The 144,179-nt window shown below is 42.9% G+C and overlaps 1 protein-coding gene across 2 annotated transcripts; it reads right to left on the bottom strand.

Moving 5' to 3' along the window:
- Window positions 1-41,532: 41,532 nt before the first annotated feature.
- Window positions 41,533-118,193, bottom strand: LOC141047635 (LITAF domain-containing protein-like). 2 transcript variants are annotated; one of them, XM_073542820.1, is made up of 6 exons: window positions 118,107-118,193; window positions 97,997-98,108; window positions 56,164-56,225; window positions 49,028-49,087; window positions 45,382-45,544; window positions 41,533-42,287 (listed from the first exon to the last, which is right to left on the bottom strand). In XM_073542820.1, the coding sequence occupies exons 3-6, from the start codon at window positions 56,216-56,218 to the stop codon at window positions 42,179-42,181; spliced, it is 387 nt and encodes a 128-aa protein (XP_073398921.1). In that variant the 5' UTR covers window positions 56,219-56,225; window positions 97,997-98,108; window positions 118,107-118,193; the 3' UTR covers window positions 41,533-42,178. The 2 variants fall into 2 exon arrangements, with proteins under 2 accessions (XP_073398921.1, XP_073398920.1); XM_073542819.1 differs by lacking the exon at window positions 97,997-98,108 and having other exon boundaries at window positions 118,107-118,186.
- Between the last annotated feature and the right edge of the window lie 25,986 nt (window positions 118,194-144,179).

Raw genomic sequence — 144,179 nt, 5'->3', positions numbered from 1 at the left:
AAAGTCGCTCATCTCTATCTCCCAGTCCTGGTAGCTCCGCCTACTATCACCTGACAGTTACCTTGACCAATGGCAGTTACTTTGACCCATGGCAGTTACACAGTCACTCTCTCCTACACTCCCCACTGCCCTCTAATGGTCAAACTACCACATGACACCCCTTTCTCTGTATCTCAGCCTACACTGCGCTATCCCTCTGCCTTTCTCCACAGGCAGACCTGTCCATCAGTTCAACCTCCCACAACTTCACGACTTTTCTCCTGGCTTCACCTCTCCAATGTATCTTCATCACTCCCTCCATGGCTCTTTCTCATCGGGAGGTGGGGCCGCTCTCTGCATAAATTAACTTGTATTATTCAATTCTTCTCCTTCCTGTGATCATGTCTCCCTGGGACTCAAACTCTGTGTTCACTGATTGTTGCTCTATCCAGGATCCGCAGGCCACAATGCTAGAATTAGGTAATCTTCACCTCTTTAGTAGGCAATGAACCCAGAAGCAGGTTATACATGTCCATAGAGATACATGTTGTATAACAATGCATTTCTCTGTTTCCTGGTGAAGAAAAATATTTTCTTGTTTGTATAAATGTAGTAAAAATAACAAGTTTTTTTTTTTGTTTCTGTGAGACTCCCCAATTCTCAAATCCACAACCCCAACATTGCAGGAGACCTCTTAAGCTGCTGAGCCACAAGCTGTAGTGATGTATTTGGGAGAATTTTGTGTACTTGATCTGTACTGCAGGCTCTGACTACAGGCAGATTATACTGTTAGAAATGCACTTGAATTTGTATTCTACAGGAAGAATAAGAGATTTTTTTCATCCTACAAAATTGCAAAAAAATAGTAATGAAAAACACTTGATAATTCCTCAACTTTGGAAGCAAGAGAAATTGGCTTCACGTTCTGGTTTTATCGTGGAACTTAACGATATTTATAGAATGGAGCAAATGATAGGTCAAGTTACGGGAGATTAAGACAATATTTTTAGCACCTGGACTCCCTGGATTGCTTTTAGGGAAACCCTGATCTAGATTCTTGGTTTTAACTCAAACCCACGAATAATTTGAGTGTCTTCATAACATGACCAGACTGGGGTCTGCTTGGTGGAGAGATCCAAGTCCCATATTCCCTGTCCCACCTAACTTCTTCCTCCTCTTTCTTCACCTATTTCCCTTCCTCTTTCTCTTACTTTCTACTTTTCCTCTCTCTTCTGTCTGAAACTCTGTTTTGCATATTTTGTATCCATAAATAAGCACAGCCTTGTTGTTGATATGTCATAAATTTTACTACATCTGATCTTATGACATTACCTGCGTTTGGTGCAGGTCGGCGCACTGTCAAATGGATACATGCGGCGGCAAAAGAATACCTGCACATGGCCTGCGTACCCAGTGCTAAAGATAAGGTACGCAGATCGCATGCAGCGTCATGCGCCCATAGGAGGAGCTGACCGGAGGAGGCGCGGCAGGGGGCAGAGCTTCACGCCGAGCATCCGCTGCGCCTCAAAACGCTAGTGTGAAACTAGCCTTAGTGTGCATCGTACAGCTGGATCTGCTAAGTCTCGGCAGCTCCTGCAACTTTTTAGTGCTCGGCAATTATGTAATTGCTGGGACTCTGTCTTCCTAACCAATTCCTGTATAATAGTACTTGCGTAGTTGAATAGATTAACAGAAGCCTGGTGGATAGGAGCGCTGCCTTCTACCTGACAAAATCTACAGTGCTTCTTCTGATTTGTTGGCCCTGGGCGACATCACCCTTACAGTTTGACACACAAATGGCGTCACGCAAGGCCTACAAATCAGAAAGGAATCTGGCAGCTAGGGGCTTCCTTCTGGTCTTCCGGTGGCCATGGATGGGGTGACTGGACCAGGGGTCCATGTATCAATTTGCTCATTTTTTATAGGAAAATGTATAATTCAGCAATCATTCAGGAAGCCAGAGATGGTAAAGAGGCATTTTGTATGAGGTGGGGCTCTCTGTCTTATTGAGGGTGACGCCGTGCAAAAATGCAGCAGTTCAGTCAGATAGCCTGGGACTTGTGGTTCCATGTATAAGCTGAGTTTGGGATTAACTCTTGAACATCTGTGCTTGCTCTTCCCTGTCTGTATATCACTCTGCTGTTCACTCCTTCGCACCCTCCCTTTTCCAAAGACTTCAATTTACTGGGTAAATCACATGTCTTTATGATGGTAGTTCTTCTCGCTTTCACGCCTATTCTGCAGAGTCAGTAGATAATAAGATCAGGAAGCAAGGAAAATGTGAGTAGTGAAGGAAAAATCATATTTATTTGATAACAAACATTACAAAGTTTCCTTTATTCACCTGTGCTATAGTTAGCACAGGTGAACCAGAAAATGGTCTCTCTATTTAAAAAAAAAATGTCAAAGTAATCACAAGAGAAACAATGAGTCACAGTCATATTCCTGGTCTAATCTAATCTAATTCTGTGCAATATTGCATATTGGAGAGCATATTGAAATTTCCATTGACTAATATTGTAACATGTCATCGTAGAAAGAAAAAACACAAAACTATATATATATATATATATATATATATATATATATATATATATATATATATACAGTATATATAATATATAAAGCTCAAAGTGTGTTTGTATGTATGTGTGTGTGTATGTATGTATGTGTGTATGTCCGGGATAGGCACCCGCACCGTCGCAGCTACAGCCACAAAATTTGGCACAGTCACACGTCTGGACCCCGAGAGCGTCCTAAGCTATGTTGTGAGGCGAAATTTTAACCCCGCGCGTTCCAATTCACCAAACAATTTTGCCCCTATCTACATACTGGGGAAAAAGTGTGTGTGCATCAAGCCCCACCCCTCATTATGATGTCACAATGGTTGCCATGGCGACGCTGATGTCATCATAGGTTGCAAGCCCCACCGCTCGTTATGATGTCATAATGGTTGACTATGGGATGGAGGATGTGTGATGGGTATATGGGCACGGGACTATGGGATGGCGGATATGTATGACGGGTATATGGGCACTGGACTATGGGATGGAGGATATGTATGACGGGTATATGGGCACGGGACTATGGGATGGCGGATATGTATGATGTGTATATGGGCACGGGACTATGGGATGGAGGATATGTATGATGGGTATATAGGCATGGGTCTATGAGATGAAGGATGTGTGATGGGTATATGGGCACTCGACTATGGGATGGCGAATATGTATGATGGGTATATGGGCACGGGCCTATGGGATGGAGGATATGTATGATGGGTATATGGGCATGGGACTATGAGATGGAGGATGTGTGATGGGTATATGGGCATGGAACTGTGGGATTGTCATGTCGCCATCAGACTCGGGGCCTGCTGTTCCGCCCTCAGCCACGAGGAGGCGACGGACGGTCACGCTGCCCGTGGGTTCGGGGGCTGCGGTCCGGGCCTCGACCACCAGGAGGCGCCGGACTGACACATCGCCGTCGAGCTCAGGGCCTGCTGTTCCCACCTCGGCCATTGGGAGGCGCCATGGTTCGCGCCCGAGGGATGGCAGCAGCAGTGAAAGGGTTCCTGCGCAGGCGTCTAGTGGACGCTGACTCCGCTCCGCTGTCTGTCATGAAGGGGTTTGTGCATCATCATCGGGTCTGGTCCTGGGGCCGGTTCTGATGACATCAGCAGTCCGGGAGCCTGTGAGGGATGACCTGATCCCTCAAATACTTTGGGACTGGTCTTGCAAGCCGCCGGATATATTCTTGGTTCCCCTACATGTTACTTTGTGATTGCCTATCGTTAACGCTGACCCCAGCCTGAATTTCTGACTACTCTATTGCCTGCCTTTTTGTACCTTGCATTTCTCCCGATTACTGACGCTGACCTTGGCCTGGATTCCTGACCCCCCTCTACTGCCTGACGATTTTGTACCTCCGCTACTCTCCCGGTTTGTGACCTCTGCCTGGACTCTCGACTCTGCCTCTGCCTGCCGTTTCTGTACCTCCACTGCTCGCCTGGTTTCCGACTTCATTTTTGGCTCCTTCACTGCTTTTCTATTGCGACCGTTCTGCTCTGGCACTCTGCTCCTCTTCAGACAGCGCTTCCTGGGCTCTGCTGTAAATCCAGATCCCTGTATAGGGGTAAAGGGTGTCGGTGCTACTCGGGGCGCTGTCTTTCTGCAGCCCAGACTTGCAGACAGACGTAACATTATATCCGGCCCAAAAAATAAAACTGTCTCTTGTGTGTGTGTGTGTGTGTATATATATATATATATATATATATATATATATCACACATATATAAAGACAGTTTCTCTGAATTTTTTTTTCTTTCCTCTCTTGCCTGAGCTGATTGTTGGCCTAAAACACCTGTTACTAAGCCCCAGTATACAGCCTGGAGGATCAGTCTCACCTTCCTGCTCGAGCATGCTGCAGTTAGGAGACTCCAGGGACAAAGCTGAACGTCAGAGATCCGTACCTCGGGAACATCAGTCTCTGAGCAGCCCTGGCTATGGTTGCGCAGAGGCTCAGGTACCGCCCGCAGATGCGGCCAAAGTTTTACTACCTATTTCTTTGTATTTTGGTCAGGATTTTCTGTGTTTAACAGCCTATGTCGATAGCGGGTCTGAAGGGAATTTTATGGACTCTTTTGCTGCTAAAAAACTTGGTGTCCCACTACTGAAACTTAACATTCCAATTAAAACCACGGCTATTAACGGCACGTCCATTATTCAGGAGGGGGTTAAATTTGTTACTGCTAAGATTGCTATATCAGTAGGAGCACTACATACTGAGCTTATTTCCTTTTTTGTGTTGGACAATCTATCTTCGGCAGTCATTTTGGGGATGCCGTGGCTACGTCAACACAACCCTGTCATTGACTGGCACCTGGGTGATGTGGTGCGCTGGAGTTCGCAATGCCAGGATAATTGCATATCTGTAGCAGTAAATCAAGCCAAGCTAAAAAAAAAAACCCTTCATACCGTTTGCTCTCAGGGATTATGGAGATGTCTTTTCCGTTATAGAATCTGAGAAACTACCACCCCACAGAGAGTATGATTGTCCTATAGACCTAATTCCAGATGCCCGTCTTCCAAAAGGGAGAATATTTAATCTCTCTGGTCCAGAGCGTCAGGCCATGAATGAGTACATAGCGGATAGCTTAAAAAAGGGGTTCATTAGGCCATCTATTTCACCAGTTGGAGCTGGGTTCTTCTTTATAGAGAAGAAAGATGGTGGTCTCAGACCCTGCATTGACTACCGAGAATTAAACGCAATCACTATAAAGAACCAGTACCCGCTTCCACTCATCCCTGATCTTTTTAATCAGCTAATGGGAGCCCGTTGGTTTACTAAACTTGACCTCCGGGGGGCATACAATCTAATCCGCATAAGAAACGGCGATGAGTGGAAGACAGCGTTTAATACACCTCTTGGTCACTTTGAGCACCTGGTAATGCCGTTCGGACTCAATAATGCTCCTGCAGTGTTTCAGCACTTTGTCAACGATATTTTCAGGGACATCTGTCGTGTGTATGTCGTTGTGTACTTGGATGACATTTTAATTTACTCTACTGACCCTGTGACACATGCTCAACACGTCCGTTCGGTACTGCAGAGACTGCGAGAGAACTCCTTGTTTGCTAAATTGGAGAAATTTGTCTTTTTTGCTGAGGAGGTACAATTTTTTGGGGTACATGGTCTCAGGCACAGGGTTCCGCATGGATCCTGCCAAGATCCAACCTATTAAGGCTTGGGTACAACCCAAATCGCTGAAAGCACTGCAGCGATTTTTGGGATTTGGCAATTACTACTGTAAGTTTATCAGGGGTTTCTCAGAGATCGCCAAGCCACTCACGGATCTAACCCGGAAAGGGGCGGACGTGGCCAATTGGAATCCTTTCTACGTTAAAGGAGTGCTTTGTGGCCAACCCAGTTTTAGTACAACCTGACTTAGACCGCCCATTTATTGTGGAGGTGGATGCCTCCGAAGTCGGAGTGGGAGCAGTGCTATCGCAAGGCCTGGATTCCTGACCCCCCTCTACTGCCTGACGATTTTGTACCTCCGCTACTCTCCCGGTTTGTGACCTCTGCCTGGACTCTCGACTCTGCCTCTGCCTGCCGTTTCTGTACCTCCACTGCTCGCCTGGTTTCCGACTTCATTTTTGGCTCCTTCACTGCTTTTCTATTGCGACCGTTCTGCTCTGGCACTCTGCTCCTGTTCAGACAGCGCTTCCTGGTGCTACTCGGGGCGCTGTCTTTCTGCAGCCCAGACTTGCAGATGGACGTAACAGGGATGGAGGATGTGTGATGGGTATATGGGCACTCAACTATGGGATGGAGGATATGTATGATGGGTATATGGGCACGGGCCTATGGGATCGTGGATATGTATGATTGGTATATGGGCACGGGACTATGGGATGGAGGATAATTATAATTTGCTATAAGTAACCACAGATAGTTACTGTGCCCGGGCAGCGCCGGGCTCTTCAGCTAGTATATATATGAATGTGTGCGTATCACCAACCAATCACGAAGCATCTTTCATTTCACCAGAGCTGTTCAAAAGAAGCTGAGCTGTGATTGGGTGCTATGAGCAACAGTTTTCCTTGCAAACAATCACCAAGCATCTCTTATTTCACCAGAGCTGGTTAAAAGAAGCTGAGCTGTGATTGGTTGCTATGACCAACAGTTTTCCCACTTGACAACACCTCAGCAGACACTGACATGGTGGGAGAAATCTAGCATCCCCAGGAACATAAGCTCCCAGCCATTGTCTGCCCCCCTGAAAGGAGCAGAGAGCACATGACAGAAATTAATCCCCCCCTCCGTGCCCATATACCCATCACACATCCTCCATCCCGTAGGCACATCTTCCCTCTTAAAGGGATCATTGGTATGGAAGTCAGAGCAAATCCATCCAGCACTTTGGTTTTGACCCCAGGCCTCTCTTAAAGGGATCCCCGGTATGGAAGTTAGGACAGTTCCACTCAGCTCTGTGGTTCTGACTCCAGGCTAACGGGATGATGTGGGATATTGGTGGTAGTTGTCCGGTGGCTCTGGCTGATGGGATGATGTGGGATATTAGGAGTAGTAGTCCAGTGGCTCTGGCTGACGGGATGATGTGGGATATTTTGGGTAGTAGTCCAGCAGCTCTGGCTGACGGGATGATGTGGGATATTAGTGGTAGTAGTCCGGTGGCTCTGGCTGACGGGACGATGTGGGATATTAAGGGTAGTAGTCCGGTAGCTCTGGCTGACGGGATGATGAGGGATATTATAATGAATGTGGCTATGCGGAATGGGCGGGGCTCTACACTCAGCTTTATATATATAGAAATAATCATTATAATTTGTTATAGCAGTAGTTAGTTACTATGCCTGGGCAGTGCCGGGCTCTTCAGCTAGTGTATGTGTATGTGTATATATATATATATATATGTACTGTGTGTATGTGTGTATATATATACTGTATATATATATATTATATATAGACCTTCTGTAACTTTTTCATAGCTTGCATATGGCTGAGATACTTGCTAGAACAATGTAAGCCCACCTATATGAAGCATCCTGCTCCTGCTGTACTGTAGATTGCGCAGATACTGCTTCTGTGCCTGACCCAACCTTGCGATGTAAATGCAGGTTAGATTTTGCGGTGAACTACTATTCACCATCCTAGATGCAGATACAGTTGAAAACATTGATGGAACAAGAAACCATGAGCTCCCTCCTCCATCATTCTCTTTCTGCGTCTGAACTCTAACGTCTCAGCGCAGCAGGTGTTACATCACTACTTTGTGCCCACTGTGCAGTCCTTCAGACCATACACTGTAGAGACAGGAGAAGTGAGGGAACAGGGAGATGTGAGTTGTTTTTGTTTTGTTTTTATTAAATTAATGAGTACATTGTGGGGGCCATAATACTATTTGTAGAGCTCTGTGGGGACCATAATATTATTTGGAAGGCTTTGTGGAGACCATTATATTGTTTGGAGTGCTATGTTGAGGGCATTATATTATTTGATGGGTTATGTGAGGCCATTATACTATTTGAAGCGCTATGTGGAGCCATGATGCTTTTTGGAGGGCTACATGGGGGCCCTTATGCTATTTGGAGGAATCTGTGGGGCCATTATACTCTTTGGAAAGCTATGTGGGGGCATCATACTGTGGGATGGCCATTATACTGTTTGAAGGGGTGTGTGGGGAGCAATTGTACTGTTTAGAGGGCTTTTGGGGGCCAATTGTACAGTTGGAGGGTTGAGTGGGATTTAATTTTACTGTTTGGAGGGCTAGGAGATTTGGTATGCTCCATACACGGTCAGACACAGACAATTTTTAAAATGAACTTTCATTCGTGGGAAAACCCCTTTAATGTGACCGACTTCCTCTGACTGTAGACACATTGCACATCTGCCGTTGGGATCAGCCAAATGATTCACTGCGCCTGTGCGGAATTCACGCATGCGCAGTAAATCAAACCACTGCCATCTTTGTGCAGACAGATAGCGGCAGTCACATTAAAACTGTGCATGCACTCCTGTACAAAGATGGCGGCGGTCAGTGAATCATTCGGCTGATCCCGGCGGCGGCATGTTCACGACAGTGTTCTGCTAGTGGTACCGTGCAAGAGGCTGCGTACGGCGTATACAGTGTGTGTGTGTACAGCACATACAGTGTGTGTATGTGTGGTGCGTACAGCGTATACAGTGTGTGTGTGTGGTGCGTACGGCGTATACAGTGTGTGTGTGTATGGCGTATACAGTGTGTGTGTGGTGCGTACGGCATATACAGTGTGTGTGTACGGCGTATACAGTGTGTGTGTGTGGTGTGATGGTGTTCCGCTGGTGGTACCGCACAAGAGGCTGATACCACCAGCAGCTTCCATATTGAGACACCCATCACTTGGATGTCCCAATATGGCGGTCGGAGAACTTCCGACGCTTGAAATTCTAGGATCTGGACACATCTGGACAGAACAGGATGTGAAGACATTACAAGGTAAGTATATATTAAGATGAGTATTAGATTTCTGAAGGTGGGACATTATTCCAGGGATTCTGATTTTTATAATCAAAAACATGTTTTTTTTCTTGACCCACTGCTGGGATTCCTACTACAACAGGTTAGAATTCAACAATACCTTTATAATATATAATAAAAACCGCAGTGGCGCTCAAGTATATATAGGGACTCCAGCAGCAAAAGTAGAAAGACACCAGTCACCATAGATGTCAAAGGGAAAGTCTGTATAGATAAATTAATTACTACTGCGCTTGATCGACTTAAAATTCCTTAAAGCACCATTCCAGGGTTTTTTATTTGCACCGCTGGAGTGGTGCTATAACTGTATGTCCCCTACCCCATGTCTAATACTCACCTGCGCTGCCTTCATCCATTTCCAGCGTCACTCTGGTCGGTCTCCTGGGAAAAGTGCTGGTGTTCGCCGTTCCAGTATTTCATGGAGGGGCGCGGAGGTTATTTTTCAATACAAGTCTATGAGAGTCTCGTTCTGGCTTTCTTCTGGCTCTCGTAGGCTCGTATTGAGAACTTGTGATGTAGCTTCTGAGTTTCCGACAGTCAGAAGCTGTGCTCTCAATATGGCGCTGCGGGACCGGATCGGTGTCGTAAAACCGTGCAGATGCTGGAGGGTGAGTATATGACCAGTGGCAGGCGACTTACATTTAAAGCACCACTCCAGAGGTGAAAATAAAAATAACACTGGCGTGGTGGATTGGTGCTTTAATAGAGCTTAGATTAAAATCTTTATCATTATTATTATTTATTTATTAAAAAATAGCACATAGTCACAAATGGACCATACTGGAATAATATAATGTTATGTAAGAGCAGTAAAAAGCATATAGCCCAATGGCCTAATTTAAATATCGAATAACAATGGATAAAAAAAAATTAGAATTACAAAATAATTTAGATAATAAAATAAAGTATGATGCCAACAAAAGTGCCCCCCAAACACAGTATGAAACCCCCACAGTGAATACTCACAGAAAAGTATGGTGACTTCAACATAAATAACAATAATAATCCATATTCCAAACTATATTATTAACTGAATAAACAAATTTTGACACTTTTATCTATATGAAATTGCCTTCTGATCCATATAATTGTTTTCAGAAGGAACTATTTAAATTGGTGGAAGAGGGTGTTACTATGGGGGTTATGAACAAAAAAAATATTTCAATATCTGTATGCTGAACATCCAATTACACCTATATATCACTCTCTACCTAAAGGTCATAAAAATGTTTTTATTCCCCATTTAGACCCATCATCTCTTGGATAGGGTCACAGTGAAAGATTGGGGACATGGGTGGATTACTATTTATAACCCCTTGTTCAAAATATTCCTTGCTACACCAGGGACACAAAAGCCATTGTTTCAACATTTTATCATTTTTGCAGCAGTCTGGCTCACCTGTGATGTGGTGGGACTCTATCCTTCCATATCATACCAGGTTGCTATCGATAGTCTCACATTTTTCCTTGATAAATGCGGAACTTACACTGTGCAGATTCAAGAATTTTTTTATTATGGCTGTTTCTTTTTTACTTACAATTTTTTTCACAGAAATAGGGAGTGAGCATGGGGGGGACTACATCTCCCCTTCCTTAGAGAATTTGGTAATGGCGGTGTGGGAGGAGAAATATTTGTTCAGTGATACAAATCCCTTCCGTAAGCAAAGTGGATGTGATTCCATGAAATCTCTGCTCTCTGTGGTCTGTAGACACTGCTGAACTCTGGGGTTTTGGTGTATTTTTTCCCTATAGCCCTTCTTCTGAAAAAAGCACATGAAGAAAAAAAACGCATGAAGAAAAACCGCAGTTGCATTTTTAAGCGCAGAATCAAAGCTTTTCTGTACTATTAAAAAAAGCATTAAAAACTCTGCTTCATCTCACATCACATCAAAATCACATCAAATAAGAGGGAAAACGCATACAAGAAACACAGCAAGCACGTAATAATCAGAGATTATTATTGCGTTGACTGGTGCGGACACCTGCAAATAAAAAGCAGCAGAAAGAACACATCATTTACACTACGTGTTAACACGACCTCAGAATTACAGTTTTATTACATTTTTTATGGGTTTAATAGAGAAAAATATCAATCAGGCCATTTTTTTATGTCATTTACCGATTCCCGTCAATAATCTGACCGCTGTGATGTGCGGGTTGTTACTATTACAGGGACACCAAATATGTTTATGCTATTTGCTGATTTGTGATGTTTATTTTTTTTTTTCTAAAGCATATTAAAAATTACATAATTTTTTTCATTATCAAGTGTTTTTCATTATTATTTTTTAGTAATTTTATAGCATGAAAAAATCCCTTATTCTCAGTGTGCAATACAGAAACATACATTGTACAGTACAGCAGTGTATCTCAGCATAATCTGCCTGTAGTCAGAGCCTGCAGTACAGATCAAGTATACAAAAGTCTCCCTGTGACATCATCATGGCTTGTGGCCCAGTAGACTAAGTGCTCTGTCTGTAAGGTTTTAAGGTTATGGAGTCAAGAACAGGGACACTGAAATTGTTATTTTTATAGGAGCAAACAAATCTTTTTTTTTCACCTCAGCATGTAGGCACCATAAAATACATTGTTATATACACACCAAGTATTTCTATGGATATTTAGAACCTGATTCTGGATTCATTGCCTGTAATAGAGGTCAAGATAACCAAAATCTCCTATCTACATCATTGTGGATTGTATCTCAGAGGTAGAGCAACAACCTGTGAGCATGAGTCCTGGGGAGACCTGATCATAGGAGTAAGATGAGATAAGTAATACAACTTAATTTATGTACTGAGCCCCACATGATCAAATCGGGATAGTCTCGCCAAATCCAGGATGGCTGGGAGCTATGTTACAACACAATAAACACCTTTCTTATCCATGTGATAATACTTGTTCAGCCTCTTCAGAAGTCTACTAAAGACAGGAGCCAAAGAGGTGATAATTTCATCTTGGCCCATGGCCTGGAGGAAAATTTACTCAGTGTGGAAATCAGATCAAACACGGAAATTAGTATATCAATTTAGATAAGTGAGTTTGCACAATAGTCTTAATAGTCTATCACTGCCAAAACTCAATGCAATCTACTTATAAGGGACTTAGCCCTTATGCAGAATTTACTTGTTTTGTTTTTCAGAAAAGTCTTATATTTCATATACAAATGAGGGCTTGTTCTGTGCACCGTTCCCCCCTCAGTTGGTATGCTACACGCCTTTCCTTAGATTGATAGCCCAGAGTGAGTATGTCCATGCTAACAATAAAGGAGCCCAAGCAATGTGCTTACATGCAGTGTCAGTGCTGCTGCGTTCTTATACCTCTTTCCTTACTTCAATGGTCACTTGCCAATGGTTGCAATAAGCTGCTGCAGACAGGAGGGAGGAATGAGGGTATGTGCACACGTTGCGAATTTGTGTGCGGATCCGCAGCGAATTTGGCCCTGCGGATCCGCAGCAGTTTTCCAAGTGATGTACAGTACCATGTTATAATATGAAAAACAAAAACTGCTGTGCACATGCTGCGGAAAAATCAGCGTGGAAACTCAGCGGTTTATTTTCCGTAGCATGCCAATTCTTTGTGCGGATTCCTCAGCGTTTTTACACCTATTCCATTATAGGAATCCGCAGGTGTAAAAACGGACTCAAACTCCGCACTAAATCTGCTAGAAATGGGTAAAACAAAGTAATTTTGACCTGTGGATTCTGCAGATTCCACGCGGACAAATCCGCACACGAATCCGCAACGTGTGCACATACCCTGAGAGTGCACCCGTACTGACACTATGTGTGCTCGCTGTGCTCCTGCAGTGTCAGCGACAATGTGCAGAGGTCGGGGATTCAATACAGGCAGCACTGGCTCTTGGCAAGCAAGCACTGTTAATAAAAATAAGACATGGTGAGATGGTTCATGTCATGTTGATTGAGCGAGTAAAAATGTGCACTGAGCTAAACCATTTTTCTGTACAATTAAAGGCAATTTGTCATCACTTTTTTGCTTTATAACATGATAGCAAGATAAAATAAGGCAAGAAATCTTCCAGCGCAGGAATATTGCAGTGAGGTCCACTTGCTAGAAGTGATGTTCTATCTCCGTAAAAGCAGAGTACTCCTGTCTCTGTGCTCGATTTGGTATGCAGAGAGCACCAATGTCCTATGCGCTGTCTAAGCACAGTTAATTGGAGAAAATGAGATGAGATAAGCATGCTAAATGAAAAAAATTTGGAATCTATTAAATGGATAAAACAATATATTTTAGGTACTTTGGCCATTATATTGTATACTGTTATGAATGGGTCACAGAGGAGAAAAAGACTAATCAAGCTAAGTCGCAGAAAACCAGAGAGGTTGGTAACTATGCAGATTGCAGATCCCTGATCCTAACCACAACAACTAGCAGCAGCTGTGGAGCGTACCTACAATGGTCCTAGACGCTTCGTCAAAGCCGGAGGACTAAATAAGCCTAAAGCAAGAAAAGGAGAAAACTAACTGCCCCAGAGCAGACCCCAAAGGAAAGACAGCCCCCTCACATGTATTGACGGTGAAACAAGATGAAAGCACAAACACAGGCAGGAAAATAGGCTGAGCAAATGATGGGGCCCAAACTAACTAGAAAGGATAGGAAAGGAAAGACATTGTCTGCAATCTGCCAAAAACCCTACAAAAATAATGTCCAACACTTCTGATAGCAAAATTAACCCTGAAGTCACTAGACTTCTCCCACTATATCAGCACTCTGAAATATTCTGAGACAGAGCAAAAAGAGGCCAATCTAATAAGGGACAAAAAAGCAAATTGGCAAATACAGATAAATAAGAGTGGAAATTCAGCGCAGCCCCAGCCGGGGCTGGCTGACCACACCAAAACTGAATGGACCAGCAAAATCAAGTGTGAACATTAGCAGAAAAACTTAGCTTTAGATGACTGGAACAGAGCTGAAAAACCAAGATCTGACAAGCCAGAAGGAATCACCAGCACCAGACTAGGGCGTCCACTGTCTTAAATCCAGTCTGAGATTCCTGAGGTCCAATCGTCATCCTCATTATCAGGTGGCAGATGGCTACTGATTAAATCAGCCTCACTACCTCCAGTTACCACCAGGGGGAGCCTGGATGGAGAACTCACAACTGGTGGACCGGAAAATGAACTCACAACAGTACCCCCCCTTGAGGAGGGGTCACCGATCAGGATGGGCCTGGTGAAAAGCACGAACCAATCTATTGGCATGAATATCAGAGGCAGAGACCCAAGAATTATCTTCCTGGCCATAACCCTTCCATTTGACCAAATACTGGAGTCTCCGTCTAGCCAAACGAGAATCCAATATTTTCTCTACCTCATATTCCACATTGCCTTCAACCAACACAGGGTCAGGAGGTGCTGCCATAGGAACCACTGGCTCAACAAACCTCTTCAACAGAGACTTGTGAAATACGTTATGGATCTTGAACGGAACTGGAAGAGCCAATCGAAAAGAAACAGGATTAAGAATCTCCAAAATCTTATAAGGTCCAATAAATGTTGGCTTAAATTTTGGAGATGCAACCTTCATAGGAATATTCTTAGACGACAACCAAACCATATCACCCACTTTAAACCGGGGACCAATGGTCCTATGCCGGTTGGAAAATCGCTGGGCCTTTGACAACTTATCCACCACTTGGTCCCATATCTGCTGCATTTTCTCAACCACAGTGTCCACACCTGGGCAGGACGAAGATTCCACTTGCCCTGAAGAGAATCGAGGATGAAACCCAAAACACAACAGTATACGATAATTGACTAGCAAAAGGTAAAATAGACAAATATGCCAATACGCAAACTGAATTTATTATAGATAGTATTCATTTTATTTTAGTACACAATTATTTTGTTTATGATCATGAGTTTTTTCTGTATACATGGGGAACTGCAATGAGGACTGAGTTTGCCCCCAGTAACACCAACCTGAATGTAGGCAAATGGAGGGAGGCTACAGACTATTGGCAAATGTATTATGGACAGGTCTGATTGTGTAGCATCATTAAGTTTGACAACATTTTTTTCATACAGGAAGGATCCATCCCATAATGCATTGACTAATTTTTTAATGGAACTGAACCACAATGATTTTGGTTTAGAATTTACACCCATGTTTAGTTCTGTAAGTGTGAAGTTTTTGGACATTTTCATTCTTGTGGAGCAGGACTATCTATCAACTAGGAGTTACCATAAAGAGGTTGACTTGAACAATTTCGTACTTATAACTAGCTGCCAACTCCCAACTTGGCTCACCGATATCCCTAAGGGACAAATCACCTGGATTCCCAGAAATTGCACGTATTTAACTTTTTTATGGAGGCAGAGTTTCTGAAGAAGCAATTTATGAGTAAAGGACATGACTCTAACTTGTTAGGAACTGCACTGATGGAAGTACAATCTATCCCAAGAATTATCCTGATTCACACTACCCCAGTGCCTCCAATACCTCTCAACGTACAGCAACAAATTATTAAGGTCCCTATCATCACACAATATCATAGTAATCATGGGGTCTTTAATAGGATATCCAAAAACACTGGCTTATTCTCAAACAAAACAGGGCATTGGTGAATTCCTTCCCAACCAACCTAAATTTGTATATACATGGGCGCAAACTCTGGGCAACTTAGTAGCACCAACTAATAGAGGAATCAGTATACATAAAATACACTCTTGGGTGGATATTCACTTTTCAAACAAGAAAGTTGGTTTTCTGCCATGTGGAAAATGTTCCTGTTGCAGGAAGTCCCTGATGAAGAGGACCATTCAAAAAGATTTCACAATCTCAGATGAAACTCAGATATTTTCCATATCTCTTGTTCCACGTTAGGTGTCATTTACATAATTGAATGTCTATGTAAAAAAAAATATACGTGGGTCACACCAAATGTATGTTATCAAAAAGAATGAAATATCATTTTTATACAATTCTACAAAGGTAGCAAAAGAGCCCATAAAAACTTCTACAAAGGTGAAAAAGGAAAAAAATACTAGCAAAAGGCAGAGATGCTTTACCTGCTCAAGGCCTCCAAACAAATGCACTAAAGGTTATAAAGGGCACCAACTTTCATGGCTTTATCGAGAGGTCCACAAGTAAGCCTGCAAAGGAACAAATTTTTGTGGGATCCAAATAGTTAAAAAAATGTAGGGGTGATGACTACCATAGCCAAATATCTAGAATAAAATCTAAATGGATTTTTATGCTGAATAGTCCAGATCCCAAGCCTTCATCATGAAATTGAGCTACATGGCTGCTAATGCATAGCCCTAAAGCCCTTTTCATATTGCGCTCTTGCCCACGTTCCGTGGTCCAGGCAGGGCTTGCGTTCGAACCCCATATATGCCTACTGGAGGAGGGCACTCAGACGCAGTCTACAACATCTGAGTGCCCCTCTTGTTGCATTGCTGAAAAGGATATGGTTAAATCCCAGCTCCACAGTGTTTGATTAGAACACATGCAGCGTTTCTATAAGAAGCAGGAAGTACGGTCATAGTGTGACATTCTTCTAAAGTAGTGTCCATCTGCTGGATGGAGCAGATATGAATGTGTTTGCTGGTGAATGCACAGGCCATATGCATCAGACTGGATTTGTCTTGCAGCTGAAGCAAGAGACAGGACAGAATCCCTCTTTGAGATGAGACTACACAGTCCATGTGCAGAGAACCGCAAGTAACAGTGGTTGCTATGGAGAATAGCTGTTTTGTTCAACTGAGCTGGTGTCGGCTATGGTGTTGCAGACACGGTCTGAAAGCTATGAGGAGCTGTCTGGCCAGAAGGTGACATTGCCTTGGTGTTATGGCATGTACAGTTCAGGGGAGTGCTGGGAGCTGTCTCTTTAAGTGGTATTGTGCAGAGGAGAACCGGAATCTACAATGCCGTGGGAGCGGTGGACTGCAGCATTGGCCAGCGCAACTTCTATGTTGCCTTCCCTCAGACATGCCAGTTGACTGTGGAATGGTGTCCAAGCGACAGGACTGCAGGACTGAGAGTTTTGGAAACTTTGACTGTAAAGGGCCACAGTTTCAAATGTACAAGTCCCAAGGGGGGGGTTAAGGTGTATTGATGGCAAGACGAAGAACTATTCCATGGCCCAGGTCGACATACGCACAGACTATAGTTTCGTGTCCCATGAAGTGGGAGTAGTCAAGGACTTGTTGCATGCTATGGACTTGCGGGTGGAATGGTAACATACATTAGTCTGATAAGCCGCTAGGTGTCGCCTGTGGTGCCAAGAAGGCCACTTGACGTGTGGTGACAAGGCCACATGATGTGCATTGCTGCAGTGTGTGCAGTATGTAGGACTGAGTGCAACGAGTTTGCAGCTTTATGATGTGTTGGTATTGATAGTGCAGTGTGCGCTGTGTGTGAGGCTGTGTGTCTGCAGAGCAGTATGGTTATGTGCAAGCAGCAGAACCTGTGTGTGTAATGTAGGTTGAAGAGCATTGTGTGTGGTCTGTTGAAGGCAGAGCATTGCATGTAGTCTGAAGATAGCAGGGCCCTGTAGGCCTCTTTCACACATCAATTTTTTTCCAATCAGTCGCAATTCGTCAAAGTTTAAAAAAACGGATCCTGCGCAGATTGTGAAAAAACTAATTCGACGGATCAGTTTTTTTGACGGATCCATTGCAGCAGATGTAGCCTGAGGTAAACTTTGTCCCTTGTGCTTCTGGAGAGAGAGAGATATTTTTGTGTGCCAGAATGGCTGTAGGGGATAAATTAAAGGAATAGAAATTATTCCGGGCATGCTCAGTTTTAAAAAATGGAATCCGTCGCCAGATTCCATCTTTTGACGGACAGCGACGGATCCTGCACCCATAGGCTTCCATTATAGCCAACGACGGATGGCACGGGATCCGTCGCTGTCCGACTTTTCGAAGTAGACAAAAAACATTCCTATGTCCGTTGTATCTGGCTGATGGACAAAGAATTTCTGACGAATTCGTCGAATCGTGCGGCCATCTGTCGCAACCCGTCACAAATACAAGTCTATGAGAAAAAAACGGATCCAGCAGCATCAGTTGCTGGATCCGTTTTTTTCACAAAACGATGGATTGTGACTGATGGCAAAAAACTGATGTGTGAAAGAGGCCTAAGCTGTAGATAGCAGAACCCTGTGTGAATGGTGTTCCCGAAGAGTTGTGAGTCTTTAATAATTTTTTAAAAGTGACTTCCCCGTTGGCAGCTGGTGCCCAGCCCTAGCTTTTGGCAGAGGGAGAGTATGTAGAATAGCTGGGGAGGACAGGGTTAAATCACAGCTCTGCAGTGTTTGATTAGAAGCATCTGCAGAGTTTCTTTAAGAAGCAGGAAGTAGGTTCATTTTGTGGAAGTCTCCTGAGGGAGTGTCCATCTGTTGGATGGAGCAGATGTGAATGCATTAGCTCATGAATGCACTCACTGGCTGTGTGCACCAGACTCGATGTGTCTTGGAGATAAAGAGAGAGAAAAGACTGAATCCCTTTCTGAGAAGAGACTGCACAGGCCATGTCAGTTATTGTCAGTGGTTGCTGTGGACAATAACTGTTTTGTTTTACCCAGCTGGGACTAGCTCAGCTGTGTATGAGTAGCCAGGGTCTATTCTGTTTAGCTAGCTCCTGGACAAGGCTAGAGATCAATTGTTATGGTTTTGTTTTGGTGCTGTGGAACCTCTGGAAAGCAATAAAAACTGCATGTTTGAACCAAAACTGCATTGCCTGTGTGAATACTGCAAAAGGCCTAATGCATACAAGAGAGAGCAAAATCTGACTCATCCAGTAGGCGTATACACACGTGGTTAAAATTGTTGGTGCCCCTCGTTTAATGGCAGAAAAACCCACAATGTTTACAGAAATAACTTGAATCTGACCAAAGTAATAATAAATCAAAAATCTATGAAAATGAACAAATGAAAGTCAGACATTGTTTTTCAACCATGCTTCCACAGAATTTTAAAAAAATAAAGCTCATGAAATAGGCCTGGGAAGAATTGATAATACCCCTGAAAAGGCACATGTTAAATCAAGGTGTGTCCACTAATTAGCTTCACAGGTGTCTACAATCTTGGAATCAGTGAGTGGGCCTGTATAGAGGGCTACAGATACTCACTGTGCTGTTTGGCGACATGGTTTGTATCACACTCAACATGGACCAGAGGAAGCAAAGGAAAGAGTTGTCTCAGGAGATTAGAAAGAAAATTATAGACAAACATGTTAGCGGTAAAAGTTATGAGACCATCTCTAAGGAGCTTGATGTTCCTGTGACTACAGTTGCACATATTATTCAGAAATTTAAGCTCCTTGGGACTGTAGCCAACCTCCCTGAACGTGGCCGCAGGTGGAAAATTGATGATAAATCAAAGAGACGGATAATATGAATGGTAACAAAAGAGCCCTGAAAAACTTGTAAACAGATTAAAGGTGAACTTCCAAGCTCAAGGAACATCAGTGTCAGATCGCACCATCCGTCGTTGTATGAGCCAAAGTGGACTTCATGGGAGACGACCAAGGAGGACACCATTGTTCGGAAAAATCATAAAAAAGCCAGACTGGAATTTGCCAAACTACATGTTGACAAGCCACAAAACTACTGGGACAATATCCTATGGACAGATGAGACAAAAATGGAACTTTTTGGCAAGGCACATAAGCTCTATGTTCACAGACGAAAAAAATTAAGCATATCAAGAAAAGATCACTGTCCCTAATGTGAAACATTGAGGAGGCTGTTATGTTCTAGGGCTGCTTTGCTGCATCTGGCAAAGGCTGTCTAGAATCTGTGCAGGGTAAAATGAAATCTCAAGACTATCAAGGGACCTTTTTCAATGTCTCAAACTGTTACCACCGAAACGCGTAGTCTGTTCAGCATTATGTCTGCATCTTGTTACTGAACTCTGGATTTTTTAAATTATCTGCAATAAAAATTCTTGGATTTTATTATACCACCTGAAGTTTCCGCTTGCTGGACTTTTCTGCCTTCATATATATACAGTGGGGCAAAAAAGTATTTAGTCAGTCAGCAATAGTGCAAGTTCCACCACTTAAAAAGATGAGAGGCGTCTGTAATTTACATCATAGGTAGACCTCAACTATGGGAGACAAACTGAGAAAAAAAAATCCAGAAAATCACATTGTCTGTTTTTTCTTCATTTTATTTGCATATTATGGTGGAAAATAAGTATTTGGTCAGAAACAAGCAATCAAGATTTCTGGCTCTCACAGACCTGTAACTTCTTATTTAAGAGTCTCCTCTTTCCTCCACTCATTACCTGTAGTAATGGCACCTGTTTAAACTTGTTATCAGTATAAAAAGACACCTGTGCACACCCTCAAACAGTCTGACTCCAAACTCCACTATGGTGAAGACCAAAGAGCTGTCAAAGGACACCAGAAACAAAATTGTAGCCCTGCACCAGGCTGGGAAGACTGAATCTGCAATAGCCAACCAGCTTGGAGTGAAGAAATCAACTGTGGGAGCAATAATTAGAAAATGGAAGACATACAAGACCACTGATAATCTCCCTCGATCTGGTGCTCCACGCAAAATCCCACCCCGTGGGGTCAGAATGATCACAAGAACGGTAAGCAAAAATCCCATAACCACGCGGGGGGACCTAGTGAATGAACTGCAGAGAGCTGGGACCAATGTAACAAGGCCTACCATAAGTAACACACTACGCCACCATGGACTCAGATCCTGCAGTGCCAGACGTGTCCCACTGCTTAAGCCTGTACATGTCCGGGCCCGTCTGAAGTTTGCTAGAGAGCATTTGGATGATCCAGAGGAGTTTTGGGAGAATGTCCTATGGTCTGATGAAACCAAACTGGAACTGTTTGGTAGAAACACAACTTGTCGTGTTTGGAGGAAAAAGAATACTGAGTTGCATCCATCAAACACCATACCTACTGTAAAGCATGGTGGTGGAAACATCATGCTTTGGGGCTGTTTCTCTGCAAAGGGGCCAGGACGACTGATCCGGGTACATGAAAGAATGAATGGGGCCATGTATCGTGAGATTTTGAGTGCAAACCTCCTTCCATCAGCAAGGGCATTGAAGATGAAACGTGGCTGGGTCTTTCAACATGACAATGATCCAAAGCACACCGCCAGGGCAACGAAGGAGTGGCTTCGTAAGAAGCATTTCAAGGTCCTGGAGTGGCCTAGCCAGTCTCCAGATCTCAACCCTATAGAAAACCTTTGGAGGGAGTTGAAAGTCCGCGTTGCCAAGCGAAAAGCCAAAAACATCACTGCTCTAGAGGAGATCTGCATGGAGGAATGGGCCAACATACCAACAACAGTGTGTGGCAACCTTGTGAAGACTTACAGAAAACGTTTGACCTCTGTCATTGCCAACAAAGGATATATCACAAAGTATTAAGATGAAATTTTGTTTCTGACCAAATACTTATTTGCCACCATAATATGCAAATAAAATGAAAAAAAACAGACAATGTGATTTTCTGGATTTTTTTTTCTCAGTTTGTCTCCCATAGTTGAGGTCTACCTATGATGTAAATTACAGACGCCTCTCATCTTTTTAAGTGGTGGAACTTGCACTATTGCTGACTGACTAAATACTTTTTTGCCCCACTGTATATATATATATATATATACATATTGTGGTGTAATGACCACTATGTCCGCTAGGGGGCGCTGTGTGGATGTCCCAAGAGAGAGGATGAGTGGCAGAATATGGAATGACTGTTATGTATCTCAAGGTGGGTTGCCTTGAGATGGAGACTTATGTGTGTGGATCAGCAATGACATTGCTGAGGTGTTGCTTCAATGTGTCAGGGAGAAGTCTCCAGGTAACTAGAGAGATGGGCGGTCCTGGTTACCTACAAACCCACCCAGGGGGTGTGTTTAAAGAACACTGTTGTAAAGAGTGTGTAAATGCTTGAAGGACCTGTGATGAGGTCATAGTCATGTGACCCGGTGGGAGTGGCTATGGACCATATAATGTGGCCAGAGTAGGTCACATGGGGTGAATGCTGGGACCTGGTTGGTCCAGTGTGGAAGGTCTCGTCTGAGTGAGATGGGGCTGCCTTCTGACAGCAAGTGAATGCTGTGTTAATGGCTGCCCGTGCCTGGGAGTTCCCTGGAGGGAATGGACGTCTGCCGCATGATGCTAAAGGAACCATGAGTGACCCTGACGTGGATGAGATAACTGAGGCTAGAAAGCTTGTGTATGTTTAACCTGTGTGACCACAGGGATTACAGAGCTGAACACTGTCATGGACGCTATGCTGTTATAAGAACTTCATGTTGCTGCTATGGGTTTATACTGCTGAATAAACCGCATGGACTGTTTTGGTTTTGTGGAAAACCTGGGGCCGGATGTGTTTTGTTCGCTGCCTAGCGAGGATCCCCTAACTGAATAACAGCACTACCTCACAATATATATACACTGTGTGTATGTGTATATATATATATATATATATATATATATATATATATATATATATATATATATATACACACACACTTTTATATATATATATATATATATATATATACTGTATATATACTTTTATATTTATATACAGTTGTGGCCAAAAGTATTGACACCCCTGCAATTCTGTCAGATAATACTCAGTTTCTTCCTGAAAATGATTGCAAACACAAATTCTTTGGTATTATTATTTTCATTTAATTTGTCTTAAATGAAAAAACACAAAAAAAATTGTCCTAAAGCCAAATTTGATATAATTCCACACCAAACATAAAAAAGAGGGTGGACAAAAGTATTGGCACTGTTCGAAAAATCATGAGATGCTTCTCTAATTTGTGTAATTAACAGCACCTGTAACTTACCTGTGGCACCTAACAGGTGTTGGCAATAACTAAATCACACTTGCAGCCAGTTGACATGAATTAAAGTTGACTCAACCTCTGTCCTGTGTCCTTGTGTGTACCACATTGAGCATGGAGAAAAGAAAGAAGACCAAAGAACTGTCTGAGGACTTGAGAAACCAAATTGTGAGGAAGCATGAGCAATCTCAAGGCTACAAGTCCATCTCCAAAGACCAGAATGTTCCTGTGTCTACCGTGCGCAGTGTCATCAAGAAGTTTAAAGCCCATGGCACTGTGGCTAACCTCCCTAGATGTGGACGGAAAAGAAAAATTGACAAGAGATTTCAATGCAAGATTGTGCGGATGTTGGATAAAGAACCTCGACTAACATCCAAACAAGTTCACGCTGCACTGCAGTCCGAGAGTACAATAGTGTCAACCCTTACTATCCGCCAGCGTCTGAATGAAAAGGGACTGTATGGTAGGAGACCCAGGAAGACCCCACTTCTTACCCCGAGATAAAAAAGCCAGGCTGGAGTTTGCCAAAACTTAGCTGAAAAAGCCTAAAACGTTTTGGAAGAATGTTCTCTGGTCAGATGAGACAAAAGTAGAGCTTTTTGGTCAAAGGCATCAACATAGAGTTTACAGGAGAAAAAAAGAGGCATTCAAAGAAAAGAACACGGTCCCTACAGTCAAACATGGCGGAGGTTCCCTGATGTTTTGGGGTTGCTTTGCTGCCTCTGGCACTGGACTACTTGACCGTGTGCATGGCATTATGAAGTCTGAAGACTACCAACAAATTTTGCAGCATAATATAGGGCCCAGTGTGAGAAAGCTGGGTCTCCCTCAGAGGTCATGGGTCTTCCAGCAGGACAATGACCCAAAACACACTTCAAAAAGCACTAGAAAATGGTTTGAGAGAAAGCACTGGAGACTTCTAAGGTGGCCAGCAATGAGTCCAGACCTGAATCCCATAGAACACCTGTGGAGAGATCTAAAAATGGCAGTTTGGAGAAGGCACCCTTCAAATATCAGGGACCTGGAGCAGTTTGCCAAAGAAGAATGGTCTAAAATTCCAGCAGAGCATTGTAAGAAATTCATTGATGGCTACCGGAAGCGGTTGGTCGCAGTTATTTTGGCTAAAGGTTGTGCAACCAAGTATTAGGCTGATGGGTGCCAATACTTTTGTCTGGCCCATTTTTGGAGTTTTGTGTGAAATGATCAATGTTTTCCTTTTTGCTTCATTCTCTTTTGTGTTTTTTCATTTAAGACAAATTAAATGAAGATAATAACACCAAAGAATTTGTGTTTGCAATCATTTTCAGGAAGAAACTGAGTATTATCTGACAGAATTGCAGGGGTGTCAATACTTTTGGCCACAACTGTATTTACTTTTATATATGACTATGTTTTTTATATCTATGTATTTTTCACTATTATATATCTATACACATTTTTTAACACTCATTCTCCTGCATATGCTTTTTCACATTTTCTCCTGTATCATTCCCTTTTTTGCTTCCTACTGGATGGTGCAAATGACTTAATAAATTATGAAAGACACTGTTTTTTTTTCATTTAAAGAGCATGTTCATCTCATCTTATTTTCTCCAATTGCTCTTGGACTATACACTTCTTCCACTACATTACAATTTAATATTACCCCTTGTAACAACTTGCAGGAACGGACCCCCTTTTTCCCTTCTTTATTCACTGTAACACGTATTAGGCAACATTAGGTAACCCATATCAGTTACCAGCCAGACCTTGACGAAGAGGAACCACAATTCTATTAAACATGTTGGTCTTTTGGCCCTTACAGTACACGATTGTTAGCAGCCAAGTGATGTCACATACTTCCCACAATCCACATGCGTAGTTACCAGAGACCCTACCGGCGGGGGCGCCATGGTTCTCATTACCCACTGTACAACCATGATATCAGAGGATTTTATTTTACTGAGCATGGGCAGTGCAAAGGACATTGGGGATCTTTGCACACCTAATCGTGCAGAGCGACAGGACATCACTTCTGCTTGGTGGACTCTGACGCAGTATTGGTCACCGCGCTTTTAGTTGTACAGCAAATCAGCCTTTTACATTATGCTGCACATATCATTTGTCCCACTCTCTAGGACCCTGGAGCCCTTTCCACCAAGTTAAATTGGTGGGTACGCCCCAGAGAACTGGTATCATTACATCTGGCAATAATTATTTCTGTGCAATCGAGTACAGAGGAACATCATGCGTTTTATCTACTGTTGTGGTGGTTTTATTTCTCTGGAGTCACTGAGTAAAGAACAGAATAGAGACTTTATATGTGCCTAAACTGGTTAGAGAAATGACAATTTTTAACTTGAAAGGCTTTGCGTGTATTTTACCACCGTAAAAGAAGAATAAATCACATCACCCAGTTTCACAGTATTCCAGTTTGCTCCAATCTGGTTTTATCGAAAGGAAAAGCAGAAAGAATTTAAAGGGAACTTGTCATTAGATTTGTGCTTTACAGACCACAGACATGAAGCAGAGCCTGGCTGCACAATCACAGTCAGGTATGTTTTCAACTGCAGGATTTAAGAGGAAATCTGATTTGAAAAAATGGCCAAGGACTATAGGCAGGGACCTGAGTAATCTGATGCGGCACACACATAGGAGAGACCTGTCAATCAACTGAAGAGGGGCAGGGAGAAGCCTTGTTTGCTCGTTTTTCCTAGTTTTTCTTACACCTTTAGCAGTACAACGGGTGAAAAGTGTTTTACACAGTGCAAAGCAAAAAGTCACAATAAGTTCTACACAGAGATGGCCAGAGTTCTTTCATACTCTTCCAGGAGGAAAAAAACAGAGGAACAGCACAGCATTGAGTTCTAAGAAAAGATGTTTTAGAATTGTAATTTTATGAGGAATACAAGACAGCATGCTCTTTAAAATAAATTACCCGATTACACATTCTAGTAATTAGCAATCTTAGCGTCTTAATTAAAAAAAATCAGCTGGCCCAGCTGCAGATCTAGGGACCTGAACCAGCACCTTCAAAACTGCTGTCAGGAAATTTTTTTAACCTTTCAGGTGCTACACAGAATTAAATGCAAAGTGGAATGAAAAAAATATAAATGTACTTTTTTTCCTGTAAAATGTTGCTTTTGTCCCAATTTTTTTTCCTTTTAACAATGGATAAAATGAAAAAATGGACAGCAAAATTTGTTTGCCAAAACAGCAGAACCCCTCCCACAAGTGTGGTTATTTTGGAAAATAGACCCCTCAAGGAATTCTTCTACTAGTGGTGTACTGAACATTTTTAATCTACAGGTGATTCACTAAACTTTAAAACATTTAGATGTGAAAACAAAAAATAATTTTTTTTTCAATAAAATATTGTTTTAGCCTGAAATGTATAAAGGGATAATAGGTGAAAATAGACCCCACAATTAATGGTCCTCTGTAAATTTGTTATCACCATTATATACGCACCGGCCCACCAAATAAAATTAACCCCTTGTTTGTGCACCATGTGGATAGCGGAAAATATAAAAAAATCAAAAACCAATAAAATTGCTGTTTTAATCTATTTTCCCCTATAAATAGTTAATAAAAGTTAGGTAATGACCTTATATATTCTTGTATAAGCTGACCTGAGTATAAGCCGAGACACCTAATTTTGCCATGGAAAACTTATTGATTCAAGTATAAGCCGGATATGCATTGTCCCTTCAACCCTATCATGTAATGCATGGCTCCTCATCCCCATCCTTGTATGCATGGCTCCTCATCTCCATCCTTGTCTGCATGGCTCCCCATCCCATCCTGGTCTGCATGGCTCCCCATCCCCATCCTTGTCTGCCTGGCTTCCCACCCCTGTCCTTGTCTGCCTGGCTCCCCATCCCCGTCCTTGTCTGCATGGCTCCCCATCCCCATCCTTGTCTGCATGGCTCCCCATTCCCATCCTTGTCTGCATGGCTCCCCATCCCCATCCTTGTCTGCATGGCTCCCCGTCCCTGTCCTTGTATGCATGGCTCCCTGTCCCTGTCCTTGAATGCATGGCTCCCCATCCCTTTCCTTGTATGCATGGCTCCCAGTCCCTGTCCTTGTATGCATGGCTCTCCGTCCCTGTCCTTGCATGCATGGCTCCCCGTCCCTGTCCTTGTATGCATGGCTCCTCATCCCTGTCCTTGTATGCATGGCTCCCTGTCCTTGCATGCATGGCTCCTTATCCCCGTCCTTGTATGCATGGTTCCCCATCCCTGTCCTTTATACTTGGTTCCTCATCCCTGTCCTTGTATGCATGGTTCTTCATCCCTGTCTTTGTATGCATGGCTCCCCATCCCTGTCCTTGTATGCATGGCTCCTGATCCCCGTCCTTGCATGCATGGCTCCCCATCCCTGTCCTTGTATGCATGTTTCCCTATCCCTGTCCTTTTATGCATGGTTCCTTATCCCTATAAAAAAAACACATCCTACTTACCTTCCCTGCATGCCCTCGCTGCATCTCATTCTGGTGCAAGCAGCTCTTCCAGCCAAGTGATCAGGTGTCCCCGCTCATTATGGTAATTAATAATCACCTCTCTCTCCAGGCCTCTGGGAGTGGAGAGAGGTGAATATTCATTACCTTAATGAGCGGGCACCCATGATAGCCCTGCTGCTCCTGGAAGCCGGCGGCTGCGGCTGTAACTGTTCACGCTATAAGAGAAATGAATATTTACTGCCAGTGCAGTGAATATTCATTTCTCTTTAGCAGCGGGCATAGGCTTTAGCCGCAGCCGACGGCTCCTGCCTCCTGTAACCTGCTGCTCCGCCACTCCCCCTCCCCCACCATCTTCGGCACGGTGGCTCAGTGGTTAGCGCTGCAGCCTTGCAGCGCTGGGGTCCTGGGTTCAAATCCCACCAAGGACAACATCTGCAAGGAGTTTGTATGTTCTCCCCGTGTTTGCGTGGGTTTCCTCCGGGCACTCCGGTTTCCTCCCACATTCTAAAGACATACTAATAGGGAATTTAGATTGTGAGCCCCATCGGGGACAGTGATGATGATGTGTGCAAAATGTAAAGCGCTGCGGAATATGTTAGCGCTATATAAAAATAAAGATTATTATTATTATTATTATCTTCTGAGACAATGACTTGTGTATAAGCCGAGGGGTGCGTTTTCAGCACAAATAAATGTGCTGAAAAACTCAGTTTAAACACTAGTGTATATATGAAAGTTATAAAGTCCAAAATGCTGCCACTGACATATACAACTTATCTTGAGAAAAAATAAGCCCTTATACCGCTACATTGATGAAAAAAGAAAACTACTATTTCTCCTGGAATGTGTCAAGGGAAAAAATGAAAAAGATAAATTAGTTTGTTCTATAGGCCTAAAATAAAAAAAGTTCTTAAGGGGGTTAATAAGCATCATGGGAGAATCCCATTTCGAAAAGTGTGTTGCCCTGCCCTAGAGATCAGAAATACAGCGTGAGTGTTTATGGTGTCGGCTATCCTGACTCTTTCTTGGTAACTACTACCGTATATCACAAATGGAATTTGATCTGCTCGTGACTGTATGTGTGACTAAGGGATGAGCTGTCACATCTTATACCTTTTGTATAAGGGCATGACCCAGCTTGTTATGGTTGTGTAAGAGCACAGTAAAATACCATATTGATTCTGCCCTCAATCCTGTAGTCATAGAAGTTTCTCACTTAAAGGGAAACTATCATGTTTCTTAGTAATTCCTCTTTAATGATTTGGGAGCATCTTTTCTAAGAACCGAACGGGTCGCTGGGACAGTGATGTGTATGGGAAATGCTAACCGTGGTTGGCTGAAATTAAAGCAGTTTACTATAGGTGTGGTACCACAGGTCACTTTCCTATCAACAAGAAAGTAAAGTGTTGTATTCCAGATCTGCAGCATTTCAACACTTTGAGGCTACATGGGAGACCCCTATTGGGAGGTCCAACTCACATACACAGAGGGCCAAAATTAAAAACTGTGACAAAGTCTCAAGCCAATCTTGATATGTATTAGAAAAATGTCTACAACCGACAAAGTTTTTAATCAAATATAACGATGAACATTTTCATATTTAAGCAAACTCAAGTTTTGCTTAAATATTGAATCTGGAACAAGACAAGCTTAAAGTTGCCTATTTTCATGTGTACTATTAATTTATTACATAAAAATCAAAATGACTGCTATGCTTTAACCCCTTTACCACCTTAGATGTATCAATACATCCAGGTCGCCTGGTACTTAACTATCTTGGATGTACGGATATTTGCGCTCAACCACAGCCAGGTGTCAGCGGATTCTGTCAGCTGACACTCGGCTCTCTGTGCCAGGAGTGATGCCTGTACCATTTCTTCCTGGCAGAGTGGCCTTTCAGCCAATGTTGATGCAGTACTCGTTTCACTGTGGATATTGACACAATCTTACCAGCTTCCGGCATCATCTTCACAAGGTCTTTTGCTTTTGTCCTTGGGTTGATATGCACATGTCGTACCAAAGTACCTTCATCTCTGGGACACAGAACCTGCCTCCTTCCTGAGCGGTATGATGGATGGACATTCCCATCTTGTTTGTACTTGCATATAATTGTACAGACGAATGAGGCACCTTCAGGTATATTGAAATTGTACCCAAGGATGAGCCAGACTTGTGCAAGTCCACAATTCTCTTCCTGATATATTACCTGATTTCTTGAGACTTTACCTTGATACTACACAAAGAAGCAGTGTGTTTCAGGTGTGCATTAAAATACATCCACAGGTGTGTCTCTAATTAACTCAGATGTTGCCAAAAAACTATCAGAAGCTTCCAAACACATGACATCATCATATGGGCAGTTCAGAATTGTTTAGAGTAATAGTAATCTTAGTGTATGTAACCTTTTGACTTTGCAGTAAGTAATAAAAATTCCTTAAAACAGTCTCTCTCTCACTATTCTGGCATTTGGCAAATATTGATAATTATGGTAATCCTAATTCACCTAAAACGGAAAAGGCTTATTCTGATTTCATGTCAAATATTGAGAAAAACATGCATGTGTATTTTTAAAGAGTGTATGAAAACTTCTGGTTTCAACTATATATATTGTACCCATAAATAATATTATTTAAAAAATTAAATAAACAATAAAAGTACACATATTTGGTATCACCGCATCTGGTATAACCTGACCTATAAAACTGTCCCATTAGTTAACCCCTTTAGTAAACAATGTAAAAAATTTAAAACAAGACAAAAAACAATGCTTTATCATCATATCACTAAATATAAAGTGGAATAAAACATGATCAAAAATGCGAATTAAAATAAAAATGGTATTGCTGAAAATGTCATTTTATTCCTCAAAAAAACAAGCCACTAAACAGCTTTATCAGCCAAAACATATAAAAAGTTATAGCTCTCAGAATAAAGCAATGCAAAATAATATTTTTTAATAAAATTATTAAAACTATGTAAAAGCGCCAAAAGATAAAAAACTATATAAATGTGCTATCGCTGTAATCCTACTGCCCCAAAGAATAAAGCTGCCTTATCAATTTTACCACAAATGGAACAGCATAAAAAATAACAAAAAAACAATACCTGCATTGTTGATTTTTGTTTATTCTGCCTCCCAAAAATCAAAATAGAAAATGTTAAAAAAAAAGTCATTAGCCTAAAAATGGTACCACTAAAAACGGCAACTTGTCCCACAAAAAACAAGCCATCATATGACTTTGTAGGCAGAAATATGGAAAAATTATAGCTCTCAAAATATTGGGATGTGAAAACCACTTATACGAGGAGCAGCGTAAAAAATAAATAAAATCAATTCTTCACCTGTTGTTTTTTTCATTCTGCCTCCCAAAGATCACAGTAAGGGTCGGCTTACATTTACCCTGCTCTCTACGCTGAGCTCTTACACGGAGGGTTCCATATAAATCTCTGAAATACTTGATTCAGGTGGAACCCCCTGTGGAAGATTCCCTATAGTGAAGCAAATGTAGGCACTGTGGATGCCGTCTGACCTGTGATCCGCCAGTGTCCTTCTTTTTATTAGGAGTGCATAAAAGTGCCATCAGCCACAGTTTTGTGCACCTCTGAAAAAAGGACACCGCTTAATACCCTTTCCTCTTGATCTGTGGATACTGGTTTGAAAGACAACTGTATGCTATGAAAAAGGGATATGTCTCTGTAACAAGATATCTAAAGATCCAGAGAACCAGAGACTCTTTACCACAGCCATGAAACCAGTACAGGATAGCTTTCATATCATGGCTCCATCACGAGGGACACAGATTTGACATTCTACAGGATGCCAGCTTAGGGAACCACGGCCCCGGCTGAAAGAATACAAATTTGCTTCATTGACAATCACTGAACCCATGGATATGTAGGGACGGTGACCTGACGGACGGACGGACTAGTCAGAGTGAAGAAAGATAGGTTTGCACAGTGTAGGTAGGAGTCAGTGATTACAGTGGGGAAACAACTAGGAAAGTGTAGTGGACGTGCAGTACCTTGGGATGACCATTAGATGGCAGGGTGGAGTGTGAGCAAAGGACTTTACAGCAGCTTAGGGCTTTAGAAACCGTTGGTCATGGGGGGCGAGGTGACAGTTGGAGTGACAGTTTCAAGGAACCGGGTGAGCTATAAATTCTGAGGGAGGGTTCCAGAAGATTCCAGTTCCCAGGGGGAGCTCAGGTGACAGGAGGACTACGCCAGTCTGTGTGCCCTGAGGAGAATCCGACCAAGGGGACTGAGGAGAGGAAACGTCAGGGGGGTGGTCCTGACAGGAAAGGACCGCAGCAGAGACAAGGCTCTGGGTGGAGGACACCGTATGTGTAACGACGAAACTGGCCAGTAAAGTGCTGATGGTGTACGGGCCTAAGGCGGCCACAGTAACTGAGCTGTCAGGATTGTCACAGTGTGAGACGGGACGGTACGTATAAATACGTCCCTAGCGTAACGTACGGTGTTGAAGCGGCCCTGGACACGGAGGGCAGAGAGAGAGATATTGCGGTGTACCGCGAGGACCGTCAGTCGGATGGTGAACAATAAACTTGGACCTGTTGCACCCAGAATCTGCCTCATCGTGTCTCTGTTATCATCTCTGCGCGGTAAGAAGTGGGACCACCCCCTATCACCCCCCAGCTCGGCACCCCACCACCGACCCTACAGATACATTTGGGGAGGTCAGGATGTGGATGCATCAATCACCTGAGCACCATAGATACCTTTGGGAAAGCCAGAATTTGGACCCACCAGTCACCTGGCTCCATGGAGATGTTCAGAGAAGCCGGTCACCTGGCCTTGTTCCTCAATGGAATGTCAGCTTCCTCAGCTTATCGTTACCTCCTCTCTGTGCGTGCCACTGGTAGGAGTAGTCAACCATGGAAGTCACAACTGGTTTCAATCCTGGCGAAGCGGAAGTGTGAGACTCGGTAATTTTGCACCATCTTGGCTATTTTGCTGGGATTGTTCTATGTGTTATTTGCATGTTTTGTGATCAATAAAATGTAAGCCACACTGTTTTATCCTCGCCCTTTGTTGTCTGAGTAGTATTATGCTCACAGTAAAAGGAGAGTGGGCATTTGGTAGGATGATCCTTGGTCCATGCAGTTTCAGCTAGTGAACTGGAACACCCACTGACCCCTGTGTCCTCACAGCCTCTGTCGGGGTTTTCATCTAAATTACATCAGTTGGAGATTTAAAGCAAAATCCCAATGTAAGTGCTCAGCGCAGAGTGCTGGATAAATGTGATCCAAAATGTTATGTAAAATGTCCTAAATAAAAGCTTCCAATCAATTCAATAAAAAATGAAGTCCCCACTCCTGTCCGTCATCTGTTAACTGAAATATAGGGGCTCCACCTTACTGGTACCACAAAGGCTCTGGAAAAGCAAAATGGCCCTCGACCCCCAAAAGAAATTCAGCAAGTTCTGCTCTCCCAAATCCAAATGCCCCGCTCCATTCTGAGCCTCACTGTGTGCTTGGCATTTCTGTAGGAATGAGAGCCCACCTAACTTACAGGTGCATCAGTTGGGCACACCGTACTGGTCACTACTATGACAGTTTGCAATATTGACTCCGCATCATCCACTGCTGCTTATTTCTGGAAAACACCCATGAAGTAAAAATCATTTTGACACCTGTACATAAATTCCCAAAGGAGTATAATTTTCAAAATGGGGTAACTTGAGGGGGGATTCTGCTCTTCTAGCACTTAGGGGCTCTGTACATGGAGATTATTAAAGAAATTTCTGCACTCCAGGATGCATTCTTTTTGTGTGGGATTGTTCTATGTGTTATTTGCATGTTTTGTGATCAATAAAATGTAAGCCACACCCTCACCCTGTGTTGTCTGAGTAGTATTATGCTCACAGTAAAAGGAGAGTGGGCATTTACTAAAAGTAAATTTTGGTGGCAAAAATGTAATTATTGTAATTATTTTTTTCTTTATTTCCCAATGGTATAAAATTCTGTGACCTGCCTGTGGTGTCAATATGATAAGTGCACCCCTAGATGAATTTATTGAGAGGTGTAGTTTGTAAAATGAGGTCCCTTATGGGGTTTTGCTGTTGTGGCACCTCACGGGCTCCGCTAATGTGACATGGCACCCTCAAACCAATCCAGCAAAATGTGAATTCACATATGGCGTGTCTACCCTTCTCAGCTTTGCACTGTGCCTCAGAAGTAGTTTTTGACCACATATTATTATTATTTAATTTATTTATTTATATAGCACCATTGATTCCATGGTGCTGTACATGAGAAGGAGTTACATACAAATTATAGATATCACTTACAGTAAACAAACTAACAATGACAGACTGATACAGAGGGGAGAGAGGACCCTGCCCTTTCGGGCTTACATGCTACAGGATGGTGGAGAAGGAGGCAGTAGGTTGGTGGGTTGCAGCAGTTCCGGTAGTGATGAGAGAGAAAGAGGTAGCGGGGTCATTGCAGGCTGTAGGCTTTCTTGAAGAGGTGCGTTTTCAGGTTCCGTCTGAAGGATCCAAATGTGGTTGATAGTCGGACTTGTTGGGGCAAAGAATTCCAGAGAATAGGGGCTATTCGGGAGAGGTCTTGGAGGTGGTTGGGTGAGGAGCGAATAAGTGTGGAGGAGAGAAGGAGGTCTTTGGAGGACCGGAGATTACGTGAGGGAAGGTATCGGGAGATTAGTTCAGAGACATATGGGGGAGACAGGTTATAGATGGCCTTGTAGGTCAGTATTAGTAATTTGAACTGGATATGCTGAGGGAATAGGAGCCAGTGAAGAGATTTGCAGAGGGGAGAAGCGGAGGAGTAGCAAGGAGAGAGATGAATTAGTCGGGCGGCAGAGTTAAGGATGGACTGGAGAGGTGCGAGGGTGTTAGCAGGGAGACCACAGAAAAGGATGTTGCAGTAGTCGAGGCGGGAGATGATGAGGGCATGCATAAGCATTTTAGTAGATTGAGGGTTGGGGAAAGGACGGATTCTGGAAATAGTTTTGAGCTGGAGGCGACAGGAGGTAGAAAGAGCTTGGATGTGCGGTTTGAAGGACAGGGCAGAGTCAAAGGTTACTCCGAGGCAGCGGACTTCTGGTACTGGGGAAAGTGTGATGTCATTAATTGTTATAGCTAGGTCGCGTAAGGAAGATCTGTGAGATGGAGGAAAGATGATGAGTTCAGATTTGTCTACATTGAGTTTGAGCAAGCGAGAGGAGAAGATGGGGTAACATATGGAGTATCGGCATACTCAGGAGAAATTGAACAACACATTTTGGCTTCCATTTACTCATGCTATCTTTGTGAAATTAAAAATAATATGGGCTAAAATAACATTTTTGTGGGAAAAATGTGATTTTGCTATTTTCACGGCTCTACATTCTGTGAAGCAGTTAGGGGTCCAAGGTACTCCCCACACCTCTAGATACATTCCTTGAGAGGTCTAGCTTTTAAAATAGTGTCACTTGTGGGGGTTTTCCACTGTTTAGGCACATCAGGGGCTCTCGAAGCGAGACATGACACTGTCAGACCATTCCATCAAAGTCTGCATTCCAAAACGTCACTCCTTTTCTAAGCCCTGCCGTGAGCATAAACAGTAGTTTACCCCAAGATATGGGTTATCAACGAATTCAGGAGAAATTGCATGACAAATTTTGGGATCTATTTTCTCCTGCTATTTGTGCAAATAAAAAAAATTGGAACTTTTTGTGGGAAAAATTTGATTTTTTTAATTTTTTCAGCTCAATGTTATAAACTTCTGGGAAGAACCAAAGGTTTCAAAGTGCTCACAACACATCTAGATACGTTTTCTGAGGGTCTAGTTGCCAAAATGGTGTCAATTGTGGGGGTGTTCATTGTTTAAGCATTTCAGCGGCTCTCCAAATGCGACATGGCATCCGCTAATTATTGCAGCAAATATTGCATTCAAAAAGTCAAATGGTGCACCTTCCCTTCCAAACCCTGCTGTGTGCCCGAACAGTAGTTTTCACCCACATATAGGGTATCGGTGTACTCAGGAGAAATTGCACAACAAATTGCATTGTGCAATTTCTCCTGTTACTCTTATAAAAATGCAAAATTTTGGGCTAAAAATCATTTTTGTGGGAAAAGTGTGATTTTTTTTTTTTATTTTAAAAGCTCCACGTTATAAACTTCTGTGAAGCACGTAAGGGGTTCAAAGTGCTCACCATCTAAATACATTCCTTGAGGAGTGTAGTTTCCAAAATGGGGTCACTTGTGGGGATTTCCACTGTTTAGGCACATCAGGGGCACTTCAAATGGGACATGACGTCAGCTAATAATTCCAGGAAATTTTACATTGAAAAGTCAAATGATGCTCCTTCCCTTCCGAACGCTGCCGTGTGCCCAAACAGTAGTTTTCTCCTTCATATGGGGTATCAGCATACTCAGGAGAAATTACACTACAAATTGCATGGTGCAATTTCTCCTGTTACCCTTATGAAAATTCAATATTTGGGGCTAAAATAAAACTTTTTTGAGGAAAAAGTGATTTTATTATTTTCACAGCTCACCGCTATAAACTTCTGTTAAGCACCTTTGGGTCCAAGGTGCTCACCACACATCTAAATTCCTTGAGAGATCTTGTTGTGAAAATGTTGTCACTTGTGGATGTGTCCACTGTTTAGGCACATCAGGGGATCTCCAAACATGACATGGCGTCAGCTAATTATTACAGCAAATATTGCATTCAAAAAGTCAAATGTCGCACCTTCCCTTTCAAGCCCTGCTGTTCACCTGAACAGAAGTTTTCACCCACATATGGGGTGTTTGATGTACTTAGAAGAAATTTCACAACAAATTGCATTGTGCAATTTCACCTGTTACCCTTATAAAAATGCAAAATTTGGGTTTAAAACATATTTTTTGTGGGGAAAATTTGATTTTTATTTTATTTTCACAGCTCCACATTATAAACTTCTGTGAAGCACTGGATAAGTTCCCTGAGGGGTCTAGTGTCAAAAAATGGTGTCAATTGTGGGCAATATCCACTATTTAGACACATCGGCTCTCCAAACGCAACATAGTGTCCTCTAATTATTCCAGCAAATTTCCATTCTAAAAGTCAAATGGCGCTCGTTCCCTTCTGTGGCCAAGCAGTGGTTTTACCCCACAAATGAAGTATCAGCATGCTCATGAGAAATTTCACAACAAATTTTGGGGTCCATTTTTTCTGTTACCCATGAGAAAATTAAAAAAAAACCCACTTGGGTCTAAATTAAAATTTCTGTGACAAAAGGTTAATTGTCCTTTTTTTCCTTCCACATTCCAAAAATTCTTGTGAAGCAGCAGAAGAGTTAATAAACTTCTTGAATGTGGTTTTGGGTATTTTCTGTCATATAGGTCCCTCAAAGTCACTTCAAATGTGATGTGGTCCATAAAAAATGTTTTTGTGTAAATTTTGCTGGAAAAATGAGAAATTGCTGGTCAGCTTTTAACCCTTATAACTTCCTAACGAAAAAAAAAATATCTTCCAAAAATTGTGCTGATGTAAAGAAGACATGTGGGAAATGTTGTTTATTTACTATTTTATACAATATAACGCTCTGATTTAAAGTTTGAAAATTGCAACATTTTTGCCAAATTTCCATTTTTTTCCTCAAATAAACACAGGTCATATAGAAGAAATTTGACCACTATCAAAAAGTACAACATGTCACGAAAAAACAATTTCAGAATCAGTAGAATTCATTGAAGCGTTCCAGAGCTATAACCTCATAAAATGACAGTGGTCAGAATTGTAAAATTCTGAATGGTCATGAAGATGCAAACAGCCTTGGGGGATAAAGGTGTTAATACCATAAACACATGTGAAATCAAATGTCAAATAAAAGGCATCTGTGACATTCATTTCTTAAATAAAATGAAAACAAAAAAAGATTATGTCTCTTTATCTGTCTGTAACCTTCTGAGTTACATTTCAATGGTAATTTTTTTCATAGGCAAACAATAATAATTTCCTTCAATGAAAATATACCCATTCAAGTCCATGCCTTGGAGTAGAAAGGAACAGTGCATAAGGAAAACTCTGATCATCTCTGATGCAAACTGGTACACGCCAGATATCTGCCATCTCTTTTTGGATGCGATCTAACCAATTTGTGGGGTCAGGCTTTGAGCCGCGGAAATCATCAGGATTGAAAGAAGGTGTTCATCAGTGTCGTGGAAACTGTACAGCGCTCACAGTGTCATACTTTGACTTCAGCGCGTCACTATACTGGAGTTCAATCTGCTCCATTTGGAGGTCAGTTGGTGCGCTTTCCACGGCAAATGTAGATGGATTACTAGGCAGCTCAAACCGACATTTCTGGGCATCAAAGTAGGCAAATCGCCCTGTAAACTCAGCGCTGAGTATCCCGAGTTTTTCAGTAAACTGTGCACTTGGGAACACGATGGTAGTAATTCTGTAATGCTGTAGATAAGCCCCCGATGAAACCTGAAACCGGACCGAACGCCAGGGTGAGTATTATCTAAAGGGCCTGTCACACTAAGCGATATCACTAGCAATATCGCTATAACTAGTGACGTTATAGCGATATTGCTAGAGACATCGCTGTGTCTGATACTTACCTCCGACCGGCTCCCCCGCTGGTTATCGCTGATCGCGCGAGAACGTCCTGGACTGTTTCTCGTTGTCAGCTTCCTGCGGCGCTTCCTGTGGAGAGACGAGTGACGAGCGTGGAGCCGGGCGGGAGGACGCAGGATCGCCTAGTGTGACAGGTAAGTAGCGACCCCCGTCCCCAGCGATGTCGCTAGTGAGATCTGCCTGTGTGGCAGCTCACTAGCGACCACTTAGCGATGTACCAGCGATCCTGACCGCGTCATATCACTGGTCGGGATCGCTGGTGCATCGCTAAGTGTGACAGTACCTTAACTCTTTTTCTTATCTTTCAGGTTACATCCGGGGTCCGGGGATTATCTACAGCATTACAGAATACTGTAGATAAGCCCCTGATGGCGGTGGCTGCAGCTGATAGGCCAAAAATGGGGTGACAGATTCCCTTTACCATTTATTGTACTACATTACGATAGTTCATTTATGGGGTAATGAATTACAATGATTCCTAATTTTACACAAATAGATTAGATTATTCAATATATGTGTATGATTTAATCTATTAATGGCAAATTAAGAGTCATTATAATGTATTAGTCCATCAAATGATTATTGTAATGTAGAACGATAAAAGCTAAGTTTTATTGATCTGCTTGAGAGGGGTTATTTCCAATGGGGTGTTTAGCCCCTTCAGGTCTTTTTGGACTAGATAGCATACCTTGCCCAGGTCATTCATCTCCATTTGTGGTGAAACTGTATTAAGTCATGTATCTACCTACAAGCGTGAGGAAGCCAATGCCAAATATGTAAAAGTATATTCTTTATTAAACAAATAATACAATGGAGTTAAAAAAGTTAATTAAGGAGACACAAATGCAAAAATGACTGTAAACACAGGAGTATGATCTATCTTAGTGGTTCATGTACAAGAAATTGCTTAATTGGAGCAAGAATGGCCCTTTAATGGATAAACACATATTAAAATGTCAAAAATCTATTGATTGGAGACCCATATATAGGAGGTAATCCCAGCTAATGTGAACCTGAACAAGGTATGCTTCATATAGGAGTCACCATACATAGATAAGTAAAATACCTTCCATTGTTTGTATAAAGATTTCCTCTGAAATAATTTCAGAAAATTACTGACATAAAGTGCTTAAGGGCTCATAGTAAGCAGAAAAAATATACATTCAGTCAAGGAGGCAATTACTGACTTAAGTGTCAAGATTACATTCAAAAATGGCTAGACAAGCCCAAAAAAGCATTAGTTTCAAAAGCAGTTAGTTCTTGTAAGAATCTATGTACAAAATTTATATTACCTCCTTACCAACAGCAATTAAGTCAAAGCAATTAGTTCTCATGAGAGGCTATGCATAAAGTAAAATAAACTTATTTTTCTCATAACAATGTGTTCAATAAATAGTTAAATAATTTGTTCCTATTATCAGATATATATAAATGCCAAATAAAGTTTCCAAGTGGAGTCATGTAGCAAAAATTATATCTAAAGAGGATCCCATTGTGCTAAAGGAAACCTTGCTGTATGGTAAATCCTACTATCAGTGCTTATTCACGTAACAAGCCAGGAAGAGGCAGCAAGAGCTTTAAGTAAAAAAGATTAAAAAAAGATATATATGACCGGGTTGTGCAGTGTGGCGCCCCGACGTGCCTTTCGCATTAGCTTTGACCTAGGGGGTCAGTTCATACAGTGGGTACAGAAAGTAATTAGACCCTTTTAAATTTTTCACTCTTTGTTTCATTGCAGCCATTTGGTAAATTAAAAAAAGTTTTTTTCTCATTGTACACTCTGCACCCCATCTTGGACTGAAAAAAAACAGAAATTTAGAAATTTTTGCAAATTTATTAAAAAAGAAAAACTGAAATATCTCATGGTCAGACACATATATTTGTCATATGCTGTCCATTTCCTTGTGATCCTACTTGAGATGGTTCTACTCCTTCATTGGAGTCCAGCTGTGTTTAATTAAACTGATAAAACTTGTTTCGGCAAGGCACACACCTGTCTATATAAGACCTCACAGTGCTTGTCAGACCAAATGAGAATCATGGGGTCAAAGGAACTGGCTAAGGAGCTCAGAGACAGAATTGTGGCAAGGCACACATCTGGCCAAGGTTACAAAAGAATTTCTGCAGTACTTAAGGTTCCTAAGAGCACAGTGGCCTCCATAATCCTTAAATGGAAGAAGTTTGGGACCACCAGAAGTCTTCCTAGACCTGGCCGTCTAGCCAAACTGAGCAATCATGGGAGAAAAGCCTTGATGAGAGCTCCACTGTGGCTGAGCTCCACAGATGCAGTAGTGAGATGGGAGAAAGTTCCACAAAGTCAACTATCACTGCAGCCCTCCACCAGTCAGGCCTTTATGGCAGAGTGGCCTGACGGAAGCCTCTCCTCAGTGCCAGACATATGAAAGCCTGCATAGAGTTTGCTAAAAAACACAAGAAGGACTCCCAGACTATGAGAAATAAGATTCTCTGGCCTGATGAGACGAAGATAGAACTTTTTGGTGATAATTCTAAGCGGTATTGTGTGTAGAAAACCAGGCACTGCTCATCACCTGCCCAATACAATCCCAACAGTGATACATGGTGGTGGTAGCTTCATGCTATGTGGGTGTTTTACAGCTACAGGGACAGGATGACTGGTTGCAATTGAAGGAAACTTGAATGTGGCCAAGTACAGAGATATCCTGGATGAAAACCTCTTCCAGAGTGCTCTGGACCTCAGACTTGGCCAAAGGTTCACCATCCACAACAAGACAATGACCCTAAGCACACAGCTAAAATAACAAAGGAGTGGCTTCAGAACAACTCTGTGACCATTCTTGACTGGCCCAGCCAGAGTCCTTACCTAAACTCAAATCCTAAACCCTGACCTGACCTCAGGGCTGCCATCAGGGCATTACCGCCCTGACTGGCGTATGGGGCCCGTTGGGCAGAGGGGGCCCGCATCGGACCCCGTCTCATCTGCTCACCGGGCCCCTACCGGCACGCTAAACCGGGCCCTTGTGAAGTAATTATCCCCCTCTATTCCTGCTTGGTCGAACCTCATCTGGAATACTGTGTCCAGTTCTGAGCTCAACATTTTAAAAAAGCCATTGAAAAACTGAAGCAAGTTCAGAGAAGAACGACTAGGATGGTGAGCGGACTGCAGACTATGTCATATGAGGAACATATATAGGATCTGGGAGTGTTTAGCATGCAAAGAAGAAGGCTAAGAGGAGACTTAATAGCTGTCTACAAATATCTGAAGGGATGTGACAATGTAGATGGATCACCCTTATTCTCATTTGCACATGGAAACACAAGGATCAATGGAATTAAACTGTAAGAGAAGATAAAGATTAGATATTAGAAAAAACTTTTTGACAGTGAGGGTGAGTAATGAGTGGAACAGGCTGCCATGAGAGGTGGTGAGTTCCCCTTCAATGGAAGTCTTCAAACAGAGGTTGGACAGACATCTGTCTGAGATGGTTTAGTGAATCCTGCATTGAGAAGGGGGTTGGACATTATGACCCTTGAGGTCCCTTCCAACATTCTATGATTCTATGATCTGTAAAGCAACACTAATGTACTTTATCTACCATATTTTACTAATTACAAATTATTTTACAGTCTAAAATTATATTTAAAATTATATTCTCAAATAATTTAGCTGAGACAAAGTAGGAAAACAGACAAGATATTTGGAAATAATTCTTTATAAAAGTCGGGTAAATTTTGCAAACGAAAATATAAGGAATATAAACAGGGAAACCAGTGCAATTTACCATGCCATAAAAAATCAACAATTCATACGAGTCAACCAGATCACATTCTCAAGAGCTCATACATGGAGATCATTTTCATACTGGCGCAATAGCTGTACATTTTACTAGAAAATGAAAATATACTTTTTCTTCTGCACAGTTAAACAGGTTGTCCGTGACTTTTATAAATTTATGATCCTTATGATTGTTGGCGGTGTGACACTTTGCACCCCTGCCGATCAGCTGTTCTCAGTGCCAGTGGTGACTGGACGTACTCCATTGCAGAGCTGCTCAGCACAACTCCATTAACAATATTGTGGCTGCACTATACTGTTGACAGGATTGTGCCGAGCAGCTCCACAACTGACTAGGGGACAGATATGTAGTTCCCGGTCACGACCACTATGCTGTTCAAGGAGCTGTGCTGTGCAACGCCACAACTTAGCACACATGGTCATCACTGGCACCAGGACCAACTGATTGGCAGAGGTACCACAAGTCACACCCTCACGATCAGATATTTATGACCTTATAGGCCAATATAGTAAAAGTCCCAGTCAACCCCTTTAAGGAATCTTATTCAAAGCCTTTTGTATTTCGATAGGTGATGATTGCAGTTGGGGCAAAAATGGTCGACATCCTTACAGCTGTCCAAACAGAAAGGAATCAGGCAGCATCCTAACCAGCAACTACGGGAGAAAACACAATAAGTTAATACAAAAATCCGGGTTTCATAGTAAGTAATCAGGCCCAGTAATGGTTGGGTTTTGAACTTATGTTACTTATTGTTGATTAGACATATTATATATTACTGTATAGTGCGATATTGCAATAAGCCAGCGTGTCTCGTCTTCTAGAGACCTGAGCTGGAACCTGGAGACCCCCAGAAGACCTTCTGCCCCCAAAGGACACAATATTATATAGATATAGCATATAGTAGTATAAGGGTCATGTTTCAGATTCTACATTCTGACCCAGGAGCTTTATGTTCTGTCTGTGCACTGATTGAACCAACAGAACTAACAATGAGTAGTGCAGATCACCAGGGCAGAAATCTTAGGGCAATTTCATTATATGCACTTTATTCATTTATTGCTGAATCCAAGCAAACTGCTGATTGCAGCCATTCATCAGAAACTGTTTAATCAAAGTCTACAGCCTATTCCTCATAAACTAACTCGGGGATGATCATATAGTGTAAATTTAGAAATTAGAAACCACAGGTTAGGATTGGATCCAAAAATACTGCAGATCTCTTTATGTTCTTCACTCTTTTTCGATCCACAATTAGAGAGTGCAGTACGATTTTTGCGGACGCAGGAAATGGAGAAATTCATTTCTCCGTCTCCTCCACACCTAAGCTTTGGTTCTCGCATGCGAGAGGATTGGAGAACCAAGCACTGACACTAGGCTCGCGCTCGCAGCAGGGCATCCAATGCTCTTTTATCGGATACTATATGCTAATGTGACTCCAGTCTAAGGCTAGTTTCACACTAGTGTTTATTCGACGCAGCGCACGGCGCCGCTAAGCCCTGCCCCCTGCCAGCTCCCTGCCCACCCCATCCGGTCATCGCCGCCTACTATCGCACATGGACGCTTGCGATCTGCGCACCCTATCTTTAGCATAGGGTGCGCAGATCGTGCGCTGGCTGTGCGCTAGTAGGATTTTGGTGTGCGCTGTGCACTTTTGAAGGAGCGCCGAAATGCAACATGCTGCATTCGGCGCGCACGGGCGCACCTTCAAAAGTGCGCAGCGCACGCCAAAATCCTACTAGCGCACGGCCAGCGCACGATCTGTGCACCCTATGCTAAAGATAGGGTGCGCAGATCGCAAGCGTCCATGTGCGATAGTAGGCGGCGATGACTGGATGGCGGGGCAGGGAGCCAGCAGGGGGCGGGGCTTAGTGGCGCCGTGCGCTGCGTCGAATAAACGCTAGTGTGAAACTAGCCTAATTTAGAGGGAATGTGTAGTCAGAAATTGAACTATTGTTTAAATTAGGTTTTTGAGTTGGGTGTATTTTTTTTTTTTTTACAAATTTTTGACAATTTTTTGACAATTTTTCTTTCATTAAAAAACAAAATTTGTAATCCTGCAGTTTTCATACTAATAAGCCTATTTATGACTCATATTTTTACACTTTTAAATACATAATTTGAGGGAGTTTCCGTATCATTACAGGCAGGATAACAATGACAGGTATCACCTCTGCACCTCTGTACACAGCTGATAACACAGGATTCACTTTTCACAACAGGTCACATCTCCCCCTGCTCCCCCTCCCTTCATAATGACCTTTGTACACGCTCATTAGATGCTTCAATACAGAACAGAGGGTCAGAGTTTGTTCATTGCTGATAATGTACATGTAAATTTCCTTTAAAAAAACAGGACGTCAAAGGCTGTGTGCACACGCTGCGGATTAGGTGCGGATTCATCCGCGCGGATTTTGTAAAATCCGCAGGTGAAACCGCAGGTCAAAAGACCTGCGGTTTTACCTGCGGATTGCTCTGCGGTTTTGCCCTGCGGTTTTTCATCTCCTCAAATGGAGGAGATGGCAAACCGCAGGGGAATCCGCAGAAAGAATTGACATGTCAATTCTTTCTGCGGATTGAAAACCGCAGATAATCCGCGTGGAAAATTCCGCACCGTCTGCACTGCGGTTTTTGATTCCCATAGGGAATCACGGTACTGTACACCGCAGCAGAAACTGCAGCAAAATCCGCAGCGTGTGCACACAGCCAAAGTCTAAAAAAGCCCCAATGGCCAGAGTGAAATTTGCAAAAGTTCTAATTTTTATATTTATAAAGATTGTGATATGGAAAAAATGCCAAAAAGGGAACACAAAAACCTGATTTAAACAATAGGTAATTTTCTGGGTAATACATATATGGGTCAATTGTAGAAATGCGGTACAAAGTTGGTGCATTGTTGCATAAGTTATTTTTCTCCCAGTCTAGTGCATCCAAAATAGAAGAAAAGTGAGTATTAACATCTTCTCTTTAGTTAGAGTTAGTCCTGATTTGGGCTTCAAACTGCATGCAAAACAGGCTCCACTTTTTTCAAAAAAACAATCTTAAAGTTACGTTTTCACAATGAGTTTTTGGTGAGTTTTTTGAAGCTGTGAATTTTCACTGTGCAAAAAAAAAAAAACACCACATCTATGGCTACGTTCCCATGATGAAGTTTTGGTGAATTTTTGATGTTGCAGATTTTCTGAAACCTATTAACTAAATTAGGTTATTTTTTTTTATCGCGTTTTTGAGTGTATTTTTACAAGCTCTTTTATCACGTTTTTGACGCTGCGTTTTCTGTCTCTTGTTGGTCTGTCATCTGTTAAATAAAGCTGCTTTGTTTTTGACAATTTGTGGCATTTGGCTTTGTAAAAACTTTATTGATACACGCAGGTGTAGATTTCATGTTTTGTGTTCAGAAACGCATTAAAACAACACGTGCGTTTTACCTGTGGATTTTCCATACCTAGTGCAAGTCTATGGGAAAAATCTGCAAATAAAACTCAGTGTACGCGCAAGAAGTTGACATGATGCAGATATGAAACTCGCAGGTCAGTTTATGCTGAGTAAAAAAGCAAAAAGAACAGTGGTCATGAGATCTCTATAAATCTCATCCACTTTGCTGGAACTGTAAGATGCTGCTTTTTATGTAGGGAAAACACGCAGCGTTAAAAACTCACCAAATGCTCATTGTAGAAACATAGCCTAAATGTACATTTTTCACTTTCTATTTCAGGATTAATGGTATAGTCTGTTTATGTCAATGCTTACCCAAGAAGACACAGGATGCCAAATATAAGCCAGACGAGGAGCCCCGTGTTATACTCTATACGCGTCACTATATTCTGGCGACACACAGGACAGGTGCATGATGTTGGAGTGTCAGCAAATGATGTGGTCATGATCACTGTTGAGGTGACAGGAGCCATGATCACTGTGAAGGAAAAGACAATTATTCATTTGAAACAACTTTGTACATAGAAAAAAATAACACTAGAAACACAGAGCTACAACCACATTGTATCAGTAAGGAAACAACGCTAGAAAAATGGCCCTGGAACTTCTTCCAAGTTAGGTTCAGAAAAGTGCTGTGCTTGGAGGACCAGTAGTGCCTACAAATGTTGACTATGACTGGCTCCATGTACAGCTCTGCGTGCGGACGGATGCAAGAGCAGCCTATTATTTACATGCACTAGTGCGGGCAATAAATGCAACCAGACTAGAGCATGCTGAGACTTGATTCTGTGAGGATTTTGGGTCCTTGTGTATCATACTATTTGGAGCACAACGGTGTGTGTATTATCCTATATGGAGGACTATGGGGGCTGTGTTATACTATATGGAGGACTATGGGGTGTGTATTATAAAATGTGGAGGACTATGGGGTGTGTATTATACTATATAGAGGACTATGGGGTGTGTATTATACTATGTCAAGGACTATGGGGTGTGTATTATACTATGTCAAGGACTATGGGTTGCATTATATTATGTAGGTGCTGTATTATACTCTATCAAGGACCATGGGGGGGCATTATAATATATGGGAGATGCATTACACTATACAGGACTTGCATTATACTATGTGGAAGACTAAGGGATTCTTTATACTAAACGAGAAAAATGCTGCCTATTCATTGAGTGATTGGATTGTTTATGCTGGAACAGAAATCATTGTTCTCAGCAGCACATCGCCTGGTGAAAACTGCAGATGTGCTGCTGATAACATGATAATGTATAAGGACAGATTGGAAAGGTAACAGTCTTCCCTTTTACCTGCTTAAGCGGAGGGTTATCAGACGGTGAATCTTAATCTGTACCTTATTTAGCTATCTAATGTGGTGTAATGACCACTGTGTCCACTAGGGGGCGCTGTGTGGATGTCCCAAGAGAGAGGATGAGTGGCAGAACATGGAAGGACCGTTATGTATCTCAAGGTGGGTGGCCTTGAGATGGAGACTTATGTGTGTGTGTTGATCAGCAATGACATTGCTGAGGTGTTGCTTCAAGGTGTCAGGGAGAAGTCTCCAGGTAACTAGAGAGATGGGCGGGCCGGGTTACCTACAAACCCACCCAGGGGGTGTGTTTAAAGAACACTGTTGTAAAGAGTGTGAGTGGTTGAAGGACCTGTGGTGAGGTCATAGTCATGTGACCCGGTGGGCATGGCTATGGACCATATAATGTGGCCAGGGTAGGTCACATGTGGTGAATGCTGGGACCTGGTTGGTCCAGTGTGGAAGGCCCTGTCTGAGAGAGAGATGGGGTCTGCCTTCTGACAGCAGGGAACACTGTGTTAAATGGCTGCACATGCCTGGGAATTCCCTGGAGGGAATGGACGTCTGCAGCATGGAGAAGGAACCATGAGTGACCCTGACGTGGGTGAGATAACTGAGGCTGAAGAGGCTGTGTATGCATAACCTGTGTGACCACAGGGATTACAGAGCTGAACTCTGTCATGGACACTATGCTGATTAAGTCAAGTTTATGTTACTGATGTGGGTTTATGATGCCTAATAAACCGCACGGACTGTTATGATTTTATGGAAAACCTGTGCCGGATCTGGTTTTGTGGCTGCTAAGCGAGTATACCCTACTTGAATGACAGTGCTACCTCAGACTATGTACGGCAAGATGGTGACTGTCTACCTCGATTTAACCCATGCCTATACCATCTAACCCGAACAGAAACTCAGCCATTTCTACTACCACTGGGCTTTGACTCCATTTAGATTTCTTAACTATTTATCAAGTATTGCTGGTACGTTACTGGCGCATTGGATTGCTTTTTCCATTTTTGTTCTGCACCTTCAGTCCTGTCTCCCTCTTGAGAATGTACTCACAGCACAAATATATATATGTTTTTATACTGTCGACTATTGTGGTTGTTGTCCTATTTGCAGCTGAATCCTTCCTATTTATACTAGCGCCACTAATCATCCTTTTTGTTGCTATCTATTTATCTATCTATCTATCTATCTTTGTATATAAGATTATTTTATTAGTTCAAAAACTAGATTGAAATGACAGAAAATTACAGTATGTAAATCTGAAGTTAGGAAAACATTGCCTACAGATTGCATACGCATGTCATATAGATGTTGGGTGACAAAAAAACGCACACTCACTTGACACTACAACTTTTCTGGCTGAGAATCTCAGCTACCTTATATACACAGATGTGAGCGAACCCTTAGGGTAAGGCTTGAGTCTCACTAAAATATGATGGCTTTACATTTCTCAATGATTTTCCCTATGTACCGTCCCATTAAATTAACAGGCTCAATGGTCTGAAATGAATAAAAACTAGTGACGAGCGAATATACTCGCTGCTCGGGTGTCCTCCGAGTATTTGGATGTGCTCGGAGATTTAGCCTGTGTACAAGTCGCACATCATGCAGCTGAGACGACAAAAACTAAATCTCCGAGCTCGCCAAAATACACGGAGATCACCCGAGCATGCTTGGGAAGACCCGAGCAACGATGCTACTCGCCCATCACTAATAAAAACCTAATCAAGAAGGCCATACATTGGGTCCAAAAGAAGTTTAGTTCTCAAATCTTTCACATAGAGGCCCTGCTGGTGTCTTGTTTTTCCTGGTTGGGACAAACATGTGTGACAGGCTAACCCTAAACACAACTGAGCGGGTTCTTCTACATTGGGTCTTGTCTCAACATTTTGGGGAGCCTTACCCAGTGATTGTGGATCCGTGGAGGCATGTTCCTGGCTTTTTCATAGGTTGCTAAGACAATCTGCAGGCTAAGCTTCCTGTTCTTGGCTAATACAATTTCCTGGCTTCAGGAAAATGTGTGAGAAATAGTCACACACTACACGGATGGTCCGTGTGGCGTCCGAGTTTTCCTCGCACCCAGAGACTCACATTGGCGAGTCTCGGATGATATACGTGTTCAATCAGAGCATGCTGCGACTTTACACGCACCTCGAACGCGCCTGAGGTTAAAAACACTGATCTGGATTGCCCCATAGAGTAACACTGGGGGATGTTTTCGGGCATAGCGCTCGTCCGTATTGTGCGATAGTGTGACTCCGGCCTAAGAAGCTGCATTTCTGAAGCAGCGAGAATACTCACAATGTGGGCGTACAGCTTTATAATGGAAAGTCACAGATATTGTGTGCTGCTATACCGTCTCCTACATGGGGCCTCATCATTATGTCTCTCTAATTACATTCTGGAACGCACAATGGGATCATTATTTGCTGAAGGCTTTTACTAGACCAGCGGTGACCATATTTCTATGTACTTTTCCCATTATTCTTTATGTAAATATAGTGCGAGTAGTTGAGACTAATGATGTTGCACAATATTGCGTGCAAACAGTTCTATATATTTACTTATGAAAAACTGATTCCACCCCCAAACAAAAACTACAAATAATTAGACAAATTCTTGCACTCTACCTGTGGGCTGCGGCCCCCCACCACTATATGGTGGTGGTGGGGGATAAGCTCCTCCAACACCTGTGTAAAAAATAAATAAAAACTTTAAGTTGTCCCTTCGACAAAAAGTGATATTTACTGACATACGTATACTGTAAATGATGTTATTGCCTTGTAACAAATTCATTATTCCATACAATAATGCCTCCAAACTGTTCTCTAATCTCACAATTTATAAAATGCCTTTTTGGGATAATGCATGCATTGTACATATATAAAAACAATACTTAAGTTATGTTACATTGCTAAATGACAGACTGACCTATTAAATGACTTTTCCATAAGTAAAAGAAGGATTTACTTTTTTCCAGGCATAGCTCCATTCTTGTCCATAGATTGTTTGGGGTTTTTTTTGGGTTCTTTTGCCTTCATAATTTTTGCAGTAGCGTTTCATTACAAATGTTTACCTTTTAGCTTCTAGAACAATGGTCCTCAACCTTTCTTAAGGTGTTGTCCGAAACTAAGGGCCCCGTCACACATAGCGACTCACCAGCGATCCCGACAATGATATCAACGTGTCAGGATCGCTGGTGAGTCACTACATGATCGCTGGTGAGCTGCCAAACAGACAGCTTCACCAGCGATCAGCACCAGCGACGCCGAGCGTGCGGCGTCGCTGTGTACATTAGTTACCAGCGCGCTCATGCAGGGAGCGGGTAACTAACGTACACATCGGGTATCTAGGGGACGTGCGTCACTTAGAAACCTGATGTGTACCTTAGTTACCAGCTCCCTGCATCAGCGCGCTGGTAACTAAGGTACACAGAGGGTTTCTAAGCACAGCGCCGTGCTTAGAAACCCTGCGCTCACCTTAGTTACCAGCTGATCGCTGGTCTCCCGCCTGTCACACGCAGCGATGCGTGCTGGCCAGCCGGAGACCAGCGACCAAAAACATGTCCAGGGCTTTCCAACAGCGATCAGCGATACCAGCAGGGGGGCCGGTCGCTGGTCAGTGTCACACACAGCGATCTCGCTGGTGAGATCGCTGTTACGTCAAAAAACTAGTGACTCAGCAGCGATCTCGCTAGCGAGATCGCTATGTGTGACGGGGCCCTAACACTGATTTAATCCTAAATGTCTATTTATTTAATGTAATAATCTAATCTCTTTTCTAATATGCATTAATTGAAAACTCCCTACCATTCCCTCTCTACTGCATCTAACTGCTTTATTTTTTATATCAAATTCTTGTTTGATCTCCCTTTGTTTGAGAACCCCAGTGCATGCTACGATACACAAACAATCCGCTGGTTGGGGGCCCATACTCTAATTTTTTTTGAGATCCATGTTCTAAAGCTCCTTTCTCTTGTAAACTTTAACTTTCTTCTTCTCAACCTTCTTTTGGGCTGACATATTATGACGTATTATGTAGTTTGTGCCTGGACCACAATACCTGGCATGACAGTGGGTATTGTGGCCTGAATTAATAACTTTATAAGTTGTGAGAGAGTCACTGGCATAGTTTATGAAGGGAGATACGTGTCACTGCGCCTACTGCGGTAAGTGATGTAAAACCAGAGTGTTTTGCCTCCAGCACGCTAAGTGCTGAGAGAGTTAATAGGAACCTATGCTATGGGCTGGTTGGTTTTAGAGGACCTCCATAGAGTGGGTGGGAGGGTATCCACGTATCTCCACCTGCCTGACAGAACCTGTGTGATGTCAAGATCATGTGATCATCACATGGGGTGTTAAATACCTGGCTATAAGTGTCAGTGGGTCTTGGGAGAGTAGGAACTTCCAGATATCTCAAGGAGGAGCTAAGGACTGTGCGGGTTAACTGCAGGCTGTAACCTGCAGAGAAAGGACTCTGCTATACTTTATTTGTTTTGTTTTCCATTAAGCCAGGAAGGCTCTGCTTTTGTTTTTCTGAACCTTGCCTTGGTGTATGCCAATAAACCAGCCGATGTTTCACCACCAAAGTGCCCCTGTGTCTACCTGAAGAAGCAGCTAAGTGTTTCAACCACTCACAAAGCATAAAGACTGGGAGTTTGGATCAAAGGTAGAGATGGTGCGAATTGGTTCACAGGACCTGTTCCAGCACCCACATCGGTAATCTGTGTCCACCGGATGTGAGCCTTGAGAACCGCCTCTTATCTGATGGCATTACAATCTCCTGTTCGTTGCGGCATGATGCACATCTGATGTCACGTTATGCTGTGGCTGCATGTCTCGCAGCTCTTCGACAGCTTTCACACACACTGCATGGATTGCCTAACAACCAGACAATCCCCACATGTGCTGCGGCTGTCAAATAGCCGTGAAACATGCAGCCACGCCTACGCAAACATCCAAGCATGCCAAAGAAATTCTATTAGCACTCGAACATGCTCAGATAACTCCTTATCCCTGCAAACTTGCTAATCACTATAAGTATGATATATTGGACTGTGTCTTTTGAGCACCACCTATATAGATAAACCGCTTGTATCCCTATGAATTAATCCAGATTATGTAGTAGTGCCGACCAAATGGGCAGTGAATGAGGTGACAAATGGAGCCAAATCCCTCTGTTTAACCACATACCGTATTTTTCGGACTATAGGATGCACCGAACCATAAGACGCACCCCAAATTTTCGGGAGGAAAATATTTTAAAAAAATAATGTGTCAAATGGGAGTCAGTCTTAAAGTCCGAATTCAGCTTATCTGGGGGGATCGGCACAGGTGGAGGAGTAATCACAGAGGAGCGTGTTCACAGGGGTTGTTTGGTGGTCCAGGCTGGTGTGGTGGCCTCCGGGAAATCCCATCCCAGGCTGATGCACAGGTGGTGCTCTGGGGTTCCCGGGGGGTTCCATCGGTATTTTGCGACAGGTTCGGCAGTGGTGCAGTGGGGCTCTGCTGGCATTTTGCGACAGGTGCGGCGATGATGCTCTGTGGTACGGTGGGGCTCCGCCAGCATTTTGTGAAAACCCGGAGGCCCCCGCAGATTCATTGCTGCGATGCGGTGGCCTCTGGGAATATGGCCGCTGGGGACGGCGCATGCTCAGATTCAAATCTCGGCAAAGAGATCTCGTCCCGAGATCTCGTTGCTGAGATCTCAATCTGCCTCTTTCCATGTACGCATGTATATGCACATTTGAAGATCTGGTGCATTATTTACATATTTTGTGCTTATTGTATATCTGATACATTCTATCGTCTGGCACTATTGCACTTTCTGTCTATGTTTACATGCTCTGTCCCTTAATTTGGATATATGCCCTAACATCCATGTCTGGGATCCTCAATGGCCACTATCCTAGGCTGTTGGTATGTGGTTCTTGTAGGCCAAAACTGTTTTTTCTTTTGTTTGTTTTCCCATATGTTGTCCATAATGTCGTAATAACATTTTGTATATTTTTTGGTGATCACTGTTTTTGCATACTTCTTTTTTTTCTTGCCTCTCTATTTGAATATTACTGGATGCATGAGGTTGATCCCAGTACTTTGATTATTTGGATGGTGTCCACTTCCTTTAAACAGTATGCATCTGTCCATAGAACGTTGCACCACTTATCTTTAGTGCAGGCAATGTGTTGTTTGGCAAACTGTAACCTTTTCAACACATCATTTTTTCAGCAATGGTACTTTACGAGGGTTTCTTGCAAAAAGATTAACTTCACGTAGGCTTGCTCCAATAGCTGCAGGACACACGAGTAACTGAAGATCTTCTTTGTTCTCCCTAGGAACTGAACATTGGATGCTTATTTGCCATTCTTGTGGTTCTATGATCTATGCAGATGGTAGTATTTATTTTCCTACAATGTGTTTTAAGTTCTGTTTGCCATTTTAAAGGAATGGAAATCTTTTTAGCTGGACAATCAATTATTTTATGCGCTTCTTCAAGTGTTTTGCCCTCTGCAATCAACTTCTCTATCAAAGTTCTTTCTCCTTCGGTATAATGTCTGAAACAATCCATTGTACTCACTGAGCAAAGGCTAAAACCAACAGGTACAGCCTTTGAGGCCCTTCTTCTTTATGCAAGGGTCATAATTGACGCCCATTTCTTCACAAATGAATGACCTTACTAATTGAACTCCAATTATTAATTAGAACACCCCCTTTCATTAAATTAGCCAATTACACCGAATTAGCAACATGCATATATTGAAGGTTGATTCTGTTGGTTGCCAATTATTCGCCTAAACCTAGTCATGAATTTTTTCCAATGGTGTATGATCTGTTCTGCCAAAACAGTAATTAAACACATTGATGATGTTAGGGGCCCGTTACACCGATTTTGTGACGTAGCAGCGATATTGCTAGCGATATCGCTATGTCTGATACTTACCTCCGACTGGCTCCCCCGCTGCTCATCGCTGGTCGCGCGAGAACGTCCTGGGCCATTTCTCGTCGGGCGCTTCCTGCTGGGCTTCCTGTGGCGCCAACGAGCGACGTGTGGACGCGGGCGGGAGGACATCAGGATCGCTACGTCTGACAGGTAAGTAGCGACCCCCGACCCCTGCTATGTCGCTGGTGAGATCTGCCTGTGTGGCAGCTCACTAGCGACCACTTAGCGATGCACCAGCGATCCATATCGTTGTCGGGATCACTGGTGCATCGCTAAGTGTAACGGTACCCTTGACTTCTATTATTTGGCACATAGCTGTACTTGTAAACCCTGTAAAATAACATTGCTGGAGAATCTTTTCATATAATTCAACAAAGTGTCATTCTTCCTGGAAATGGATGGATGAATTGACAATTTTACATTACCATTCTTCTTGTTCAATGTTGTCCTTAGACATTTTGACTCTGTCCAATTTGTGTTGACAGACGATGCCATTGACAGAGGAATGGAAACACATGGAACAACAATGGAACTACACATAACCAAGTTCCTAGATGTTGTTCTCCAGCACTGTCAATTCCAGTATTTAGACATATCAGGAGTGCTCAGGTCATTACTTGAAATCTAAGGCTATTTCCCACGATGACTTTTTGTTAAGTTTTTTATGCTGCGTATTTTTAAAAAAAATGCAAGTAATCTATTTTACTTAATGGGTGCAGAAATGGTGCAAACAATATACAACATCAAAAACTTCCCAACTGTGGGAACATACCCTAATAGTTGCAAATTTTGTTTGCAGTGGACTACTTAACTACGGGGCCCCTAAACAACTGAACCTGAAGAGGTTGCACATATGTTTGGTCTTGATATTTTTTATACATGAAGCAGCATTTTGTGACTTCTAATAACTACCATAATTTTATTAGTTTTCTTTACCTTAAAGCTACAGTCTTCAGGGCTTTATATCTTTGACCGTTCAGGGGTCACTCAAAATTTGTTCAAGCTTGCAGAGTATTTTTTTCAGTTTCCTCCATGTCAAATGCAGACACAGGCACAGCAAAATATCATGTACAGTTCTAAAGTGTATAGTTACCAAACTTTTGACCCCAACGTCTAAGTTTGCTCGACACTTGTCAGTGTGGTTGATATAGAGTAAGGCTAAATTCAGATGGCTCGGTTTCACAGTCTTTAGAATGGAGCACAATGCCTGGACCGAGCACAGATTTCCTAAACTAAGAGCCTCATAGAAATATACGGTATGTGACTTTTAGATTAGGTCAGGAGACCCATGGCTCATCTGGATGTTACATAGTTATATAGTTTAAAAAATTATCTAGGTCCATCAAGTTGCGTTCCATAAATGGAGCATGAAAAATCTGAAGTCATGCCTGAATTTTTAGTCATTGGAGCTAATATGTTAACACTTTGCTTTAATTCATAACTTTACAGTTATTGATTTGATTGACTTTTTTGTGGCTATTTTTTGGCATGTGTAAAAAAAAATATGGCACACATTTCATTCATTTTTTTGGTGACTTATTGGGTAAAAAATAGCTAAACAAGAATGCCATTACTTGTATTAAGAGACGCCTGGAGTCTAGATCACATGAAGTAGTTATCCCCCTCTATTCCTCCTTGGTCAGACCTCATCTACAATACTGTGTCCAGTTCTGGGCATCACATTTTAAAAAAGACATCGAAAAACTGGAGCAAGTTCAGAGATAATCTACCAGGATGGTGAGCGGACTGCAAAGTATGTCCTAAGAGGAACGGTTAAAGGATCTGGGAATGTTTAGCTTACAAAAAAGAAGACTAAGAGGAGACTTAATAGCTGTCTACAAATATCTGAAGGGATGTCACAGTGTAGAGGGATCATCATTATTCTCATTTGCACATGAAACCATGAAAAGCAATGGAATGAAACTGAAAGGGAGAAGATAGAGATTAGACATTAGACAAAACTTTTTTACAGTGAGGGTGATCAATGAGTGGAACAGGCTGCTATGATAGGTAATTAATTCTCCGTCAATGAAGGTCTTCAAACAGAGGCTAGACAGATATCTGTCTGAGATGGCTGAGATGGTTTAGTGACCCTGCTTTGAGCAGGGGGTTGGACACGATGCCTCACGAAGTCCCTTCTACTCTAACATTCTATGATTCTATGAGAATGCAACTTTTGGAGGAAAAAAATGACAGAATTAAAATAAAAAAATACAGTGTTTCTATTTTCACTCATATTGCCCCATTCACTGACAGCTAATGTTTGTCATCGCAAAAAAATGGTGGAAAAATTATACGTTAAAAGTGTGTAATGTGTGAAGATATCCTATAAGGTATTTTCAGTCATATATTGTGTGTAATATATTACAGGTTAAAAAAGCCCTCCCATGAAGCTTTTTTTTACCAGATCTGTGTACATGTGTATGTAGTATGTAGACCTATCGCAACCTTCTCTGGTGTCCAGTGCCGTTCCGCTCCTCCTCTCAGTGACGTCACCACTCTTCAGGGTCAAACTGTGATCTGCATAACCCATAACTCTGCTTTTACAATGTAAACCTATGGAGCATCAGAACAAGACTCCATAGGCTTTCAATATAATAGAGACTTACGGTTCACACATAGAGACAGCCAAATCGCCAAAATTGCAGGCACGTGACTCAGAAGAAGAGCAGAGCGGACCAGGAAACGGACCAGAGAGAGACAGTGGTATGTGAGTATATTAACACACGCTGCACTACATACTTATATACACAAATTTAGTGAAAATAAACTTAATGGGGGGCTTCACTAAATAAACACCGGAAGTATTAAACATTGCCATACCCACCTGGTTGGGGTTGAAATGGTGGATAACCCTTATCGGAGTTATACATGGTAGTCATTTTTCACCTGAAAAGAAAGAAAAATGATTTGAAAATCATCAATCCATGCTTAGGAATATTAATCCCATTGTATAAAATGATCACCGTGCTGATAACAAAATATATTTCTCCATCCGTTTCAAAGGAGAGATTGTTCCTACGACTAGAGGTTCCTGGTGTTTCTGCTGCCTACATCATCCCATGTAGAGGGCCTGCTCATGGACTGTAATATAACACCCATCCTACATCACATACTGTGTATATGGAATTTCAGTTTTGGAATCCTCACAAAGTTCATCAACAAAGTACAGTATAATTTTATGAGGATGTTTGACATCCATGATACAGTTTCAGAAATCACAGCATCAGTATCAGCACAAAACTATACTTGAAAGGAAAGTATGTTAACAACATAAATCTCAAGAATACCAAGGTCATGTTTAGAGGGTGGAACTACACCCAAAACTGTTGGGTGCCAGAGGGGGTGCTAAAGAGCAACTCATCCTTGGCCAGTGCATTTGGTTCTAGAACATCGAATGAACTTTTATCTTGGGTGAAAGAATAATGGACTGTATTGACACAAGGTAAATGCAAGGTTACAGCATACTAGTTAGTGTAAAACAGAGAGAATAGGCCATACAAGTCTATGACGCTCCATTAAAAAGGGATGTCACACAAGAGTCACCGTTTTTCTTGTTTTTTGTAGACACAAACATGGAGATGGTAGTGTAAATATAACCTCAGCGCAGCGTATTTGTATGACATTTACATGAAATTCCAATGCTTACTTTCTTAATTATACTGGCCAACACTCCAGATTTTGTCGTGACAATTCCACAGACCCAGTCGCAAAAGCGATTTGAAGAAATTACAACCAAATGTGTGCATTTTTCCAGGGAATTCTGAGGAATAGCTTCAATGTAATGAATTTGTCATTCTAAACCTTGAAATACCATCAAATACTTGGGATAGCACTGCCTCATAGTTCTGTAAAATATGTTAAACATCCATATTGTGTTACGGAATAATGACGATGTATGTGATTAAGTACAATCTAATAGCATGATATTTGCTGTTTGTTTTGTTCATAACATACTCAGTTGTACATTCATTCCAGCTTGAAAAACTTGCATAAACTAATGGACTCAAATTTTGCACTTTTCAGCTTAAAAAAGAGAAGTTAGCCAAGATACAAACAAATCCCATTAGGAATTGTACAGTAGATCGGGATTTAGTAGCCAGACAACAATGCACAAGTAGACACATACATTAACATAAGCAGAGATTTGAATTTGGTAGATCACACAAATTTTGCAAGGAAAATTCAATTTAAATTAACGTTACTTGTTGTGAATTGAATGCTACTTATTGTGCCCTTGGGTCTCTCCAGATCCTAGATCATAACTAAAATGGGGTGAAAAAAATACTTCCACGTACTTGTCCTGTCACTGCAGGCCCATGTGTACTCTCACATCTTCTTCTGCTATATTGACTCAGCGCTTATGATGCTGAACAAGCTTAAGACATCACTATGGCATGAATGACATAGTTACTTTTCAATGTGCGTCATGATGTCACACATCTCCTACAGAGCTAACTAGATCTTGAATATAAAAAATCAGGCGACAAGTGAAGGTCGTGAAGCTGACACAAGATGAGGCAGAGAGTACCGAACGGCAAGTTGCAGCAGACAGAAAGCTAAGCGGTAACATTTTTTTTTTCACCATTTTTTCTGCTATAAATAAGCAAAATAGTGGCTGCTTCATCATTTTGTGGCATTTGAGTGAAACGAATTGCAAAAAAAAACTTTATGGTGAATTCTAATTTTTGAAAATTTCAACGCAAATTCAATTTCTCTTGTCTACCAAAAATAAGCTATATCCAATAAATGAAGTGGCTTCAGGCACTCATCATCCCAAAATGATCCTTTATTCGGTAAAATATAAAGACAGCATGGAGGCAAAAAACTAGAGACGTACGTACTAGACCACAGCTGTTTCGCGCACACAAGCGCTTCTACAGGTCAAATAAGCTATCACTGATCCACATCATAGGTAATAACTATTTGAACAGTTGGGGTCTGACCGCTGGGACCCACATGGATCGGAATAATAGTAAACTTTTATCCCTGTTATAATGTACCGGCAGTGTGCATTGCTCAACCGCTTCTCCATTAATTCCATACAGTACTGCTGGAAAAAAGCCAAGTGGAGAGCTTGGCAGCTTCATATGGAATGAATGGTGCAGCGGTCAAGCATGCGCACTGCCGATCCATTCTAACAGGGAGAGAAAACTGAGCCGCGGTTTGGAATCTGACATAAAGATTCTCCAATCTAACGATTGTTGTGGTTCCGAAAGATGGAAAACCCAACTATCCACCCATGTTGTTTTCACTGGACAGCCCCTATGAGTTTTCTTCAGTTGCTGATACAAGACTGATAAAGCTTTAAAAGTGGAGTAATAATAGTTCAATCTTACAATGCCAAAAGTACAAGTTCAAAGCAAACACTGCAAAAGGAAAAAAACTTGATAGGCAGTCACACCCCACCATGCTCCCCAGCAATTCATTACCACTACACCAAACTCTTTGTTCATGAGGTGGAGAATAGGTGCAGGACTTACATAACCGAATAAGTGACACACCACCAACCACTTTACTCTTTATGTGCTCACAATGTGTGAAGCAAAGTGACAAGACCATAGCAAAATAGTACTGAATAACCCATCACACAAATACAGTACATGGCTTATGTATTATCCATGCATTGTATACAGAGTCCTCAACATTTAAAATGCAACACCAAAAAGGAAATGTCATGGAATTCCAAAATTAACAAGAACAAACATGTTAATGATAAGAAAATTATGAAAACATAGAAATGCTAAATAAAGCAAGTTGTTTGGAAAATTTTGCCTATGAGCACAAATAAATGCACAAGTAGAGCGTGCACGCTATGGAGGCTCGGTTTCCCCTGCACTCACGGTTGGGAGATCCATGTACAAGATATGGTGCACGGATCCTTACACTTTATACAGCACACTTCTGTATCTATTTTCTTCATGAAGGCAAAGAAATAGGATAATTAATTCTATTATATTATTTAGACAAATTTTATTTTTAATTTAAGTGTGAAAAAAAGTTCAAGGGAAATTGTGGACTGCAGTACGGTGAGAGTTTATTAAACATGGGGTTATTCTGTTTGGAAAAAATGATTTTTCTATACCTACAATCGTAACAAGGGGCAACCACTGCATTTAGAGGATAAAAGGTTTTATCATTATTGTAGAATTGATTCTTTACTGTGAGAGCAATGAAATTATGGAACTCTCTGCCACATTATGGTGGATTTAGTAATGGTATTCAGGAGGGACCTGGTTGCCTATCTATAATATTTTTTTACCAAGGAAGATATTTTCTTTAGAGCAGTTGTTCCAAGCCTGTACCTCAAATTCTAAAAATGAATGAGAAAGAATCCAGGAGTGTGGGGAGGCTTTTCACTCCACATGTGGGCTCTATGTTTTGGGTATCAGTATACAGGGAATATTCTCCTGAGTTAGACATTAATGGGGCTGACCACCACTCTGACAACTCATTTTTGAATACTATATTTCTATATGTAAAATAAAAATAACAGACACTCACCTCCACCTTCAGTGCCATTCTAGTAATGGTAATGTCGGTTCTCCCAGGCAAGGCCGGTTTTAGGCAAAGTGGGGCCCTAGGAAAAAGTTTAAAATGGGGCCCCAAATGCTCACATATTGCACCATCACACAGAAGCATTTCGGTTGTATTTACATGCGCTGAGTTCAGGATGCTAAACGAGTGTGATCGACAATATTGAAGTCATTCAACACTTGTTTCCCTGCCTCTTTACACCATCTGAGAAAGAATGATGGGCACAGAATAATCACTATTAGATCAATCTGTCCCCATACAGTATCATGTTATCAGCAGCATATCTACAGTTTTCACCGAGCGCTGTGCTGCTGAGAACAAAGATTTCTGTTCCAGCATAAACAATCCAATCACTTAATAAATATGCAGCATTTTGCTTGTTTAGTATAATACACCCCATAGTCCTCCATATATTATATATTATAATGTGCACCACAGTCCTCCATATTGTAAAATGCACACCTCATAGTCCTAAATATAATATAATGTGCCCCATAGTCCTCCATATAGAATAAAACACTCCCCATAGTCCTCCATATAGTATAATACATTCCCCATAGTCCTCCATATAGTATAATACACTACCTATAATCCTCCATATAGTATAATACACTCCCTATAGTCCTCCATATATTAAAATACACTCATCAGTCCTCCATATAGTATTGTACACTTCCCATAGTCCTCCATAGAGTATAATACACTCCTCATAGTCTTCCATATATTAAAATACACTGCTCAGTTCTACATATAGTATAATACACTCCTCAGTCCTCCGTACAGTATAATATACTCCTCATAGTCCTTCATATATTAAAATACACTGCTCAGTCCTCCATATAGCATGATACACTCCTCAGGCCTCCATATAGTATAATTCACACCTCATAGTCCTCCATATAATTAAATCGACTCCTCAGTCCTCCATATAGTATAATATCTCAAGATCTCCTTCTCTACTCCCCCCTTATCTCTTCTTCCCACAACTGCATACAAGACTTCTCCCGTGCTTCCCCCATACTCTGGAAATCTCTGCCGCAACACATCAGTCTCTCACCATCAACGGAAACCTTCAATAAGAACCTGAAGACCTACCTGTTCCAACAAGCCTACAGCCTGCAATGATCCTCGGTCTACTGAACCACCGCACAACCTGCTCTACCCTCTCCTACTGTATCCTCACCCATCCCTGTAGACTATGAGCCCTCGCGGGCAGGGTCCCCTCTCCTTATGTACTTACCCTTGTCTTACACATGTTTATTATACTTGTCTATATTTCCCCTTTTCACATGTAAAGCACCGTGGAATAAATGGCGCTATATAAATGCATAATAATAATAATAATAATACACTTCTCAGTTCTCCATATAGTATAATACACTGCTCAATCCTCCACATAGTATAATACACTCCTCATAGTGATCAATATAGTGTAATGCACCACCATAGTCATCCATGTAGTACAATTCACTTCCCATAGTATAATCCATCCCATAGTTCTTCACATAGTATAATATATTCCTGGATACAGTATATTGCAGCCCACATATAGTATAATGCAACCACCCCACGGAGCATAATGCAGCCACCCCCAAAGTATAATGCAGCCGCTCCACAATGTATAATGCAGCCACCCCAGAGAATATAATGTAGCCCCATCAGTGTATAATGCAGCCCCGCCATACAATATAATGTAACCCCCCATAGAATATAATGCAGCTCCATCATATAGTATAATGCAGCCCCTCCAAAGAATATATGGTAGCCCCCCATAGAATATAATACAGACCATCTCCTCATAGAATATAATGTAGCCCCCCATAAAATATAATACAGCGCACCTCCCCATAGAATATAATGTTGCCCTCCCATAGAATATAATACAGCCCACCTCCTCATAGAATATAATGTAGCCCCCATAGAATATAATACAGCCCACCTCCCCATAGAATATAATGTAGCTCCCATAGAATATAATACAGCCCACCTCCCCATAGAATATAATGTAGCCCCCATAGAATATGATATAGCTCACCTACCTCCTCATAGAATATAATGTAGCCCCTATAGAGTATAATACAGCCCATCTTGCAACAGAATATAATGTAGCCCCCATAGAATATAATACTGCCCACCTCCCCATAGAATATAATGCAGCCCCCCATAGAATATAATACAGCCCACCTCCCTATAGAATATAATGTATCCCCCCATAGAATATAATACAGGCTCTCCATAGAATATAATGTACCCCCCTTCCCCCCGAGAATGGCCCCACAGTCCAGTACTCACTGATCTATTTAAAGAAAAAACACTATCCTCACCTCTCCTTGTGCCCTGCTCTGCTCCAGGCTTGGCTCCAGTCTCAGCGGCTGAACACAGTGGGGAATGATGGGAGAGGGAGCATCATCTGACACTCTCTCCTCCATCAGTGCTTTGAAATGTACCAGCGTCTTTGACGCCGGTGTAGTTCAATGCGGTGGCGGGGGTAGGCAGCGCTGGCGGCAGGCAGTCCCCCCTGACTCACGGGTCCTATAGCGGCTGCGTGATGTGCGATATTAGCGGCACACCACTGGCTGAGTGCCCCTGGGGGAGCGGGGGCCCAAGGCAGCTGCCTGATCTGCCTGCCACTAATGCTGACCCTGCTCCCAGGGCTCGCGAGGCATTGTTATTCCACGTGAGCACTGCAGCCGATCAGCAACCACTAATAGGCTACAGTTCTCACCTTTCCTTTGGACAGCTGAGGATCATCTGATGAAAGTGTGGGCGGAGGAACTCATTAGCAGCTGCTTCAGGCAGAAAAATGACCCGCGTGCTCTTGAGACCTAGCACAGGTCATTACGGAGGAGGTGTGAATCTGTTAATTTTTTATTTTACACTGGGGAATATAATTTTTATGCGGTTGCCAGACTAGTGGACAACCTCTTTATTTTGTCAGTTAACTAAAAAAAGCCTAAATATAGCAGACTTTTACCTTAACTGCATTGAAAAGCTTCATTGATTATACTTTCACTAAAGCTGAAAATAAAGGAAAAGTATGCTATTGGAAATTGATTTTTTTGGTCATTCAAAGTGACCATATAGGTGATAAAACTTTATGTTATGTTTCAGGAGGTCCCGAGAATAGTGTAAATCAAGCCTTACAGAGGGCTTCTTACCTAAAGCATGGAAAAGTCATAAAAGTGTGGACATTTGCGCGTTCTCTGTGCTGCCCGAGAGGTTTCCTATCTACTTGAGCCCTGAGGTGGCTACGTGCCTCCTGGCTAACCTGATGTTTGCAACATTTCAGAAGGCTTCTCGTGTAGGCGGCATGCCTTTCCCTCTATGGCAACCGATCACAATGTGAATCCTGTTTGGCTATGTTGAGAATACTTCTGCCCAGACTTGTTGCTTGAAAGTCCCGTTGTTTATTTTAGAGCCACACTTACGGTATTAGTGGTGAGCATAAAACAAGTAGGTGGTGAAAATACCATGCTGCTAATGTTTTCTATGCCAGATCTCGCATTTTGTGGTTGATTGTGTGAATGATATTTGCTTGCAAAACGTATATATCTGTATAGTGCCTAAATAAAAAATGTTCATTAATGGCTTATAACTTTGCCCAAAATATGGTCACTTTTTAACCCCTTCACCCCCAAGGGTGGTTTGCACGTTCATGACCGGGCCAATTTTTACAATTCTGACCACTGTACCTTTATGAGGTCATAACTCTGGAACGCTTCCATGGATACCTGTGATTCTGACACTGTTTTCTCGTGACATATTGTACTTCATGTTAGTGGTAAAATTTCATTCAAATAACTTGCATTTATTTGTGAGAAAAACGGAAATTTGGCGAAAATTTTGAAAATTTCGCAATTTTCCAACTTTGAATTTTTATGCCCTTAAATCACAGAGATACGGCACACAAAAAACTTGATAACTAACATTTCCCACATGTTTACTTTACATCAGCACAATTTTGGAACCAAAATTTTTTTTGTTAGGAAGTTATAAGGGTTAAAAGTTGACCAGCGATTTCTCATTTTTACAACACCATTTTATTTTTAGGACCACATCACATTTGAAGCCACTTTGAGGGGTCTATATGATAGAAAATACCCAAAAGTGACACCATTCTAAAAACTGCACCCCTTAAAGTGCTCAAAACCACATTCAAGAAGTTTATTAACCCTTTAGGTGCGTCACAGGAATTTTTTTGAATATTTAAAAAAAAATGAACATCTAACTTTTTTTCATAAAAAAAATACTTCAGGTTCAATTTTTTTTATTTTACCAAGGGTAACAGGAGAAATTGGACTGCAAAAGTTATTGTGCAACTTGTCCTGAGTACGCAGATACCTGATATGTGGGGGGGAACCACTGTTTCGGTGCATGGCAGAGCTCAGAATGGAAGGAGCGCCGTTTGACTTTTTCAATGCAAAATTGGCTGGAATTCAGATTGGACGCCATGTCACGTTTGGAGAGTCCCTGATGTACCTAAACAGTGGAAACCCCCTACAAGTGACCCCATTTTGGAAACTAGACCCCCCAAGGAACTTATCTAGATATGTGGTGAGAACTTTGAACCCACAAGGGCTTTACAGAAGTTTATAACGTACAGCGGTACAATTAAAAAATCATATTTTTTCCACAAAAATGATCTTTTCACCCCAATTTTTATTTTCCCAAGGGTAACAGGACCCTAAAAGTTATTGTGCAATTTGTCCTGAGTACGCTGATACCCCACATGTGGGGGTAAACCACTATTTGGGCGCATGGCAGAGCTCGGAAGGGAAGCAGCGCCATTTGACGTTTTTGGCTGGAATTGAGATCGGACACCATGTCGCATTTGGAAAACCCCTGATGTACCAAAACAGTGGAAACCCCCACAAATGACACCATTTTGGAAACTAGACCCCCTAAGGAACTTATCTAGATGTGTGGTGAGAACTTTGAACCCCCATGGGCTTCACAGAAGTTTATAACATAAAGCCATACAATTAAAAAATCATATTTTTTCCACAAAAATGATCTTTTCACCCTCAATTCTTATGTTTCCAAGGGTAACAGGACCCTAAAAGTTATTGTGCAATTTGTCCTGAGTACGCTGATACCCCACATGTGGGGGTAAACCACTATTTGGGCGCATGGCAGAGCTCGGAAGGGAAGCAGCGCCATTTGACGTTTTTGGCTGGAATTGAGATCGGACACCATGTCGCGTTTGGAAAACCCCTGATGTACCAAAACAGTGGAAACCCCCACAAATGACACCATTTTGGAAACTAGACCCCCTAAGGAACTTATCTAGATGTGTGGTGAGAACTTTGAACCCCCATGGGCTTCACAGAAGTTTATAACATAAAGCCATACAATTAAAAAATCATATTTTTTCCACAAAAATGATCTTTTCACCCTCAATTCTTATGTTTCCAAGGGTAACAGGACCCTAAAAGTTATTGTGCAATTTGTCCTGAGTACGCTGATACCCCACATGTGGGGGTAAACCACTATTTGGGCGCATGGCAGAGCTCGGAAGGGAAGCAGCGCCATTTGACGTTTTTGGCTGGAATTGAGATCGGACACCATGTCGCGTTTGGAAAACCCCTGATGTACCAAAACAGTGGAAACCCCCCACAAATGACACCATTTTGGAAACTAGACCCCCTAAGGAACTTATCTAGATGTGTGGTGAGAACTTTGAACCCCCATGGGCTTCACAGAAGTTTATAACATAAAGCCATACAATTAAAAAATCATATTTTTTCCAAAAAAATGATCTTTTCACCCTCAATTCTTATTTTTCCAAGGGTAACAGGACCATAAAAGTTATTGTGCAATTTGTCCTGAGTACGCTGATACCCCACATGTGGGGGTAAACCACTATTTGGGCACATGGCAGAGCTCGGAAGGGAAGCAGTGCCATTTGACGTTTTTGGCTGGAATTGAGATCGGACACCATGTCGCGTTTGGAAAACTCCTGATGTACCAAAACAGTGGAAACCCCCCACAAATGACACCATTTTGGAAACTAGACCCCCTAAGGAACTTATCTAGATGTGTGGTGAGCACTTTGACCCCCCCAGTGCTTCACAGAAGTTTATAATGCCCGGGCGTGAAAATAAAAAATTCGTATTTTTTCCACAAACATGATCTTTTAGTCACCATTTTTTTATTTTCCCAAGGGTACCAGGAGAAATTGGACCCCAAAAGTTGTTGTCCAATTTGTCCTGAGTATGCTGATACCCCATATGTGGGAGAAAACTACTGTATGGGCACACGTCGGGGCTCGGAAGGGAAGTAGTGACGTTTTGGAATGCAGACTTTGATGGAATGGTCTGCGGGTGTCATGTTGCCTTTGGAGAGCCCCTAATGTACCTAAACAGTGGAAACCCCCCACAAATGACACCATTTTGTAAACTAGACCCCCCAAGGAACTTATCTAGATGTGTGGTGTGCACTTTGAACCCCCCAGTGCTTCACAGAAGTTTATAACGCCCGGGTGTGAAAATGAAAAAATCGTATTTTTTCCAGAAACATGATCAATTAGTCCCCAATTTTTTCATTTTCCCAAGGGTAACAGGAGAAATTGGACCCCCAAAAGTTGTTGTCCAATTTGGCCTGAGTACGCTGACACCCCATATGTGGGAGAAAACTACTGTATGGACACACGTCGGGGCTCGGAAGGGAAGCAGTGACGTTTTGGAATGCAGACTTTGATGGAATGGTCTGCGGGTGTCATGTGCGTTTGGAGAGCCCCTGATGTACCTAAACTATTGAAACTCCCCACAAGTGACCCCATTTTGGACACTAGACCCCCCACGGAACTTATCTAGATGTGTGGTGAGCACTTTGAACCCCCAAGTGCTTCACAGAAGTTTATAACACTCGGACGTGAAAATAAAAAAATCATTTTTTTCCACAAAAATGATATTTTTGCCCCCAATTTTTTATTTTCCTAAGGGTAACAGGAGAAATTGGACCCCAAAAATTGTTTTGCAATTTGTCCTGAGTAGGTTGATACCCTACATGTGGGGTAAAACACTGTTTGGGCGCATGGCAGAGCTTGGAAGGGAAGGAGCAACATTTGACTTTTTCAACTCAGAATTGGCTGGAATTGAGATCAGACGCCATGTTGCATTTGGAGAGCCCCTGATGTGCCCAAACAGTGGAAACCCCCCAATTATAACTCCAACCCTAACCCCAACACACCCCTAACCCTAATCTGAGCCCTAACCCTAGCCCTAACCCTAGCCCTAACCCTAGCCCTAACCCTAACCCTAGCCCTAACCCTAACCCTAACGGGAAAATGGAGATAAATACTTTTTTTTTAATTTTATTATTTTTCCCTAACTAAGGGGGTGATGACGGGGGGTTTGATTTACTATTTATGGCGGTTTTTATATTTGGCAGCTATCGCACGCTAAAAGACGCTTTTTATTGTAAAAATAGTTTTTGCATCACCACATATTGAGAGCTATAATTTTTCCGTATTTTGACCCACCGAGTCATGTGAGGTCTTATTTTTTGCTGAACGAGTTGACGTTTTTATTGGTACCATTTTCGGGCACATGACATTTTTTGATCGCTTTTTATTCCTATTTTTGGGACACAGAATGAACAAAAACCAGCGTTTCATGAATTTCTTTTGGGGGGTGCGTTTACACCGTTCCGCGTGCGGTAAAATTGATAAAGCGGTTTTATTCTTCGGGTCAGTACGGTTACAGCGATACCTCATTTATGTCATTTTTTTATGTTTTTGTCGGTTTTATGCAATGAAAACTATTTTATATAAAAAATAATTATTTTTGCATCGCTTTATTCTGTGAGCTATAACTTTTTTATTTTTTTCGCTGATGATGCTGTGTGGCAGCTCGTTTTTTGCGGGACAAGATGACGTTTTCAGCGGTACCATGGATATTTATATGCGTCTTTTTGATCGCGCGTTATTACACTTTTTGTTTGGCGGTATGATAATAAATCATTATTTTTTGCTTCGTTTTTTATTTTTTAAGGGGTTCGCTAAAGGGGTTAACTAATGGGACAGTTTTATAGGGCGGGTCATTACGGACGCGGCGATACCTAATATGTGTACTTTTATTGTTTTTTTTTTATTATTTCTAAAAAATGGATTTATTGGGGGAATATTTTTTTTTTTTTTCTAATTTATTTGGCGATTTTTTTTTAATTATTTTAACACTTTTTTTTATTTTTTTTTTTACTTTATTAAATAGTCCCAGGTGGGACATCACTGTCCTGTGACAGATCGCTGATCTGTCACATCACAGATCACTGTGACAGATCAGCGATCTGACACAGGCACTGCAGAAGGCTTCCTCATGCCTGCGCTTTGCAGGCACTGAGGAAGCCAGCTTCCTCAGGCCCCCGAAGGCCCCCGTCGCCATCTTGGATCTGGGGGCCTGGAGGAAAGGAGTCCCCCGCAGCAGCGCTGCACATTGCGCTGCCGTGGGGGGCTCAGGGAAGCACGGAGGGAGCCCCCTCCCTGCCGATGCTTCCCTTTAACCCCCGGTACACCGCGATCATGTTTGATCGCGGTGTGCAAGGGGTTAACGTGTTGGGGGCGGTCCGTGACCGCCCCTGACACATTGTGCCGGGTGTCAGCTGTGATAATTAGCTGACACCCGGCCGCGATCAGCGGCGCTCACCACGTGGGCGCCGCTGATCGCGCTAGACGTACTATCCCGTCCATGGGCATAGGGGCCCGGGTCCCATGGACGGGATAGTACGTCTCATGTCAGGAAGGGGTTAAAACCAATTATCTATTAACTTGTGATCTTTAATATTGATTGGTTTCATTTTTGGTGGTTTTAGGACACCTTAATTGGTTTTCCTTTGATTTTATAAATTTGACCGAATTCAGACATCGATGAAACACTAATGCAATGTAACCATATACCAGGTTCAAATATTTACCCAGTAAAAAGAAATGAAATCCAACATAATCTACAAATTAATCCTTTATTAAAAGAAAAAATATCAACTATAAGGACAGAGGGATACTGCTCTATGTCCACACGTCTATACCAGGTGGAAGGGTGGAAGGATATAATAGGTGTCCTCCATGATTTGATCATTATACACTCATGGCGGAAAGTGTTGGGATCCTTGAAATTGTTAAAGAAAATTAACCATTTCTCCCAGAAAATGATTGCAATTACATACACTCACTGGCCACTTTATTAGGTACACCTGTCCAACTGTGTGTTAAGACTTAATTTCTAATCAGCCAATCACATGGCGGCAACTCAGTGCATTTAGGCATGTAGACATGGTCAAGACAATCTCCTGCAGTTCAAACCGAGCATCAGTATGGGGAAGAAAGGTGATTTGAGTGCCTTTGAACGTGGCATGATTGTTGGTGCCAGAAGGGCTGGTCTGAGTATTTCAGAAACTGCTGATCTACTGGGATTTTCACGCACAACCATCTCTAGGGTTTACAGAGAATGGTCAGAAAAAGAAAAAAAATCCAGTGAGCGGCAGTTCTGTGGCCGGAAATGCCTTGTTGATGCCAGAGGTCAGAGGAGAATGGGCAGACTGGTTCGAGCTGATAGAAAGGCAACAGTGACTCAAATTGCCACCCGTTACAACCAAGGTAGGCAGAAGAGCATCTCTGAATGCACAGTGCGTCGAACTTTGAGGCAGATGGGCTACAGCAGCAGAAGACCACACTGGGTACCACTCCTCTCAGCTAAGAACAGGAAACTGAGGCTACAATTTGCACAAGCTCATCGAAATTGGACAGTAGAAGATTGGAAAAACGTTGCCTGGTCTGATGAGTCTCGATTTCTGCTGCGACATTCGGATGGTAGGGTCAGAATTTGGCGTAAACAACATGAAAGCATGGATCCATCCTGCCTTGTATCAACGGTTCAGGCTGGTGGTGGTGGTGTCATGGTGTGGGGAATTTTTTCTTGGCACTCTTTGGGCCCCTTGGTACCAATTGAGCATCGTTGCAACGCCACAGCCTACCTGAGTATTGTTGCTGACCATGTCCATCCCTTTATGACCTCAATGTACCCAACATCTGATGGCTACTTTCAGCAGGATAATGCGCCATGTCATAAAGCTCGAATCATCTCAGATTGGTTTCTTGAACATGACAATGAGTTCACTGTACTCAAATGGCCTCCTCAGTCACCAGATCTCAATCCAATAGAGCATCTTTGGGATGTGGTGGAACGGGAGATTCGCATCAGGGATGTGCAGCCGACAAATCTGCGCCAACTGTGTGATGCCATCATGTCAATATGGTCCAAAATCTCTGAGGAATGCTTCCAGCACCTTGTTGAATCTCTGCCACGAAGAATTGAGGCAGTTCTGAAGGCAAAAGGGGGTCCAACCCGTTACTAGCATGGTGTACCTAATAAAGTGGCCAGTGAGTGTATGTTTGCTATACAAATGTTTATTTCCTTTGTGTGTATTGGAACAACACAAAAAAAATGAGAAAAAAAAGGCAAATTGGACATAATTTCACAACAAACACCAAAAATGGGCAGGACAAAATTGATGGCACCTTTTCAAAATTGTGGGTAAACAACTTTGCTTCAACATGTGATGCTTATTCAAACTCACTTGTTGCAAGTAACATTTGTGGGCAATATGAAAATCACACTTGAAACCAGATAAAAAGGGAAGAAGTTGACGCACTTTTTGCATTGTGTGTCTGTGTGTGCCACACTAAGCATAGAGAAAACAAAGAGAAGAGAACTGTCTGATGACTTAAGAACTAAACTTGTTGAAAAATAGCAACAATCTCAAGGTTACAAGTCCATCTCCAGAGATCTTGATGTTCTTTTGCATACAATGCACAACATAATCAAGAAATTTACAACCCATGTCAATGTAACCAATGTCTCTAGACCTTTTGGAACAACACAAAAAATTGTGAAAAATAAGGCAAATTGGACATAATTTCACAACAAACCCCAAAAATGGGCAGGACAAAGTTGTTGGCACCTTTTCAAAATTGTGAGTAAATAACTTTGCTTCAAGCATGTGATGCTCATTCAAACTCACCTGTGGCAAGTAACAGGTGTGAGCAATATGAAAATCACATATGAAACCAGATAAAAAGGGGATAAGTTGACTTAATCTTTGCATTGTGTGTCTGTATGAGCCACACTAAGCATGGAGAAAAGAAAGAGGAGAAGAGAAGTGTCTGAGGACTTAAGAACCAAACTTGTTGAAAAATATCAACAAACTCAAGGTTACAAGCCAATCTCCAGAGATTTTGATGTTCTTTTGCCCACAGTGTGCAACATAATCAAGAAACTTACAACCAATGTCAATGTAGCCAATGTCCCTGGACGTAGACGGCAGAGAAAAACTGAAGAACGGTTGCAAACGCAGAATAGTCTGGATGGTGGGTAAGCAGTCCCAATCAAGTTCCAAAGAAATTCAAGTTGTCCTGCAGGCTGAGGATGCATCAGTGTCAGTGTGAATTATTGGTCAACATTTCAATTAAATGAAATGCAATGGCAGGAGACATGTGAGGACCCCACTGCTGACACAGAGACATAAAAAAAAACTAGAGTGCAGTTTGCCAAAATGTACATGAGTAAGCCAAAATTCTTCTGCGAATGCGTCTTAACCACATATAAGACCAAGATAGAGCTGTTTGGAAAAAACAACATTCTACTGTTTACCGAAAACTAAATGACGCCTGCAAATAAAAGAACACAATACCTAGAGTCAAATATGTTCGAGGTTCAAAGATGTTTTATGGGGTTGTTTTGCTGCCTCTTGCATTGGGTGTCTTGACTGTGTGCAAGGCATCATGAAATCTGAAGATGACCATAGGATTTTAGGTCGCAATGTAGTTTCCAGAGTCAGAAAGCTGGGTTTGCATCCTAGGTTATGGGTCTTCCAGCAGGACAATGACCCCAAACATACTAGAAGAAGTACCAGACCTGGATGGAAACCAAGCTCTGGCGAGTTCTGAAGTACCCAGCAATCAGTCCAGATCTAAATCCTATTGAACAACTGTGATGAGATCTTAAAATTTCTGTTGGGAGAAGTCAGCCTTCAAATATGAGAGAGCTGTAGCAGTTTACAAATGAAGAGTGGGCAAAAATTCCAGTTGAGAGGTGTAAGAAGCTTGTTGATGGTTATAGGAAGCAATTGCTTGCAGTTATTTATTCCAAAGGGTGTGCAACAAAATATTAAAATTGAGGGTGCCAACAATTTGATCAGACCCATTTGAGGGTTTCTGTGTGAAATTTTGTCCATTTTGCCTTTTTTCTCAGTTTTGTGAATAACAAAGGAAATAAGCGTGTATAACAAAACACATATAATTGCAATAATTTTTGATAGAAACAGAATATAGCGTAAGTGCTACAATAAGGAAAGCAGTTTTTTCATCTTTGCACTAAACGCACTTTATACATGCTATGGTCATAGACAGTATGTAGCCAATATAAAAAAAATAATCCCATCTTTTAAGATGCATTTCATTACAGTCCTCTTAGGCCTTGCATTAAGTGGAATGATATAAAGGGTGTATTAGGCGTCTGTGGTCTATTTGGGGTTTTTGATCATATGCTTTACTCCATTACTGTTTTGTGTTTGGAGAAAACACTACTACTTAAGCCTGTAACCTTAACAATATTGATGTATAACACATCTTTTGTACACCGAATAATAAGAATTTGTGTCCCTCAAGGGTCAGCACTAGAGTTGAGCGAAACGGGTCGGTCAAATTCAAAAAACGCTGACTTTAGCTAAAGTCGAGTTTCACCAATCGAAACCCAACCATAGCGTGAGGTTGGCCATGAGGTCGCCGAGCGCCAAAGTCGCATTTCAAATAATGCTTCCAGCGCCTTTTCTCAGCCAATGAAGGTGGACGCACACTGTGGGCAACGCGATGACATGGGCAGCGGCCACCACCATCTTAGAGAAGGGCATTGAAGTGATTGGCTGGCTTTGTGTGGCGTCACAGTGGGTATAAAAGGCTGTGACCGCCGACCGCCATCTTACTACTGCCGATCTTAGAATAGGGAGAGGTGCTGCTGCTGCTGATGATTCAGAATAGGGAAAGCGTTAGGCAGGAAAGAAGAAAAAAATTGCTTCTGCTGATAGCGCTTTTCACTGTACAGTAAGTGTGCAGTGAAAGGGGAGGATTTTTGTTGTGTGCAGCAGTGCTGGTGGTGATTAGGCTGCCTTTTAAGGCTACCTGATAGCTGCATTGCTGTGTGCACACTGCTGTTCAAACTGCTTTTTTCAAAGCACTCCAACTTTTATTATTTTGTTCTGGTGAGTTACCGAGCGTTCATTTTTTCACACACCGTATAGCGGTGTACGCTCCTCACACACTACCGTGTACCGGCTGGTATCACGGACAAATAGAAGCTATCTGGGTGTAACTCTGGAAAAACAAGCCGAGGAGATTTTCCATTTTTCCAGACCTACACTATAGAGCTGTCCGCTTTTCAAACAGTTTTGTATATCTGCTGTTTGATTACGGTCAAAACTAGACAGAGACAGCGGGTGTCAGTATGCATACAAATAGACAGAGATTGACAATTTTCCATACAGACACCGTATAGAGCTGTCCGATTCTCAAACAGTATTGTGGAAGAGTCCGCGGACGTGGGCAGGAGGGCGCAGCTGGTACTGATGGTGGTGGTGCATCGGCTGGTTCTGGCAAAAGAACAATAGCAGCTAAGGCAGGAGGTGTTGAGCCTGCGTCATCGTCTGGCCCAAGAAGGCCTGTAAGGTTCCTTTTTCTTGGAGTAGGAAAACCACTTTTAAAGCTGGAGCATCAGGAACAGGTTTTGGCGCACATTGCCGAAACAGCCACCAGCTCTATTGCCTCCTCTTCTGAACGTTCGAAACCTGCAAGCACGGAGTCGTCAGTGCAGGGTTCTGGTCAGGAAAAACACCTTTCCTTGTCTCCTTCACCCCCACCAAAAGTTAAGGATGCGGCAGCCCACACTTCAGATTACTCTATGGAGCTCTTTTCACATACCATGCCTGGGTTATCCAGTCAAATCCTGAATTCCCCAGTCCAAGATGAATCTGACATGGAGTGCACTGATGCACAGCCACTGCTAGATGATTCCGCTGGTACATTGACCCAGAGCACTACATTGTCCTCGCAGTCTACTGAGCCAGAATCTAACCCTGATGAAACTCAGGTGCCCCTTCCCGCATACTATACCACCTTACACGGTGACACAGAGAAAGGTAAAGAGGAAGGTGCAGATGACTTTGAAGAGGAGGAGATGGATGATCCAGTTCTTGACCCGGATTGGCATCCATTGGGGGAGGAGGGTGGCGCTGGCAATAGTTCAGATAAGGAGAAGGATCCGCAGCAGGCATTGACATCGCAGCAGCAGTTATCTGGCAGGCCCGTAGCTGTCCAAAAACGTGGACCAAAAACTAAATGAGTTGCAGGACAGCTTGGCCAGGCGGTCAACTTAGCACAGCGTGCAAGGCCAGAAAATGTATACCATAGTAGGAAGAGTGCAGTGTGGCACTTCTTTGTCCAAAATCCTACTGATGAGGCAAAGGTTACCTGTAAGAAGTGCGGAAGGACCTTTAGCCGAGGTAAACAACTCAGAAATTTGAATACCAGTTGCATGCTTAGACATTTAATCAACATGCACTTGCAAGCGTGGACGGACTACAAAACCTCAGGTACCACATGTGCACCTGCTGCGACTGAAGGTAGCCAGCAACGCTCAATCACTTCCCCCACTGTAAGACCACTGCCACCGTTAAGCACACCACCAGCACTAAATGTGGAGGTGTCATCGCAAGGCCAAAGCACTCAGGGAATCACAATGGTTTTGCAACACAACACTGAATCTAGGCCATCACCACCAATACCATCGCCAACCCCCTCTCACTCCGTCCAGGCCACCGCTACTTCCCCAATATGCAGCTCTCCAGTCCAGCTCACCCTACCAGACACTCTGAGTAGGACAAGAAAGTACTCATCCTCTCATCCGCGTACACTGTGTTTGAACTCCTACTTTGCCAAACTAATCTCATTAGAGATGATGCCCTACCGTTTGGATGAAAGCGAAGCTTTCCGCAAGCTCATGGCCTATGCTGTCCCACGCTATGACCTACCCAGTCGGCACTTTTTTTCTTGAAAAGCCATCCCTGCCCTCCACCGGCATGTGAAAGACCGCTTTGTCCATGCACTCAAGCAGTCAGTGAGTGGAAAGGTGCACCTCACAACAGATGCATGGACCAGTAGGCATGGCCGGGGCCGTTACATGTCCATCACTGCGCACTGGGTTAATGTGGTGGATGCAGGCTCCACCGGGGACAGCGGAGGTGGAACAGTGCTGCCTATCCCACGGTATAGGAAACAGTTGGCTGTAGGCTTTCGACCCTCCTCCTCCTCTTCCATAAGCAAAAGCTCGTCCACAGAGCGCAGTCGCACGAGCACTCCATCCGCAGCTGGCAGTGTTGCACATGAGGTGTCCCACTATCGAACAGCTAGTGGTAAGCCTCAGCAGGCTGTGTTAAAGATGATGTCTATGGGAGACAACAGACACACCGCAGAGGTACTGGCCGACTACTTGCAGCGACAAACTGAGTCATGGCTGGGCAGTCTACGTCTTGAGGCAGGCAAAGTAGTCAGTGATAATGGCCGTAATTTTATGGCAGCTACAGCCCGTGCAAAACTCACACACATACCTTGCCTGGCTCACACTTTGAACCTGGTGGTGCAGTGCTTCCTTAATAATTATCTGGAGTTAACATCACTGCTCCATAAGGTGAGAAGACTGTGCTCGCACATCCGTCACTCGGCCGTACACTCCAGTCGTATGCAGAAGCTGCAGCGATTGCACCACGTCCCCAAGCACCGCCTAATCATAGCCGTTGCAGCAAGGTGGAACTCCACCCTGCACATGGTTGAGAGGCTGTGCGAACAGAGGCAGGCTGTAATGCATTTGTGGGAGGATACACGGGCAGGCAGTTTGAGGGAAGACATGGAATTGTCAGGTGTGCAGTGGTCAAAGTTGAAAGACCTCTGTAAAGTCCTTCAGTGTTTTGAGGAATGCACACGGCTGGTAAGGGCAGACGACGCCATCATAAGCATGAGCATCCCACTTATGCGTCTGCTCATGCAAAGTTTGAGGCACATTAAGAATCTGGCGTCTGCAGCAGAGGAGGAGGAACAGGAGGAGGAGGGAAGCCTTGCTGACAGTCAGCCATTGTCTGGTCAGGGAACTGTCCTGGACGAGGTGGAGGAAGAGGAGGAGGATGAGGGGGATGATTATTTTGGGCAGGAGGATGCTTCTCAGGGGGGAAGAGAAAATGTTGGTGTTCCAAGGTCAGGTACAGTGTTTGTGCGTGACTGTAGGGATGTGGATTTGCCAGCAGTGGCAGTTCATTATTGACAACTGGAACATTGGCCCACATGTGCAATTATACCTTGCGGATCCTAAAAAGGGACACCCGCATTGCCAAAATGATGAAGGATGCCCATAACACACTGGAGCATCGTCCATGGGGACCATCATATACTGTAGCATTATGTGGAGCTCATCATATACTGTATGGAACATTATATGTGACCAATTAGTCTGTATGGAGAAATATATGGGGCTCATTATTCTGTATGGCGCATAATGTGGTGGCCATAATACTGTATGGAGTAATATACTGTCCTTTTTTTGAGCTATTGTACAATTTAAAATAGATCAGTCATGTCATGTAAGCAGTGAAGTATTTGTCTTTGTACTATACCTATATTTCTGTGCCGGATCGGAGCATCATGAGTTGTGGTATGTGTTAAAGGGGCGCCCTGACACTCTTTGGCCCAGGGTACACGAAAATCATAGAATCGTAGAGTTGGAAGGGACCTCCTGGGCCATCTGGTCCAACCCCCTGCTCAAAGCAGGATTCCCTAAATCATCCCAGTCAGATGTCTGTCCAGCCTCTGTTTGAAGACTTCCATTGAAGGAGAACTCACCACTTCTCGTGGCAGCCTGTTCCACTCATTGATCACTCTAACTGTCAAAAAGTTTTTTCTAATATCTAATCTGTGTCTCCTCCCACTCAGTTTCATCCCATTGCTTCTAGTCTTTCCTTGTGCAAATGAGAATAAAGTTGATCCTTCTACAATGTGACAGCCCTTTAGATATTTGTAGACAGCTATTAAGTCTCCTCTCAGTCTTCTCTTTTGCAAACTAAACATTCCCAAATCCTGCAACCTTTCCTCATAAGACAGGGTTTGCAGACCGGTCACCATTCTGGTCGCTCTTTTCTGAACTTGCTCCAGTTTGTTGATGTCTTTTTTAAAATGTGGTGCCCAAAACTGGACACAATATTCCAGATGAGGTCTGACCAAAGAGGAGTAGAGGGAAATAATGACTTCACGTGATCTAGACTGTATGCTTCTGTTAATACATCCTAGAATTGCATTTGCCTTTTTTGCTGCTGCATCACACTGTTGACTCATATTCAGTCTGTGATCTATTAGTATACCCAAGTCTTTTTCACATGTGCTGTCACTTAGCCCTATTCCTCCCATTCTGTATATGCTTTTTTCATTTTTATTGCCCAGATGTAGTACTTTGCATTTCTCCCTTTTAAAAACCATTCTGTTAGTTGCTGCCCACTTCTCCAGTTTATTTAAATCTTTTTGAATCCTCTCTCTCTCTTCTCTAGTATTAGCTATCCCTCCTAGCTTTGTGTCATCAGCAAATTTAATTAGTTTACCCTCAATTCCTTCATCTAAATCATTGATAAAGATGTTGAACAATACAGGGCCCAGGACAGAGCCCTGTGGTACCCCACTTGAAACATTCTTCCAACTGGATGTGCAGCCATTTACGACCACTCTTTGGGTCCGATCACTAAGCCAGTTATGAATCCACCTAACAGTTGCCTTGTCCATTCCATACTTAGTCATTTTTTCAATAAGGATTGTATGAGATACTTTTTCAAATGCTTTGCTGACGTCAAGATATACTATATCTACAGCATTTCCTTGATCCAGCCAATCAGTGATACCGTCAAAGAAGGAAATTAAGTTAGTCTGACATGACTTATTAGTTACAAACCCATGCTGACTCTGTTTAATCACTTCATTCTTATCCAGGTATTGACATACATGTTGTTTAATAATTTGTTCAAAGATCTTTCCTGGTATAGAAGTCAGACTCACCGGCCTATAGTTGCCTGGGTCCACCTTCTTCCCCTTTTTGAAGATAGGAACAACATTTGCTCTTCTCATGTCTTCTGGCACTTCTCCTGTTCTCCAAGAATTTTCAAAGATTATGGAGAGGGGTTCAAAAATTTCTTCTGCTATCTCCTTCAGTACTCTGGGGTGTAATTCATCTGGACCTGGAGACTTGAATTCATTTAGGTTAGCTAAGTGTTTCCTCACTATCTTTCTGTTTATAGATATCCTGGATTCTTCTGTTCCCTTAATAGGACAGTGAAGAACAGTTGATGTTACATTTCCTTTCTGAGAGAAAACAGATGCAAAATAGGAATTTAAAAGTTCAGCCTTCTCAACATCCTGTCTTACCATTTCATCATTTTCATCCCGTAAAAATCCTATAGCATCTTTGACTTTTCTTTTACTTTTGACATATCCCCAAAATCCTTTATTATTGCTTTTGACATCTCTTGCAAGCCTCAATTCATTTTCAGCTTTAGATAATCTGATTTGTGCCCTGCAGGTTCTGCAGACAGCATTATATTCTTCTTTATATATGCCTCCCTCTTTCCATTTTATAAACATTTTTTTCTTCCTTTTTAGCATGTGCTTAAGTTCTGTGTTCATCCATCCTGGTTTCCTTAAATGCTTCCTATTCTTCCCTCTTTTCGGAATTGTTAACAACTGTGCTTTGAGAATTTCATTTTTCAAGATTTCCCATCCTTCCTGGACATATTTGTCTTTAAGGATATCCAGCCATTGGATCCCTCCAATTCTCTTTCTGAATCCCTGAAAATCTGCCTTTCTGAAATCTAACCTTGACGTCTGAGTCTTCACAGGTCTTCCGCCTCTAGTTATCCAAAATTCTAAAATAGCATGGTCGCTACCTCCTAGGGTCCCAGCCACTTTTACCTCCTCAACCATTTCCTCCCTGTTTATAAGGATTAGATCCAAGGTAGCAGTTCCCCTTGTTTTCTCCCCTACCTTTTGGAAGATAAAGTTGTCAGCAAGAGAGGATAAGAATTTCCTTGACCTGTTAGTTTTGCCTGAGAGAGATTCCCAACAAATGTCTGGATAGTTGAAATCTCCCATGACAACTATGTCATATTTTTTGGAGAACTTGGCCATTTGATGCATAAAGAGTTCATCCATATCTTCAGCTTGTACAGGCGGCCTGTAGTAAATGCCTACAATGGTGTCCTTTCCATTGTTCTGTCCTTGTATTCTTACCCAAACAGTTTCCACAGAACTCCCAGTCTCTGAAGCTTCAATATCTTTGCAGATATACGCGTTTCTAACATACAATGCGACACCCCCTCCTCGTTTATCAAGTCTGTTTCTTGCAAATAAGTTGTATCCTTCTAGTCTTGTATTCCAATCATGTGTATTGTCCCACCAAGTTTCAGTGATTCCAATTACATCATATTTCTTTTCCTGTGTTAGTAGTTCCAATTCTCCTTGTTTGTTGCCCATGCTTTGTGCATTAGTATAGAAACATTTTAGTTTTGATTGGTTTCTCTTTCTCCAATATTTTTGTTAATTAGATACTTTTGTCTTTGTTCTTCCTTTCCACTTCTAATAGCAGAGTTCTCAATAGCATTTGTCAGGTGTATGGCTTTTTCTGGTCTTTTGCTTCCCTTCCCATGTTGTTCTAGTTTAAAGCTCTCCTTACAAGTGTAGCAAGGCGACTTCCAAATACATGCTTTCCAGTCTTCGTAAGGTGCACCCCATCTCTAGCAAGTAGTCCATCGTATAAGTAATTCACTCCGTGATCCAGAAATCCAAATCGTTACTGACGGCACCATCGACGTAGCCAGTTGTTCACCTGCAGAATCTTATTCCACCTCCTTGTTCCATGGCCATCCACTGGGAGGATGGAAGAGAAGACCACCTGCGCTCCCAGTTCTTTCACTTTCTTGCCTAAGTCTTCAAAGTCTCTGCAGATGGTTTCCAGGTCATTTCTTGCAGTGTCATTTGTCCCCACATGTAGTAGCAGGAATGGGTAGTCATCTGTAGATCTGAAGAGTCCTGATATCCTGTCAGACACATCTTTAATTTTTGCACCTGGAAGACAGCACATTTCTCTTGAAGTTATATCCGGTCTGCAGATAGCGGCCTCTGTTCCTCTCAACAGGGAATCCCCCATGACCACCACTCTCCGTTTCTTCTTCACAACATTTTTCTTTCTCCATCCAGGAGGACTCTGAAGGCGTACAAGGTTGCTTTTTGTTGGCAAAGTCTTATCCTGATGTATTTCTTCATCGTTTTCTTGCGTGAGAGCCTGGTACTGGTTTCTGAGCAGTATGGGACAACCCCCCCACAACTTTAGCCAAATAACCCCCAGTTTTCATTGCGTAACTATTATTATGAAGTAAATTAAGGTTGACAAGCTTCAGTAATAAGAATTGATGTTTTTGGCATTGAAATGGGCACTGTAGGTGTGTTTACTGTCCTCCATTCCCTGCCGACTTTGCTTCCCCATTGACTTGCATTGGGTTTCGTGTTTCAGTTGGCCTCCGACTTTTCGCTATAGTCGGCCGATTTCGTTCGACCCAACTTTTGCCAAAGTCGGGTTTCATGAAACCCGACTCGACCCTAAAAAAGGCAAAGTCGCTCATCTCTAGTCAGCACCTTTACCTTATTTTTAATGATTTTTTCAGATTTTAACAAAAAATCTAATAAAAGATTAATTTACAAATTATGTCGGATTTCACTTCTTTTTACTGGGTAAATCTTTGAACCTGGCATATGGCTTCTTTGCATTTTGTTGGAAGTGTCCATCCCCCAGTGGGTTACTCCATACATTGAAGGACTTTTTGTGATAAAAAAAATCCATAAAACACTAAGTACAGACAGTAACGTCTTGACTGGCCGTGCATCTCTTGACCCAAACTCAACAGCCTCATATATGCCCATCAGGCTGACGAGTTTGGGTTAGGAAACTTATGGCTAGTCCGGACATCACAGTCCATACTGTACATGTTTCATGGATGTCAGAATTTCATCTAAATAGAGCAATTTGTTTAATCACAGGCGCACACTAAAAAATAAACCAAATATTATTAAAAAAAACACAAGTTAATAGATAATTGGTTTTGAAAAAAGCAACCACATTTTGTGTAATGTCTGAATTCAGACTTATACTCCAAAAAATTACATTGCATGTGTCTGGTAATGTAGATAGCCTAATTCACTTAACTGGTGTTGCGCTATAATACCACATACAGTCATTGCCAAGAACTATTTCTGGCGATAAAGTAGATTTTTTTTTGTAATCACACTAAATATTTTTGTTGCAAAATCATTTTTCAAGTTACTTTTTTTGGCAGTTTTTCATGCAGTTTTTTTTAGTTAAAGCATAAAGTGGTTTAAAACGCAGTACAAAAGAAGGACATGTTTCTTTTTCCTGCTGGATCCATGTCTGGTTTTGATTTGGAAGAACTTAGATTTTGGGTATTTTTTTTTTTATAGGGGGAGAGAGAGACACGGATGCCAGTACCTGTCCTGAGATGCCAACATTTTTGGCAATTCTTTCTTCCGGAATCTACTATCAGCGAAGATGGTAGTTGGAAATGTGGTAGATGCGTGAACTTGGTGAGTACTGATATTTACCTAATGTGTTTGGGCACCTTGGTGTGAGATATGTCGGTGTAGCTGGTTCTCCTTGGCTAAGACTCAACCCAGCTGTGATGGCCATCAGTCTCCTGATTTTGTTTCCCCCTTAGCGCTGGAGGACATTACTGTATCTCATCATAGTTTACTATAAAGCTTCATGTATTTAGCAATTGTGTCATCTTATTATATATTCATACTGTTTCATTTGTGACCTGAATTCCTAGTTGTGATGTTCTAAATTCCAAATATAAGATTACAAACTACAGAAAGAGGAAGTTTCATGTGGAGTTATGGCACAGCTCAGCTCAACTGAATAATATTTGCATGTAGGTATAGGCTATTTACCGTAATTAGAACAGTCATTCCTGTTTTACTCTCACAAGTAAAATGTGAATAAAATGCTTAAAAACTGGAGGGTGTTCATTAAAGTGTATGTTCACCCCTGAACAAATGTTGAAGTTTACATATATTTTCATACTGTATACTCTATTTTAAAGATGAGTAAATCGATTTGATATGAATCAAAATAGTGTAAAACTTTAGGATATTCATTGGACCTGATGAATTCCAATAATGTGTGATTCGATTTGACCTAAAAAATTCTTGTCACCATTTTGCACAAACCAGAATATTGAATCAGCCAGAGATGGATCACTTGACTTCAGCCATAACCATATGGGCTTCTCCATGGTGCCTTGCAGATATTGTCTTATGTGGTATAGCACATCCAATCTCCAGGAAATATTATAGCCTGTATAAAAGCCAAGGAATGGAATGCAGCAGCCATTTGGGGGTGAATCTTGCTAGTGAGAACAGCTCACAGCTAAGCAAGACAAATTGGGAGAGAAAGCCGTAAAAGATTAGCCAAATACTATACTGTGTGTTGTGCAGTGGCAGCACTGATGTACATGGGTGTTGTCGTCTGGGAATAATACAGAGATTCAGATGATGGAGGAGCGAGAGATAGAAGAGGTGTCAGCAGCAGCAGTGCCCATGTGATTGATCACACAGAAATATATTCTACTTGGCAGCGGTCCTGCAGCATTTCTGTTACATTTTTTTGGCTCATTCTTCATGCACATGAAAGCAACAACCTAACAGTGTCTGTTAGAGAAAGTGTATTTGTCGCAAGCTACTGTATTGTGTTTTTGCATTTCATGTTCAGTCCTTTTTGGAAAGAGAGAAACAATTGTGCTAAAGAAAATCCAAAATAAAATTAATCAAAATTCAGTTATTTAACAGTGAATATCTACCTCACAAAGTCTGCATGTCACAATCTACTTTTTTCTTGGAACTAGTGATGAGCGAGTGTGCTCGTTACTTGAGTTTTACGAGCATGCTCAGGTGTTCTCCGAGTAGTTTGGGCGTGCTCGTAGATTGTGTCTCCACAGCTGCATGATTTGCGGCTGTTAGACAACCTGGAATCGTGGGGATTGCCTGTTTGTTAAGGAATCCCCACATGTATTCAGGCTGTCTAGCAGCTACAAATCATGCAGCTGCGGGGACTCAAACATAATCTCCGAGCATGCCCAAAATAATCAGGGAACACCCGAGCATGCTCGTAAAACTCGAGTAACGAGCACACTCGCTCATCACTGCTTGGAACCCATTTCAAAGGTCAAATTTGACATCCATACGCTCCACACCAATACTATAGCCTGTTGCCATTGCTGACTTTTGGGCATATACCTACTTAGCATTTTTTATTCAATCCTTTTTTGCAAGGGGAAAATAACTGGGGTTAAAAAAGTCAGTTATAATGTAGTAAAAATGTATGATAAAAGAAAAAGTGGCAATGAACCTAATGTAATAGAAAAAAAAATCATACCACGGTATTTGGCAGTAAGAACGTGGGAGCTGCAAGCGACAGCAGTACCAGCACTACTGGCATCGGTTGTTGGCAGGAATACTAACAGCTACAGGACACAGTTGGCCTTCTTTGCCTCCAGTGTATGAGTGAGGAAGAAGCAAAGGACGTTATGAAAGGTATGGCACAATAATCATATCAGTGACAGCAGGATGATGTTACCTCTTACAGTGACACCATCAGTTTAAGTCAGAGTTCTGCATAGTTCTCTTCCTACAAGACCTTAACAGATAATTTATATTGTGGACTTTAAATTCCAACAATGACATTTCTATTTGTTCTTCAAAGCTATTGCACTCTTTGGGTGAAGGAAGATATTTTACACACCAACTTCTTCCAGTTTATTTATAGGATTAGATGTACAATCAGTATTTGGACTTGGATGAGTTGGAGGACTTGATTCAAATGTTTAGTTGTTTTGGTGGCTCTGTTAGATGTGTGTGCAAATGGCACCTTCGTAAGCTTTTGATGCCTAAAAACTGCAATGATGCTGATGTAGAAACAGATGCCCAATTATCAGCTTGCTCAGCCTGTTGGACACTCTTTTTTTCCTGAGGGCATGCTGTGTTTATCATCAATATTACATTGTTAATTATTTTAGCATTATTATAGTCATTACAATATCCAAACCTGGAGATGTCATTTATAGGAGGAAAATTATTTTAATTTGTATTTAAATATAAGTTAACGTTGTTGTGAAAAAGTATCTTACCTAATGGGAAATATACACTATATTACACAATAAATATTTTTAATATATTATTCTACAAATATAAGTCATACCAATCTAACATTTTACCACAATTTGATGAAATGTAAGGGACAATGTGATCTAGTTACTAGAGGCTTTCAGATTAAAGGAGTTGTCCGTTTTTACATACGAGGTCGGGTTTCTAGAACATATTTATAATCCTTGCACTTTAAAATCTGCACAGGATTGTGTAAGGATTAATCAAGGTCTGTTGAAATACTATAAACCAGTTTGGTTTGAACAGGAAGCAAATAGTTTAAAATGGTATGTTGCTATTTGTTTTACCACGGATAAAAGTTTATATGAAAAGAGCCATTCTTCATGTTTCCCCCGCTATACCGGTCTAGGGTCACACAGGTGCTGATATCCTCCCACTGTTTTTTCTGTGACTCAATCACCCATGATCTCTGGTATGTGTTTTGCAATATACAGTAATGACACAATAAAGCAGCAAAACTATCCTTTTTAGCATGATTATAAAAAAATACAAGTTAAATACCACCTAAGCTGTAAAACCACCCCAGCCCACACAAATAGACAAATGATATCAACACATGATGAGAAGAAAAAGATTATGTTTTGGAAACAAAGGCCTCTGATTACATCTATATTGCCAAGGAGTAGTCAGAAATTCAACTTGTTCCTATAGGGGCACTCAAAAAAAGATATTGTCTTGACATTGACTTAACGAGTTTCTACAAAGTTTTAAAATGAACATCTATCCACATTTAGATGGAACTCTGCAGATCTTTGTGGTCTGACCCCAGTGATCAGCAAGCTTTCACTTAACCTATGGATAAGGAATAATTCAGGAGGAACAATAATGTATCGGTTGCATTTCATTACCTACTATGTATGTACCTTCCCAGAACTCTCCTCTATAGAGAAATAGTATTGGCAATAGGCAAACTTGGATTGACTTCTCGTTCGTTACCCCATGTGTTGTGAATTCCCTGGCTCAGACTTCTGAGCCGAAGCTCCCCCTGCTCCCTCTGGTGGTTACTGGAGGTAGTGGAGCTGGCCAGATTGACAGAGGTCTGCCACCTGATAATGATGATGACGATTGGAGATCTGGGGTTACTGATTGGAGTATTTAAGTCTGCAGACTTCCTTCAATCCCTGCTGGTGATAGCTTTCCTGTGAATTCTGAGGTCTGATGTCTCCTGCCATGATCCTACATTTGTTCAGGTAAGTGGTTATTTGCTAATCCTTTGCATCTGATCTGGTTTTTGTCTCTCTCTGCTTGTTGTGCGGGTTCAGCTTGCTCCTCTGGGGGCTGTGCTGGACCAGCGCTCCATATGTTACAGCCTGTGTCAGTTTGTTCAGTCCCCTGTTATATTGGTCTCTTTTGCTTTGCTTCCAGTTCATACCGGAGTGCTGATATAGTGGGGGCAAAGTCGTGTGACTTCAGTGTTTTTTGTACATCAGGCATGTTGGATTTTTAAGGGTTTTTGAGTGATTGCAGACAGTGTCTTTCCTTTCCTATCCTATCTAGTCAGTTTGGGCCCCATCATTTGCTCAGTCTATTTTTCTGCCCGCGTTTGTGTTTCATCTTTTCTCACCGACAATATATGTTTGGGGGCAATCTATTCCTTTTGGGGTCTGCTCCGGAGCAGTTTAGATATCACCTTTCTTGCTTTTGGCTTAGTTAGCTCTCCGGCTGTGCCGTGGCGTCTAGGGCATAGTAGGTACACTCCACGGCTACTGCTAGTTGTGTGGATAAGATCAGGAGTCTGCAATCCGCTTAGTTACCAACCTCTCTGGTTTTCTGGTGGCTTAGCCTGTTCCTGCCATCCTCCTCGGTGACCCATTCATAACACCCATGTAGCAGATCCTACAGGAACCTTGGCCTTCACCCATTAACCACTAAACAGTTACCTGGATTTACAAGCCCCCTGGGTTGGCATCCATGAAGTAGCTGCTGGCTGGAAGAGCCAGCCAGAAACATGAGTGGTTAAACTAGTTGGGTTAGTAACTGGAGGGACAGAATCAGATTAAGTAAATAAACTGTAGTGAGATGAATAGCTGGAGTCAAATATAAGGAGGTCAGTTAAGAGTGAAGTCAAACAAGCCAGAGCCAAAGTCTGGTTGGATTATGAAGAATATGAAGTCACAATCAAGCAAGGTCAGAAACATTAGACCAACATCAGAGATGTATACTGTAAATCAAATAATATTTCCTATCAGATTGCTAGGAGGTTAAATAAGATGTGGTGCTTACATACTTGCCACAAAAAGAAGTTGATAACCTTTACTGAGCAGCTGGAGAGCACACACATACACTGTTGGCAGTGCCTGCATCACTCAGTGATGTTGGTAATGCTGCCCCCTCCATCATCATCTCTGCTCGCAAAGTACAGTCGCGACCAAAGTTTTAGATTTTTTTTTAAAGTGTGATTACTTATGTCTGGTTGTTGTGATGCCATTTTCCTGGTGATGAATTGAAAGTGCATGAAGCTGTCATCATGCAAGACCTTAATTTTAATCAAAATGCTTCAGAATATAAGTATGGCCATTTAATTAACGCAAACTGACTGCCAAAAGTTTTACATATACTATTTATTGATCACAACATAGAGAGTAAATCATTATATAGCATGCTATAACTTAGTATTTTGTAGCAAAACCTCTTGCTTTAATTACTTCACCACACCGACGCAGCATTAAGGCCATTAGGGTATTCAAGACATCCTGAGGGATATTGCTCCATTCCATTTGGAAATCTGCAAACAATTCATCTTTATTGCTGTGACTACAGGCCACAACTCATCACCCTAACACATCCCAAAGGTGCTCTATAGGAATTAAATCAGGTGATTGGCTTGGTCATTGCAACAGGCAAACATTTTTCTTTACTAATCAATTTTTGACTAAATTGGATATGTGCTTAGGATCATTGTCTTGCTTTAATTTCCAGCCCCTGCCTACTTTGGTTTTACCATGTGGCAGAATTACATTCTCCAGTATATCCATGTACATGGTAGCATTCATAATTCTATCAATTCTATGCAGAGGGCCTATGGCAAATGCAGAAAAGCAGCCCCAAACTATGACATGGCCACCACCATGTTTCACTATAGGTGTTTGGTACATAACATCCTTACGGTTTCCAATTGGGCGGTACATATAGTGTTTACCATCACTACCAAACAAATTGGACTTGTATTCATCCAACCACAACACCTTAGACCAATGTGACTCTATCCATTAGCTGTCTTCTGTGGCAAACTCAAGTCAGACTTTCCAGTTATTTGCAGAGATGAAAGGCTTCTTGACTGGAACTCGTGCATTCAGCCCTACTGCTCTTAGCTGTTCTTCTTAGCTGTTCTTCCCACAGTTTGGCGACTCACTTTGCCTTCATATCCATTAATTTTGTGCAAAATCTGTACAGCACTTTTATGGACATCAGATACTGTCTTTTCTTAATAATGTGATCAACTTTGGAGGAAGCTTTCTGTGGTTGTCCACTTCTAGGTTTGTCACCTGTTCTGAGAGCAGATGAATTCCATCGCTATCTCTTTTTGACTTTTACTTGACTTCACTCTCAGAATAATAAACTTCCTGACATCTGGCGATAAATTTGTCTTTGTCTTTGCCATGTTTACCCAAAAAAAACGCAAACATACAAAAAAACAAAAACTTTAGGCAAACTTTGACTACTCTGGACAAAATATGCAAAACCTTTGGCCCAGCAAATGCTGAAAACTAACACATGAAGGGATAAAACAATGTTAAATACAATTTGCATCCTTACAGCTGAAAACCATTTGCTTCTGGTTTAATAAAATCTCCAGGCAAATGGCATCACAACAACCAAACAGAACTAGCAATCATACTTAAAAAAAAAGAAAAAAACTTTTGGCCTCCACCATAAGTATGATAGTGCCTGGTGACAGGCAAATGTCGCTGGAGTAGGTTCATGGTGACAATGTTGGAGCCAAAGTGGCTACTAGAGGAATTTGGCTAGCTGGGTTATAGAACTGATATAATTGAGAGTTATTTAACGTAATATTTAAGCTTTTATGTTTTTTCTTTCTGACGTCTATTAGATGCCCTAAGTGAAATGGAGCTGGCTCATTGAAAGATTACTGGTACTTTAGTTTCAGCTGTTGCACATGGGAATTATCATTTCCTTTCACATGCTCGGGCTAATTCGTTTTAGTTTGTTAATAGCTGGGCCAATTTACATGGAGCAATTATTGTAAATGCCAAGAGTCACAATCATTTACAATGTGGTTTGCCTACATCAATAAGCACAATAACTTTTGCTAGACTGGATTGCTGGATTATCCATAAGGGTGTGTTCACAGGTCATAAAAATACACCTGAAAAAACTAATGTCTTTCAGGCTATGTGCCCACATAGCGTTTTAAACCGGACACTCAAAACCGGACTCCTTCCCAGAAAACGCGGGTTTTTTTCCCACATGATTTTACCGCGATTATGTTCGCGTTTTTGCCGCGATTTTTGCCTGCGGAATTCAAGCACTTTCCAAGCGATTTGAAGCATCTCTTGGAAAGTGATTGACAGGTTGGTCACACTCATCAAACATAGTGGTTGACAAGTGTGACCAGCTTTTACTATTGAGGCTGCCTATGCGGCATCAATAGTAAAAGAATGTTAAAAATGATAACAAAATAAAAAATCGGGGTACATTTACCTTCCGACGTCCCGCGCAGCCTCAGCGACGCTCCCGTTCCCTCACGAGACCGCTAGAGTAACGCGAGACTATGTCATCACAGGTCCTTGCCGCAAGGCATTACTGGGAACGCTGAGGCCCGGGAAGGCTGCGCGTGACGCCGGAAGGTAAATGTACCCCGATTTTTTAATTTTTATTCTTTTTTTTACAGGGGTATGGTACCCAGGGCCTGGAGGACAGTCTACTCTCCTCCACACCATGGGTACCATCCGCACATGAGACGCTTAACTTTGCGCATGGTGGGCATAGCCACATGTGGGAAGTAAGCGGTTCTCATGCATTCCTATGGGTGCAGAATCACGGCAATTCTTTGCGATTCCGCAAAAAGAATGAGCATGCTGCGTTTTTTTCCGCGATGCGATTCCGCAGCGGAAAAAAGCGCAGCATTAGCACAGCATGTGCGAAATGCCATAGGAATGCATGGGGGGCGTTCTGTACGAGTTTTTTAAACGTTATTGCAGCGTTTTCGCACCGAAAATCATGGCAAAAACGCTTAAAAATCGCATCGTGGGCACACAGCTTTACACAATCTTTTTCAGCAGTTTTAAACTTTTAATCCTCTAATATGATATAACATGTAGCTTAAAAACAAACAAAAAAGGTAAAAACTATACATTTTTCAAAGCATTTTTCCTTCATGCAACAACAAATTAAACAAACACATTGCCATGCTAAAGCGATAAAAAATATCACATTACTTAATCCATATTGCAAATGATGTAAAAAAATAGAACATGCAAGAATATGGCCTGAATAGGAAGGGGTATGGTTTGTCAGGAAGATGTATGGTGTAATGTGTGACACCATGTGCCATGGCAAAGTTTGATATAAACATACAGTATGGTACAAAGTAAACCAACTAATTGGTGGTGTAAACTTAAGCCCCCGTTACACACTGCGATATCGCTAGCAATATCGCTGTAAAGTCACCGATTTTGTGACGTAGCAGGGATATTGCTAGCGATATCGCTACATGTGATACTTACCTCCGACCGGCTCCCCCGCTGCTCATCGTTGGTCGCGTGAGAAGCTCCTGGATCATTTCTCGTTGGGCGCTTCCTGCTGGGCTTCCTGTGGCGCCGACGAGCGACGCGTGGACGCGGGCTGGAGGACGTCAGGATCGCCGCGTCTGACAGGTAAGTAGCAACCCCCGACCCCTGCGATGTCGCTGGTGAGATCTGCCTGTGTGGCAGCTCACTAGCGACCACTTAGCGATGCACCTGCGATCCATATCATTGTCGGGATCGCTGGTGCATCGCTATGTGTAACGGTACCCTAAGACTAGACAGTTAAGCCCCTGTCTCACATAGCGAGATCGCTGTTGCATCACCGATTTTGTGATGCAACAGCGATCTCGCCTGTGATCTCGCTACGTGTGACACATAGCGGAGATTGGGCCCCCGCTGCGATGTCGCTGATCATGCTTGAATGTCCTGGGCCATTTTTTGATCGCTGGTGTCCTGCTGGCCAGCATGTATCGCTGTGTTTGACAGAGACAATGAAGAACGACCTCAATACTACAGGTCTGAGAGACAGGGTCCCAACAACCGTTGTATCGTTCCATATCGCTGCTGCGTCGCTGGTGAGATCTGACTGTTTGAAATCTCACCAGCGACCACGTAGTGATGCAACAGCAATCCCTACTAGGTCATATCGTTGTCAGGAACGCTGGTGCGTCGCCAAGTCTGATGGTACCCCTAGATTTATCAAATAGCATAAAACTCTGAGAAATTTGGCACATTTCATAACTGTCTAGTAGAGATGGTGCAAATCAATTTGAAGATCCCAATCCAATGACCACATCAGTTATCTATTGTTGCTGGAGGTAGCCCAGCGTACTATCTTCTACATGCAGGACCTACATTTCTTTCGGTTAGCTGGCCTGATGTGACGTTACATGTGCGTCATGCAGCATCAACTACATCGTTCCAGTCTGGCTAATCAAAAAAGGAGGCAGGAATGAGGAGGTTCGCCTGGCTCCCGTCCGGCAGCTACAGATTAATGACGGAGTCGCAGGACCGGCTCCTGCGAATCTATATGCACCTTCTCTACTGTCTATTCTAAGTTTGCACTGTCTAAGGATTACACAGCATAGATAAATAAGCCACATTGTACATAGTACATTTTATAATTCAAAACAGCCATCTGGCCAAAATGTGTTTTTTATCCACAAAATATATAATTAAAATTACTATAAACAAAAAGCCACATAAATGTAGCTTTTTTTCCTTTAGAGGGAATTTGTCAGTGGGATCCACCCTCCTATATGGGCATAAAGGTCCTCTTAGGTTAAATTAAATCATACCATGAAATCTGCAATCCAATGTCTTAATCTTGAGAAATTCAGGTTTTTCTTAATATGTAAATGAGCTGTTAAGATCTATAGGCCGGACACTGATCTTCATGAGAGTCTGCCTCCAGAGTTTATTTTAAATTAAATGGGGAGTTATCAGTGTGAGATATGTAATGACCGACAGTCTGCTCTTCTGATTTCGCTGAAGAGTTGAGTGAGATTAGAGCTAGACAGATAAAGCACAAAGATTGAGTGTGAAAAAGACTCACCCCTCCAAAATACACATTAATTTTCCAAATAAACACAATAAAGAAGCAAGTTAGGTGAATATAAAATTTAACAGGTTAAAATTAGTCAACCACATAATCTAAAAAAAACGGTCAACTGCATATACATAGATACATATGGAGATGCACATAGGGAGGCACGAGAGGCACATAAGGTCAGTCCAAGACCACTCAGCACGTGAAGGTCAGCTGTAGACTATCCTTGTAAGGGCGTGACTCTTTGAGGTTATCATAGGAACTCTCAGGGCTAACACCAGGACTCCTCCTAAACTGGCAACAGGAACCATGGAGACATGGACCATTGGTAACTACTCCGCTTACATCATAATTGGGTGAGATTGTTCTCTTTATTACCTATTATTGTCAGTTGTGCACTTTTATTGACTTGACAGGTATGACTTTGTAACTTGGAGTAATGTAATTTAATTATTCAGGGTCTCAAAAGAAGTGAAACCTTTTGCCTTAGGCACACCATCAGTTTTGTCCCATACAGGGAGATTGGGATTTTCTGTATTTGTGTGTATGTACTTATATGATGCGAGTAACCTGTTTTTTACATTATGTGGCTGACGAATTTTAACCTATTATGTAAAAGTTACATTTTATATTCAGCTTCCTTGCCTCTTTTTTGTGATTATACAGCAGCACTGAGTTTTGTCTCAATACAAAAACGTCTGCAGCTCTCCTCAGTGCTATTATATTAGTTGTACTGCCCCTCTCCCATACTGCCTATATGTGAGATGGAAGCTGAAGGAAGTGTTAGTTGCAGTCAGGCACAGCAGTGTATCAGAGCTGACAGCACTATGAAAGTTCCACTGAAGCTGCAGATGTGTTTGTAATAAGACAAAGCCCAGCTCTGATGTGTTAGCTATCATCACTCATAGCTCTATAGTGAAATCAGGAGAGCAGACTGTCAGTCATTACATGTCTCACACTGGTAATGCCCCCTTTCATTTAAAATAAGCTTTGAATGCAGATTCATTTGCAGATTTGTGTTCAATGTATTGATCTTAACGGCTTATTCACATATTAAGAAAAATGTGGATTCCTGTTGAATGAGACATTGGATCACAGATATCAATGTATCCTTTTAATCAGCTTCATATAACCTACATGTCAATATAGATGTCTTAGTATGGTTCATCTTACTGATAGATTCCCTTTTTAAAAAATGCAGTGTATAATAATGGATACATGTACTCTTGTAACCTCATATTTATTGCTGCATTCCATTGATTTGTGTGTACAGTCCTTTCGAAGACCCATGTGTCTACATAGTTATAATATGGCCAAAACACTTCACACTGTAAACTATTATAACACGGTACTATGGTAATCTCTCAACTGATGTCTTATGACATGCACATGCGCCCTCCTACCCAGCATCCTTTCAATCCCGTCAGATCCCTGTGATGGGTGCGCATGTCCTGGAGCCATACAGACATGTCCACGTTCCCGCGCCACAGTCATATTCATTGTACACTGTACTTGTTACACAGGGCATTTAACATCAGAGGAAGTGCACACCCTCCACCACGATAAAGCGTAATATGTGAATACGCGAAACGTGCGTCGGCGGCCTGGGGGTGCTTTTCTAACTGACTTCTGTATCAGATTGAGTCATTGCATGCTTATAACTTTCACACACAAAGGGTCATTCACTTCATAATAAAGGCTATGAGATTATGATTGCCATTTTTGTTGTGGGTCTGGGCTATTAGATCTTTTGCCTGACATTTTGACACCATATACTTTATCAGAATTTTGCTGTGATAATTTTATTCTCTATTCTTATGTATTTTTTATTGTCTTGTACTAATAAAATGTTTTGTACCTTTGAAGTATTTAAGGAATCCATATGCCCTCTTTTTCTAAACATTGTTACCAATTATAAAACACTCAAGGTAAAGTTTGATGCTGCATGTTAATCTCTTCTGCTTGCCGTATCTTTGTTCTGTAAGTTACCGAAAAGTATCGAAAGAAACGTCTACACAAAACCAAAAATATTGTTCTGCATTGGAGCTGTATACACAGAACAGGATAATATTTTAAGGAGGTTTTACGATGATACAATTTTTAGCCTTTAAGCTTCCATGGATTTTCTCACCACCCTTGCTTCAGCGCGGACTCTCCACCTCTCCTCTGCTCCCGGTAATTGTTTAAAGGGTACAGCAGTGATGTCACAAATGCACATTACCGCTGCAGCCAGTAAACTAATTACCTGGAGCAGTGGTGCAGACAGGAGCTGATGACTAAGCCTTTGTTTGATATTTTTAACCCTTGAAAGCCTGGGGCCTTTAAAAAAAATAACAGAAAAATCCAAGTCTGCTTGGTGCAATTTTTAGTGCAAATAACCTACAAACGTCCATAATTGCACAGGGAAGGCAGGGAGGGTGTTATTCTTCTTCTCAGCATAATATAAATAATATAAATTACAGATAATTCAACAATCATTGGGGTTTTCTGATTTTAAAAAGGTTCGTGCAAATTTTTAACTTATTTCACTTACTAATGTACAGTCTGTATCTAAATTTCCTCTAAGTCATACTGCTTGTGTGACCTCTGATCCTCATCATATGAGTATCTGAGCTCTCATGAGAGCATCTTATGCTTCTTGTTTATATGGAGCGCCCACTCATCATGCAATAGTGCGAATTTAGGGCATATTCACACAATTTTTTTTAAGGTGTTTCTTCGGGCAAGTTGCCCGAAAAAGCGCTTAGAAAATGTTTCAAAGACTCTCCCTATTTCTTTGTAAAACCACTTTGCAGTTTAGGCTTTTGAGCATCTTTCAGTTCAGGTTTCCAAAAAAAAAAAAGCCACTTCATGTTTCCAAAGAAGCCAAATGGTTAAAATAAGTGAGTGAAAAATGTTTTAGGCATTTTCAGGTAAACAGGTAAAACAGAGAAGATTACATCTTAAATTGCACTACTTTATTATACAAGTATGCTCGCAAAACAACTGGTCTCAGATGCAGATCACCATAGTCTGCTTTTTCAAAAATATTGGCCTGCATAAGATTATGCACGTGTAAAGAGCGCAAGAGTGGTAGTCATGACCGAGTTGCTGTCCTGTTACACTCTGGCACTTTACAGACAAACGGTGTACAGTGTTCTGGGGTGCATCATACTCACTGGTAGGCTGCAGGCCTCTGCTGTTTCCAGGCTTCCATCCTCCGGAGATGCAGCACACAATTCAGGTGACACCAAGTTCTTTACAACAAGCAAATTTACTAGTCAATTCAAGTTCATCAGGTGGTGACATTTGTGATAGGGAACAGAATTTCATGCTTCTTCCCTCCTTAGTACAGTAAATCTTCAGCCCTGCCTGTTATTCGTCCTGGACTACCCCTAAGCCCTTTGACTCCATCAGCCTCAGGAATCTTCATTCCCCTTCAGCAGTGCACCCAGGACCGGCCACATGCCCCCACGTAATTCCACGTCCACCGATCTCGACATGTCAGAAAACCAGTCCCGCACCTTGGTACCTGCAGGGGTGGGATTCGGCCTGTTCTCCCCGGTTCGATGGAACCACTTGTTAAAAAGCAGCCAGTTCCCCAAACCGGGGTGATTTAGAGCCACGATCCGGTACTGCCACCAGGGGCGGGCTGGGGCGGGTGGCAGAGGGGCAAGTGCCCCCTGGGCCTGTCTCCCCAGCAGCAGATGCGGGCTGCCCAGCTTCCTGCTGCCCTGCCTGATGGCTTTTGGCACGGTACTTTAATTGTGTACAAGTGCCGCCCGGCCATCTCTGAATTGTAGACACACCCACACTGCACACTGTCTTCTGATCTCACCTCAGCAGCATGCTGGCCTGGATGCTTCCTTCTTCCTGGAGGACTGGAGAGCAGCTTGAGAGAACTGAGAAGCGGACTGCAGGGGTCAGGAGATCAAGGATGGTGTCATGATCTGCTGTGTTTGTGAGATCAGGTAGTTCAGAGGTTAATCTGGACAGCCTCACTCTGAGACTCTGGGAGGCTTTTTATAGCCTCATTGTGGGCTCACTCCTTGTCGCTTATACTCAGGCCCTTGGCCGAGTGTGTGACCCTAGTGTGCTTTGTGACTGTGATATTTTATGCTTGCTTGGTTTTGATCCGGTTCTGTCCCTGTTACGAGTTCTGCCTGTTCCTTTTGTACTGCTCTGATATTCCCGTGTATGACTCTTTTGCTTTGGACCTGACTATTCTCTGACTGCCCCCTTGTACTGCATTGGTATCTCTGTGCATGATTCATAGCTTACGTTTTGACTATTCTCTGCTTGTCCCCCTGGTACCGCGCCGCCCTCTCTGTGAATGACCCTCCATTTGTCTGATCTGAGTTTCCCTGACCTGTACTCCAGGATTCCTGTTATAGAACTCTATTGCCATCTCCAGCAGCAGGACGCTAAGCCACGCCCCCTGTGGTCACATGATCATAGGTCCTGGTGCTGCTAAACTACTTTCAGTGTCGCAGGTCCTGGTGTCAGAATTTTCCCTGTAGTATCGGACCCCGGGTCCCCCCGTAGTCTGGGTGAGTTATCCTGTTCAGCCGCAACAGTCTGCCGGTGCTGACAGGATCCTGATAGATGGATCCTGCGTCTTGTGTCTGCAGTCGCTCTGAGGCACAGTGAGTGTGATGTTTTAATACCAGTATATAGTCATCCTGATTCTGCACTGACTGCTCCTGAGCCTGGCTCCAAGACACCATATATTATATATAATTCCATCCATTATTATGTGAGGTCCAGGTATAATCAGTGCATATAACACTGTAGGCATGTGCACATAGTATAGTACAGTGGCGGCGAACCTATGGCATGCGTGCCAGAGGGGGCACACAGAGCCCTCCTGGTGGGCACATGTGCCATCTCCTCAAAACTAGCACCCCCACCACTCTCCTCAGCCCGCTCGTAATCTCCCGGACCCTCATTACTAGCGCCTGCACCGTGGCCACTCTATTCTACTCCTAACTCTCCCATCAAACCGTGCACCATTCCATCAGTCTGCACACGTGCTCAGGATGGGGATGGCACGCGGGCTGAGGAGAGTGGTGGTGGCACTATTGCACGTGCCCACAGGTAGGACTGATAGATGAAGAGACCAGATCAGCGTTGGAACAGGCAGAGGTGAGTTTTTGTTTTTTTTTAATGCAAGGCCATTATACAGTATGGAGCAGTATATGGGGCCATTATACTGTATGCATCATCACGTGGGGCTATTATACTGTATGCAGCATCATGTGGGGCCATTATACAGTATGGAGCAGTATATGGGGCCATTTTTCTGTATGCAGCATCATGTGAGGCCATTATACTGTATGCAGCATCATGTGGGGCCATTATACTGTACGCAGCATTATGTGGGGCCATTATACTGTATGCAGCATCATATGGGGCCATTATACTGTATGAAGCAGTATATGGGGCCATTATATTGTATGCAGCATCATGTGGGACCATTATACTGTATGCAGCATCATTTGTATTCAAAAAGAGAAAAGGAGTTTTATTCCCAAAATGAGGTAAAAAAGAGTATTTTATTTATCACAAAACACATACTTAAAACACTAAACAGTTATTTTGTAGCTGTTCATATAACAGAGTGTTGATTAACAAGAGACAAAGGTGCAACAAAAGCTGCGCGCCTGGCAGCCAGGTAAAGTAATTAACAAGTGCAATAATCTCTCAGAGGCCCCATAGGTACTGATTAGCATCGATATTGTAATCCCCCAGTGAGGTGTGAAAAAACAATGAAATCATTCTTTGCTAAACGGTCTTTAGGTAATAACCCCATAATCACCCCTTACCCATAGCTGGTCAGGTCACCGCACGCTCCGCCCCGACGTGCGTTTCGCGTGGGCTTCTTCCGGGGGCTGTTGCAGCATCATGTGGGGCCATTATACTGAAAGGGTATGGTGATTTTTACTTTTAATTACCATTAGGATGCAGACAGACTGTCGTATGAATCAGAATGTAGTGCACAGCCTGGCCAGCCGGTCAGTCAAGTAGAAATACATGAAGCTGTCACACTCAGGTCAGGAGAGCCGCTGGCTAGAATGTGCTCTGTTCTGATCTCATTCCAATTTATTTTTTTTTCAACTGTTTGACTGTACCCCTACTTGTATATGTTCGAGGAAAAGGTGTGTGTAAATGGGTGTGGCTTAAAAATGGGTGTGGTTTTCCTACACACAAACACAGAACCTGTTAAAAAATTTTAATCCCACCCCTGGGTACGTGGATCGAGCCCTAGATGTTACAGGAATGTGCATCAAGGATATCAATATGGCCTCCCACTGCATCGAACAATTGGCCCCTAGCAACCCACTGCACCTGAACTTGACCTTGATACTGCACTTCTCTAACCACTCACTAGCAGAAATGCCCCTCTTTTATTTACACTAGTTCCCACCCACTGGGCTAGTTCTATCATTAAAGGGATTGTCCACTACTATGACAACCCTTTCTTAAATTAAATGTTCAGCCCTGATAAAATATATAAGCCTATACTCACCTCACTTTCTGCTCCCGCAGTGTCGGCACTCGCTGTTCCCGGGGCACTGTAATGGTGAAATTACACATGATGCCTGGCGTCCAATCAGTGCTGGCGTCACTGTCTCCGCCTCCTGTCAAAATGAATATGAAGAGGAATTCTGAGATCAGCTGTAGCCCGGACTTCCGCTTCATGTACAGTTTGTCCAATGGAAAAGACAATGATGCCAATGCTGATTGGAAGCCGGGCATCACATGTCATTTCGCCACATCACAGCCACGGGACTGCTAGTGCCAACACCGCAGCAACAGAGCCGGCACAGAACGTGAGTATTACTTTGTATACTTGACAAGATTTACAGCAGCTGCTGGGAGCTTTGAGTTTGAGCATTTTTTGCAAATAAATGGCCACAGCCCTCTTTGGCTGTCTTCCACCCCTGCCACACCCTATTCCCAACCTACTAAAGAAACAATGAATGCCGGCGGATATGTGGGGTGCGGTTAGAAAATATATAAAGAACATATGGGATTGGGGTGATGAAGTCCCGAGAGATTTGATCTTATTTCATTATTGGGAGAAGTCCCCCGTTGCTCATGAAGGGGGGGGAGGACCCCCAGATGTCGTCCATATAATCATAATGCTCATGAAAAAAATATTACTAACAAATTGGCTGCAAAAAGACATGCCCACCATAAAAGAACTCTCGGGTCGCCTGAAACATGTAATGCTAATGGAAAGGTTGGAAGCAGAAAAGAGGAAGTCTTGCGAAACATCTAGATTTTTTACAAAGTGGAGGCATTATATTGTGGAACATTGTAACAAGGAGGAAATTCAACGCATAGTTATTCCTTTTAGGGACACTACATGGTACCACAAGGAATCTTTGGGGGGAACACTGGGAAGATTAAAACTTAACTGAGGCAAATGATTTCTGTGGGCCAATGAAAGTCAATTATGGAGAGTCATAGAGCCTGTGAGTGGGTAGGCTCTCCACAAAGCAAGGGAGGAAAAGGTTTTAGGGTGTTGGGGGGGGGGGGGAGAGATTGTTGGGGAGGGAAGAGGGTAGCAGAGTTAAAGCTGTTCTTTAAATATGTAATCTTAAGGAAGAAATGGACGCCATTGACTTTTGGAAAGATTGTTACTTGAGATACATGCTCTTGATTAGAGCCGTGATGGTGCGTCTCTCTGAAGAATGCAAATTTGTAACATGATATGCATTTGTATGGCTTTTCCTTTCTGTACTTTCTTTTGTTGTTAACAAAGAAAATTTCTAATAAAAATAGAGTTTAAAAAAAAAAGAAACAATGAATGCCAGTATTCTGATAATGCAAAAAAAAATCATTCTGGAAAAGCAAGTTTCCGGTAAGTTTCAGGGAATTTTAAACTGTGACTATGAGATTTGCGAACGCTTTCAGGAATCCAAGAGGTTTTCTCTTGGTCTAATTGACTGGTAAGTATCAGATAAGGGCAGCATGGCTCATTGGCCTTCTGATTGTCTACTTAGTTGATCTACCTGTATAGAGGAATCCTGCAAGTGATACAAACCAATCATTTTGATGGAGGATATGACCACCCATGCTTAAAGGGGGTTTCCACTTTTAAAAAAGTAGTCCCAAAAAGATTTTACTTACCCCCTACTTGAATCCAATGCCATTTCTCCGCCACAGTCTCCCTGTCTTAGCTGTACTAGTGATGTCATGTTGCTAGTGCCCTTCACCGCTGCAGCCAATCACTGTGCTAAGTGGCTCGTGTCTTTAAAATCAGCAGAACTGCTGAGCTCTGTGATTGGATACAGAAGTGATGTGTGCTGTGGTGGAGGGGCAGTGGTGGAGAGCTGGCACTGGCCACTGGTAAGGTGAATACTTTGGGATTTTTGTATTTTTCATGTGTGTATACTAAGCAAATGAGATACATAATGTAATCCTGTATCACTGAATTTATTTAAAGAACACAGTGGTTCACATTCATGGAGACTCGGATAGCACACTATTCTATGTAAAGAAAATAATTAAAGCACATTGATTAGAAGGCATGAGCAGGCATATTTTTGCCCCATTTTTATTTTTTCCTTTTAAAGGGAACCTGTCACCCCCCCTGGGCATTTTTAACTGAAAGAGCCACCTTCAGCAGCATTAAGGCTGCATTCTGTGAAGGTGGCTCTTCCGTTTTGGACCCCCAGTAACGCCGAAATATTAACTTTTATAAATAGGTGCTCATACCTGTATTGAGTCTCATAGGTATGGTGTGTCCCCCTGAAGCAGTCACCTCCCTGCCGTCAATCATGTCTCTGTAGCGTCTGGGCACCGCCCTCCCATAGCCGTCCATCATGCCTCTGCTCTGTCGTCTGTGCCCCGCCTCCCATAGCCGTCCATCATGCCCCTACTCTGCCATCTGTGCCCCGCCTCCTTCTGTCTCCTATGCCGGTGCCTGCTCTGTGAAAACAGTTCTTGGGTATGCACAGTGCGAGCTGCCTGTGAACTGACATCAAGCTATCATGCCTGTGTGTTGTGGAGGCCCCAGATTCCCAGCCCCGCAGTGTGAATACATCATAACACACACACTGAGGGGCAGGATCTGGGGCCTCCACAACACGCAGGCATGATTGCCTGATGTCAGATCATGGGCAGCGCGCACTGCGCATGCCCGAGAACTGTTTTCACAGAGCAGGCACCGGCATAGGAGACAGGAGGAGGGGCACAGACGGCAGAGCAGGGGCATGATGGACGGCTATGGGAGGCGGGGCACAGACGGCAGAGCAGGGGCATGATGGACGACTATGGGAGGCAGGGCACAGACGGCAGCACAGGGGCATGATGAATGGCTATGGGATGGCGATGCCCAGATGCTACAGAGACATGATTGACGGCGGGGAGGCGGCTGCTTCAGGGGGAGACTCCATACCTATGGGACTCAGTACAGGTATGGGGACCTATTTATAAAAGTTAATATTTCAGTGTTACTGGGGGTCAGAAACGGAAGAGCCACCTTCACAGAATGCAGCCTTAGTGCTGCTGAAGGTGGCTCTTTTAGTTAAAAACACCCAGGGGGGTGACAGGTTCCATTTAATAAATTTGACCAAAATGTCTCCTTACAGATCGTGCCTCCTGTTCTAATCAGTATTTTATATTTGACTTGTGAAAATAAAAAATAAAAAAAAAAAGACTCAAATTTGTTGAACGTCATCAATTGTGACTTCTTAGGAAAAGAGTATGAAGTCATAGTGCTTGAAATAAATTGTTTATCCATGGGGCAGCTGCTCTTTATAGTGTCTCACCACTAAAGGGGTCCAGTATAGGTGACAACACTACACTTTTATAACAGCAGTGTAGGGCATGTCACAAAGCTTTGTCTAAAGAAGACAATTCAGAATACTTACGGTGGTTTGTCATGCTGAAAATTACTCGTCACTAGAGATGAGCGACTTTGCCTTTTTTAAGGTCGAGTCGGTTTCATGAAACCCGACTTTCTCAAAAGTCGAGTTGAACGAAATCGGCCACCTATCAGGAAAAGTCGAGGGTCCGACTGAAACCCGAAACCCAATGCAAGTCAATGGGGAAACAAAGTCGGCAGGGAGTGGAGGACAGTAAACACACCTACATGCTGGACCGCTTTTTTAAAGTGCACGAAAACTCTCTCTCTCTGTCTCTCTCTCCCCCGGACGCTGCACATGTCATGTCGTTGCCCACAATGTACGTCCTTGCTCAGTGTCTGAAAAAAGTCACGTGCAAGCATTCTGGGAAATCCGACTTTGGCGCTCGTTTTGCCAACCGCATGGCCGACTTCATGCTGTGGTCGGGTTTCGGTCGGCGAAACTCGACTTTGCCATAAGCCGGCGACTTATGAATCTGGCCGACCTGTTTCACTCAACTCTACTCGTCATATAAACCAGGTATGCCAGGAACATGTATAAATAAATCATACATTCCTGTATTTATACATGGATCACATTTGCTTCATTCATGATTAGTATTGTTAATTTCTGGCAGTTTCATCACTTTATCTATTGTATTTTCACTTTCTGGTGAATAATTGGTGAATTTCGCTTTTATCATGAAACTCTGCGGATTCTTTGGTCAGACTTCATCTAACCGGCATTTTTCATGCCGGTCTTGATGAGGAGGTTGGGTTGGAGTGTGAGGCCCATGCCTCTTAATGGAACAGGTGAGGTGTGAAGTGGCATGCGCTTCTGTGTGGGCTTCGTTACAAATGGCTGGATTAAGATTTGTGGGGTAAGGACTTTCACCATGCTTCTTCGCATCCCCAACCCGCCAAAAGCCACAACATTTTTGAGCAGCCTTGTGTTGCATTAATGGGCTGATATTACAACTTAGTCATGTTTACTTAAGGAGGACTAAATGGATACATAAATTGAAAAAATGCCACTGTGGTTTTTGATTGAGTTCTTCTTTTATTCAGTGGAAGTTAAACAGGCACTCCTCTGCTCTAATAAGTGTGCATGGGAGTCCGACAGCCCCAAAGACTTTGGCCGGATTCATTAAGACAGGGGTTATGTAAACAAGTCTTAATGAAACAATATGATGCATCAAATTTGATGCACCTTATCCGTGGCGTGCACCTCTCCAGAAATGTTACTACAGTCACTTATCAATTTGAAGTGTGGACTTAGCTATGCCCAGTCCCACCCCAGCACATCACCATATCTGCCCACTTTGGTGTAAAAGCCCCAAACTCTTGTGAAAAGTAAAAAGTCACAAAATCTTTGTGCAACTTTGTGCTGCCCAAAAATTTTGTAACTTTTCAAAAAAAAATGTATTGAATCGGGGATATTGACTTTTACATCAGATTCAAAGCCCCTAAAGTTAAAAAAAAAGGTGCTTCTTTGCTCGTCAGTAGGAACTTTGTTGTTTGAATTTTTAATTGTGAAACTTAAACCAAAATGTGTCTACCTTGCTGTATGTATGGCGCAAAACGAAAACGCCTTTTAGGTGTACTGGTGGTTATATTATATTTTGGGCTAGTTTCAGATAACAGCATTTTTCCCATTTTTATATTTTCTGGGGGGGATATGGCATACAGGGCTCATAGCGTGAATCAGGGAACCTTTGGGCATCATAATGTATGCAAATACAATATTCATTATGCCATCATGTTCTACCTGCTCGAACATTTCATAATTTAATAAGTAACTCAAGGCTCCTATTTTTATATCCAGCCTTCAGTATTTCCTGGAGCAGACGTACTGTAGTAGCAACCAGAAAACCGGCCCGTCAAGCTCCAGCACACAAAACATTGCCAAAGCCAATATTTTTTTAATGAGCACAAAGAAGCTGATATTTCACAATACTTCACATCACGACAAGTTTATAGGTGGAATGGGAATGGAATTCTTTATCCTCCTTAATATTCAGTAAATGGAACTATAAAACCCATTTGGTAGATTATTTCACCTTTCATCACACGCTAATCTACCTGTTTAGCGGTAAATTTGTGGTGCCCCTGAGGCTCAGTCGCCACAGAGGTACTGCACCTTCTCCTAAGGTGTAGTGCCCCACCACCTAGGTAAGTTGGGAGCTCCTTTCCACACTCCAACACTCGCATCCCACACAACAGGGTAGTTCAGTACAACTACATTGAGGTCTCTCTCTCCTCCTAGACATTAGGAGTGCCTTGGTGGTTTCCTGCTTGGAACACTGGATGTGCTGGGAGGTGGGTGGAGTTGAGATCCATATAAAAGGTTGGGAAGGTTTAGAATTACAGGTCAGTCTGGCGGGAGGTCAGGCAAGAGGACAGTCAGTCAGGAGAGTCTGAGGACGGGTCTGAGAAGAAGGAGTGCTGCAGCTGCCTCAGTGATCTGAGCCAGCTGGCACGGGAAAGGAACAAGAGAGAGAAAGATGTAGAACTGCAACCTAAGCTTCCATAGGAAAGAGAGACAAGTACGGAACGAAGTAGTAGGAGAACAGAGAGGAGTTGTAGGTCGGAAGAGGAACCCTGCCTATAGGTTCTCAGCGCAAGGCCGGGGCCCGGTCCCCGAGATTGTATGGACACTTATGGTTCTGCAGCAGACACCGGTGGAGTAGTTGGCTGTAAATGCACTACTCCCATCTAAGACTTGGGGCACAACAGCAACTGAATAGAGAGCCATGACTCCGGAGAAGAGGGTCCCCGACAGAGGCTACAGCTGTCTGCCATATGAGTAGAGTTGTTAGGAACATCTGAGGAGGAACTCCAGAGTACCACGGTACTGGAGCTCTTCACACCTTAAGGCGCAATAGAGTAGTTTTTCAGGAAAGGTACATGTTGGCGGACTGTTGGAGAGGAGAATCCTGACTTGCCCGGGAGGTTGATTGAGTCTCTGCCCCAGAGGGCACGGCACGGAGGCAGGCACCAGTGTGTACCACGGACTGTGAGTAAAGCTTTGGAACTGCAAGCCCTGGTGTCTTCCATTCATTTGTGCGCTAACACCGTCAGCACTAGAGTTGAGCGAAACGGGTCGAAAAATTTCAAAAGTCGCCGACTTTTGGCAAAGTCGGGTTTCACGAAACGAAACCTGACCCTAGGATGAGGTCGGCCACGAGGTCGGCGACTTACGCGCCAAAGTCTCGTTTCAAAAGTTTGTTTTGCGCTCTTTTTCAGCCAATCAGGATCCACGGACACTGTGGGCAACGTGATGACATAGACAGGGGTCACCACCATCTTTCAGAAGGGCATGGAAGTGATTGGCTTGCTTTGGTGGGCGTCACAGGGGTTATAAAAGGGCGTGCACGCCGACCGCCATCTTACTTCTGCCGATCTTAGCATAGGGAGAAGTTGCTGTTTCTGTAGGGAGAGCGTTAGGCAGGGAAGAAGAAAAAAAAACTGCTTCTGCTGCTAGCAATTTTGCCTGTACAACACACCAGTCACTGTGTGTGCAGTGCAAGGGGAGGCTATATTATGGTGGATCAGCGGTGTTGGTTGTTAGGCTGCCTTCTAAGGCTTCCTGACAGCTGCATTGCTGTTTACCCACTGCTCTGCAAACTGCTTTTTTAAAAGCAATCCCAATTTTTTTTTTTGTCCTGCTGAAGTACTGAGCGTGCATTTTTTCACACCATACAGCGTCAGTGGGCCTCACACAATCCAAAAGTGTCCAGTGTCCACTAGTGTCTGCAGAAATTCAAAATCTCCCTTATCCTGTAGTCACTTTTTTCACACCTGTGCCATCGAGCCTGTGACATAGCGCTCTGATATTCAGTGGGCCTCACACAATCCAAAAGTGTCCAGTGTCCACTAGTGTCTGCAGAAATTCAAAATCTCCCTTATCCTGTAGTCACTTTTTTCACACCTGTGCCATCGAGCCTGTGACATAGCGCTCTGATATTCAGTGGGCCTCACACAATCCAAAAGTGTCCAGTGTCCACTAGTGTATGCAGAAATTCACAATCTCCCTTATCCTGTAGTCACTTTTTTCACACCTGTGCCATCGAGCCTGTGACATAGCGCTCTGATATTCAGTGGGCCTCACACAATCCAAAAGTGTCCAGTGTCCACTAGTGTCTGCAGAAATTCAAAATCTCCCTTATCAAAATCTCCCTTATCTTGTAGTCACTTTTTTCACACCTGTGCCATCGAGCCTGTGACATAGCGCTCTGATATTCAGTGGGCCTCACACAATCCAAAAGTGTCCAGTGTCCACTAGTGTCTGCAGAAATTCAAAATCTCCCTTATCCTGTAGTCACTTTTTTCACACCTGTGCCATCGAGCCTGTGACATAGCGCTCTGATATTCAGTGGGCCTCACACAATCCAAAAGTGTCCACTAGTGTCTGCAGAAATTCAAAACCTCCCTTATCCTGTAGTCACTTTTTTCACACCTGTGCCATCGAGCCTGTGACATAGCGCTCTGATATTCAGTGGGCCTCACACAATCCAAAAGTGTCCAGTGTCCACTAGTGTCTGCAGAAATTCAAAATCTCCCTTATCTTGTAGTCACTTTTTTCACACCTGTGCCATCGAGCTTGTGACATAGCGCTCTGATATTCAGTGGGCCTCACACAATCCAAAAGTGTCCAGTGTCCACTAGTGTCTGCAGAAATTCAAAATCTCCCTTATCCTGTAGTCACTTTTTTCACACCTGTGCCATCGAGCCTGTGACATAGCGCTCTGATATTCAGTGGGCCTCACACAATCCAAAAATGTCCACTAGTGTCTGCAGAAATTCAAAATCTCCCTTATCCTGTAGTCACTTTTTTCACACCTGTGCCATCGAGCCTGTGACATAGCGCTCTGATATTCAGTGGGCCTCACACAATCCAAAAGTGTCCAGTGTCCACAAGTGTCTGCAGAAATTCAAAATCTCCCCTGTCCTATAGACACCTTGTACCTTGTTTTACATTACTATATAGTTTGTTGGATTTTGTCTACATTTCTACCAAAAATGAGGAAGGCTGGTGGAAGAGGCCGTGGAATTGGGCGGGGGTTGGCAGCTGGTAATGATGGTGTTGGTGGTGGATCTGATGGTACTGGCAAAAGCAAAATAGGACCAAATGCAGGAGGTGTTGAGCCTGCGTCATCGTCTGGCTCCACAAGGCCTCGAAGGCTTAGTTTTCTAGGAGTTGGCAAACCGCTTTTAAAGCCAGAGCTTCAGGAAAAAGTTTTGTCTTACATTGCTGACTCAGTCTCCAGCTCTATCGCCTCCTCTTCTGAAGTTGTAAAAAATAAAAGCACTGAGTCGTCATTGGAGGCTCATGTTCATGAACCACACCTTTCCTTGTGTCCTTCACCCCAACCAAGATTGAAGGATGACGCAGGCCATACTACTGATTACTCCATGGAGCTGTTTTCACATACCATGCCTGGATTATCAAGTGAAATGGTGAATTACCCAGGCCAAGATGAATCTGACATGGAGTGCACTGATGCACAGCCGCTGATAGATGATTCTGCTGGTACATTCACTCAGAGCACTACATTGTCCTCGCAGTGTACAGAGCCAGATTCTGACCCTGATGAGACTCAGGTGCCCCTTCCCGCACACTATACCACCATACACGGTGACACAGAGGAAGGTGCACATGACATTGAAGAGGAGGTGATGGATGACCCAGTTGTTGACCCAGATTGGCATCCATTGGGGGAAGAGGGTGCTGCTTCCAATAGCTCAGATGAGGAGGAGCATCCACAGCAGACATCGACATCGCAACAGCTGTTATCTGGCAGGTCCGGAGCACTCCAAAGACAGGTTCCAAAAATCAAAAGAGTTGCTGGACAGCTTGTCCAGACGGTCAAAAGATCACAGCGTGCTAGGCCGCAAAATGTCTGCCAAAGTAGGAAGAGTGCAGTGTGGCACTTTTTTGAACAAAATCCTCATGATCAGGCCAAGGTTATCTGTAAGAAGTGCGCAAAGACCTTTAGCCGAGGGAAAAATCTGAAAAATTTGAATACCAGTTGCATGCTTAGACATTTAACCAGCATGCACTTGCAAGCGTGGACACAACACCAAACCTCAAGTGCCACATGTGCAACTGATCACAAAGAAGGTAGTCAACAACGCTACATTGTTTCCCCCACTGTAAGCCCACCGGTTAGCACAGCAGCAAATGTTGAGGTGTCGTTGCAAGGCCACAGCAGTCAGGGAATCCCACTGTTATATCAACGAAATACTGAATCTAGGCCATCAGAAAGAACACCAACTCCATCACATCATCAACCCTCTCTCAGTCCGCCCTGTCCACTGCTACTTCCACCATATGCAGCTCTCAAGTCCAGCTCACCCTCCCAGACACTATGAGTAGGTCAAGAAAGTACTCAGTCTCTCATCCGCATACACTGGGTTTGAACGCCCACATTGCCAAACTAATCTCGTTTGAGATGATGCCCTATCGGTTGGTGGAAAGCGCAGCTTTCCGCGAACTCATGGCCTATGCAGTACCACGCTATGACCTACCCAGTCGCCACTTCTTCTCTCGCAAAGCCATCCCAGCCCTCCACCATCATGTAAAAGACCGCATTGTCCATGCACTCAAGCAGTCAGTGAGTGGAAAGGTGCACCTCACAACTGATGCATGGTCCAGTCGGCATGGCCAGGGCCGTTACGTGTCCATCACTGCGCACTGGGTTAATGTGGTGGATGCAGGGTCCACAGGGGACAGCGGTGGTGGGACAGTGCTGCCTAGCCCACGGTATAGGAAACAGTTGGCTGTAGGCGTTCGACCCTCCTCCTCCTCCTCCTCCTCCTCCAGAAGCGAAAGCTCGTCCACAGAGCGCAGTAGTACAAGCACTCCATCTGCAGCTGCCACTGTTGCACACTAGGTGTCCCCCTATCGAGCAGCTAGTGGAAAGCGTCAGCAGGCTGTGTTGCAGCTGATGTGTTTGGGCGACAGACACACCGCCGAGGTGCTGGCCGAGTACTTGAAGCGACAAACTGAGTCATGGCTGGGCAGTGTACATCTTGAGGCAGGCAAGGTAGTTAGTCATAACGGCCGTAATTTTGTGGCAGCCATAGCCCTTTCAAAACTCAGCCACATACCTTGCTTGGCTCACACCTTGAACCTGGTGGTGCAGTGCTTCCTCAAAAATTATCCGGAGTTAACAGCCCTGCTCCAGAAGGTGCAAAGAGTGTGCGCGCACATCCGCCGGTCGCCTGTACACTCCGTTCGTATGCAGAAGCTGCAGCGATTGCTCCACCTTCCCAACCACCGCCTCATTATCGACATTGCAACAAGGTGGAACTCCACCCTGCACATGGTGGAGCGGCTGTGCGAGCAGAGGCAGGCCATAATGCATTTGTGGGAGGATACACGGCCAGGCACTTTGAGAGCATCATTGACACCGGGAACATTGGCCCACATGTCAGATTATGCCTTGCAGATCCTAAAAAGGGACCCCCGCATTGCCAAAATGATGAACGATGACGACTACTGGTTGGCCAGCATCCTGGATCCACACTATAAAGGCAAATTACAAATCATCATGCCACAGGAGAACCTTGACCTAATATTGGCTAATAAACAAGCAACTCTGGTAAATCAGCTGCTTGAGGCATTCCCAGCACACAGCAGCGGTGATGGTTCTCACACGAGCCGTACGGGCCGGGGGCAGCTTGGCAGAGGTGTTCATGGTGCACACAGTAGAAGTGGCGTTGGAGACAGGGGTTTCATGACAATGTTGTGGACTGATTTTTCACGGACCGCTCACACAACTGGTAATACTGCATCGATGGAAAGTGACAGGAGACAGCAGTTGTCAACTATGGTTACAAACTACTTTTCCTCCCATATCGATGTTCTCCCACACAGGTCATTCCCCTTTCACTATTGGGCCGCTAAACTGGACACCTGGCCTGAATTGGCACAATATGCCTTACAGGAGCTCGCTTGCCCAGCTGTAAGTGTGCTATCGGAAAGAGTCTTCAGTGCAGCTGGATCAATCCTGACAGAAAAAAGGACCCGTCTGTCAACCCAAAATGTGGATGATCTAACCTTCATTAAAATGAACCATGCATGGGTTTCCAAGGATTTTGTCCCACCTTCCCCTGATGACACATAGGGTGACAGAAAAATGGCTTGCTTTGGTCCACCTCTTCCTGGGACTTGACCTATTTCGCCTTTTGCATCAGCTGAATGTCCAACATCAACATATGCCACTTTCTAAAACTCCCTAACTGTGCTGCCTCCCCCCCCATGGCCGGGGTCACCACCTAGCGCACGACACCGTGCGAGTGCCGTTGCCCTGGACAGGTGGGTAGACCGACTCTTGGGCGCGGGCACTGGCACAGGGTCCCTCATAGTGCAATCAAGTGTCTCTGACGGTGGTGGTGCACACCCGCCGTCAGACACACCGCCGTACTATGAGGGGCCCAGTGCCAGTACCGACGCCCACGAGTGGGCCCCCCTTGCTTGGGCAGGGCCCAAGCATTTGCAATCTTTACCTCTCCCTGCTCCTCCGCTGTGTAGTCTGGGCCGTCAAATCCATACTGTGCCTGACACCGTCTGAGCCTGCCTCCTGATGTATAGGCATATATTTTGAATGTGTACGCTAGCCATACATGTTATCCGGGGATACGGTACCCTTTCTCACCTTTGTGCAATCACGTGTAATCCATACTGGGCGTGAGAACGGCTGGCGAGCTGTTAAGCAAGCTACAGCACCTGTGGTTTGCACACGTAAGTTTTTCATTTTTTCAGGAATGACGGTTAGGCCTAATTCCGGAACTGCGGTTGACCTGGACTTACTGGGAAATCATCGTTCGCGGGTAATAATTGTAATCAGTGATCCCCATCACTAACGTTGTTCAGCGGGTTATCTGCACCTGTAAGCGACAAATGCTGGCCTTTTCAGTGTAGCGCACATGCAGCCACAGACATGTAAGGGCATGACACACCAGTTATTGGCCAATCTCATGTGCCAGAGCCTCACGTGTCCCTCTAGTAAGCCGGACTCGGACCGCGGGGCATGACGGAGTCTCGTTCGTTAACGGAATTAAGCTTGCAATGTGTGCATCTGTTCTGTAGCTGGCATGGTTGAGGTTTCCCAGGTGGAGTCGAATTTAACCGTAGGCTCCACTCCTGGTGGTGCCCTTCTGGACATTCCCTTAAGGTTCAGCTTTGCAACCATACTGCCCACGTAAAACAAACACTTTGCCTTCATGAACGCTGTTTGGAGGGTCATGACTCGTGGTAATAACGCCGCCCAATCAGTTAACCTGCTAGAGAGATCCTTCGTTGCTCCCAAGCATGACATCACACTCCCTAGGAGGAAGGTAATGCCACTGTGGCGACCGTACTTCTGGAGGCGACACAAGTGCACTGATGCCCAGCCACTGCTCGATGAATCTGCTGGTACATTGACCCAGACCACTACATTCCCCTCGCACGCTACAAGGCCTGAATCTGACCCTGATGAAACTCAGGTTACCCTTCCCATATACAGTTCCATCTTACACGGTGACAAAGAGGAAGCTGCAGATGAAAGTGCAGGTTCGGCCCACCAGCCATCAGACACACCACCGTACTATCAGGGGCCCTGTGCCAGTGCCGTCGCCAACGAGTGGGCCCCCCCTGCTTGCTCAGGATCACAGCACTTGCAAGGTTGAAATACTGTGCAGTGAGATGGAAGATGGGGACGACGAGGAGTCCAGACTAGTACAGGGATTCCCTAGCGAGGAGACTTATTTGATTGTTTTCAATGTTGGGACAGCAATTTTTGGGGAGCACTATACTCTGGAGAATGATAGATGGGGCCCACCATACACTGGAACATTCCAAAGGTGGACATCAGACACTGGAGCAGCATTTACAGGGCCCATTATACACTAGAGCATTAGAAATGGGGCCCATTATGTTTGGAGCATTATTTGGGCCCATAAGACAGTGGAGCTTCATCTATGGGGACCAACATATACTGTAGCATTATGTGGAGCTCATCATATACTGTTTCAAACATTATATGGGACCAATGATTCTGTATGGAGAAATAGATGGGCCTCGTCATGAGATGTAAAAAGTGAAGTATTTTTCATTGTACTATACCGCTATTTCTCTGCCGTATTGGAGCATGATGAGTTGTGGTATGTGTTAAAGGGGCGCTCTTTCGCCCAGGGCACATGAAAGCCTGGAGCCAGCCCTACCCCCCCATAACTTTAGCCAAATAACCCCCATTTTTCAGTGCGTAACTTGTATTATGAAGTTAATTAAGGTTGACAAGCTTAAGTAAGAAGAATTGATGCTTTTGGCATTCAAATGGGCACTGTAGGTGTGTTTCCTGTCCTCCTCTCACTGCCGACTTTTATTCCCTATTGACTTACATTGGGTTTCGTGTTTCGGGACGACCCCGACTTTTCCCTATAATCGGCCGATCTTGCTTGACCCGACTTTTGGAAAAGTCGGGTTTCACGAAACGAAACTCGACCCTAAAAAACCAAATGTCACTCAACTCTAGTCAGCACCACTACGTCTGAGTACCAATCCCCTCACCGCTTGTGCCTCTCCTCTAATCTTACATCCACACTGCCCTGGGACTACAGCTTCACCTGTGGGGAGCTACACCATCTAGGCTGCAACACACCATCAGCCCAAGAGGATCTGCACGCAGTGTTGGCTTAACATCTTACTTGCCAAACACCACAGGTGGCGTCACGAACTATTCCATTCCATTAACTACATATAAATTCCCCCAATACTTGGGCGCCCAGGGCCACGGACCGGGTCGCCGCTGCTGTGACACATCCCCCTGACATTGGCCCGGTACCGAGTACCCCACGGCCCTGGGAGGGTGACCCAAATTGCTGTATGAAGTAGGTTTTAACTGTTAAAAGTGATTTTTAACACTAATTTTGGCATGACCACTAACTGTGGTGTTGTTCACAGAGCCAGGGATTTTTCCACTGTAGATTATAAAAGTGATTTAGCAAGTGACACGTCCCTTACTGACACTGTCGCTTCCTCCCGAACACCATGGCTGGTCGCCACACACATAGTCTGAATCCTAAGAATCTGAGGCACAGATATTAGGGTCAGCTTTTAGATATGTTGCCAAGGATTTCACACGAGTTCAACAGGAAAAATGAGCCATTTGAACGTGCTCTTTACAGCACCCTGGAGTGACATGGTGTGACATCATGCAGTGACATCATAGGCCTCTTTCACACTTCAGTCTTTTGACGTCAGTCGAAATCCGCCCTTTTTTGAAAAAACGGATTTGTTTTTTTTGCGAAATCCGTTTTTTTCTCATAGACTTGCATTAGTGGCGGATTGTAATGGATGGTCATCCGTTGCATCTAGAGCAGACGGACATAGTAACGTTTTTTGTCTGTTGCTTACCCGCTTTTTTAGACTGAGCATGCCTGGAAGAATTTACACTCATGTAATTTAACCCTGAAAGCTGTTCTGGCGGCAAAAAAAATCTCTCTCTCGCTCTCTCTCTTTCTCTCTCTCTTTCACTCTCTCTCTCTCCTTTTCCAGAGTTCTGTTCCTTTAAATTTCAGACACAGACGGCTACAATGGATCAGTCCAAAAAAAGGATCTGATGTAACAGTTTTTTGCAAATCTGCAACAGATCCGTTTATTCACACTTTGATGGTTTGGAACTGACGTCAAAAGACTGAAGTGTGAAAGAGGCCATAGAGTGACATCATGGAGTGACATCATGGAGTGACATGGTGTGACATTATGGTGTGACATCATGGAGTGACATCATGGAGTGAAATGGACTGACATGGAGTGATATGGAGTTACATCATGGAGTGACAAGGAGTGACATCATGGAGTGGCATCATGCAGTGACATCATGGAGTGACATCATGGTGTGAAATCATGGAGTGATATCATGCAGTGACATCACAGTGTGACATCATGGTGTGACTTTATGGCGTGACATGATGGAGTGACATGGCGTGACATCATTAAGTGACTTCATGGAATAACATGGAGAGACATTATGGAGTGACATCATGGAGTGACATCATGGAGTGATTTCAGACTTTCATTCCAAACCTGGACAACTCCTTTTAACTAATTTTGGAAATGCAGCTACCATTGCTTGTACATATTTCCATTAATCTATACGCCTGGAATATACAAAGCACATAGATACCGTATATACTCGAATATAAGCCGAGATTTTCAGCCCATTTTTTGGGGCTGAAAGTCCCCCTCTCGGCTTATATTAGAGTTATATACACCGGGGGGTCGGAGGGGGAGGGGGGCGGGGGTGTCAGGTCATACTTACCCGTCCTGACGCTGTCGCTTGAGCCCCAAGCTTCTCCGCGCTCTCTGTTCCTGCCTTCAGCGGTCACGTGGTACCGCTCATTAAAACTCATGAATATGCGCATATTCATGAGTTTTAATGAGCGGTATCACATGACCGCTGAACGCAGGAAGAGAGAGCGCGGAGAAGCTTGGGGCTCAAGCGACAGTGTCAGGACGGGTAAGTATAGCCATACTCACCTGTCCTGCGTCCATGGCTGCTTGCTGCTGTCTGTCATCGGTCAGTGACTTGAGACAGCAGAGGGCGCGGTGACGTGATTAGTGCGCGCCGCGCCCCCTGCAGTCTGAACGTCACTGACTGATGACGTGGCAGATAGCAGTGAGCAGCCATGGACACAGGACAGGTGAGTATCTGACACCCAGCGACGGAGAGGTGAGTATGTCATTTTTTGTATCTTTACATGCTGCAGCAGCGGCAGCACATGGGGGAATAATCTTTAGGAGCTTCTAATGGGGGCAGTATATGGGGGAACAATCTATGGAGCTTCTTATGGGGGCAGTATATGGGGGAATAATCTATGGAGCTGCTTATGGGGGCAGTATATGGGGGAACAGCATATGGGGGAATAATCTATGGAGCTTCTAATGGGGGCAGTATATGGGGGAACAATCTATGGAGCTGCTTATGGGGCAGTATATGGGGGAACAATATGGAGCTTCTAATGGGGCAGCATATGGGGGAATAATCTATGGAGCTTCTAATGGGGGTAGCACATGGGGGAACAATCTATGGAGCTTCTTATGGGGGCAGTATATGGGGGAACAATCTATGGAGCTTCTTCTGGGGACACCATATGGGGGAATAATCTATGGAACATTTCCCACCATAGGCTTATACTCGAGTCAATAAGTTTTCCCAGTTTTTTTGTGGCAAAATTAGGGGGTCGGCTTATACTCGGGTCGGCTTATACTCGAGTATATACGGTAGTCGCCCCTTTAGATGTATCTCATGTTCACTGACATATCTCACAGTGGCACTGGGTCACCCTCCCAGGGCTGTGGGGTACTCTGTACCGGACCGGTCTCTCAGAGGGAGGTGTCACAGCAGTGGTGACCCGGTCCGTGGCCCTGGGCGCCCATGTATAAGGGAATTAAGTGATGGAAATAAAGTTTGTGAGTGGATGATTTGTGATGCCACCTGTGGAGTTCGGCAAGGAAGGTGTTAAGCCGACGCTGCAAACAGATCATCTGGGACAGATGGTGTTGTGCAGCAATGATGTTGTAGCCCTCCACAGGCAGGGCTGTAGTCCCAGGGCAGTGAGGATAGGTGTTTAGGAAGAGGGTGCAGTGTCTGGCACAGAGATGTAGCAGTGCTGAAGATGTTGCAGGAAGGAGGCAAGGACACAACAGGGTGCAGTTTCTTTACCTTTACTTTGCTTGGTAAATGCAGTCCAGGGTCAAGATTACAGATGGCACAGGAGCAGGTTAGCCTGGAAGTAACTCAGGAATCTCTCTATGCAGATGGGTTGTGTAGTCTCTTTCCTAGCGCTTACTTGAGGGACATGCAGTACTGTGTTACACTGAAGTTCCTCCTTCTTGTTTCCGTTTAGATCTACCTCGTATGGCAGACAGCTGTAGCCTTCTATCTCTTCTTTTGGCTCACCCGCTGTTGTGCCTCCGAGTCTTAAGTGGGAATAGAGCATTTACAGCTTCCTATTCCTCTGGTTTCTGTTGCAGGAATGTCAGTATCCATACAACCTTGGAGACCAGGCTCCAGATCATGCGCTATCACTAGAAGTGAGCTCTCTATTCTCCGCTCAACCTCCAGCTTCTCTCTCCACGTCTACACACGTTGCCCTCCTCACACTAACTAACTTCCCCTTCCCGGCCCCCAGAGAGCAGCTCTTCCCCAAGTTTTGGGTTCAGAGCTCCCTTTGCTGGCCTGGAGTGGGAGCTGTGTTGTATGCTGTGATTAACTGCCAGAGAGACCCTTCATTGCTTCCAAGCCTGACATCACCCTCCCTAGGAGGAAGGCAATGCCATTGTGGTGACCATACTCCTGGGGGGCGCCACAGCACCATATGGCGGTACATGATCATGTGACAGTACATCTGGCCCTCAGTTATATGCCCAGTCCTGTAGTAGATGTGGTCTTCAGTTATATTCTGTTGCTTGTACATGGAGTCTCTTAAATCTCATGTTTTTTTCTTTTCGCCCTGACGTAACCTTTAGGCTGTGTGCCCACGTAGCGTTTTTTAAGCGTTTCTGCAGCGCTTTTAGACAAGCGATTCTGCTGCAGAAACGCTTAAGAAAAGCATACAATTGTTTTTTAATGAAAAACGCACATGTTGTGCCAATGGTGCGGAAACATTTCGCGATTAAAAACACTGCATGTTCATTAATTTTGCGGAATCGCACGCGATTCTGCATACCATCAATTATATGGGCAAAAACGCTTAGGAAAACGTATGCTAAAATGCTGCGTGTCAAAAAAAGCATGTGTTTTCCCGGGAGCAGGGTGTGCGGTTCTGCTCAGGTTTATTCAACTTCTGAATCACTACGTGGGCACACAGCCTTATACTGTATGTACAAGGTGGGGAGAGAGCATTATATTAAAGGAAAGGTAGATCAGATTTCATCACACAGGAACGAGACGCTTATTGCTGCGTATTCCTATAATAGATGTTGACTGTGTAAATATCTACTTTATGGCTTCATCCACATACTTTGAACAGTATTTTTAGGCTCAATAAAGTATATTTTGCTGCATTTTGCAAATTAATATGCTTTTAAACCAGCGTTTTTTTTTATTTCTGTTGCATTTTTAACATTATAAATCATGGGTTTCATAGATCATGTGATTCTAAGTTTTCCCCATGATTACATTCATATGACACTGCTCAAGTTAACTTCCCCAATAAAAACGGATCTATTCAAATAAATCACCTACGCATGACTGCCAGGGGCGTGCCGCTGTTTCTCATCATCATAGATTTGAACGGCAGAGTCTTATTGAAAAATACAGATAGCATGGGACAAGCAGGGGGTTATCTCAGATCGGGGTCAGGGAAAAACAGATCAGAGAATTGCACTACTGACTTCTATGGGTTTGTGTGTGATGTCCTTTTTAAAAAAAAAACATTTGCGTGAATAACCTTGATGAGCTTTTGGTGAATTTTTCACCTGTATATTTTTGCTGCTTAAAAAAGGATGGCGTCTTACAGTTCCAGCAAAGTTGATGGGGTTTATACAGTAGACATCCCATGACCACTGACCGGCGGTGCGGGTTTGAAATCCTCAACATGTCAATTTATCTCGCGGGTAGGCTGAGTTTTATGTGCAGATTTTCCCCATAAACTTACATTAGATGCGAAAAATCCGCAGGGAAAAAACGCACACTTGTTATTTCTGTGTTTCTGCATCGGAAACGCATCATAAACGCACACAATCCGCATCTATGTATATGTCAAATACTAGAATGTATTAAAAAAGCAAAGCAAACAGTTGTTTGAAAGCTTGACATACCAAAAAGAGACAAAAACGCAATAAAAATACATGCTACAGCAAAACGCACATAAAAACGCAATAAAAAACGCAAGTTATTATTATTACTATTTATTTATATAGCGCCATTAATTCCATGGTGCTATACATAAGAAGGGGGGTTACATACAAAGTTATAGATATCGTTAACAGTAAACAAATTTACAATGACAGACTGGTACAGAGGGGAGAGGACCCTGTCCTTGCGGACTTACATCATTTAAATAACAGGTGCAGAAATTCTGCGCCGTCAAAAACTCAACAAAAGCTCACAGTGGGAATGGAGCCTTAGAATCATATGAGTTGCAATGTCAAAAATGTAACACAAACACCACCAAGAAGGCAATACGATTTGGAAAAAAAAATGTCACAATGATATCATACCAAGCGAAAATAGAAAAAATAAAATAAAACACAAAAAATGCTGTTTAAGAAGGTGCCGTACCCTTAAGGCACGTTTTTCATGATGAAGAGAGCTAAATATATGGCTTTATATGGAGTTATCCATGTAAATTCTGGAACAATACTGAATAGATATTTGTATGTGATGTAAAGTTTAACATACTGGTGTACAATAGAATCATTTTAAAGGCTCGTGACACAGATGACAATAAATTGCTATCTGCCTTGTAAAGTGTATGTGACCCTTGTATTAAAGCCTTAAATAATGTTTTTATTCTTCTGGCAATCCCTTTAAGCAGGGAACATACATGATGATCTTGTACAATCTTACATGACAATTCCCAAGCATTAATATGTTTACAAGATAACAAAACTGTGTACTTGATTGTTACCCATGTGCTGTGACCAGGCACAATCATTTCTACCACTGAATGGTACAAACAGAAATAAGAAAAAAAAACAACAACATAATATTGAAAGAAATAAAAAAGTAATGCTCATTCGGTATAAATAAAAAAAAAAAGACTGCAACAGAAGAGAGCAACTCACCAGCAGACGCTTTAGACTGCAGCTCAGGGAGGAGCGGAGAGCAACTAGCACAAGAAAGGAGAGGATGTGTCCTGTAATTGTAATGTGATGTCACTAATGGACCACAGCCCAGAGTCAACTCTGTCACTTCTGCAGTCCTTCCAGGCAGCCATGAAAGTATGAGCCATTTCTTCACGTGACTTTTTAAATCGGCAACCCCATGATTATTTCTGAGGAGGGACAAACAATCATCTACTTCTTCAAAATTGTAAAATCAAAAGCAGACCTGGGTTAAACCAACAGATAAATGAAGAACTACAGTTTGTGTGGAAAAATTTGCCCCTTCCTGATTTCCTATTCTTTTGCACTTAAATGTTTCGGGTGATCAAGCAAATTTAAATATTAGACAAAGATAACACAAGTAACACAAAATGCAGTTTTTAAAGGTGTTATCTTTGTCTATTATTTAAACTTGTTTGGCGATCTGAAACGTTTAAGTGACAAACATGCAAAAGAAAAGGAAATCAGGCAGCGGGCTAACACTTTTTCATGCGACTTTATATATTAGGGCAGCCAATCCCAATCCTGTTACCACTGATAATTGTAATTCATAGAGCAAATTTACTAGCCCTAATTTTTAGACAGCGTTATCTTGTAGTATAATATTCTTGAAGAACTAGAAAGCTAAAAAACAAATCATGAAATTCCAGGATATAAAGTAAAAAATGTGAGGAGTTTACCAAACTAAATAATTCCTAAGGCCCCCTTCACACATCCCGATATTTCCGGTACTGGAAAAACCAATACCGGTGAGGTCGGTGCGACAGTATGACACCATCCGTGTGCCGTCCGTGTGCACCATCAGTCTGACAAGTACTGGCATAGATTGAGGAATACAAATGACAGATGTTTAGGTGTTACAGGTGCAAAGATAGAAAGATGACAGAAAGATAGATGCAAATATGTCAGTGAAATAGACATAATCAGTGCTTTGTGTTTGTACTTTTCTGTACTTGTATCCACCTAATAATTAAATAAAATAAATCCATCTGATTAGCATTACAGAAGATAGAAGCCTTGTATCCAGAAGTGAAAAACACTGATGGTAAAAACGAACACACTGACCACACAGTGAGGAAGTCAAGTCTAAAACACTGAGGACCCTTGCGCCATTTTTTTGCGCACGTGAATGAACACAGACATCAGAATGAGCTCTAAAGCTAGTTTCATACTAGCGTATGGCCAAGGTGCAGAGGGCTGAGGGCTTCCTCCGTGAAGCTCAGCTTGAAAAAGACCCTCATGTGTCGAAACGTTGCATAAATAAAGATGTCATAAGATACTTTACCTTCACCCGGATAGAACGCTGTTCGTTTTTTCGTATGACTGTCTATGACAGCTGTCGGCACTGAACTACCACTGCGTAGTGGTAGCTCAAAGGCATTTCGGGCATAGCCCGTCATGGTGCGGGAAGTTACATCCTGCCATGACGGGCTATCCCTGTCAATGGATGTTAAGGGGTTAAGGAGGTTTCTCCCTGGCATCCCAAGGAAGATGAAACTTTTTACTGAGATACATTGGATGCTTTAGGATATAAAAAGAGCACACAGGGACATACAGGGCACACACAGAGATTGGAGATGTGACCTACAGAGACACAGAGTTTAATGGACTTTCTACCTTAATAATGTGATGTATGTAATGTTTGTTATTTATTGTTTATACTGTTTGTTATTTAATCTTATAATTTATTAAGTAAATCCAATATTCAGTTTATTCAATTCTTGTGTGAGCATTTTCTTATTCATTACAATCCTTTTGAATCCCTTACAAAACACATACTGATATGGAATTTAGATTGCGAGCCCCAAAGCCTTTTCTTGCTGAACCTGTTAGAAATAGATGACAATGGATGTCGTATTAATGGATCCATTGCCTGACTCCAATATTTAAAAAAAAGGATCCAGCAGAGATCAATTAGTGAATGATGGACTAAAGGCCCCGTCACACTTAGCGATGCACCAGCGATCCCGACAACGATACGACCCGGTCAGGATCCCTGGTGCATCGCTAAGTGGTCGCTAGTGAGCTGCCAAACAGGCAGATCTCACCAGCGATGTAGCGACGCAGCAGCGGTCGTTACTTACCTGTCAGACGCGGCGATGATGACGTCCTCCCGCCCGCGTCCACGCATTACTCGTCAGCGCAAGCAGGAAGCCCAGCAGGAAGTGGCCGACGAGAAACGGCCCAGGACGTTCTCGCGCGGTCAGCGATAATCAGCGGGGAGCCGGTCGGAGGTAAGTATCACACATAGCGATATCGCTAGCAATATCGCTGCTGCATCACAAAATCGGTGACGCTTTAGAGATATTGTTAGCGATATCGCTTAGTGTGACGGGGCCTTAAAAAGTTGTGTCTGCGCAACTTTTTTAATAATGGATTTCTGCTGGATCCATTTTAACGGATCATTACTGGACATGTGGACATAGCCTTATTACAGACCTGGGACAAAAGCTTGCAGACACTCTATGTGACCGCAGACTGCCAATTCGTGACAGCAAGTATTGCACACACTTGTCACAATTCCCAGTGTGATTGAGTGATCACATGGCCGCATGCTTGCGATTTGCATTCTTGCGGTGACTTATAGGACTTCTCTCAATTCATTTCCATTGACGGAATCAAATTGCGGTACATGACTGTAGACCTTGAAAACTTCTTTAATATATGTGCTGGGAGTTTTTTCCCGCATATATTTTGACAGATGCTACGTAGTTACCCATAGAGCAGTTGCCGATACAAAACAAAATTTTTAAAAGGGAATCCACCGGGAGGTTTTTGCCACCTCAGCGTAATGTGGGCAAAGCGATCCTGAATCCAACAATGTATCCCTTAGTTCACTGGGTGCAGCCGTTGTGATACAATCAGAGATTTTTTGATTTGGCATGTAGCAGAACTCAACTCCACCCACACCAGGCACTGCATGAACATTGTCAATAGACAGTGAGCTGCTAAGCAGTACTGGGGGCGGAGTTGGATCAGGATGCACAAAAGCTTTAGCCCTCCTGTGATAATCTCCGGCTGACAAAACACTCATTGTATTTACACAACAGCATGCAGCCTAATAAGTGACACACCACCTTCTTTAACAGTACTGCCTTTATAGAGCCAGAGAAGGGTGGAGATGGGGGGGAAACAAATAGGTGAGACGGTGCATTTAAAGACTGTCCGTGCCAAGGCTGCATCGAGAGCCTGTACTTGGACTGAACAGTCATTCTGTGCCCTTTAACTATCAGATGATTTTATATAATGGTATAATTTCCTTTGAACAACGTTTCCTCATTAGTGTTGACATAATAAGTACAGGAATGTACTGCAGTCCTTGGTGACTCACTAAAATCCAGTGATGAATGACGCACATTGTACAAAGAGAAAAATCATTTCTCCTCACAATCCTGAACTACTCACAACAGTCAACAACACAATATCCCGCTACTGATAATTCAGTGAAATATTATTTTCAGATCTGACAATTGGAAATGTCTAATTGGTAGTCTTTTATATATGATTGTGGTTATTTTTCCTCTTTATTGTAGGGTAAGCTTTTCAACAATGCTATATGTTTACTCCAAACTGGTAAGACACACACACCTACAAGCACACAGCCTCAGTCCCTGATGAAGCTTTGTTTGCGTATCCCAGAATGCACTGGGATTCTCATACAAAGCATCATCAGGAAGGAAGTAGGGAAAAAAAGAATAGCAGTTAGATAGTGTAGTTAGGGAAGGATAGGGAATTTTTAATGAAAGTGTATCAGAAAATATTTTAGATTATGGCACTAAATAGATAGGGATTTAAAATGAAAAATATTTTGCATTCAGATCATCTCTTTAATTGTCGAATTAAAAAAAAAATATATATATATATTTTTAAAGTTAGATGGCAAGCAAGGCTGAGTTTATTTTCATTAAAGGCACAAGAAACAATAGGAAAAAGTGTCCAAGTTAATTAAGTGAACAATTGTTGCACTACACAAAGATTCAGATACAAACCAACCATGAGTACAGTGGACAAGTCACACTAGTCCATTCCAGTATTAAACACTACACCTCCACCATAAATTGTATGCAAAAAAAATCAATTCTCCCATTGTTTTTCTTCTTTTTGCCCCACTAAGGAACTTAGCCAGATATACGTGAATGCTTTGAATATCATGATATTGTAAAGAACTATTGATTGCAATGCTAGTGTTATATACGCAGGCATTCTATTAAGGCTGAGATGGCCTAATAGTGACATATCCATGGCAAACCAAAAGGTCCTTTGTGAGGTCTGTAAGGCCATAAAAGAACATTGGATTTCATCACAGGGGGCTGACAGAAGGAGATCCTACCTTTATCAGACACCTTAAGGTGCTGTCACACTTAGCGATGCACCAGCGATATGACCCGGTCAGGATCGCTGGTGCATCGCTAAGTGGTCGCTAGTGAGCTGCCACACAGGCAGATCTCACCAGCGACATAGCAGGGGTCGGGGGTCACTACTTACCGGTCAGACGAGGCGATCCTGACGTCCTCCCGCCCGCGTCCACGCGTCGCTCGTCTCCACAGCAGGAAGCCCAGCAGGAAGCTGACGACGAGAAACGGTCCAGGACGTTCTCGCGCGATCAGCGATAACCAGCGGGGGAGCCGTCGGTGGTAAGTATCAGACATAGCGATATCGCTAGCAATATCGCTATAACATCACTAAAACCAGTGACGTTACAGCGATATTGCTAGCGATATCGCTTAGTGTGACAGGCCCTTTAGATCCTGAGGTTGCCAAAGACCAGGGCATCTAAAAACTTTTATGATTAGAGACCAACTTTATTGCATAGGCATAAAAAGGCATTCCATCAGAAAAAAACACCCTTAATGGACACTGTAGTAATGACACAATAGGGTGATGTTAATGTATTAAAGACATGGTGAATTTCTGCACTAAGCCAAAGATGCAAATTTTTCTTGCAACATTTTGAAAAAATTGCAAATCATGAACAAGGCTAAAATATTTGGTTGGATAAGAAAAAAACATGAAAAAACATTGTTGAGTAATAAAAAACAGACCAAATATAGTAGAGTTAACAATAAAAAGAAAAGGATCAAATAATGAATAAGGTGCAATGGGAAAAAATAGTCACCATGAAAGCAATTTATAAAGAAGCCCCCAATCAAAGTTTTCATCCTGTTAATATATTGCAGTCATCATATTTTATGGCACTGTGTACTTACAACTGCTCATTTTGCCCTTCTACCCAGTTAATTCTTCCATTTTCTTTGTAGAAGCAAGAAGTATCTTGTCCCTGCATTTATCATCCTCTTCTTCAATTCCTGACCCAGTTGCTCCCTCCTCTCCCCTGCTAGGGACTTTTGCAGTGATGACTCATACAGAGAAAATTGACCTCCTGATTCTACATAGAGCTTAGAAGGATTCAGCTAGTCAGTTTTTAATCATGTGATGTCATAGACCTTATGGGAAAAGAGAAGAATTAGATGGGTAGAAAGGCAATATAAGCAATTGCAAGTACAGAGTGCTATATAATATGATGATTGCAATATATTAACCCCTTCGCTCAGGGTGATTTTCTATTTTTCATCTTCGTCTTTTTTGCTCCCCTTCTGTCATAAGCCATAACTTTATATTATTCTGACAATGTGACCATATGAGGGCTTGTTTTTGGCAGGACAAGTTGTACTTTTGAATGACCCCATTGATTTTACCACATAGTGTACTGGAAAACTGAAAAAAAAAAAACTCCAAGTGAGATGAAATTGCAAAAAAAAGTGCAATTCCACAAATGTTTTATGGGATTTTTCATTTACCCTTTCACTATATGGTAAAACTGACCTGGTAATATGATTCCCCAGGTCATTACGAGAACACAGATACCAGACATGTATAGTTTATTGTTATTATATATTTAAGGGGTGAAAGCAAATCCAAAATTTGTATGAAAAAAGCTGAGTGAGGGTTTATTGTTGTGGCTTGAGCTGGTGTTTTTACGGATACCATTTTTGGGTATATATGATGTTTTGATGGCCCATTATTGCATTTTATTGCCATGTTGCAGAGACAAAATTCTGGTGTTTTTTTTTATTTTATTTTTTTCGTTATGCTGTTTACTGATCAGCTTAACTTATTTTATATTTTAATAGATCGGACATTTCTGAATGCAGTGATACTAAATATGTGTATTTTTGTTTAATTGTTTTATTTTTAATAGAGAAAAAGTGGTGTGATTTGAACCTGTACTTTTTTTTTACATTGTTTTAAATTTTTTTAATTTCACTTTTACTGTACTTAACCCCTTCACCCCCAAGGGTGGTTTGCACGTTCATGACCGGGCCAATTTTTACAATTCTGACCACTGTACCTTTATGAGGTCATAACTCTGGAACGCTTCCATGGATCCCGGTGATTCTGACATTGTTTTCTCGTGACATATTGTACTTCATGTTAGTGGTAAAATTTAATTCAAATAACTTGCGTTTATTTGTGAGAAAAACGGAAATTTGGCGAAAATTTTGAAAATTTCGCAATTTTCCAACTTTGAATTTTTATGCCCTTAAATCACAGAGATACGGCACACAAAAAACTTGATAACTAACATTTCCCACATGTTTACTTTACATCAGCACAATTTTGGAACCAAAATTTTTTTTTGTTAGGAAGTTATAAGGGTTAAAAGTTGACCAGCGATTTCTCATTTTTACAACACCATTTTATTTTTAGGACCACATCACATTTGAAGCCACTTTGAGGGTTCTATATGATAGAAAATACCCAAAAGTGACACCATTCTAAAAACTGCACCCCTTAAAGTGCTCAAAACCACATTCAAGAAGTTTATTAACCCTTTAGGTGCGTCACAGGAATTTTTTTGAATATTTAAAAAAAAATGAACATCTAACTTTTTTTCATAAAAAAAATACTTCAGGTTCAATTTTTTTTATTTTACCAAGGGTAACAGGAGAAATTGGACTGCAAAAGTTATTGTGCAATTTGTCCTGAGTACGCAGATACCTGATATGTGGGGGGGAACCACTGTTTCGGTGCATGGCAGAGCTCAGAATGGAAGGAGCGCCGTTTGACTTTTTCAATGCAAAATTGGCTGGAATTCAGATTGGACGCCATGTCACGTTTGGAGAGTCCCTGATGTACCTAAACAGTGGAAACCCCCTACAAGTGACCCCATTTTGGAAACTAGACCCCCCAAGGAACTTATCTAGATATGTGGTGAGAACTTTGAACCCACAAGGGCTTTACAGAAGTTTATAACGTACAGCGGTACAATTAAAAAATCATATTTTTTCCACAAAAATGATCTTTTCACCCCAATTTTTATTTTCCCAAGGGTAACAGGACCCTAAAAGTTATTGTGCAATTTGTCCTGAGTACGCTGATACCCCACATGTGGGGGTAAACCACTATTTGGGCGCATGGCAGAGCTCGGAAGGGAAGCAGCGCCATTTGACGTTTTTGGCTGGAAATGAGATCGGACACCATGTCGCGTTTGGAAAACCCCTGATGTACCAAAACAGTGGAAACCCCCCACAAATGACACCATTTTGGAAACTAGACCCCCTAAGGAACTTATCTAGATGTGTGGTGAGAACTTTGAACCCCCATGGGCTTCACAGAAGTTTATAACATAAAGCCAAACAATTAAAAAATCATATTTTTTCCACAAAAATGATCTTTTCACCCTCAATTCTTATTTTTCCAAGGGTAACAGGACCCTAAAAGTTATTGTGCAATTTGTCCTGAGTACGCTGATACCCCACATGTGGGGGTAAACCACTATTTGGGCGCATGGCAGAGCTCGGAAGGGAAGCAGCGCCATTTGACGTTTTTGGCTGGAATTGAGATCGGACACCATGTCGCGTTTGGAAAACTCCTGATGTACCAAAACAGTGGAAACCCCCCACAAATGACACCATTTTGGAAACTAGACCCCCTAAGGAACTTATCTAGATGTGTGGTGAGCACTTTGACCCCCCCAGTGCTTCACAGAAGTTTATAACGCCCGGGCGTGAAAATAAAAAATTCGTATTTTTTCCACAAACATGATCTTTTAGTCACCATTTTTTATTTTCCCAAGGGTACCAGGAGAAATTGGACCCCAAAAGTTGTTGTCCAATTTGTCCTAAGTATGCTGATACCCCATATGTGGGAGAAAACTACTGTATGGGCACACGTCGGGGCTCGGAAGGGAAGTAGTGACGTTTTGGAATGCAGACTTTGATGGAATGGTCTGCGGGTGTCAAGTTGCCTTTGGAGAGCCCCTAATGTACCTAAACAGTGGAAACCCCCACAAATGACACCATTTTGTAAACTAGACCCCCCAAGGAACTTATCTAGATGTGTGGTGAGCACTTTGAACCCCCCAGTGCTTCACAGAAGTTTATAACGCCCGGGCGTGAAAATAAAAAAATCGTATTTTTTCCACAAACATGATCTTTTAGTCACCATTTTTTTATTTTCCCAATGGTACCAGGAGAAATTGGACCCCAAAAGTTGTTGTCCAATTTGTCCTGAGTATGCTGATACCCCATATGTGGGAGAAAACTACTGTATGGGCACACGTCGGGGCTCGGAAGGGAAGTAGTGACGTTTTGGAATGCAGACTTTGATGGAATGGTCTGCGGGTGTCATGTTGCCTTTGGAGAGCCCCTAATGTACCTAAACAGTGGAAACCCCCCACAAATGACCCCATTTTGAAAACTAGACCCACTAAGGAACTTATCTAGATGTGAGGTGAGCACTTTGAACCCCCAAGAGCTTCACAGAAGTTTATAATGCCAGGGCATGAAAATAAAAAAATCGTATTTTTTCCAGAAACATGATCAATTAGTCCCCAAATTTTTCATTTTCCCAAGGGTAACAGGAGAAATTGGACCCCCAAAAGTTGTTGTCCAATTTGGCCTGAGTACGCTGACACCCCATATGTGGGAGAAAACTACTGTATGGACACACATCGGGGCTCGGAAGGGAAGCAGTGACGTTTTGGAATGCAGACTTTGATGGAATGGTCTGCGGGTGTCATGTGCGTTTGGAGAGCCCCTGATGTACCTAAACTATTGAAACTCCCCACAAGTGACCCCATTTTGGACACTAGACCCCCCACGGAACTTATCTAGATGTGTGGTGAGCACTTTGAACCCCCAAGTGCTTCACAGAAGTTTATAACACTCGGACGTGAAAATAAAAAAATCATTTTTTTCCACAAAAATGATATTTTTGCCCCCAATTTTTTATTTTCCTAAGGGTAACAGGAGAAATTGGACCCCAAAAATTGTTTTGCAATTTGTCCTGAGTAGGTTGATACCCTACATGTGGGGTAAAACACTGTTTGGGCGCATGGCAGAGCTTGGAAGGGAAGGAGCAACATTTGACTTTTTCAACTCAGAATTGGCTGGAATTGAGATCAGACGCCATGTTGCATTTGGAGAGCCCCTGATGTGCCCAAACAGTGGAAACCCCCCAATTATAACTCCAACCCTAACCCCAACACACCCCTAACCCTAATCTGAGTCCTAACCCTAGCCCTAACCCTAGCCCTAACCCTAACCCTAGCCCTAACCCTAGCCCTAACCCTAGCCCTAACCCTAACCCTAGCCCTAACCCTAGCCCTAACCCTAACCATAACCCTAACGGGAAAATGGAGATAAATACTTTTTTTTTAATTTTATTATTTTTCCCTAACTAAGGGGGTGAAGACGGGGGGTTTGATTTACTATTTATGGCGGTTTTTATATTTGGCAGCTGTCGCACGCCAAAAGACGCTTTTTATTGTAAAAATAGTTTTTGCATCACCACATATTGAGAGCTATAATTTTTCCGTATTTTGACCCACCGAGTCATGTGAGGTCTTATTTTTTGCGGGACGAGTTGACGTTTTTATTGGTACCATTTTCGGGCACGTGACATTTTTTGATCGCTTTTTATTCCTATTTTTGTGACACAGAATGAACAAAAACCAGCGTTTCATGAATTTCTTTTGGGGGGGTGCGTTTACACCGTTCCGCGTGCGGTAAAATTGATAAAGCGGTTTTATTCTTCGGGTCAGTACGGTTACAGCGATACCTCATTTATGTCATTTTTTTATGTTTTTGTCGGTTTTATGCAATGAAAACTATTTAATATAAAAAATAATTATTTTTGCATCGCTTTATTCTGCGAGCTATAACTTTTTTATTTTTTCGCTGATGATGCTGTGTGGTGGCTCGTTTTTTGCGGGACAAGATGACGTTTTCAGCGGTACCATGGATATTTATATGCGTCTTTTTGATCGCGCGTTATTACACTTTTTGTTTGGCGGTATGATAATAAATCATTATTTTTTGCTTCGTTTTTTATTTTTATTTTTTAAGGGGTTCGCTAAAGGGGTTAACTAATGGGACAGTTTTATAGGGCGGGTCATTACGGACGCAGCGATACCTAATATGTGTACTTTTATTGTTTTTTTTTTTATTATTTCCAAAAAATGGATTTATTGGGGGAATATTTTTTTTTTTTTCTAATTTATTTGGTGATTTTTTTTAATTATTTTAACACTTTTTTATTTTTTTTTTTACTTTATTAAATAGTCCCAGGTGGGACATCACTGTCCTGTGACAGATCAGCGATCTGACACAGGCACTGCAGAAGGCTTCCTCATGCCTGCGCTTTGCAGGCACTGAGGAAGCCAGCTTCCTCAGGCCCCCGAAGGCCCCCGTCGCCATCTTGGATTCGGGGGCCTGGAGGAAAGGAGTCCCCCGCAGCAGCGCTGCACATTGCGCTGCCGTGGGGGGCTCAGGGAAGCACGGAGGGAGCCCCCTCCCTGCCGATGCTTCCCTTTAACCCCCGGTACACCGCGATCATGTTTGATCGCGGTGTGCAAGGGGTTAACGTGTCGGGGGCGGTCCGTGACCGCCCCTGACACATTGTGTCGGGTGTCAGCTGTGATAATCAGCTGACACCCGGCCGCGATCAGCGGCGCTCACCACGTGGGCGCCGCTGATCACGCTAGACGTACTATCCCGTCCATGGGCATAGGGGCCCAGGTCCCATGGACGGGATAGTACGTCTCATGTCAGGAAGGGGTTAATAGTCCCCTTAGGAGATTTTAAGGGAAATCTGTCAGCAGGATTGTGCACAGTAACCTACACACAGCGGCACTTGCTCTGCAGCATAATTGCATGGTTAGTGCGCCAAGAATACATTTTCTCTATATTATCCAGCTAGGGAAAACAACAAAAAAAACTATTTTAAAATGAAGCCCACCACACCTGCGCAGTAGTAGCTATCAGTGTCTAGCTGTGATCCGATAGCAGCTACTGCTCATGCGCCGGCAGCGCCATCTTACTGGAGAAGAAAAAAAAAATCCTCCTCCAAGATGATACCACCCGCGCCTGTGCAGTAGCAGCTATAGGTCTTCATAGCTGTGATCCGAGAGCTGCTACTGCGCAGGTGCGGGTGGCGCCATCTTGGAGGAGGAATTTATTTTTCTTCTCATTAAGATGGCGCTGCCGGCGCAAGCACAGTAGCAGCTATCGGATCACAGCTAGACACTGATAACTGCTACTGCGCATTTTCAAACTGTTTTTTTCCCTAGCTGGATAACATCAAGAAAATGTATTATTGCCACAGTAACCATGCGATTATGCTGCAGACAGAGCAGGAGCCACGGCTGGCACCTGCCTGCAGAAGCATTTTTTGTCTATTTCTTCAGTATGATAGGTATTCATTATGCAAATTAGGGGGCAGGTCAGTGAGGAATCAGTGACCTTTCAGCAGTCTGCATTATGAATATCTATTCAGAGCACCATATACATGCACCCAGTCTTAGGGCAGGAGAATCTCATTAAGGCCGCTTTCACACTTCAGGCTTTCGGTATCCGGCATGGTGCGGCAAAAAAACAGACTACCGGATCCGGCCGCAACCGCAGACACCGAATCCTTCTTTCTGCCGGATATATTCCTGGCAGAGAAGGTTTCCGGGCATGCGCAGTGCGAAAAACCGGTCCGGCGTTGGGAAAAAACGTTGCATGCAACGTTTTTTCCAGACGCCGGACCGGCTATTTTCTCCGGATCCGGAAAAAAACGGACGCGCCGCATTGCCATCCGGCGCAATGCGGCACCAATGAAACAGCACAGGGAAAAAGCCGGATCTGGTCGTAACAGGCGCCAGATCCGGCAGTCCGGTTTTTCGCCGCACCATGCCGGATACCGAAAGCCTGAAGTGTGAAAGCGGCCAAACACAAAACTGAAAATAAAGATTAAGAAACAACCACAAAATGGATTTTATCAACCAAGGTATCATTTTAATCAGTATAATGGTGCCAATCTGACATTGTCTGTAGGTTAGTGAGCACAACCCTGCTGACAGGTTCCCGTTAAGCAGGGATCATCCAATCGCTTGTGCTATACTGTACATAGCAGTGCTTCAGCCCCCTGCTGTGTATAGCAGAAATGATAATCTCCTATAAACACCGGCCACGGCTGTCATGATGTAAGCAGGTCCGGGAATGCAGTAACGCAGGGAATGCAGAACAAGGCTGTATAACAAGTATGTTTAATTGGTTAACAAGAAAAAGGACAGCAGTGGTCTCCTTGCAGGGAGCTAGTAACATTAAACAATGAATAGTAACAAGGGGAGTAAACAAAGGGTTAACGCGACAGTCTGATATGTAAATGGCTCTTATCGTGGTCTTCTCTGGTCCTCATCCACATGTAGTCTGATGGGAGTTGGAGTACTGACAGCCGTCGGCGTGGTGTCCTCAGGTAAAATCCACAAAGCACGGTCCAGCTTCTGGCGGCAACAGGTGGTCACCGGTTTCGCCCACTGAGCCCCTAGTCCATAAAGCTGTGCAGCAGAAGTGGGGAGTGCTGCAGGAGTCTCTGTCCCACACGCGTGCTGCTGTGCGTCTATCAGTAATGGGGGACGCACCTCAGGGTCCTGCACTCGACACCCTCTCCTCCAGACGAACACTATAATCTCCTCACGCGCAATGTTCTGAACACTCACTGTCTTATTAGAGCGTCCACGTGAACCCTGCCGGGGCACGACTGTGCGCTGTCTCTCACGCTGCGGAACACGCCACACACCTGCCTCCGCTTTTACTGCTGGCGGGAAACTCACTGCTTTTTCCCGTGCTTCCTGTTCTCTGCCTCGCTGAGCTACGCCCTCTCTCTCCGGGTCATGGGACCTGTCCGATCCCCTATTCTTTCCCCTGGCAACACTGGACGCAGGCCGGACAGTTCCGGACCCGGCATGACAGCAGTTCAGTCTTCCTCCTTACAATGACATCCCATCAGCACCCTGTGATCACATGACATGAGTGCCAATAGGGGGACTTGTGATGCTCTGCTGGCCAGCGTCTGTTACATGCCACAGGTGAATTAAATTATTCAAAAGTTTTGTAGATATGCGGTGATGAGAAATAATACTAATAAATTACTTTGTCCTTAAAGGGGTTGTCCCACAAATAAAGTATATTTTAATCAATAGATCTTGGAATAATAATAAGTTCCACTATTGGATGTCTTAAAATAAAATTCCTGGCCAGGGGAGGAAGAATAAGTGATAAAACAAATGACATAGCAGTGATGTGCAGCTGCTTCCTTTATGGGAGGTAAAACCTTTCCCTGCCCATTTTATCACATGAACAATTGTTTCTGCCGCATGACCAGTCCCCTAAGCTCTTCATAAATAAAGTCAATGAGGTTCGAGTTCCAGCGGCCGCTGAGCTCATATGTCATCAACTTGTTTATGATGACTTCATAGTGCTGGGGACACTGCAGAAACACTCGTTCCTGTGATAAAATGGGCAGGGAAATGTTTTACCTTACAGAAAAAAATCTGCTGTAATCCCATGCTATCTTGTCTGTATACTCTCTTTTGCTTCTTCCACTACCCAGTGGCTGTGGTATGATCAGACCCTGTCCCTGTACGGTCAGACACAGATATTACACAGTACACAGCAGAGGCACCTTTATAAGATTATCTCAGCACAGGGACATTTTCTTTTAAACACATCCAATTGTGGAAGTTATTATTATTCCAAGACCTATTGTTTAAAATGTACTTTATTTATGGGAAATCCCCTTTAATGCTCTAAAAAGTTGCATCCTGAAAAGTTAAGAAAGCAGAGAATTTATCTCTGTACGTCATTGATATAGTTTTACACCATCATTTTATCAGTAGGCATGTTAAATATCATAAGACAGTAAGTGTTTCATGAGATTTCATGCTCCTCCTAAGGGAACTTGAACTGTATGGAGAGGTATTTCTGCACTTTCATCTGTAGAAGAAAGGACATTTAGGTTCATCACAAAATATTTCTGAATGTTATTGAACCCAGTCAGAGAATTGGCAAATCTAAGGGGGTAATAAGTAATTTCTCACTAGTAGACAGAGGGACAAAGCATAACATAGCATATCTTGACTGTTGTCTGTACACCAAGACTCAGTTAAAGTGAACCTGTCACCCCCCCAGGGCCTATTAAGGTAAAAGAGCCCCCTTCAGCAGCACTAAGGCTGCATTCTGTGAAGGTGGGTCTTATGGTTATTATCCCTAGGAACGCTGAAATAAAGACTTTTATAAATTGCCCGCCATACCTCTATTGAGTCATGGAGGTATGTTTTTTCCCCCGTCTCAACTGCCTCGCAGCCATCCATCATCCCCCTCTTGCCTCTGTGCGCCGCCTCCACTGTTCCTCGTTACGTGACCGGCGCCAGCGCTCTGCAAACATTTCTCGGGCATGCACCGTGCACGTTGCCCAGGAACTTACATCAGGCGATGATGTGAGGATATCGCGCCTGCGTGTAGCGGAGGCCCCAGATCCCGCCCCACAGTGTGGTATGATGTATTCACACTGCAGGGCTGGGAATCTGGCGCCTGTGCAGTGAGGATCTCTGCACCTGTCCCCATCTTCCTCCTCCTCTTTCCGACGTATTACGGTGGAAGAAAGAGGCGGAGGGAGATGGGGACCCCTATCAGAGTATAATGCTGTCCCCATATTGTATAATGCACCCCAAAGGCCTCAATAGAGTATAATGCAGCCCCCATCAGAGTATAATGCAGCCATCCCATAGACTATAATGCAGTCACCCCAAAGAATACAATGCAGCCACCCCATAGAGTATAATGCAGCCCGGGTGCAACACCTGAAACGATCAGCGTAATACAAAGTCCAGGCCAAAGAGGAAAACATAGGTGGTACTCCATGATGCAGTAAAACAATCCTTTCTTTATTCAATACAAGTAGTACATGGATGCAGGGGAGCTGGTGCAGTGGAGGACGACCTGGTCCCGTTGAAGAGTCTGATCAACACGAAACAGACATTGTCCTCTGCTGCGTGGTATTACCTGAAGAAGGGGTTATATTAACCTTGAAACACGTAGAATAAACCACTGTTAAACTTCTACCTACTCCTGGAATTTCATCATTTGGGCAGCGCGGACAAAAATCCACATCCTATCCTGCAGTATACATATAATCAACATGACAGAGTAATCTCAAATGCGTTGTTCTCTTTAACACTTTCTCCTGAGCTAACAAGATCACTTAAATTACGTAGATTGTAAAACTTTTCTTCAAATAATATTTAAGCTTCATTTGCTGAAACTGCATAAGTGTTGTCTAAGTCGATGCTTCTGCTATTTTGTAATTTATTAAAATACTAATGGCCTTTATACCATTGGTTTTGCAAATTATGTGTTATTGGTAGAGCATGTAACCATTTATTTACTGTAATTATCTAACATTAAATATAACCTGTTTTATGTGATTTTTCAGTATAAGATAGCACTGGTGTACTTGAAGATTAACAATTCTTCTGGCCATTGTATGACTTATATCTTGCTTTTATTTTTCTTGTTTTTCTCTCTACATGCATAATTTAGAGTTGCCAAGGGAGTGAGTGGGGATTAGCTGCTATAGTGTCTCACATACACAGTAAACGAAGACATTATGTTCTCCTGTTTCTGTGAAGCACATGTTTAGAAGCAGCAGCATGTTGGTCATTGTAAAGAACTGAGCAGTGTAGCTGTTAATCCAGCACTAGGGTGGAATAAAACACTTTATCTATGTACGTCTCTCAGTCTCCTTGTCTAACTCCCCCTACACACATTCTCCTCTCCAAAGACTTCAATAGGTAGCTGCAATCTGATCCCTTAGTGAGCTGACTGCCCATCTTGTCTTGAGAAAGACAAATTATAAATATAGTACCAAGGGCATGTTGAGTTCACAAGGAGAAAGGGCAGCAAAAGTGGCATATACTGTAAGTGAAGAAAGAAGCATATTTCTCTCATAAAATGTGCTACACAATTTCACTACAATAATAAATATTCTTTATATGCAGATAGTATGACCACAGAATTTACAATGGAATTTCATGGAAGAAAACTGCTTCCTTTTTCTTCACCTGCTATAAAGAAGAATCATTAAAGGGAACCTGTTAGTTTTTAAATGTTGTGAACTCTGTGGGCAGTTTTATAGATCAGGAAAAGATATAGTAAATATTTTACAACAAACCTATATATATGATTATGTTCAACTTATTTTATTTTTTTTTTACTTGCATAGCGCCATCATATTCCACAGCTCTTTACAGATATTATTATCACTGTCCCCATTAGGGCTCACAATATAAATTTCCTATGAGTATGTCTTTGGGAGGAAACCGGAGAACCAGGAGGAACCCAACACGAACATAAAAACTCCTTGCAGATGTTGTCCTTGGTGGGATTAGAACCCAGGACCCCAGCATTGCAAGGCTGCAGTTTTAGCCTCTGAGACACTGTGCTACACGTTTCCAGAAGTTGAGCTCCATAAAGCTGCCTACTGATTTCACAGCACTTCCACACTAACAAATTCCCTCCAACAGTTCTCAGGTTCATTTTAGCAGTTGCAGAAACGGGAAGCAGTTTTTCCTTTCCTGTAAAATTACCTCTCAAATGCTGTGGTTCTTACTAGCTATTTACACAGTATTTTCTTTACTATAATGACATTTCCCATTAGTGCAAAGAGCAGCGCCAAATTTTAGTGCTAAATGCTGATGATAAATGATTTTCCCACAAGCTTGTAATTATTGAAATGAATATCGTCTAAATTGTTCTAGCGCTTCCTGTTTCTTTTAGAACACCATTTTGGGTTAGTTGCTCAATATTTCATTACACAAAGCTACGCAGCCATGCTCTTCCTCACACTGCTGTTGGATACTGCATTTTATTTTTATGTACTGTATGTTTAAATACGGTCTGCTTTAAAATTACAGAATACCTAAAAGGGATTTTCCCCAAGATTTTCCCTATCCTTAGGGCCCCATCACACATAGCGACTCACCAGCGATCCTGACAACGATATCACCTTGTCAAGATCACTGGTGAGTCGCTATGTGATCGCTGGTGAGCTGCCAAACAGGCAGCTTCACCAGCGATCAGGACCAGCGACACGCGGGTAACAAGCGACGCACCTCGCTTAGTTACCCGCAGTGTATCTTAGTTACCAGCGCGCTGATGCAGGGAGCTGGTAACCAAGGTACACATCGGGTTTCTAAGGGGCGCGCAGCACTTAGAAACCCGATGTGTACCTTAGTTACCAGCTCCCTGCATCAGCACGCTGGTAACTAAGGTATACATAGGGTTTCTAGGCGCAGCGCGCCCCCGTAGAAACCCGATGTGTACCTTACTTACCATCTCCTGCTTGCTGGTCGCTGGTCTCCCGCCTGTCACATGATGCATGCTGACCAGCGGGAGACCAGCGACCCCAAAAATGTCCAGAGGTTTCCACAGCAATCAGCGATACCCGGCAGGTGGGCCGGTCGCTGATAGCTGTCACACACAGCGATCTCACTGGTGAGATCGCTGTTGCGTCACAAAACTTGTGACTCAGTAGCAATCTCGCCAGCGAGATCGCTGTGTGTGACGGGGGCTTTAGGATAAGGGATAACTTGCTGATCACTGGGGGTCTGAGTGCTGGCACCCTTAGTGATCCCAAGAATTGGGATCTGTTTTTAATGGAGCCGAGGTACCTATGTTCAAGCTCCGCTCCATTCCTTTTCTATGGGACTTCCACAGAGCGCTGAATACAGTGCTCAGCTATTGCTGGTATTGCACCTATATTCCATTTAAGAGGCGTCTCTCAAGAGCCAAATTCTCTGGATAGCAAGTGGCCCCCAGAAGTTTGATCCAGTGGATATAAAATAACTTGATATTCTGGTGTAAGGTAATGGACAAGAGAGAAAAATACAGTTGAAGTTGATGCCTAGCTGAGTAATTGCAAGCAAACAATGTCATCTACTGGTCAAAGGTGAAAGTGAACATAAAGAAAGAATTACAGTAGAAGGAACCTATTAGTGAGAAGCTATTTTCTGACAAAAAGAGTTTGAGGAAGACACCAGGTCAGGTGAAATATGTGTAGCAGTTACAAATTATAAATGGCCGGGCTGAAAAGAGGCAGTTGACGCCAGAACCTGTACCTGGACAGATCGTGTGGTTGCTAGTTGGCTTACCATTACCACACAAGTGTCCGATATCGATCAGATGCCGGAGGACTAAGATGTGAGGAAGATTCGCTCCCCATGCCAGTCGAAGATCCGTAAGCAGCGCCAGTACAGTACAAGACTTTGACCAGATCCAGGCCAGGCTAGGGAAACGATCCAGCTGTGGCCGTTACTTCCAGCGTAGATGTACAGTACAAGGGGTGGGCTGGGGCCATGTTTCAGGGAATGTAGATGGCCGGTGCGACGAGCACACTGTATACCCAGTGACTCACATATCTAGGACTTATGGCTTAGGGGGGAATACTGGTGACCCCTGCTAGGACCAGTGTAATGATCAGAGATTACGATGGGGACGGGCCTAGTATTGAAAGCGATGCCCGTGATAACAAGAACGGTGTATGTAATCAAACGTTGCATAGATATTGTACAAAGCCGCATTGCTGTGTCATAATATACTGTATTAACCCTGTTACTGTGTAATAAGCAGGTTCTGGGATGCAGTAACACAAATGCTGCAGAGCAGGGATCAACTATATTTAATTATTTAACAATGGTAAAACTCCTCACAAGGAGATAACAGGGTAAACAAAGAGTACAAAGGGTAAAACTAAATAAAAGTCAGTAAACTAAACAGTCTTTTGTTAAAGGTTTCACTTATCTGATTCCGCAGCTTGTCACTCTCTGAAAGCCCCGTGGGTAGCAGAATGCCGGCGGTGTTCGGTGTAATGTCTGCTGGCGTCCTCGCCTAGCACATGATCCTTCTTCTAGTGGCAGCGAGTGGGCTCCAGTTTTGCCCGCTGAGCCCGTAGTCCATATATCTGTGGAGTAAGAGAGTAGAGCTCTCCACAAGAATCCTCTCGGCGCAGGTCTCCTTCAGCAGCCGCTGCGATCCGAAGGACTGTGCTGCAATGCTTTACCCGGCATGTGCCTCTCTGGATATCAACCAACACCCGGACGTTTATACTTTGATGCTCCATCGATCGCACACTCCCCTGCGCACCCGTCGGTTTCGGTGAGTCCCTCACTATGCTGCCCTTTCTCTTCATGCTGTGGGCTGTCGCTCCCCTCACAGAGGATGTGGTCTGCCCCCCATCGGCGTTCTGGCAGGAAGAACACTTCAGTTGCCGTGCAACCCATTTTACTTCACACTGACTCGCCAAGCCCCCTTCACCCTGGTTACTGGCTCACTCTGGTTGCAATCTTGTTCCCCCCAGGAACAGGATGTTTGGCCCCAGCAGTTCCGGACCCAACGCTTCAGCAGCCGTAGCAGCCCGGTCATCCCTTCTACAACTGTAACTCGCCATAGTGTGCTTACTTATATATATATTTATACTTCTAAATAGATTTTCCTTTTTGTGTTATTCTAATCAAGAGTGTTGGTTAAGTACCACTGTCTCTTCATTGTCTGCACTGTTGCATCCAATTAACTTGCTTACACTAGAAAAATCCCTTTAAACCATACATGTCTTTTCACACAAAGCCTGTGTAAACATGCGGCGCTAGGCAGGCCATGGGTGAGGTACTCTCTTATGCCCTGACACGTTAGATGAAGGTGGGATCGTGGCTGGCTGTGTGGACAACATAGAGTATTATGGGCTCCCAGTCACTGATATAGTGTAATAACCTCCCCACCCCTTATATATAGTATAATATCCCCCACACCACGACACACAGTAAAATATCCACCTTAGCCTTCTAATATACAGTAAGATTTCCACTACAGCCCCTTTACTGTACTGTCACCACCGTCATCTATACAGAATAATGTCCCCCACAGCACCCTATACAGATTAATCGCAACTGCTACCAATACAGTATCATCACCATAGACCCCAAGTATGTTCCCTAGAGCCCCTATACAATATGGTAATCACAACCCCCAGCATTATGTTGTCACGACACAGCTGTCGGGTGACCCGGAACAAGGGGCTCCTTCCCTGCCCCGGTGCCCTAGCTCGTCCTATTCCCCAGGATACTTCTGAAGGTGAAGACGCCAGGGCCACCAACCTTGCCTTATCTCCTGATTCCGCACCCCATCTGTTCCCTTCCCCACCCCCACCACAGTACACCAACCCAACGAACAAGACAACACGAACAAGGGCAACTGAAAATACCAGGCATACAAATATTCACACATACTGTATATAACAGAGGAATGCACCAGGGAGTGGAGGATGGGGAAAAAAACAAAGTTAGAGGAGGGAAGGAAATTATCACACTTACAAACCCAAGCAACAGTCAGAGATAAATCCACTAAACTTCTTCTCATAAAACCACCAAATAACAATGCTGCATAAGCTAGCTCTGACGATGTGTTTCAGTAAGGATCCAGATTATATGGGGGATAGGAGTGGCTAACCGTGCTTAGCTGAGATCCCAGACTCCCAGAGGTCCCAACATGGCTGATTAACCCCTATACTGCCAAAAGAAATTAGCACCATTTAAAAAGAAGTGCTCTTTTCAGCGCAGGAGCAAACAGATGCTGCGGTCTTCTGGCTCCTCTCTGTCGCCGTAACCCGGTGACATATGTCCTCCACAGCCAGCTATACAGTATGATACCCCCACATTCCCCTATATAGTATGATCTCCCCACAGCCCCTATACAGTACTGTCTTCACACCCAACCCCCAGTATAAAGTCCCCTACAACCAGCCAGAATATAATGTCTCCCACAACCAGCCCCAGTATAATGTCCCTCACAGCCAGCCTCTTATTTGATACTCCCTCACAGCCAACCCCAGTATAATGTTCCCCATAGCCAGCATCCAAATGTACCCTAGAGCCAGCCCCCAGTGTGATAGTCCCTAACATCCAGCCACCAGTATAATGTTCCCCACAGCCAGCAGCCTCCAGTATAATGTTCCCCAACAGCCAACAGTCCCCACTATAATGTTCCCCATAGCCAGCTGCTCACAATATAATATTCACTATAGCCAACAGTCCTATGTGATAGTGCACCCACAGCGTGCAGCACCCAGTATTATGTCCCCAACAGCCAGGCAAAATTTTGGAGCACTAATGCTGCACAATCTCACACTTCATGCCATATGCCCAGTTGTCCAGTATCTGAAAGACATACTAAATGCATTGTATACTGTGCCCGTTTTTGGTTAAAACAAGAAACTTTGTCATTTATTTCTTATTAAAAATTCTCTCTTTTGTCAAAAACAAGGAGAGTGCACCACTTGCATGCGCTATACCTTAGATCCTACAAGAACTACTCTGCAGCTGGGGGATCAATACCTTTGCACTTCTCCCATGTTACAGAGGTAAAGCTATCTGTATTGGCAGTGTGGAAATGTGCTCAGCTCAAACCAATGGTATAACAATACCACTGGTCAGAACTATCATTCTTCAAAAGTTCACTGCCTCCGACAACCATTAAGTTGAGAGACTGGGGAGAAGTGGGCTCCTGAGGAAAGAAGACACAACCCCTGTAATAGCAGATTTAACCAGAATACTGGTACATTTAGTTTGGTAAATTCCACCCATTGTTTGCGGACCAGCTGTAGGGAGGCTAGTGGTGATGAGTGAGCGTACTCTGTACTGCTTGATACTCGATCAAGTATCGAGGAGTGCTGAGTTTCGCATTATGCTTGGGTCCATGTAAGAAGCTCCCTTGAATTATCAGAGAGTGACTGTGAGTGACTGTCCTCCGAAAAAATGCTTGCGTTTGCCATTCACTTCCATTATGCTCAAGTTGAGCACGTCGGACGCTCGGAGTTAACGATCACTCAACCATAATTAAGCTAAGGTAATGTAGTCCAGTTTTTGTTTAGGGTGTGGTTTATTAGGATACAATACAAATTCACGTTGCCCGTTATGGATGACTGACTTGTCTCCGTAACATTAAGTGCAACTTTGTCACCATCTTGTGGTTATATGTAAGAGTTTTCAGGGTTCTGCTATACTATGAACTTACCAATATTGCTCAATTCATTACCAAGATTGATAAACTAATAATAAGCATGTAAGGTTGTAAGAATTCAATCTACAGAGTGAAGGAAGAATTTATTGCAGCCTTCCCGTTCTAAAAGGTTGTTGGTGGCTATAGATTTCATAAATAGTTTTGTGGTTATCATGACATTGTCATCAATTGTAATCAAAAGAACCCAAAGTCATATAAATCTATCAATACATTTTGAGGTGACGCATTTCATTTATATTTCAGATGTTCTTGAATTTATTAAATGATTCCTTATTGCCAGCCCAGAGGATTAGCACTTTGTCTATGAATCTAAGACATATACAGATAGACGATGTCCACATCTGGTTAGGGTTAAGCAATGGCCTGGGTGCAATTCCAAATATTTTTGAGACAGTAAAATGTATTTTAATCCTATATCTCTATTTATTGTCATAGTCAAATCTTTTTTCTAATATACATTTTTTTTTAAAAAGTCCCTATTCTTCCCTCACTATGCAATCTACTTGTAACTGCTTTATTTTAGTTTTACTACTTCCTGTGTCATGATGCTTCGTTTGAGAATCGATGCTTAAAATGTCATCATCAGGTGGCATAGACTAAAGTCACTGCTGCAGTCCCTGCCCCCACCCTTTACTGATGTCCGTTTCGAAGGCTGAGCTAGACCCTGCTCTACTGAGCATGAGTGGAATGTCAATTGCAACGGATGCTTAGTAGGATCGTGTCACTGTGCAATATTCGTCTCAGTGCACAGTGACAGTGCACTCCTTCATCAGCTGTGACGAGAAGTGACAAGCTGGCAAGAGTGCACCGTCAGTGTGCGCTGCTAAAGCAGGTGACATCATGTAGTAACTGCTCAGTTCAGAGAAATGTTTTGACCGATCAGTGGGGGGTCTCAGAACTGAAACTCTCACTGTTCAGCAACATTATTAAAAGCCTATAATATAGTAAAACATTTTATAAAGTGACAATTATATGCATCCCAGATAAACATACAAAAAACCTTAGGCCTGATTTAGCAAGCAGTTTTTACCATTTTTCTGTTTAAAATGTGTTTTTGTGTTTTTATGCTAGTCCTGGACAACTTCGACAAAGTTTTGAAAAAAATAACGAATTTGGTACATCTTACGCCAAGGCCACTCTACATCAAGACAGTTCACAATGGGGCTAGATTTTTACATTTATGGGCATCTGAAACATTTAAAAAGGCAATGTAGGTACGCCTCTTCTATCTAGTACTGCTGAAGCTAAAACTGATTAGAGACTGACTTTAAGGCCACGTCCACACATTTAGTATTTTGCATCAGTATTTGTAAACCAGAACCAGGAGTGGAAAAATCAGAGGAAAAGCATAATAGAAACATGTCACCACTTCTGCATTTTTCACCTACTACTGGTTTTTGCTTACAAATACAGATGTAAAATACTGACCAAATACTGAATATGTGAACATGGCCTAAATGGATTAACTATTTTGTGTGATACCGCCACGTCAAGGCATTCTTATATGGGGCAGTTCTACTCTACGTTTTTTATACTCGCTGTGCCATTACGGCCTCCTAAATGTATTAAAAGAAAGACCACATTAAATGACTTGGCGTGGTGGGGTGGCTCAAAGAATTGATCAATTGTTTGCTAAATGTCTCATTTTGAAATACAGTTAGAAATCAATATGTGCATATGCACTTTATGTATTGCGATCTGACCATAAGCAGCGCTGGCTTCTCCCCTTTTTTATTTGATATTGGTTTGTGGATGACACCACTGTTACCATGCGTGCTGAGCTGGGTTATGTACGCCATTCTATCTGTGTTCATTGTGATTGATCTAGGCTGCTGTACACACATACAGCAGCCCTGCCCTGCCCCAGGCTCTGTTTGATTGTGCACCTGTGTCTGAGCCTGTTTCATCCTTCATCTGTGGTGCTGGTCAGGCAGTGTGAAGGTTGGACCTGAAATGTCTATGTCCGGACCTGGTCAACCTTTATCTGCGCTCGCCCTTTCTGGCACCATGGAAGTGATTCAGAAATGTTTCAGGTATAATTTGCATTTAATGTGGTCTTGCTTTTAATACATTTAGGAGGCCGTAATGGCACAACGAATATATTTAAAAAAAAACGTAGAGTAGGGCTGCCCCATATGAGAATGCCTTGGCGTTGGCGGGGTGGCTCAAAGAATTGATCAATTGTTTGCTAAATGTCTCATTTTGAAATACAGTTAGAAATCAATATGTGCATATGCACTTTATGTATTGCATTCTGACCATAAGCAGCGCTGGCTTCTCCCCTTTTTTATTTGTTAGAAGATTTTGGTACAAAAAAACATCAACTAATACAGCAAGACAAAAAAACAGAAACGTGTCTTAAAAAAAATGCAACTGATGAATCAGGTCATAGAATCATAGAATCGTAGAGTTGGAAGGGACCTCCTGGGCCATCTGGTCCAACCCCCTGCTCAAAGCAGGATTCGCTAAATCATCCCAGTCAGATGTCTGTCCAGCCTCTGTTTGAAGACTTCAATTGAAGGAGAACTCACCACTTCTCGTGGCAGCCTGTTCCACTCATTGATCACTCTGTCAAAAAGTTTTTTCTAATATCTAATCTGTGTCTCCTCCCATTCAGTTTCATCCCATTGCTTCTAGTCTTTCCTTGTGCAAATGAGAATAAAGTTGATCCTTCTACAATGTGACAGCCCTTTAGATATTTGTAGACAGCTATTAAGTCTCCTCTCAGTCTTCTCTTTTGCAAACTAAACATTCCCAAATCCTGCAACCTTTCCTCATAAGACAGGGTTTGCAGACCGGTCACCATTCTGGTCGCTCTTTTCTGAACTTGCTCCAGTTTGTTGATGTCTTTTTTAAAATGTGGTGCCCAAAACTGGACACAATATTCCAGATGAGGTCTGACCAAAGAGGAGTAGAGGGAAATAATGACTTCACGTGATCTAGACTGTATGCTTCTGTTAATACATCCTAGAATTGACTTATATTCAGTCTGTGATCTATTAGTATACCCAAGTCTTTTTCACATGTGCTGTCACTTAGCCCTATTCCTCCCATTCTGTATATGATTTTTTCATTTTTATTGCCCAGATGTAGTACTTTGCATTTCTCCCTGTTAAAAACCATTCTGTTAGTTGCTGCCCACTTCTCCAGTTTATTTATATCTTTTTGAATCCTCTCTCTCTCTTCTCTAGTATTAGCTATCCCTCCTAGCTTTGTGTCATCAGCAAATTTAATCAGTTTACCCTCAATTCCTTCATCTAAATCGTTGATAAAGATGTTGAACAATACAGGGCCCAGGACAGAGCCCTGTGGTACCCCACTTGAGACATTCTTCAAACTGGATGTGCAGCCGTTTACGACCACTCTTTGGGTCCGATCACTAAGCCAGTTATTAATCCACCTAACAGTTGCCTTGTCCATTCCATACTTAGTCATTTTTTCAATAAGGATTGTATGAGAGACTTTGTCAAATGCTTTGCTGAAGTCAAGATATACTATATCTACAGCATTTCCTTGATCCACCCAATCAGTGATTCCATCATAGAAGGAAATTAAGTTAGTCTGACATGACTTATTAGTTACAAACCCATGCTGACTCTGTTTAATCACTTCATTCTTATCCAGGTACTGACATACATGT

Source organism: Dendrobates tinctorius, unplaced genomic scaffold, assembly GCF_039654945.1.
Source record: "Dendrobates tinctorius isolate UK_male_01 unplaced genomic scaffold, ASM3965494v1 ptg000129l, whole genome shotgun sequence".
Lineage (NCBI taxonomy): Eukaryota > Metazoa > Chordata > Amphibia > Anura > Dendrobatidae > Dendrobates > Dendrobates tinctorius.
This window is presented reverse-complemented; position numbering and strand designations above follow the sequence as displayed.

Excerpts from the sequence above, each read along its gene's own strand:
- LOC141047635 (XM_073542820.1), bottom strand. The coding sequence starts at position 56,218 with ATGACTACCATGTATAACTCCGATAAGGGTTATCCACCATTTCAACCC. Across the intron at positions 49,088-56,163 it reads ACCATTTCAACCCCAACCAG|GTGTTGGAGGAGCTTATCCC; the intron begins GTGGGTATGGCA and ends TTTTTTACACAG. Across the intron at positions 42,288-45,381 it reads GGCATCCTGTGTCTTCTTGG|TTGCTGGTTAGGATGCTGCC; the intron begins GTAAGCATTGAC and ends TTTCTCCCGTAG.